Source organism: Heptranchias perlo, chromosome 2, assembly GCF_035084215.1.
Source record: "Heptranchias perlo isolate sHepPer1 chromosome 2, sHepPer1.hap1, whole genome shotgun sequence".
NCBI lineage: Eukaryota > Metazoa > Chordata > Chondrichthyes > Hexanchiformes > Hexanchidae > Heptranchias > Heptranchias perlo.
In genome coordinates this window covers 63,800,246-63,944,424 of record NC_090326.1, presented here as the reverse complement: position 1 = coordinate 63,944,424, position 144,179 = coordinate 63,800,246, and the positions used below count along the sequence as shown (strand labels likewise).

The following is a 144,179-nucleotide window of genomic DNA, read 5'->3' as shown; positions in this document are numbered from 1 at the left end:
ATCCTACTATTCCCATACTCCCCAGCGCATGGCACTGGGAATGCCATCAACAGTTTGTCTGTCTGCTGACTGTAATTAGAATCCCACCCATAAAAAGAAACAAGAACTGGGGCAACTTGAAACTCATTTCATATACTTACAAGCTGAATTTTGACACAGGTCTGGCGTTGTGAAACTTAAATAATTAAAAATTGCTCCACCTATATTTGTTGTCCAAACAGGATTGAAAAATTGTGGCCAGAGCACTGCTATCTCCTCTCTTGACTTCTTTCTACAGCCTAGGGTGCACCAGTGCCTGGTGATTTATCCTCCAAGTTCTGTTATTTTTTTTTCAGAACCAATTCCTTTTGTATAGTTATCACTAACAATTGTTCCATGTCCTCCTTTAGTACACCTACATTCTCACCTCAATCATTATTTGTAAAAACTGATATTAAATATTTTACATCTCTGCCATACCGTCATCCTCCGCAATTAGACATCCTCCTTCATCCTTGAGGAGCCCAACCCTCTATTCTTCTACTTTTTATATGCTTACATATCCCATTAATTCATTTTAGATTATCTGCCGTGCTTTTTTTATACCTTTTAACCCCTCTAATCTGCCTTTTCACGCCCAACTAGTTTCTATATTCCTTATGATTTCCTTTAGTAATGTTAGACCTCTCTCTATCCATAGAACTATTCTTTGAAGCATCCTCTTTTTGCCTAAGAATATATTTATTTTGCACAATATCCATCTCATATTTGAAGATTTTCCACTGCTGATCAATTGACGTATTTGCTAATTTTTCTACCACTCAATTTGGGCCAGATTCCTTCTTATCTTGTTGAACTGTGTCTTTTTCCAGTCCCTTCCCTTGTTCCAGAACTCACTTCAGTGTCACAAGCATGTAAACCCTTCCCTCCTGCAGTAGCTTTGCAGCCGCGTATTGACCTTCCTAATCTTCCTCTCCTAACCTACCCATCAATGGCACAGAAAGCAATCCAGAGATTTTCACCCTTGAGGTTTTGTTTTTCAATCTAGTGCCTAACTCCTTAAACTCCCTCTGTCAGATCTCAAACATACTTCTATCTACATCAATGGTCACAGACCACAGCTTTTATCTACTTTCCCTCCCTTCCAGAAGTTTTTCTACCTGTTCCGTGATGTCCTTCACCCTGGCACCAGGGAGGCAACATACCACTCATGACTGCAAAAAAAGACAGTCTATTCCCCTGACTATAAAATGTCCCATTACTACCACTTTTCTCTCATTCCCCTGGGTAGTCCCTTGCTCGACGATGTCACTGTAATGGTCAGGATTGATTTTTTTTTATATTCGTTCATGGGAAGGGGGCATTGCTGGCATTTATTGCCCATCCCTAATTGCCCTCGAGAAGATGGTGGTGAGCCGCCTTCTTGAACCGTTCCAGTGAAGGTTCTCCCAGTGCTGTTAGGTAGGGAGTGCCAAGATTTTGACCCAGCGACGATGAAGGAACAGCGATATATTTCCAAGTCAGGATGGTGCGTCACTTGGAGGGGAACGTGCAGGTGATGTTGTTCCCTGCTGCCCTTGTCCTTCTAGGTGGTAGAGGTCGTGGGTTTGGAACCGGACTCTGAGTCACTATCCACTTCATAATTAGGTCCTGAAAATGCCCTCCAACATTGACCCTGAGATTGTAGGATCAGTGCAGGTATTTAATTTGCACGGATAGGCCAGTGCATCTCCCCCCTCCCAAGAGAAGCAGAATCTACTGCTAAGAGGCATCTATTCAGCCAATCCACCCACTAAGATCATGTTCCAAAAGACGACCAGAAACAGAGTATGGATTTCACATCGTAATGTGATTCGCAACTTGCATAATGCATTACCTTGTACGTTATAGCCCGATTTTGCAAGAACAGCAAAAATTGGGGTTGAGCTAGCTCATGCTGGCAGCTGAAAGGGCTGGTCTGTCCAAATTCTGCATGGTTAATTCCGTCTTAATTTTTATAGGCATGCAGCATGGCTGGGGTGGGGGGTTAACAAGACACAAAGGTGCAAAATAAGTGAGTCAGAATCTCTTAAAGGGATGTACCTAGCTCGCCATTAAAAGGGGATGTTGAGGTGGTGGTGGAAAAGCTGAGTAATTGTTCAAAATGAGATAAAGGAGAGATGTGAGCAAAACTGCTCCTTTCATTGCTTAAGAGTTGGAAGTCCTGCTGCAGGAGGTGCAGTGAAGGAGGTATTTGGGTCTTTTTTTTTAAAAATTCGTTCATGGGATGTGGGCGTCGCTGGCAAGGCTGGCATTTATTGCCCATCCCTAATTGCCCTTGAGAAGGTGGTGGTGAGCCACCTTCTTGAACAACTGAGTGGCTTGCTAGGCCATTTCAGAGGGCGATTAAGAATCAACCACATTGCTGTAGGCCAGACCGGGTAAGGACGGCAGGTTTCCTTCCCTAAAAGGACATTAGTGAACCGGATGAGTTTTTACGACGATCCGGTAGTTTCATGGCCACCATTACTGATACTAGTTTTTTTTTTAAGACCACCCTCCAGGATCCAAGCAACAACAAAGTTGCTAACTAAGTCAATGTAAGCATGCACACACTTCACATTTGGTTGCAAAGCAGCAAGAAATTTGCTGGTAACAGGAAGAAGATGCCTACCATCCATGACACAAACTTAAGTTGGAAACTCCCACATACTGGGCGGTATCATTTAAAGCACCACATAAAACTTTTTGCACACACACTTTCATTGTTCATTGGTGACCACATCCACCTGCAAGAAAAATGTGTGCATTTTTACTACATGTGGAGGTGTCCACCAAAGAACAACAAGCCACTGCCCAGGCATCCAGCACAAGAAACTTCAGTGGTGTTTGGGAGTTTCTCAGTGGGGTTAACAGTCATGGAAAAGGATATCATTTGCAGTGAAAGTGGCCTGAGAAAAATGGTCTTTTTGAACCACATTACTGAATTCTGGGATCATAAAGGTTAAAACCAGAGCAAGAGAATAAAGATCTCATTAGTAGCTGGAGCGAAGAACATCCAGACTGCCAGGGCTATTGATAAATGGGCCATGTTGTCTGAAGAGATAAGAAATATCTGGCAGTTTACCCCATCTTTAGTTAGCATTACTGCTATTGTATTGTATTGTGATATAAGGATCATCTTTCCAAAGGCCTTCATCATCCAGTCGGGATTTGGTCATGACAGGTTCCTGATGTGCCTGTGCAGAATGAATGACATTTAAATGTGAATCATCATGACAAAATTGATCATTTGTTAATCACCTAACAAATAAGTAGAAAAGAGGGTCTTAATTTCTGTGAACAAGAGTATAAAAGGTTGTGCTTTTGCCAACCACTTAGATTTTGCTCATCGGTGGATTTACCACTGAAATTATTTTTAAATCCACCAGTATTATACCACCAACAACCCATCCAATTTTCCTCAGTGAACCTTCATTATATATTTATAGCGCCTCGCTATAGACTGTCTACCTCTGGGGAGGCAAGCAGGGGAAAATCCAATGGTTCTACAGCAGCTTAAAGGGTCAAGTAAGCCTTTTTGTGTCTGCAGCCACGTGGCTCAATGCAATGTCTGAGGCTGGTGCTTCCTCAAGGGATTGAGGCCACAATTTTAAGGACTCAGAAAAGGAGGACCCAGCTTTTAAGCTCCAAGGGAAGGAGGCCCATGAAGGGCATGACCTATGGAAGACGACGACTTTGGTAATGAGTACCACCTCCACCCCCCCTCCCCCCATTAAGGAATGCCTTCTGAAACCAGGGTTGCATCCATATAGAGTGCTTTCACTGTCTCCGCCCTCCATCAAAGACAATTGCCTTGGTACAAATCAGTCAGCCACCTCAGTACCTCCTGTCACTGTCGGAGAAGGAGGCTACGATTAAAAGGGCACACAGGAGTAGACATCAAGGGGGGCCACAGTGGCCTTAAGCAGTAGGATGGCTGTCTAATTTGATGTCAGTGAGATATTTTTACCACTAATGTAATAAGTCATAGAATCATAGAAGTTTACAACATGGAAACAGGCCCTTCGGCCCAACATGTCCATGTCGCCCAGTTTATACCACTAAGCTAGTCCCAATTGCCTGCACTTGGCCCATATCCCTCTATACCCATCTTACCCATGTAACTGTCCAAATGCTTTTTAAAAGACAAAATTGTACCCGCCTCTACTACTGCCTCTGGCAGCTCGTTCCAGACACTCACCACCCTTTTAATGAAAAAATTGCCCCTCTGGACCCTTTTGCATCTCTCCCCTATCACCTTAAATCTATGCCCCCTCGTTATAGACTCCCCTACCTTTGGAAAAAGATTTTGACTATCTACCTTATCTATGCCCCTCATTATTTTATAGACTTCTATAAGATCACCCCTAAACCTCCTACTCTCCAGGGAAAAAAGTCTCAGTCTATCCAACCTCTCCCTATAAGTCAAACCATCAAGTCCCGGTAGCATCCTAGTAAATCTTTTCTGCACTCTTTCTAGTTTAATAATATCCTTTCTATAATAGGGTGACCAGAACTGTACACAGTATTCCAAGTGTGGCCTTACTAATGTCTTGTACAACTTCAACAAGACATCCCAACTCCTGTATTCAATGTTCTGACCAATGAAACCAAGCATGCTGAATGCCTTCTTCACCACCCTATCCACCTGTGACTCCACTTTCAAGGAGCTATGAACTTGTACTCCTAGATCTCTTTGTTCTATAACTCTCCCCAACGCCCTACCATTAACGGAGTAGGTCCTGGCCCGATTCGATCTACCAAAATGCATCACCTCACATTTATCTAAATTAAACTCCATCTGCCATTCATCGGCCCACTGGCCCAATTTATCAAGATCCCGTTGCAATCCTAGATAACCTTCTTCACTGTCCACAATGCCACCAATCTTGGTGTCATCTGCAAACTTACTAACCATGCCTCCTAAATTCTCATCCAAATCATTAATATAAATAACAGCGGACCCAGTACCAATCCCTGAGGCACACCGCTGGTCACAGGCCTCAAGTTTGAAAAACAACCCTCTACAACCACCCTCTGTCTTCTGTCGTCAAGCCAATTTTGTATCCAATTGGCTACCTCACCTTGGATCCCGTGAGATTTAACCTTATGTAACAACCTACCATGTGGTACCTTGTCAAAGGCTTTGCTAAAGTCCATGTAGACCACGTCTACTGCACAGCCCTCATCTATCTTCTTGGTTACCCTTCAAAAAACTCAATCAAATTCGTGAGACATGATTTTCCTCTCACAAAACCATGCTGACTGTTCCTAATCAGTCCCTGCCTCTCCAAATGCCTGTAGATCCTGTCTCTCAGAATACCCTCTAACAACTTACCCACTACAGATGTCAGGCTCACCGGTCTGTAGTTCCCAGGCTTTTCCCTGCCGCCCTTCTTAAACAAAGGTACAACATTTGCTACCATCCAATCTTCAGGCACCTCACCTGTAGCTGTCGATGATTCAAATATCTCTGCTAGGGGACCCGCAATTTCCTCCCTAACCTCCCATAACGTCCTGGGATACATTTCATCAGGTCCCGGAGATTTATCTACCTTAATGCGCGTTAAGACTTCCAGCACCTCCCTCTCTGTAATATGTACAATCCTCAAGACATCACTATTTATTTCCCCAAGTTCCCTAACATCCATGCCTTTCTCAGCCGTAAATACCGATGCGAAATATTCATTCTGGATCGCACCCATCTCTTGTGGTTCCGCACACAGATGACCTTGTTGATCCTTAAGAGGCCCTACTCTCTCCCTAGTTACTCTTTTGCCCTTTATGTATTTGTAGAAGCTCTTTGGAGTGCAGAATGATATGGAGTAAGATGGAGGAATGCGTGTGCAAAGGAGCAGCATTACGACCTTCAAATGGGAGCTTTGGTATTTGTGCAGGAGAGCTACATGTTAGCCAGCAACTGAGTTGATTTTATTTCCAAATGGGGATTGTGATGGCAGGACTCATTTGGCAGTGGCCTCAGATCTTAATCAGCTAAATACCTCCCTTATGAGATATTCCCGCAGCTGGCTGGCAGCTGGCACAACTCAGTTATTGCTGGAAGGAGATGCAGCATTACCAAGGGGTCATGGTGAAGGAGCCCACCTGCATCTGTAGACAGGGAAGTGTAGGTACCAGCAGGCAGGGGACAGAGGCTGCCTACAATGGCTGTACAGCCTGACATCAATGAGGAGGAGCAAAGGAGATCTCACTGATTTCCCCAGCCAGGTCCACAACCTGAATTTTTAAATCCTTAGGTACTTTAAAAATACGTTATTTGAATACAAATTTTTTTAAGATGGTTAAGTAAAATTTCAAAAGCCTTAAGGAAACCTAAAAAAAACTTTACAAAAACTTAAATTTAAAATCTGCTTTAAAGCACACTAATAAAAACTAGCTTACCCAGTTCTAATCCATCCCAAGGAGGCCTTACTGCCTCCTTCCTTCAGGCAGTCTCTACCCCAAGCTGATTCAGGCTGGAAACAACAGAAAATGTAGCAATGCAGCAAACTCCACCACCTTCCATCTCTTGCGTGCGGCAGGGTGGGGATGCTGCGGCCAATGATATCTGCCCCCAACGAGACTCCAAGAAAATCCATTAGTAAGTTTGTGTGTCAGTGTACCGGTGGTGGACCTCTCAAGTCCCCGATTTCCCCCCATTGGCAGCTCCAGTTATGCCTAAAAACAGGCAGCCAAACAGGAAAATCCAGCCCTCAAAGATGGAAGTTGAAAATCAGAAGTATGTTTTGGGAATAAGCCCAAAAAGGAATGTTTGAAAAGAATTTACATGGAAGGTTAAGAAAGTTTGATTTGAGAGTCAAACATTTAAAGTACATTATATTGCTATTCATGTCTCTTGAAAACAGAGAGACAGAAATTAGCCATGGTTCATATACAACAACACATGCATGGCTGGCTATACCAGGATGAGAAGACGACAACCCAATGGGAAGGAATACACAGGAAGATAGGAATAGGGGTAGGCCATTCAGCCCCTCGAGCCTGTTCCATCAATCAGGTCACAGCATTTACTCGCCTTTGCTCCATATCCCTTAATACCCTTAGCTAACAAAAATCTATCAATCACAGTCTTCAAAATTGCAATTGATCAGGCACGTATAGCCTTTTGAAGGGAAGAGAGTGTTCCAGATTTAGAACCATTGAAAAGATACAGCACAGAAGGGGGTCATTCGGCCCATCGTGTCCGCGCCGGCTTGAAGAACATCTAGGTGCCCATTCTAATCCCACCTTCCAACACCCGGTCCGTAGCCATGCAGCTTACAGCACTTTAGGTGCAGGTCCAGGTACTTTTTAAAAAGAGTTTCCACTACCTTGTATTTATAAGAGTTTTAAAAGAGTTTCCACGACCCTGTATGAAAAAGTGCTTCCAGATTTCACTCATGAATGGTCTAGTTCAAATTTTAAGATTGTGGCCCCCTTGATCTGGATTCCCCCACCAGGGGAAATAGTTCCTCTGTATTTACCCTATCAAATCCCATTATCATTTTAAACACCTCCATTAGATCACCCTGCAACCTTCTAAACTCAAGGGAATACAAGCCAAACTTATTCAACCTGTCCTCATAATTTAACTCGTTAAGCCCTGATATCATGCTCTCCAAGGCTAATATATCCTTCCTGAGATGCAGTGCCTAAAACTAAACTGAGTACTCCAGATGGGGTCTGAGCAAGGCACTGTACAAATGAAGTATAACTTTCTCCCCTTTATATTCCAGCCCACTTGAGATAAAGGCCAACATTCCACTAACCTTTTTGATTACTTTTAGCACCTGTGCGCTAACTTTGAGTGATATGTACCTGGAGACTAACGGCGCACACCGTTAGTTAGACTAAACTTTTTCCTGTACCCTTCAGCTCGAAAAATGTTTGCGCCATAACTTGCTGGAAGTGCAAGCTGATAACGGCGTGGCAACAGGGCATCTGGGACCTTAGTGAACGGCGGGACAAACAGCGTATCTCCTTAACATATGAGATTAAAGGATTGTGAAAAAAAGAGGAACTACGGAGAAGGAAATAGGGTGAATTACAGTCAAATCAGGTACAGAAAGAGAAATAAGAGGGAAATAAAGGCTGGATCAAGAGAGAGAGGGAGGGAAAAATAAGAGACAGAAAGGAATGAGGGCAAGATTTTAACATGGTGGTGAGAAGTCAGCGGGTGGGAATAGTCGCATGAGAAACCCGGAAAAATTTTCTGCGCGTCTGCTCGAGCGATCGCAATTAAATTGAAGGCCATTCATTTTACTTCTGGGTTTCGCGTCTCCAAGCTGCGCAGCAGGCATACTGCATGCCCAAATGATGTGCTGTGAACTGGAGTATTTAATGGGCCATTTTAACCATGGATTTTGAAGAAGAAAGGAAGGAAATTGAAAAATGCAGCATCATAGGGCGAAGGCAGCACCCTGTTTTAGCGACTCCTCTGGAGTTGCTACGGACTGGTGTCAGGAGCAGGAGGGAGATACTATACCCGACTGACTGGAGGAAGCGTCCTGCTTCTGCCACCACGAAGGCGTGGCTGGAGGTGGCAGAGGAGATTCGCAGCAGGACCACAGTGGCAAGGTCATGAGTGCAATGCAGGAAGCACTTTAATGACCTAACCACATCAGGAAAGTGAATAGTTACTGATTCACCTGCACCCTATGGTGTACAATACCCTCCCTTCACTCTGTCTTGCCAAGCCTACTCCATCACATCATTTCTCACACCCACTTAAGTCTCAGCATCAACTTACCTTTACTTTCTGTGCACTTCCTCACCTCCCCAATCCTGATGCAATTTGATGAATCTGTCTGATAATCACCCTCTGATGCATCTTTCATTGGCAACCTCATCCAAAGCATTGCGTCCATCGGGTGACCATGTCACCTTCACTCACTCACACATCTGTTCTTTCTCCCCTTGTAGGAGAGAGCACAAAATGTATGTGAGGGGTAGGACCGGAGGGGGCCCACCACAAATAGTACCCCTGATAGATGCGGAGGAGACAGCGTTGGATCCTCAGCCGCACAGTTGAATGCCTGGCCGGAGATGGTGAGACTAGCAACCTGCAAACAAATGGTGATAGAACTTTAACATCCTTCACACACATCACGAATTGATGTAACCAATGATTGACCTGTTTCACACCTCAGTATGCTCATTGCAAACTATAACTTCTGCAATGATTTTTTAAATTTGCTTTATGTTCTCTTCCAGGGCCTTCACAGATTGATGAGAAGGCAATTCCTCAGAGGAGATCAATTCCTCTGAGGGTGCACTGTCACATTACATCCAACAATGCACCAGCAAAGATACTCGCACTTCGGTGAGTCCTGTTAGGCAGATGGTTGAGTTGTCACCTCTTGATTCAACACTGACAAGTGCGCATGAGCAGACACTGGTGGCAGGGGCACCCGTGGAGAGTCCGCATCGGGGGGATGCACTCGTCTCCAAGCTCTGCTCAGCTGGACCCAGATGATGAACCCCAGGGGCCATCATTGAGATTGAGAATGATAGGAGGTACAGCTCCACCTTAGCGAGGTAATGGAAAAGGTGTCACGCACACTCTCCACACTAACGGATAAGATGGAGAAGTCCAACTCCATCGCTAGTGGATTGGTGATGCAGGCAAGTGCGGGATTGTCTTCGATTGAGAGTGGCAGCCTCCATTGAGCTTCAAGCATGGCTCCCTAATGAGTCCATGCAGGCAATGACAATGGCCGTGCAGACTCTGGCTGCCAACATGTCTGCTGCCTTAAACAAGCAGACAGCAGCTTCATCAGGCTGGTGGGAATAACATTACAGTAGCCTGGGAAAGGTATGATGGCGAACGGGGACATGGAAGCGGGGACTCCACTCAAAGCGCTCTCACATCTCACCCACTGCACCCACCAAACCAGTACCTGCAATGCTGCCTCCTCTCCCGATGGCCGAGTCTTCCCTGCACAAGTGCAGGTGGAGCAGTCTTTGGTGGGGCCCTCACAGGCACCAAAACCCAGAGGTGGTAGGCCGAAAACATCTCATCAGTCAGGGCATGAATCTGAGCAACCTGCCACTACCTCTGCTGAAGCCAAAGGGGATGCACCACGTAGAAACACTAAGAAGAGGAAGGCTAAGGTTTTGTAATCACCAAGGGTACACACAAGTGTGTCTGATGGAACGTTGTGTTTTTCATTTGTATTTCTTTTTTGTTAAATGCACATTAAAGGTTATAAACCTCCACGCCCACGTCTTGCCCATTTTTGATTCCCTTTTGTGACAGCACCTTTTCATGGGCTTCATCATGAACGCTAAGACATGATGCCACCCATTGGGCACGTGTACAATAGCTGTATGCAAGGTTTAAGGACTGTTTTGTGCAGAGGGGAGGCGGGGGGGGTTGGTGGTGGTTGTTCCAGACGGTCTGAGTCTATCGTCATTTTGCAGATCTCCTTATGAGAACCTTTTGGATGTGAGTGAATCCCTGGCATCACAAGCAGCCATGTGCCCTGCTGCTCTGGTGTCGGGGTCCTCATCTTCATCCTCATCATCTTCTTGAATGTTGCCGGCAGACGAGGATGCTTCATGGACGCGTTTGAGCTCCTCCACCTGTAACCCTCTCTGCTGAGCGACGTAGTGCAGGACGTAACACACAACTATTATTCTGCACACCCTCGCTGGTGAGTACTGAAGGTCTTCCCGAGATCGATCCAGGCACCTGAAGCACATCTTCAGCATTCCTATGGCTTGTTCAATCACAGACCTGGTGGTGATGTGACTGTCATTGTACCACTGCTGTGACTCGCTGGTGGAGTTTCTCACAGGTGAGATGAGCCATGTCTGCAGGGGGTATCCCTAGTCTCCAAGAAGCCACCTCGTAAGTCTGTCTTGTGCATGGAAGAGGGCCGGGATTTTGAAATTATGTAAAATGAAGGAATCATGGCAGCTGCCAGGGAATCTGGCACATACCTGCAGAAACCCCCTCGGGTGGTTGCAAACCAGCTGCGCACTGATGGAGTGATGTCCCTTTCGGTTGATGAACAGTCCAGAGTAATCGGAAAACCTCCAGATGAGCACGTGTATGCAATCAATTGCACCCTGCACCCATGGGAAGCCAACCAGAGAGCTGAAACCCACTGCCCTCCCAGTCTGATGCCCTGGCAAACAAGCCATCCGTCAACTGTGGTTTACACTTATGTGCAGACGACAGAGATCTTGGAGATGTCACTGGTGGCGCTCTGGAAGGATCTGGAGGTGAAGAAATCAAAAGGCAGTGGTGACTTTAACTGCAACAGGCAATGCGTGGCCACCAGGCCCAGCCGGGAGCAGTTCTGCACGAAGGAGCCTGCAGACTCAAACGGAGCCTGCGTAGGCACTGCTCCTCAGAGACGTCCAGGAAGCTCAGCCTCAGCCTGTAGAACCTGCTCACGTGGGTAGTGCCTCCTGCGACCTCGAACCCTCCGTTGGTCCCCTCTCTGCTCTTCTGCAGGTCCTTGTGATGCACCTTTGTCTTGTGCACCTACAACTCCCAGAACTGCACGCTGTGCCTCCTCCTCAGATGCACTGTAGAATAAATCCATTGTGCCTCCCATCCTGATTTTGTCAGTTTGAGGGGGTCCAAATGTAGGTAAATTTATCTGAACACAAGAATTCTGAGCGTGAACAAAGAAATCTCAGTGTAAACATAAAGAACTCCCAGCCAGAGGTTGGTCTGAGAGAACGGATTGCCCTGCTGCAAAAGCTCACCTTTTATTCACGTCAATCACTGGTTTAAAAGGTCCAAAAGAGGGTGGGCTGCAACTTGCCGTTGTTTCCATGGTGTGTTTCAGAGGCCACGGGAGACGCATTCAGGGAAAGTTAAAATGGTTTGTCTGGCTCAATAAACAAATATTTAATCGCCTTAAGTGGTGCAACAGCGTTAATTGGCCCTTTAAATATCGGCCCGCCACTTGCGGGTGCGCGCGCATCCAAACCCGGAAGTGGGTGCGTTGGAGCCGGAATGAGCTCCCGCTCTAAAATATTGTTATTTTCACTGCCCACCCTTCCGCAACCCATCCGTTCTTGGGGGTTAAAATTACCCCCGAGACTCCACAGATTAAATTGTTCCCTTTCTGTTCCAGAGAGGTTGACTGGCGGTCATTAACAATTATGTCGTTAAAAGGGTACTTACATTATTAATTATCATACTTAACTTTGGCCTGATTTTAGAATGGAGGTGGGATGGCAGTGGTGGGGGGGGGGGGTGGTGGTGGCGAACGGGTTACCCACACGCCCAATAAAATATGTCCATTTCGCAAGCGATCGCAAGTGAATTGGTGCCACTTAACATGGCATCCGGGTTTGCCGTCCAAAAGCTGCACAGTGGGCGGACTGCGCACCCACATGTCAGACTGTCAACTGGAGCGGCTCTATTTAAAGGGCCATTGCTCCAAAGGCTTTTGCTGCAGGAAACCCCAAAAAACACAATGGAGCAGCAAAGGGGCAAAGCTGCACCAAGATTTAGCAATGCCTCACTGCAGCAGTTACTGGGCGGGATGAGGAGGAGGAGGGAAGTCTTTTAACCCACAGACGAGAGGCTGTGCCCTGCCTCTGCCACCAAGGCAGCCTGGCACGAGGTAGCAGAGGAGGTCATCAGCAGCAGCAACATCTCCCGCACCTGGATCCAGTGCAGGAAGCACTTCAATGACCTAACTAGGTCAGCAAAAAAAGTGAGTACACTTATTGATTCTCCTACATTCCACGTTCCACATCACCTCACCTCACCCCATCCCACCCGACTCATTCTGCATTGCCAAGATTACGCCATCACATCACATCAGCCCCACTTAAGACTCATCCACAACTTGCCTTCACTTCCTCACCTCCCCATTAGTCACCCCACCACAACCACCCACTCCAATCCTCACCCTCTGATGCATCTCTTTCATGGTCAGCCTCACCCAAAGCAATGCATTTATCAGTTTGCCACTTCATCACTCACTCACACATCTGTTCTTTGTCCCCTTCTAAGAGAAGAAAGCGCAAAATGCCCGGAAGAGGGCGAGGTCTGGAGGGGGGCCACCACAAGCAGTGGTCCTCACAGACACAGAGCAGGAGGCGCTGAAGCTGAGCCGCACCCTCGAGTGCCTGTCCATCGGGGACGCCGAGACTGGCACCCCAAAAACGTCTGGTGACACAACTTTTTCACACACAATATGAATTGGTGTTAACAATGCTTGCCATGTTCAACACCTCAGTATGCTCATCGCAACATGACACATCTGCGATGATGCTTAATACTGCCTTCTGTTCTCTTACAGGCCCTCCAACAACTGCAGTGACAGGAGAGGGCGATTCTTCAAAGGAGCTCCAGGCCTCTGAGGGCGCACCGTCACATCTTAGCGAGCCATCCACCAGTGCAGAGATCACAGCTTGGTGGGTCCTAGTAGTGAGTTAGTTGGGCTGGCACCTGGTGAGTCACTACACACAAGTGAGCACGAGCAGACAATGGTGGCAGGGGCAGCTGTAGAGAGTCCGCATCGGTGGGAGCACTCCACTCCGGGCTCTGCTCAGCTGGACGCAGATGCTGAACCCGGGTGGCCATCCTTTAAAAGGAGAATGATCGAGAGACACCAGCACATTTGCGAGATATTGGAACAGGTGCCACGCGCACTCTCCACAATAGTGCAGAGGATGGAGGAGTCCAACTCCTGCATGAGTAGAATGGTGGCACGGATACGTGAGGGAATCTGAGATAGTGTCGCACGGATGTGAGCAACTGTTTCAGATAGTGTCACAGGTAAGTGCAGGAATGTCTGCGATGGAGAGAAGGCTAGCCTCCGTTGAACTTCAAGCACGGCTCACAAATGAGTCCATTCAGGCCCTAACAACAGTCGTTCAGACTCAGGGCGAACAACATTCTGCCGCCTTAAACAGGTTGACAGACACTTTACAACTGGGCTTCCAAGGCATCATACATGTTCTCCAAACTGTTGTCCAACAAGGTGGTCGGAGTGATGTGGGCCTGGTCCAGGAGAGGGATGATGGCAAAAGGGGACGTGGAAGTGGGGACGCCACTCAAAGCGCTCCCACGACTCACCCGTTGCCCCCTTCTCAACCAGTACCCGCAATGCTGCCTCCTTTCCAGGCAGCCGAGTCTGCCCCTGCACAGGTGGAGCAGTCTTCGGAGGGGCTGTCACGAGCTCCAAAACCCAGAGGGTGAAGGCCGAAAGCATCTAAGCAGTCAGGGCATGAACATGAGCAACCTGCCACTGCCACTGCTGCAGCCACAGGGGATGCACCACGTAGAAGCAGTAGGAAGAGAAAGGCTAAGGATTTGTGAGCACGAAGGGTATGTACAAGGGTGTCTGACAGATGGTCACGTTTTTCATTTATATTTGTTTTTTGTTAAAGTCACATTAAATGTTATCATTCTCACCACTACTGCCACGTCTTGCCCATTCTTGACTGGCTTTAGTGATAGGGCCCTTTCATGAGCTTCACCATGAATGCCGACACTTGATGCCACCCATTGGGTCACTTTACAGTGGGTGTACGTGTAGTTGCAGGACTATTGTGGGCAGGGAGGGGTGGGGGGGCTGGTGTTGGCACTGCTCTTTCCAGGTGGTCTGAGGTCTGGACTCTTCACACTTTGACGTTAGGAGGACCGTTCACTTATCAGTGACTCCCTGGCCTCACAGCCAGGTGAGCCACTGCTCTGGCCATGGGTTCGTCCTCCTACTCCGCCGCTTCCTCCTCCTCAATGTGGATGGCAGATGTGGATGGGGCCTCCTCAAGCGGCACCCCTCTCCGTTGTGCCATGTTGTGCAGGACACAACACACTACTATAATTCGTCCCACTCTGTCTGGTGTGTACTGAAGCATTCCCCCAGAACGATCAAGGCACCTAAATCGCATCTTGAGCAGCCCTATAGCATGTTCAATTGTAGACCTGGTGGCGATGTGGCTGTCGCTGTATCGATGCTATTGCTCAGTGATGGGGTTCCTAAGAGGTGTCGTGAGCCACGTGTGCAGGGGGTAGCCCTTGTCCCCGAGGAGCCAGCCCTTACGGGTGTTCGTTGTGTGGAAGAGGCCTGGGATGTTGGATTCCCTCAGAATGAAGGAATCATGGCAGCTGCCAGGGTATCTGGTGCACATGTGAAGGAATCTTTTGTGGTGGTCACAAACAAGCTGACCATTGATGGAGTGATACCCCTGTCTGTTGATGAACACTCCTGGCTTGTGTGGAGGTTCTCATATTGCTATATATGGGTGCAATCGATTGCACTCAGCACCTGTGAGAAGCCAGCCACAGAGTAGAATCTCACTGCCTTCTCCGTCTGGCTGAGGTCATCCATGGGGAAGCTGACGTACTGCTTGGCTCTGTGAAACAAGCAGTCGGTGAGCTGCCTTATACACTTGCGTGCAGACGTCTGAGAGACCCGAGCGATGTCACCGTGGAATGGTCCGGAGACAAAGAAGTTGAGGGCAGTGGTGACTTTAATTGGGACAAGTACTGAGATGCCGCTCGGCCCAGCCGGGAGCAGCTTGGTATGAAGGACACTGCAGATGTCTGCAACCACCCGGCGACTCTCTGAGCCTCCTTATGCACTGCTCCTTAGAGGTCCAGGAAGCTAAGCCTCGGTCTGTAGACCCTGTGGCGAGGGTAGTGCCTCCTGCGACGTCGCTCTCTGTTGTTGCCCTCTGTGCTCTTGTGCAGGTGCCTGTGGCGCAGCACTGTGTTGTGGAGCTGCAAGTGGTAGAAGTGCACGCCGTGCCTGGTGATGTTGCTCGTCCTCGGATGTATTGCTGAATGCAGACATGGCGCCCCCCAACCCTGATGGTATCAGTTCGAGGGGGTCCGAAAAGTTGTTAGAATTCTTCTGTTCACACGAGTGGAAACTAAGAATTTTCAGTGAAAACACAAAGATCTCCCAGCCAAAAGTTTGTCTGAAAGAACAGAGCACCCTGCTGCAATAACTCACCTTTTATCCCCATCTGTCAAACATGCATCTGAATGTCCAACTGGCTGCTGGCTGAAACACGTCTCTTGTAACATGGAGTGTTTCCCACAGCATGGGAAACACGCCAAGGATGTTTGAAAATCGGACCCTTGTCTCAATGCGCACAAAGTACTTCAAGTATTTCAACTCTCTAAACAACTCTCAAGGATCATCCCGCTGGCTTTAATTGCGGGTGGGACTTCTGCATTCGTGAGGCGCACGCACACCCAGAGGCGTCAGTGGGGAAACCAGAAGTCTGCAGGTTGGAGCCAGGTTCCGAACCCACTCGGGATTGCCCCGATTTTCGGAACCCCCCTGCCCCCAACGCACCCGCTACTTCATTCTAAAATCAGGGCCTTTCTGAGGAGTGTTTAATGTGCAATTAATCTGCAAATCTAGCAAGTTCTTAAAAATAAGGGGGGGGGGCGCTAAGGGCAAGATGCCATTTGTGTGAAGCAAACAGCAGAGCTGTCTAAATCAACAAGCTAGTTCTGCACATTCGCAACTCACTGAGTATCTCTTAATGCCCTGAATTTGCTGGCCAATTGGCACAACATTAACACGCCATTATTTTCCCAGCAAGATCTGGCCCAATATTGTCAAAGCTAGTAGCTTATCAGCAGTACACTGAAATAGACTTAAAATGTGCTTGGATATACTTGTCATTCAAAGCTGTTAACCAGGCAGCTATACAAAGAATCCAATTGTAAAATAGCATTGCTGACTTTGCATTGATCATTTGAGTGTAACTTTATTTCTGTATTAAGTACAGCCCAGCTAATGCTATGTTGTTGTAATACATTTAAACTACGCTTGAGCCTGTAATGATTTAAACTTTTGTCAGATAATAAAAGCTACCAAGGACTTTGTGTACTCCTTAATGCTTAATCTTATAATTGTGTTCTCACAGCTGTGTTTATAAAGTCATAGATTTCAATGTCTGATTCCATTTTTGAAGGCTTTAAGCAAGGTTAACTCAATCACTCAATAGTAGACTCACCTTGGGAGGTGGTAGTTAATTCCGCTTGTGTAACCATTAATATATTTTGAATTGGGTAATGCAAGAGAGTTCAGAGGCAAGCCAAAATTTTAGACATCCAATAACTTTTAGATGTGTAAGTAAATTTGCAGCCAGTTCTCTGATGTGGAATTGAGGGGGGATTCTTACATGGTTTATGGATTTATCCAGCAAAATTGTTATTACATCCTGATCTCCAAAGAGTCATCACCAGTGTCTCATCTCCTTCAAATAATGACACCATCGACTGCTGAATAATATCATGATTGCTACTTGGATAATGATCATTGACATACATAATAATATTTCTCTGGTCAGATACCACCTGAACATTAACTGAGTGCATTCTTTTTGTTCATATAGAACATGGGGTTGATATGAAGAGCTCTGATCCTCATAATTGCCATCTACCATACCCTCAAGTAAACCCTGTCAACCAGTGTAAACTATGCACCTTGTCCTCCTTTGCACTGTAAATCTGATGACAGTATGCGCTTGTAAATATGATTGTCTCTTGCTTGATATATTTGCACTGCAGAACAATGGATCCGGCAGATGTCCCCCATGAAGGCTTGAAAGGATCTGTTGCATGAAAGCTTCATGCAGTGGTAACCTTCACTGTTAAGGGAATTGCCATCCATGTTCTAGATGATGTTTACAGGTCATCCTGTAGCATATGATGCAACTCTGCAATCCACTTCACAAGAAAAGCAAAGACTTGCCCCCTCTGACACGTTCAGGTACGTAAAGAGAGATTTGTAAATGCAGGTTTCAGAGTAGCAATGGGTCCAGAAAAACACCTCAGCTATCATTGCACCCAGCTTTGTTGGCTCTTTCTCACCTAAAATTTAACAGTCCAATTGAAATCCCCAAAAGGACAACCCAATCATGCAGCCATTATAATAATGGTGGTAAGTGCCCAGAAATTGCACGTAGATACTGCACAACTGTTGATACATCATTTTCTGCCAATGATAAGTAAAGTCTTCAAATGAAAATGTGGTTTCAATTACTAGTTCAAGCAGCTTAACTAGGGGTAAGTGAGGTTCTTCATCCTGTAAGTTAGTGGAAAATAATTCCAATGGCACCTTCAATTAAAAACCAGTTGCTTTATGTACCCCTCATTATACTGATATTCCAACTTCATTTATAGGAACAGGAGTAGGCCATTCAGCCCCTTGTGCCTGCTCCGCCATTTGATAAAATCATGGCTGATCTGTGATCTAACTCCATATACCTGCCTTTGGTCCATATCCCTTAATACCTTTGGTTGCCAAAAAGCTATCTGTCTCAGATTAAATTTAAGCAATTGAGCTAGTATCAATTGCCATTTGCAGAAGAGAGTTCCAAACTTCTACCACCCTTTGTGTGTAGAAATGTTTTCTAATCTCACTCCTGAAAGGTCTGGCTCTAATTTTTAGACTGTGCCCCCTACTCCTAGAATCCCCAACCAGCGGAAATAGTTTCTCTCTATCTACCCTATCTGTTCCCCTTAATATCTTATAAACTTCGATCAGATCACCCCTTAACCTTCCAAACTCCAGAGAATACAAACCCAATTTGTGTAATCTCTCCTCGTAACTTAATCCTTGAAGTCCGGGTATCATTCTAGTAAACCTACGCTGCACTCCCTCCAATGCCAATATGTCCTTCCGAAGGTGGGGTGCCCAGAACTGCTCACATTACTCCAGGTGCGGTCTAACCAGGGTTTTGTATAGCTGCAGCATAACTTCTGTCCCCTTGTACTCTAGTCCTCTAGATATAAAGGCCAGCATTCCATTAGCCTTATTGACTATTTTCTGCACCTGTTCATGACACTTCAATGATCTATGTACCTGTACCCCTAAATCCCTTTGGACATCCACTGTTTTTAACTTTTCACCATTTAGAAAGTACCCTGTTCTATCCTTTTTTTAATCAATGCAAAATCAATGACTACCTGAATCTATCCATGTTGTCAATCATCTCTGTAGGTAGACCAGGCTAACAGAATAAGAGAGAATCATATATTAATCTTGGATGCATGGTATTTGAGATTTAACATTTTGTCTATTGCAAAATATATGCACCTTTATCAAACAAATAATTTTCATTCATGCATACGAATTCAATTCATGCATACAAATTCATTGCAGGGTAAATTTGCCAATCCCAGACCTACGCTCTAAGGGAACCCAAGTCAGATTTAGGGCTGCATATATAGTGTCAATTCTCTGACCCGCTCTTCCTTCAAGTACAGCACCCCTCTGGGAGTGCAGAATCAATGAATTTACCCTTATGTGATGGTGCATATTTGTCCATATCTCTGCAGTTGACTGGCCCAGAAGCCTAGATATGGTACAAAATCTTTGCTGGATGGTTACCAGCACTTCATACCTTTAGGGAAACATATATTGTGAGGATTTGATTAGTGATGCATCTGTGACCGCCTAGGTGCAGTTGGGGTTGAATTTCTGTGGGGGTTCTCCCCATCATCCACTGTAACTTTAGCAGAAGATCCATGGAAACCCTGGAGAAATAGCATAAATGTTTACGCCATTTCTCTAGAGTTTCCACAAAGCTTCCGGTGAAGTTACAATGAACAACTGGGAGAACCCTAGTGGAAAATAATGGTGCATGCATGCATGAATTCAAAGATGCCTGTATAGTTATCCATGGTTCCAAATCAGTATGCAATTGGTGACCTAAGTCAATAAGCAAATACACGTTGTTCTGTCAATGCCAGTTGTTGCCAACAGATTCTTCCTATTCCTTTCATAGATCATGCATAACCCAATTCTATTAGAACCTCTCAATCCATTAATCTGCTGAAGAAAGGTTCTGCAGTGTTTCTCCCTGATTTCCCAAAAATCAATCATGCAAAATTGTAGAACATGGGTTTCGCAGTTCTAATGGATGCACCAGATTTCTATATGTGTCTGCATTGCTGACTTACCAACATGTTATTTCATAAAAACTTTTTCTGCAACAATACCAGTTTTCCTTTGGGTAGCCGGCCGTTCCTTCAGAAGTTAGAAGAGTTTCCTGGGAGATTGTCAATATATGCATAACCGCACCCCCCCCCCCTCCCCCAACACAAAATGTGTGAAAATCACTATCTTTTTGGTTAGATTTAAGAAACAATAGAGGTGCCATTACTGGTTGTATTCTATAGGCCACCAACTAGTGGGAAGGATATAGAGGAACAAATTTGCAGGGAAATTACAGACAAGTGCAAGATAAAGTAGTGATAATGGGGGACTTCAATTATCCTAATATAGACTGGGATAGTAATAGTGAAAAGGGCAGAGAGGGGTAAGAATTTCAGAAGTGTGTTCAGGAGAACTTCCTTGATCAGTACGTTTCTGACCCAACAAGGAAGGAGGCATTACTGGATCTGGTTCTGGGGAATGAGATGGGTCAAGTGGAGCAAGTGTCTGTAGGAGAATTTAGGGAACAGTGATCATAGTATCATAAGGTTTAGATTAACTATGGAAAAGGACAAGGAGCAATCTAGAGTAAAAACACTTAATTGGAGGAGGGCCAATTTCAGTGGGTTGAGAATAGATCTGGCTCGGATAAATCGGAATCAAAGATTGGCAGGTAAAACTGTCATCGAACAATGGACAGTCTTTAAAGTGGAGATGGTTTGGGTACATTCCCACGACGGGGAAAGGTAGGGCAACCAAAGCCAGAGATCCCCGGATGACAAAAGAGATAGAGAGTAAGATGAAGCAGAAAAAGAGGGTATCTGACAGATGTCAGGTTGATTACACAAGTGAGAACCCAGATTGAATATAGAAAGTTCAGAGGAGAAGTGAAAAATGAAATAAGAGGGGCAGAGAGAGAGTATGAGAATATACTGGCAACTAACATAAAAGGGAATCCAAAAGTCTTCTATAGGCATATAAATAGTAAACGGGTAGCAAGAGGAGGGGTGGGGCTAATTAGGGACCAAAAAGGAGACCTACGCATGGAGGCAGAGGGCATGGCCGAGGTACTAAATGAGCACTTTGCATGTCTTTACCAAGGAAGAAAATGCTGCCAAAGTCACAGTAAAAGGAGGTAGTTGAGATATTGGATGGGCTAAAAGTTGATAAAGAGATGACACGAGAAAGGTTGGCTGTATTTAAAGTAGATAAGTCACTAGGTCCGGATGGGATGCATCCTAGGTTGCTGACGGAAGTAAGGGTGGAAATTGCGGAGGTACTGGCCATAATCATCCAAACATCCTTAGATACGGGTTGGGGGGTGGTGGTGCCAGAGGACTGGAGAATTGCAAATGTTACATCTTTGTTCAAGAAAAGGGTGTAAGGATAAACCCAGCAACCAGAGGCAGTCAGTTTAACCTCGGTGGTGGGGAACCTTTTAGAAACGATAATCCGGGACAAAGTTAACATCACTTGGACAAGTGTGGATTAATTAAGGAAAGCCAGCATGGATTTGTTGAAGGCAAATCGTGTTTAACTAACTTGATTGTTACTTCATGAAAAAACAGAGGGTTGATCAGGGCAATGTGGTTTATGTGGTGTATATGGACTTCCAAAAGGCATTTGATAAAGTGCCACATAATAGGCTTGTCAGCAAAGTTGAAGCCCATGGAATAAAAGTGGCAGTGGCAGCATGGAAACAAAATTTGCTAAGAGACAGGAAACAGAGAGTAGTGGTGAAGGGTTGTTTTTCAGACTGGAGGAAGGTATACAGTGGTGTTCCCCAGGTGTCAGTATTAGGACCACTGCTTTTCTTGATATATATTAATGACTTGGACTTGGGTGTACAGGGCACAATTTCAAAATCTGCAGATGAAACAAAACTTGGAAGTGTAGTGAACAACGAGGAGGATAGTGATAGACTTCGCGAGGACATAGGCTGGTGGAATGGGCAGACACATAGCAGATGAAATTTAACGTAGAAAAGTGTGAAGTGATATATTTTGGCAGGAAGAACAAGGAGAGGCAATATAAACAAAAGGGTACAATTCTAAAGGGATTGTAGGAACCAAGAGACCTGGGGGTATATGTGCACAGGTTGTTGAAGGTGGCAGGACAGGTTGAGAAAGTGGTTAAAAAAGCATGTATGATCCTGGGCTTTATAAATAGAGGCACAGAGTACAAAAGCAAGGAGGCTATGATGAACCTTTATAAAACACTGGAGAATTGTGTCCAATTCTGGGCACTGCACTTTAGGAAGGATGTGAAGGCCTTAGAGAGGGTGCAGAAAAGATTTACTAGAATGGTTCCAGAGATGAGGGACTTCAGTTACGTGGATAGACTGGAGAAGCTGGGGTTGTTCTCTTTAGAGCAGAGAAGATTGAGGGGAGATTTGATAGAGGTGTACAAAATCATGAGGGGTCTAGACAGAGTAGATGGAGAGAAACTCTTCCCATTGGTGGAAGAGTCGAGAACCAGAGGACACAGGTTTAAGGTGATTGGCAAAAGAACCAAAGGCGACATGGAGAAAAACTTTTTTACGCAGCGAGTGGTTATGATCTGGAATGCACTGTCTGAAAGGGTGGTGGAGGCAGATTCAATCATGGCTTTCAAAAGGGAATTGGATAAATACTTGAAGGGAAGAAATTTGCAGGGCTACAGAGAAAGGGTGGGGGTGTGGGACTAACTGGATTGCTCTTGGAGAATTGACATGGGCTTGACTGGCCGAATGGCCTCCTTCTGTGCTGTAACCACTCCATGATTTTATGTTCTAGTATGCCAGTTTCACCTTATGTTCTGTATTATTTATCTTTGGCCAGCTGCCTCCTTTTGTATGACATTTCCAGAGTCCCAGCAGCTCATAAACTGTCACAGCAGTCAATAATTTCTATCTGCTTCTCGGCTGCATGACCCTTGTTGTATTTTCAGTCAGCTGCTGTTTATGTCTATCTCAATACCTTTAGAAGCAAGTGCTAAAGAGGGCGACCTTGGTCTCCCAGAAGCCATTCTTTCAGTTTCCTTTCAAGTAAAAGTGGTACAGAGGATTGCCTTAAAATGAAGGGGTCATGACTGCTGCCTGGGAAGCAGGCATTCATTTATAAAATCAATTTTTCATGGTCACTAATCAGCCCTACTTGGATGATGCTCTTGTGGCTCAGGAAGACCATAGCATTGTTTGCAGGTGCCTGTATTTTGGGGAATCCTGTGATACAAAAATGAATCATTCTGCTGCCAGTTGCCTGTGAAAACCGTGAAATTGCTTTCTCTGGTCACAGTCTCCCTGGTGAAACACAACCTGAAAAAGCAATTTCACTTAAATATTCTCAGGTAGGTGTGCCTGGGTCTGAACACACAATTGCATGGGTAAGCACAGCCCCTTCTTTAGTGTAAATGAACCTACCTCACACCTTTCTTTCATCCTCTGCTTACTCCTCCAAATAACAAAAGAAATTGGAATGTTCATTTCCAGAACTTTAATTGAACAGAAACCATGGGCTTCATTTTAGCACCTGCAATCGGGTGCGTTCCCGGCGGGGGGCTCCGAAAATCAGGGAATCCCGGAGCGGGTCCGGAGCCCGGCTCCAACCCGCCCACTTCCGGGTTCCCCACAGACGCGCCGGCGTGCGCGCGCTGCCCCCGCAGGTGGGAATCCTGCAGGCAATTAAAGCCAGCGGGATGCCACTTGACAATATTTATCTAGGTATTTCAGGTCATTAACAGACCTGATTAAGGGATTATGTGAGGAGGGGTGGGATTTTACAAACAACTGGGACTGTTTCCCATACTGGGGGAAACACTCCCAGTTGAAATGGATGGGTTGCAGCTGTCAGCCTGTGGCAGCTGCAAAGGTCCATTTGACAGGTGGGGGGGGGGGAAAAGAGACCCTCACTCATTGCAGGAGGCCACTCTGTCACTTGGGACAAAGTTTGGCCTCCACCACCCTCCTCCTGACAAGAAAATTCACCAACTTGCACACTTACCTCGGGGTCCAGAGACATGTACCTACCTTGCGGACCCCCTCAGATGTGCATCTTCCAGATGGGGGCCGCCATAGCTGCAGTCATGGACTCCTCGGAGGGCGAACAGCATCACCAGCCACGCCGTCCACCTCCGACACGTGGCGCTCCACAACAGAGTGCTGTGACACATCCACCTGCACAGCAGGAGGGAGGGCAACCGCAGAGAGAGATGCGTCGCAGAGGGCACTACCCTCGCCACAGGGTCCACAGACTGAGGCTCAGCTTCCTGGACCTCTCTGAGCAGCAGTGCACACGGAGGCTCACAGTCACTCGACATGTAATCGTGGACATCTGCAGCCTCCTTCATGCCGAGCTGCTCCCGGTTGGCCCGAGCACCATCTTCTTACCTGTCGCTGTCAAAGTCACCACTGCCCGCAACAACTTCTCCTCCGCATCCTTCCAGGGTGCCACCGAGGACATCGCCGACATCTGCACAAAAGAGCCCTGCAAATACACCTACACCACTCTGCAGTGACACAATGGGTGTCATCAATTGTGGGTCTTCATTGTGATCCTCAGGAAAGGGCATTATTGCACAAACCAGACAAGATTCGCAAAGACGTGGCAGTAGTGGTGCCAATATAATATGTAATGTCAGTTGGTCAGAAATTCAATATAAGTAAAGACCATGACAAACCCTCAAACACCCTTATGCATCCCCTTCATGCTCAAGACACGTTTGCCTTACGCTGCCTACTGCACATAGGTGATGCATGCCCTGTGGCTGCAGCACAGGTAGTGGCAGGTTGAGTGAGGCTGACTGTGAAAGAGATGCACGAGAGGGTGAGTATAAGATAGAGCCATGAGATTGTATGAGGATTGGGTTGAGTGGTAGTGGCGGGATGAGTACTGGCGAGGTGAGTAAGTGCAGGTAAGATGAGGATGAGCTTTGATTGGGTATGAGGAGTGACGTGATAGAGTAGTGTTGGCAGTGCAGAAGGAGATGTGGGGTGGGGGCGGTGATGTGGCAGATGGAGTGTAGGGGAAAGACTACGTGTACTCACTTTGGCTGACCTACTTAGGTCATTGGAGCGCCTCCTGCACTGTATGCAGATCGGAGATATGTTGGTGGTGCAGGTGACCTCCTCTACCACCTCGAGCCAGGCCTTCTTGGTGGCAGAGGCAGGCCGCTTCCTCCCGCCCGCCGGGGGGGGAAGATCTCTGTCCTCCCCCTCCTCCTCACCCCATCTAATGATACCTGGAGTGAGGCATCATTAAACTGGGAGCAGCCTTCCCCCTGGGCTGCTCCATGCTGTAATTTTTCCTATTTGTTGCAGCATCTGTCAGTGGAGGACTGCCCCTTTAAATAGAGCTCCTCCAGCTGACAGACCTTACTCCTCATGCGCAGTCCGCCCGCCGCGCAGATCAGCAGTGGGGAACCCGGAAGACCAGGTAAGTGGATCCAATTAGGCTGCGATCGTGTGGGAGGCAGACTGATTTCGCCCAATAGCCCCCCCACTGCGAACCCGCAGCCCTGGTAACATCGAGCCTCATGAAAGAGAAAGCCAAAAAAAACAAACTGAAAAATTTAGCTCTCGCAGACCCAATGAAGTCCACTTTCATACGTTAGAATTCAAATAACAGATGTTTCCCTTTTAAATGTTGGCTTATTAGCCTAGAATATACTTACCCCTGTTTTATACAGGAAAAATGAGCATATAGCTCAAGAAAACTGGGAAATTGTGCATGCACACTTAGGAATGCAATTTTAATTAATATAAAAATTAAGCTCTCATCCATTCCAATCCAGCACCAGCAGCAATAGCAATTGAAAAACATACCCTTCTGTCCATTATACGTTCAAACACATTTAACCATTACTTGCTGAACCAGGAATAATGGAGCCCATACTAGGCGATGGGAAATTTGACTTGTCCATTGTTACTCAACTTTGATTCATCAAGTCATGTGTTGTCAGTGACCATTTAAGCCAAATTCTTGAGCCATCTATCTTCATTGCAATTGGTTGTACCCTGTTATGCTACTTAACATACAGGAAAAAAAAAGTTGGTCAAGGATGGATTTCAGTGCAAGACTGAATCAAAATGACAGAGACTTGGGGTCATGATGAGTTGCTAGAACTTCTGTGGGTAAAGTCCGCATTGCAGCATCACTAAAGTACACAAGAATTTATGGACGATCAGGAGAATCGGTATGAAAAGATTGGAGGGGAGGGGGGTTAGTAATGGAATGAGCTATGTAACAGATCACAAAAGGCCTAAGTCACAGGTATTTTCAAATGTTAAAAAACTGCACTAAGAGTGCCATGGTTACACAGCACACTTGAATTCCAAAAAGCTGCACTGCAGGTTTGCACCTCCCACCCCATTGCTCACAAGTTCCTGATTTCACCATGCAACACTAATGTGCTAAGCAGAAGGCAGACCTTTTCCCATAGGGATGGAAAAGAAAAAACCTCCAAGAAATTAAAGACACATTCCAGACACTAAGAGCGTGAGTAGGTAAGTGGAATGTGAGGCATAAAAAACTCGCAAAGTGGAGCAGACTCCACCCACTAGGAGACTGGTGGAAGAAAAAAGTAGGTTGGCACCAAGGGTACAGGCAGCTCCGCCAGCACAGTGTTCCGACAGAGGAGTTTGTGGGGGGGGGTGGTCTCCAACCCTAGCACCAACCTACTTGTCTCACCCATCCCTGGAAATGCCAGTACACCCATGCTACATTGCCAGCACCTACTGCCAGAGAGAAAATGGGAGATATAGTTAAGGTCTGAAGTTGCTAAAGTCAATATTAATGTCAGAGGGTTGCAGAAATATGAGGCGTTGTTCCTCGAACTTGCATTGAGCTTCACTGGAACAGTGTAAAGGCCAAAGACAGAGAGATCAGAGTGGGATTAGGGTGGAGGATTGAAATACCAAGTGACAGAGAGTTCGGGGGTCGCACTTGCAGACAGAACGGAGGTGTTCAGTAAAGATGATCACTTAATCTGCGTTTGATCTCCCCAATGTAGAAGGGATCACAACGTGAGCAGTGAATACAGTATACTAGATTGGATGAGGTACATGTAAATTGTTGTCTTACCCAGAAGACAGACAGCAATTTACATGTACTTCCTCCAACTTAGTATTCTATACTCCATACTCTTAATAATCTGGCTTAAAGAAAGTTTAATACTTTCTTGTTGCTGATTAAAGAATTCTGTCATGAAAATAAAATTTTGTATTGCTATTTGTATATATTGTAAAATTCTGTTGCAACCGGAAATAAAACAGATTCTGTCCTTTGCTTCATTTTGAGATGGCTGACAGGCTGGGGAACAAGGCGGCTTTCTTGGATCTTGGATTTAATATTAGATTTGTTTGGTTTGAAATGCTAATGGCGGTAGCTGGGCAACCACCATGTGTCAACATGATCTGATGTCGCTTTTTACAGCAGACAGATATATATTTTTTTAACTACTGCAAGTGATATCTTCATACTTCAACATATTCATTGCATTTAAAAAAGGATCTCATCAGGTTTGCATTACTGTACGGTGTACAAAGCACTGTGTTGATTTTGGACAGTATCATTAAGATTTGTGCAATAGTCCACTTCAAAGAAAGGGGAACTTAAAACTGTGGAAGGATGCCTACAGATCCTCAATTCTTTTTGAATTTTGGAAAGTCAGTGTTAAAGGATCTTTGTAACATAAGCTGGCATTAAATATACCAAAATATTGCAATAGGTGTATTGATTGGACTGTGTACTTTAAACCTTTTAAAGGACTGTGCATCAAGTTATATTGGAGAGGATAATTTAACATCTTATGATCTCAATAAAAATACATTTACCATTGATCAGTGCACGTATGTGTGTATATCTTACCTGTTTCTTCTGCTAAACTATGTTGCTTAATGCACATATAAAAATCAATTATTTTTTGCCTATTTAACTCTGGTGCTGTGTTTGATATTTTCACCATTCAAGAGATTGGGTACTTTTGTAGGTTCAGTGTATAGCTCACACCATACTTGGGTTAATTGTTAAACCCAGATTCCATTAAACTTTGAATGAAAAATGGTACTTAAGAGCACCAACACCTACACAGAAGATTTCAACACCCAAAACTGTCAGCAGTGTCTCTGTATACTGAGATGCAAAACTGTGAATTATCTGGCCACAATATTGGATACCGCCAAAAAAAATCCACAGACAATTTGATCAAGAATTGCTGCACTTCATAAAAGTTGCTCATCTTGTGATTTCAAAAATAGAGGGGGGAGCGGGGAATAGTAAATGGAATTATTCACGAAGCATGAAAAATAAGGGGCTTTCATCTTGAATAAGGTATCTGAATTGATTGAGGTGTCTGTGGGAAATCTAATGCTTTTTCCACTAGGAATGGTTGAGGAAAATACCATTGCATAGTTCAAGGGAAAATTGGATTGTATCTTCCTTTGCTTCAATTACGTATCCAATTTTCCCTTAAAATATGCAGTGCTATTTTCCACATCCATCCCTAGTGGCAAACATTCCATACTCCAGCAACCCTCTGCATGAAGAGGTTTGTCATAACCTCTTTTCTCTCTCTGACTATTTTAAATTGATGACTCCTGGTCACTGACTCCCTAACCAGAGAGAATAGTGTTTCCCAATTCACACTTTAAAATCCTTCATAATCTTAAAAACCTTAATTAAATTTTCTCTTAGTCTTCTCTGCTCCAGTGGAAATAGTCTCAATATTCACATCTCTCCTCATAACTAAAGTTTCCCATTCCTGTCATTAACCCAGGGAATCTACACTGTACGCTCTATAACATGGTGCCCAAAACTGTACACACAGTATTCAATATGGTAGGGAAAGTAACTAGCTGTCCACCTTCCTCACAGCCACTATGCACCCATCCTATTAGACAAGCATGGAAATACTCAAATAATGTAAGATGGACTACACCATCACCCTTCCTCAGATGTACAGCAGTGATTTGTTGCTTCACTTCTATGGAAGAATGAATGAAGAGTACAATGTTCTTCTGAATGACATAAAATGAACAAATTTTCCGTATTGCCTAGAAAGGAATAAGTGGAGAATGAATGGTGATACCCATCACTCATCTTTAAGAAAAAAGCTTTTGGATGAAAAACTAAATTTTAAAATATTTTAAAAGGCCAAGGGGTTTTTGAGCAGGCTCAGTTTGCAGGACAGCCTGCTCCAAAATCTGACTACACAGTCACCCTACTGACCAGTCAAGTCCATACTACACTATCAGTTCATAAAAGTGCCAGCATAAACATATGCCATTTCAAGTTTTACATAAATTTTTTTCAAAGTTCTGCAAACTGTGATTCAGTGTTGAAAATCTCAATTCAAATCCAACAGTGCATAAATACCACTGAAATCACTTGTCAATTTTAGTGCTCACAGTGCTCCCATTAAAGTGGGACCACACAAAAAAGTAATTGTGTTGACAAACAAGTGACACAATGAAATTTACACATGACCATCCCCTCCAGAATGATAGTTATTAACATGGAATACCATATAATCTGGTAATCAGTTTACTCATAAAAACTGAACATCCAGAAACTACAATACTCCTTTTATCTTACAAGGAAATTTATATAGCTGTGTTAGAGATTTTTTTTAATTACTCCACACACCACACACAGAGGACAAAGGGGGAAATGCTTAAAATTGCACTCACAGATGAGATACTTTGAGAAAGTATGTATGCTGTGCTGTGATATTTTGACTATGTGACACGCACACATACATTTATCCATAAATATGCTGAAGCAAATTACGACCATTTAACTTTTCCAATAAGCAATATCGTATACACTACTTCGATGTGCACAGAATAGATATTTCCTAACTAGTTCAAAGTATCAAAATGAAAAAACAATCCACAATCTGTTAAATTAGGCTACGGTGGACTGATATGTTAAATAATTATCTACTATCATTCTCTATAATCCATAAACCCACTGCTTTGTTGCGACCAGAGAAATTATACTGTACAAGTACTAAGATCGGGAAGTCAGTAAGTGGTCCTTTGACTAACTTCTGGGTGATAAATCCCATGGGACTCAGTACCATTTCATTCCCGTGTAATGGTGTACGCGCGCGGCACACTAACCCGATCTGAATGATATGCTGCAAAATGCCAGCAGTCACGTTTGCTTTGTGAAGTAGACAAAGCTCTTTTCGCATGAAGATTTAGTTGTTAATCCGGTCTTTAGTTTCGAATCTATATTCGCCGTTTTATCGATCAACTCATAATGTGCAATGCGTTGTTCTCGCAGGGTTAAACCAGAGATTTTGTCCTCACAATAGCCATTCACATTATAAAGTCGCTTCCAAATTAAGATTTCCTCCCGATACAGACTCTATAATGTGCAAAAATTATTCCGCTATCAGCTTTATCCATCGTTTACTTAGTTTGGAGATAAAGTGCTTACACAGAATTGATTCAGACCGACAATGAGTCCCCCTTACCTTTTCCATTTGAGGGTTTCCAAGATTTAACTTGCCTGAACTGACTTAAATGCATCTAAAATTCAGTCATTTCGTTATATTTTTTTAAATCAGAGTTCGGGACATCGTAGAATGACGATCCTCCGCACATGTCCTGAATTTTGAAACTGCCAATCACCCACAAACTACTGAGAACCCAATGCCATTCAGCACTCCAGACAGCGATCAGCCTGTGGGATCAGCGCATGAATTATTCACCATTAACCTGCAGGCTCAAGAAGCAAAGCTGCCCAGATCAGCACCGAAACCAGCTAGGAGCCACTTTCCTCATTCCTCACTGTACCGCGAATGAACGTTGCACGAAACGTAGACTCTTCCTATCATGAATAAGTCTAACCTCACATACTTTTTTTTTTACATTCGGTTATGGTAATTTGCTTTAAGTTGTCGGTCAACTATGTGACAGATGAACAAATGTTGCTATTTCACACAGTGTAACCCGCTCCTCTGTAACTAAGGGTCATCTTGGAATGGGCAAGAGTGAAAACATTTTATTTTAATTAATTTTAACTTCCCACAAACACGCCACTGGTGCAGTTTGCAGTAAATATTTCTCCTCGTGCATGGTGCTGCCTGCCTTTCGGAAAGCATTACATTTTACTTACGGATCTTCAAACCGAGTTAGTTATCTCCTCGACTGTGTTTGAGTTTTCTTCGCCATGCAATTGCGCTGTTGCCCGGTGGAGGAAGGAAACCTTTCTGCTGGAACAAGCCTGATTCATTCTCCTTTGTCGTCTCTAACCACGTTGCACAGAGCGCTTTGCATTAAGGACTGGAAACCCCTCGGCCGCCGATGGAAGTGCTCTTCATCTGGCAAGAATTTCTGCCACGGTGAAATCTGCAGTTTACAGCACAGTCTTAACTTATTTTAACAGCGACGTGTCCCAAACACAACGGACCTTTGCTCCCGGGTAACCAGACCGCGCCCCCACCCAACCCCAACCCCAACTGAGCCCCTCCACAATAAAACAAAACCCAAAACTTGGACAGGACAGGTGGACGTTTTCAGTCAGACCTGAGGAGGACCGGTTATTTGCTCCATGAGTTTTATTTTAGCATGAGATATTAGGCAGCCAAGCGTCTTAAACTGGTTGGTTGAAGAGGTAATGGAGCTTCTCCGCCGGCATGAGGCTAAAAAGAGCGGGAGCGGGAGGGAGGAGGCGGCGCAGCTGATCCTTAATTAAATGGGTCGATCAGGTGTTGGGAATGGGTCTGTCAATAGGGTAATAAGTGGACGAAAAAGGGGTGGGGGGGAAATCGGGTTAGGTTAGGTTATTTCATCCGTGTCAATGAGTAATTCAGACAATTCTTAATCTCTTACCAAATCACTGAATAAATTTTCCGACGCCACTCGGAGTCCATTTTGTTGACTCTTCATTTTTCTTTGCAAGATCAAGTGTCAGGAGCTTTGCGGCTGACAGCTTGAATAAACAATCACTCGTAGCATTAATTGCTCAGTTCTGTTTGCTGCTGATAAATTGCACCTTGTCTATTGAAATACAATTGTGTTAGGCAAACGACACAGTTGGTTTCAGTTACTTGATGTTCAAATGCAGCTAAGCCTTGGTACCTATCCTAAAAATCCAAAGAAAACAGATACAAGTTTCACGGAAAAGTGTTTCACAAGACATTTTCTTCTGTTTACAAATATACTACACGATTATACAACTCACATTGAAACAACACATTGCTTGAACTCACTGTTGCAATGAGGGTTCTTCTGACTCCCCAAACAATAAAAGATGGTGTATGCCTTCCCACATACACAATGAACAAAATTGTATACTGCTTTATTTAGTTGGCCCAACATACATCATTACTCTTACATAATACATTCTGGTAGTGAAAAAGGATCTGTCTCCACATCATTGAGTTTCCAAAAGATTTTGTGTTCACTGTGCGAGTGCAAGTGCCACAATCCAGTTTGCTACTTGAATTGTATATAGACTCCTGCCTGAGCCAGGCCTAACAAAAACTCAGTTAAGGTGGCAGCAGGCGAAAATGGAGCGGCAAGTTTTGAGAGGCAATTTTAACTGCATGGCAGGGGGGAATGGGTTAAAATCACCCACAGGCCTGAACATAAACTGGTGCTGATGATATGAAGCAGCTTGTAGGGAAGTCACTATGCAAGTCATAACCACTCAGACTGATGGTGGGTCCCAAAACATGGCATGCAAATAGAAAATAAGGAAAAGCATAGGACCTTTTTGATTAGTGTAATCTCACTAATACTCAGAAAATAAATTCTAATATATTGGACTCAAATAGACATGCCTTGCGTAGGATTACGGATATTATAATTCTGTGTGGGAGGATAAAAATTACATTGCAGGAAAAATGAGTGAAAATTGTGATCCTCTTTTGCAGTACACTCTTGAACAGAATCTAATACAAGAACATTTTCATGTGACACCAAGAAATAAGCTCACTAGTTCAAATTAAGTTAGTTCAACTAATAGGACTGTAGCAATAGATATTTTTAAATCATGTTCAAACAGCAAACTTAAATGCAGAAGGGACCACTACTAGAAGAGTAGGTGTCATTATCAGTTCACTATGCACATTGTGATATTACTGGTCAAGTTGAAATACACAAATATTTAATAGGATTCACTGAAGTGTTGGACACCATAGGTCAGTCTGGCAGAAATGTTTTCAGTGTATAACAGCAAGGAGTGTAGAAAAATGACTGCATGTAAGGATAACACTGCATGGGCAGGACCTCAGCACCACAATGCCTATAGAAACGGCTATAACTACAGATGCTGCACATCTCGATGGCAGATTATCTGGATATTGTTGTTATCCTGACATTGGAAGTAAAGCTGCATTCAGGTATTGCAACCATGCTTTTATCAGTCTTTACTACAGTCCAAGCCAGTATTGCAACTTCAGAGGAGGGTGGTGGGGGAAGAAGCAACCTGGTGGCTGGTATGTGCACAACTTCAAATTGTTAGTTGCAAACATATGCCTATGAAGAAAATGCTTCAGAACATTTTAGCTAACAAAAACTTAAGCTTATTTAAAGATTAGCAGAACTCACATGGTATGGCAGAGGTTAGATTGCTGCAAACTGGGAGGGGTGAATATCTCCCATAAATATTCGTAAGAGATGTCCCTAGAGACAGTGAAGTATTTTGGATTGGTTCCTGTAAGATAGATAAATAAATAATAATTTCCTTCCTCACTAAAGATAAATAACTAAATGTGTTCTCGCATATCACACTTGCGTAAATAAATCTCTGCATGTAACAAAGGGCAGCAAATCTTTGTCTGTGTCATAAAAGATCATACCTAAAACAGACAGAAATATATAAAATTTAAGAATTTGAATCTTTCTTCCTTTACCAAATATCATTGCATAAATCAACATTTAATTTCAGGACTTTTAATCAGAACCTCCCTCTAACCTTGAAATGGTACAATTCTTCCAGAACTTGCTACTGTTTTATATAAATCATTGCTGGTTCTTTAGAGTTTGGAGATAACAAATAAAATAAATTGCAGTGTATAAGCATTTAGAATACATCCCAAAATACAGGTTAAGACCAACTTCTAGTCGTTTATGCTCGAATCCTTTCCCACTCACTGATTTTCTCCTCAGCTGTATGTATGTTTGATCTCTAGAAAAGAGAAAGGTGACCTGACAGAGGTCTTTAAGATGATGAAAGGGTTTGATAGGGTAGATGTAGAGAAAATATTTCCACTTGTGGGGGAGTCCAAAACTAGAGATCATCATTATAAGATAGTCACCAATAAATCCAATAGGGAATTCAAGAGAAACTTCTTTACTCAGAATGGTAAGGATGTGGAAAGCGCTACCACTAGAAGTAGTTGAGGCAAATAACATAGATGAATGTAAGGGGAAGCTAGATAAGCACACGAAGGAGAAAGGAATAGAAGGGTATCCTGATAAGGTTAGCTGAAGGAGGCTCGTGTGGAGCATAAACGCCTGCATAGACCAGTTGGGCCAAATGGCCTGTTTCTGTGCTGTAGACTCAATGTAGCTGCAAATGATACAATTATTGAAAAAATTGTTCTTTTTTTAAAAAAACTGCCCAATAGGAAACAGGCAATTCAAATCCAGTCTTATTGACCGTAGTGTCAATGTAACCAGGGCTGTATGCAGCATATTTAGAATTGTAACAGTTCTTCCAACAGCTGACTCCTCTCCCCCACCTGCCAACTGTCCAGCAGCATGCTTTCCCAGAAAATTAGAATTTTTAGATTAAAAATGGTGCATTCTAGTTCATAAGAACATAAGAAATAGGAGCACGAGTAGACCATATGGCCTCTGCTCCACCATTCAATAAGATCATGGCTGATCACCTACATCAACTCCACTTTCCTGTCCTATCCCCATATCATTTTAAACACTTTCAGATTTTACAATAGATTTTTAATCTAAAAAAAATGAAAAATAAAGTGACATTTGGGTTTCTAACAGATCAACCCCAAAAGTGACCTCACAAGTCAGTCTCCCTCTCTCCAAGTTTAAGGTAATGCTCTTCTCCCCTTCCAAACACCCCTTATGTAAACTGCTTCTCTTCTTCTCCACAGTTCAACCTGGCAGTGTTCTTGCACCCCCTCTTCATCCTGCACTCTTCTTCTTCTTCTTCTTCCTCCAAGGTCAGTTAATGTCTACACTCTCTTTCCTTTCTCCTTGGTTAATGCTTGTACTCTCCTTTCTCCACCACCCCCCCCCCCCCCACCCTCACCCTGAGATAATGCTGGCCTTCTCCTCCCTCTAAAGTACTGTTCACAAAGTATTTCCCCTAGCGTCCTCCCCACAACCGCTCCCACCTAAAAGTGCTGTTCCAGGTTTTGCCCTTCTCCTTCCTCCCTGTTATAAGTGCATCTCCCAGCTTCACCCCTCTCCCAAAAGTGCTGCACTCTGATTAGGGTAGAGGTGAGATGCTGGGAACAGCTTTTATGGGAGAAGCAATGTGCAGCCATTCATTGAAGTATTTAAGATCTTCAAGGAAATAGATAATATTGAACATCATTCTGAGATCCAGTTTAACACAAGCTCTAGGACAAGGGGTCATGGATTTAAATTTACAGGGCAAAAAGGTAAATATATAGCTAAGATATAATTTCACATTGAGCATGTCAAACTTGTGGAAAGCCTACCCAGTGAATTCAGACGATGCTACAAACTTTCCGAGGGCAATGCATAGATTTTTGATAGGCAGCGCTATTGAAAGACATCAGAAGTAAAGTAAGGTAAAAAGTTTTGCTGATCGATCATGCTTGATTTGTTTTCATGTCTCACTTTCCTTGTGTTTGATTCATAGATTACTTACCTCTTCACTTGATTTATTTGCAATTAATGGGTTCAAAATTTGAACTCACACGTAAATTTGTATGATGCCCAAGGTTTAATATATAAACGTGCGTGACATGCAAGAGATATAAATACTTCTGAACAATTAAAGATGCAAACTTGAACCTTCACTGTGAGAAATCCAAATTAGAAAGATCACATGAAGGCAGTCTCACAATTGCTACTATCAACTAGCAAATAGACCAGTGATTACATCCAGGTGTAAAAGACTTAGGATATTGATCATATGTCTAATATAAGCCTGGAAGGTTTATGCCAGGATATTGAGCAAGACTGCCCTGTAACATTTCTAGTGGCAATAGAAAACTGCCTTAAAATTTAGCGTTAGTTGCCAGAAACTGGGTTGGCAATCTCCAATGTGAGGTTACATATCAATAAAAGTAATGAAGCTGCTGCTGTAAATAAGACTGATGACATTGGATTTTGATGTGCATAGAAATAAAATACACTATTTTGACTAGGATGGTGATTCGTGGGTTGGGCTAAGCTAATCCTGGGAGGACGATGCTCAAGTCTTCCCCTTCCCCTTTACAGGGAGGACACCACTAACTCTGGGGTCAGCCTGTCTGTTCAGAGATCTGAAAACAAAAATCAACATAAAATAATTACAATGCAAAATCCAATTTAATGAAGCTAACTGATACAGTGTGGCACCCATCAGTAATAAGTAGTTTCTAGCAAACTGGTGCACATGTGTTTGTATTCCAGGCTCAAGAAATCATGTCAAAGCAGTTCCAGAAACCATGCACCCTGGGCTAGTGAACAGCTGATTGTCAAACCCAGGAGCAGACCCACCAGTAGGTTCTCCAATGTGCTTCCCTTGTGAAAACCAACAGCGTGGATGAGAACTGTAGTCAGAATTTGAGAAGCAGCTCCCTCAAATACAGACTGGAAATATACATGAAAAACTGAAACTTTTCGAGCAAATTGGGCATGCAATGAGAACACTGATAAATGGTGCAAGTTTTCATCAGATGCAACGGCACCATGCAATGCTCCCTATCCTAGGTCACCTGTGATGCCAGGAAGAATACCTGAATGCATGCCTACTGGGGATCATCACCCTGATAAGATGCTCAAGCCTCCCACCAGGGGGTATATCTCAGTGAAAGACAAAAGTAAGAGAATGGATTGTGTACAACAGTAGTAAATACAGGAAATCCTTCCATGCAGAGTGGAAGGTAATGGAGGGTATTTCCTACAATTTTCACAAAAGCCTGATGGGCATTTAAACCTCTCCCTCTGCAGCATTTACTAGCAAGTACATCTACTTAATTTTTCAGGTCACTTTGAATATTAACATTCTTTCTTGTACTCATTGCCCCGCCACATAAAACTTAGCATCACCAGCAAATTTTATACCTGCATTCTCCAATTTTCTTTTATTCGTTCATGGGATGTGGGCGTCACTGGCGAGGCCAGCATTTATTGCCCATCCCTAATTGCCCTTGAGAAGGTGGTGGTGAGCCACCTTCTTGAACCGCTACAGTCCGTGTGGTGAAGGTTCTCCCACAGTGCTGTTAGGAAGGGAGTTCCAGGATTTTGACCCAGCAACGATGAAGGAACGGCTATATATTTCCAAGTCGAGATGGCGTGTGACTTGGAGGGGAACATGCAGGTAGTGTTGTTCCCATGTGCTTGCTGCCCTTGTCCTTCTAGGTGGTAGAGGTCGTGGGTTTCGGAGGTGCTGTCGAAGAAGCCTTGGTGAGTTGCTGCAGTGCATCCTGTGGATGGTACACACTGCAGCCACAGTGCGCAGGTGGTAAAGAGAATGAATGTTTAGGGTGGTGGATGGGGTGCCAATCAAGCGGGATGCTTTGTCCTGGATGGTGTCGAGCTTCTTGAGTGTTGTTGGAGCTGCACTCATCCAAGCAAGTGGAGAGTATTCCATCACACTCCTGACTTGTGCCTTGTAGATGGTGGAAAGGCTTTGGGGAGTCAGGAGGTGAGTCACTCACTGCAGAATACTCAGCCTCTGACCTGCTCTTGTAGCCACAGTATTTATATGGCTGGTCCAGTTAAGTTTCTGGTCAATGGTGACCCCCAGGCTGTTGATGGTGGGGGATTCGGCGATGGTAATGCCATTGAATGTCAGGAGGATGTGGTTAGACTCTCTCTTGTTGGAGATGGTCATTGCCTGGCACTTGTCTGGCAAATAGTTAATGTCCTTTCTTGCAATACCTGCTTTTGCTAACCATCTTTTTTTCCTGCCAACTGATCACTCAAGTTCACCAATCAATCGTAAAATATTATTGTTGAATCAGTAAACCATACATGTTTCTACAATTCAGGCAATATTTCAGTGTTAAATTTTCAACACAAATGTCTGAAATACTAATCATGCTCCTATATTTCTATGCGCATGTTTTGGAAGTTGAATTGAATATCTCCATGGTTTTTGGAACATTGGTCCTTTCAGTGCTGCGGTGTACCAGATCACATTATTGCAGTAGAAAATGAAAGCTCTGGGAAAATAATTTTCCTAATGTGACCAGCTTAAACATATTGGGCTGCATTTTGCTGTGAAAATAATGGTGAGGCTAACAGCACTCACTGTTATTTATGTGCAAATCAAATAGGAACTTCCAGCAACCACACATGCGCAGTTAAAAGCAGAAATCAGGAAGTTGCTGCCCGAGGTACCCTGCTCCTCCAAAAGCTGTGCAAAAATGGCATCTCGCTGGCTGGCTCACCATTTAAATGAATTGAAAGCGTGAAATTCCTGCACTGACATCATAGATACAGATTAAACTCACCAGAAAAAGTTAGGGCTTGTCCATCCCAGTGTAAGCTCCCATTTAACTGTGTAGTAACTCTAAATCACTGCCAAACCACCTCTCTGGCACTGAAAATTAATTTTTGACAAGTGTGGAATCTCATTCCTTCAGTTTTTAATTATTGTTAGGCATTTTTAAAAAGGTAACATTTTTTTCTTACTTTATCTTTGTCTCTGTCTCTTAACCCAATAAGTCCTTCTCTCTCAATTTTGCTAACTGTACCTGATTTGACATTGAATTCACTATTCTAACTTACACTTCCTGGTTCTGTTTCTGTGCTGCTTATTAACAATTCTTCAATCTGATTGGTTAAGGAGATACACAGTTGCTTGCCCTGTTCTCACAGGTCCCAGATGCCCTATAGAGGGCACCAGGCTGAATGGATCTCTAATTTACAGTAACTTGCCGTGCAAAAGCTCATAGAAAGTCTATGGGGAAGTGTAAGTCCAAGGAACAGCTGATGCCGTTCATTCGCTGTTCACAGCAAAATCCACCTCATGAATGGGTATGAACCTTAATTTTACAAAACTCTCACTATTCTCACTGTTAACATATTAAATTAATATACTACTCAATACTAAATCAAATTACTATATTTCAGACCGTACCATATCCATAGAAAACATTTCAAGTGGAAGTGTGACATTAGTCATATTAACCTTAAAATGCAGCTTAAAAACTTAACTTTTAACTTGTACTTGATGTACCATTTCTCTGAAACTCATCCATGTGTGTGATGTATTGTGTCTGCCATCAATGCCAGTTTATAGATTAATTTATATACACAAATGGACAGTGCCATTATAGAAGAGGAGTAAATCACATCTTTGACACATAATGCAAGAACAAAAGATCATTAGAAAGATGTACAATTGTCAGATAATCAGAAGACTTCACTACCAATTATGTTTTCATTAATAAACACATTCATTTTTGAATATGTCCAAATAAATCCTACTGTTCTAAAAAAAGGATACAATTGTTCTCTTCAACGTAAAGTGCATGGATGAGATTGGTTGGCGATGCAAAGATTGATTGCATCTCCAAATCAGTGTCCATTGCTTGGCATGTTTACATACTGGCTGAACTCATTCATTTCAGGTTATGTCTGCCTGAGTAATACTCTAAATAATTCTTTCAGTAAGAAATAGAGATGCTCTGCAGCATTTAATTTCCTTTCTAGGCAATTTTAAAATTAGTTCCAATCCACATATTTTACACAATACGTATTGTAAAGATCCTCAGATTAAATTTTTGGCCGGTCGACTTGCAATTTTGGGTAACTGTCTTTGTTAACCAAAACAATAATAAAATCTTATGTTTTTGTGTTGATATAATCAGTGTAATGAACTTAAATATAGGACTCAGTTTCATAATCATCCATGCGTGTTAGGATTTCTCTCATCTCATATATAGTAACTACGTGTAAACACTGGCAATTGGCACTAAATTACACACATTAAAGTTATTTTAAGCAAGTTTTGGGCAGAGTATTGATGCTGATGTTAACTATAAATAAATACAGTAATGTTTTCCCAAAATATTTAAGGTCTTTTTAATTTTCTGTTTACAATCACAGTCCAAACACAAAGTGGTATTATCTTGGGACGGGATAGTGATGTGTGTGAAGCAGTATTCATTTCCGTGGAGGTTACTTTGATGAGATAACGTCAATTCACAATAATTACTGGTCCTGACACTACACAATTACTGTGTGGGAGGAAGCCACTATAAGCTGGCATTTTCTGCAATAGCCTACATACATTTTGATAATATACTTACTACATTGGAAATAGAGATGGATTTGAAATAGGTCCGATTATGACAAAACAAATGGGAAACAAGTAACAGTAGCAATTGTTGCAGAATTGTATTTTTAAAAAAATCTTGCTTAATTTGTATTATTCATTATCAGGTTCTGCAAGTCACTGTTCTACTGCTGCCTGCCTATGATTCCTGCACTAAATAAAGCATACAATAGCGGTCTTTTATTCCTTATTGGTTCAATGAGGAGTTAGAAGAGCATGCTAGGAGCAACACCAGGTGTACCTAAAAATGAGGTGTTAACCTGGTGAAGCAACAACACAGGACTACATGCATGCTAAACAGAGGAAGTAACATGCTATAGACAGAGCTAAGCGATTCCACAACCAACAGATCAGATCAAAGCTCTGCAGTCCTGCCACATCCAGTTGTGAATGGTGGTGGGCAATTAAACAACTAACGGGAAAAGGAGGTTTTGTGAACATCCCCGTCCTCAATGATGGCAGAGTCCAGCACGTGAATGCAAAAGACATGCCTGAATCATTTGCAACTATCTTCTGTCATAAGTGCCGAGTAGATGATCCATCTCTGCCTCCTCCCGATATCCCCAGCCAGTCTTCAGACAATTCGATTCACTCCACGTGATAAGTGCACTGGAAACAGCAAAGGCTATGGGCCCTGACAACATCCCAGCTATAGCGCTGAAGACTTGTGCTCCAGAACTAGCTGCGCCTCTAGCCAAGCTGTTCCAGTACAGCTACAAAATTGGTATCTACCCAACAATGTGGAAAATTGTCCAGGTATGTCCTGTTCACAAAAAGCAGGACAAATCCAATCTGGCCAATTACCGCCCCATCAGTCTACTTTCAATCATCAGCAAACTGATGGAAGGTGTCGTCGACTGTGCTATCAAGTGGCACTTACTCACCAATAACCTGCTCACTAATGCTCAGTTTGGGTTCCGCCAGGACCACTTGGCTTCAGACCCCATTACAGCCTTGGTCCAAACATGGACAAAAGAGCTGAATTCCAGAAGTGAGGTGAGAGTGACTGCCCTTGACATCAAGGCAGCATTTGACCAAGTGTGGCATCAAGGAGCCCTAGTGAAATAGAAATCAATGGGAATCAGGGGGAAAACTCTCCAGTGACTGGAATCATACCTAGCACAATGGAGGGTGGTAGTGGTTGTTGGAGGCCAATCATCTCAGCCCCAGAACATTGCTGAAGGAGTTCCTCAGGGCAGTGTCCTAGGCCCAACCATCTTCAGCTGCTTCATCAATGACCTTCCCTCCAACACAAGGTCAGAAATGGGGATGTTCGCTGATGATTGCAGTGTTCAGTTCCATTCGCAACCCCTTAGATAATGAAGCAGTCCATGCCTGCATGCAGCAAGACCTGGACAACATCTAGGCTTGTACTGATAAGTGGCAAGTAACATTTGCGCCACACAAGTGGCAGGCAATGACCAGCTCCAACAAGAGTGAGTCTAACCACCTCCCCTTGACATTCAACAGCATTACCATCACCAAATCCCCCACCATCAACATCCTGGGGGTCACCATTGACCAGAAACTTAACTGGACCAGTCACATAAATACTGTGGCTACAAGAGCAGGTCAGAGGCTGGGTATTCTGTGGCAAGTGACTCATCTCCTGACTCCCCAAAGCCTTTCCACCATCTACAAGGCACAAGTCAGGAGTGTGATGGAATACTCTCCACTTGCCTGGATGAGTACAGCTCCAACAACACTCAAGAAGCTTGACACCATCCAGGACAAAGCATCCCGCTTGATTGGTACCCCATCCACCACCCGAAACATTGACTCCCTTCACACCGTGGCTACAGTGTGTACCATCTACAGAATGCACTGCAGCAACTCGCCAAGGCTTCTTCAACAGCACCTCCCAAACCCACGACCTCTTACCACCTAGAAGGACAAGGGCAGCAGGCACATGGGAATACTACCTGCACATTCCCCTCTAAGTCACACACCATCCCGACTTGGAAATATATCGCCATTCCTTCATCGTCGCTGGGTCAAAATCTTGGAACTCTCTACTTAACAGCACTGTGGGAGAACCTTCACCACATGGACTGCAGCGGTTCAAGAAGGTAGCTCATCACCACTTTCTCAAGGGCAATTAATGTTGGCCTTGCCAGCGATGCTCACATCCCATGAATGAATAAATAAAGAAAACAGCTTCCAATTCAAGGCAACTTGAACGATCAAAAAAATCCCACTCACCCACATCAATGATACATTAAGCAAAAATAAGCAAGTGTTTGTATGCAAAGTATCGTGATGTTCTACAGAGCGCAGCCTGCAAGACTAACAAAGTACACTAATTAATGTCTACTTCCAGATTTTGCTCACTCGTACCTGTTCATTTGACCTGCAGAGGTTTCTGGCTTTGCTTTGTCCTCAGTGGTGCCACATCGCCAGCAACAGCAGAGTGGTTATATGGTAAAACCCATAGTGCGAGTGCTGATATCATTGGATTTGTAATAGTAATGGTTCTGGCACTAGAGGTTGTAACAGTGTTCGTAGTGCTATTTATTGATCAGTTCATATGGTGTACTGCCGCTGCTGTGGAAGTTGGCTTTCCAAATGTAGATCACCCTAGATTATCTCTAGAAGCTGTAAAGTCTTTTAATAGGATAATAAATTATTGCATGGCTTTAAAACAATGATACATGACTATATATAAAGCATTTGCATTGAACATTTAATTGGATGTATCATGTGATAAAAAGTTATAATATAACTCAGAAGAAATAGTTCAAATATATTTGGATAAATTTACAGAATATGTGGCTGTGGCACCATGATAACCTCAATACACATAATCTAGGCTGACATTTCAGTGCAGTACTGAGTATGCTTCATTGTTGAAGGTGCTCTCTTTTGGATGTGACATTAAGCCAAGGCTTTGTCTGCCTGCTCAGATGGACATAAAAGATCCTATCACGTTATTCTAAGAGGCACTTTTCTTGGCTAACAGTCCTCCTTCAATCAAAGCAGATTAACTGGTCATTCATCTCATTTTCTGTTCATGAGATCTTGCTGTGTGCAAATTAGCTGCACTGTTTGCTTATATTTCAAAAATAATTCATTTTATATATGAAACACACATTGCCCTGAATTTGTTGCAACAGTGATATTAGCGATGAAGGTCATAAGTTAGACCATTGTGTTCCCTGATCTTCCAGTGGCGAATTTACGCCAAAATTTGTGGGAGAACTGCTTAGAATACACCACACCGAGCAAAGGCGAGTAAATGCAAGTTCTTTCTTTCAAGGTCAAGACAACATTAAACATCAAGTTTATTCCAAAATGAAGCCCTTCCTCAGTGTGCAATGATAGAGCTGGTGTGCGTCTAAGCCTGTTTAAGATTATGATCAAGATGTTATGTTACAATAGTTATGTTCGACATAGGCAGCTTGCTGAGTGATTGAATACTAATTCTGTGTCCTCCAGCGTCATTTTGTAACCCACCAGCACCATTCTGTAACAGTCGAAGTGCCAGCGGCGATCAAAGTAGCGTTAATTCAGCAAATTTGCGATCGCCATCTATTTTGATGAGGCGACAGAGCTATCTTAACTATTTTGGTAGAGCAGCACAAAAGTCCCAGGAAATTATAGCGTGGCGTTAGTAATGGCATAAGTCACTCACTCCACAATTTCCTGGAATTTCTGCACTATAATAATGCCAACATAGATGCACCATTACTATGGTGTAAATTTTCAGAAAATTCCAGCCCAATATTTTATAAATGCAAATTCTGTCTTTCTACTTATGAATAGTACAAGCAGGAGACCCAAAACAGAACCTTGCAGAACTCCACAGCAAAGCAGCACTTTTTACATTTCTCACCACTTTATATTATTAAACCAGTTTTCAATCCAATTTGCTGTTAATCCCATTACCTTTATCCTTCTGTTTCAACCGTTCAATTTTTTTTTGAAAATCCAAGTGAATTTTATTTGAGGACAAAAGCAGTCCAGTCCATGTGAGGCATGACTTTTACCTTCTAAATCTATTCTGGAAACTTATTTGAACATTGATGGCATCCTATGAAAACGGTCTCAAGCATTTCCGAACTGCCAACGATAGGCTAGCCAGCCTATAATTCCTCCATGCATCTCTTTGTCTTGGATATCAGGATTATATTCACTATCCTTCAATACAGGATATTGATGTACAATGTGTGTTTTTGATAAACCTATTGAGGTCCAGCAACTCTTATGCTGCTTCAATCATAATCAATGCCATTACGTTGTAGTTATCACATAAAAATGGATGAAATCACAAAATGCAATCCTCAAAACATTGATAATTCCAAGAAACCCTATAATCCCATGTAACAGATTTTGGCATCAAGCAGTGGTGCTAATTACAAACAGAGGGACTTGCAGAATAAAATTTCTAAAACACTGGTAAAAGAACCTGCAATGAAAAGGCAATTTGACTTAATCACTGCAAAACAGTTGCCCTGGTCATAATTCTGGCAGCATGGCCACATCTTTTCAATGCTGGAAAAGATGAATTCTGACATGTATTCCATCAACAAAACCATGGGCTTATTTGATTATACCAAGTCCAGGAACAAGAAACAAGTTTTCTATGAATCCTGTTAAACAGGTCTACAATATATTATTTCGTGTGGATATATACTTTGCAGAATACTGAAGTTGTAAACGTTGGCAAGGAAGGAGATTTCTCTCTCTGTTCAGTTTTTCCCACTTAGCTTTCCCACTACGTGGAACAGATCTCTAAACAGCTAAATGTGTGTAACTGAAGAGTTTACAACCTTTATAGTGAAAATTAGAATTTATCCAATCTATTTTCTTTAATGGGATTTTGTGAAACAAATGAAAAGGATGGTTAGTTGTCGCATTTTTCTATTTCCAAATGTTGCCATATTGTATCCTGTGACTGGGAGTTGAGAATATGCATCATTTGAGCTGTAGAATTTGTAAGTATGTTAATTGGTTTACATGTGCAGTTTGTAGCTTCAGTTTTGCCACAAATTTGATAAACCATTATTGACATTAGGTATTTTGTCTGGATTTATTCATTATATCTTGTAGACATATACTCCTCATATAGTATGTTTTAATATTGCATGGTCCCATGATGCAAGTATATGGTTCACTGATTGTAGCAACAGTCTTTGTCCCATGTTTCTACAATCTTTTTTGACAATTCCAACTTCTAGCATTAGGTGCACAATACATTTGTTAAAGTACAAGGTCAAATATACAAATTTGATTTTTTTTAAAAAAAGCAGTTCACCTCAATTAAATTGGACCAGAAAAGCTGCACATGATTTGTACTAAAGTCCTTTTCAAAAGATTTCACTTTGGGATTGTCACATTTATAACTGAGCTTATGTTTTTCTGTGGTTTGTCTCAATGGATTTGCTCAACTACATTACACAATACTACAGCTCCCTCTACTGGTGCTTATGTTGAACAGCTAACTAAGAAACCAACATTCAGTCGTAAATGTATTGTCTCATAAGCATGTAAAAGGATATATATGACACCATGTATACAAAATAATATCACTGACAAAACGTGTTAGTGATCTCCTGTGTGGAACAATCTTGCCACACATCAATCTACAGTAATGTCCTTTAAGCAAGAATATTTCTGAAAAGCATTTACAGTAAATAAGTTGGATGCTCTGCCTCTGCATGTAACCATGTGCTAGCTGATTAATTTACGTACAATTATTTTTGATGTAGGGAAGCACTACAGTTTATTCTTTTTTATAAGGAAAAAAATGAATAAAGTGTATAGAATAGTCTCTAGTTAGATAACATTTTAATCCCACTGAAATGTATTTTTTTGTACAAAGATTAACAGCCTTGTAGGGTCATCATCATTTTTCTATGTGATTCAGGAATTGTTCCCTTAGATTGGAAAATTGCCAATGTCACTCCATTATTTAAGGGTAGGAGAGATAAACTGGGAAATTAAAAGCCTATTAGTCTAATGTCAGTTGTGGGAAAGTTACAAGAATCTGTTATTAGGGAGAGAGTGACTGAGCATTTGGACAAATATGAACTGATCATAGAGAGCCAGCATGGACTTGTAAAGGGTAAGTCATGTCTACCGAACCGAGTTGAATTTTTTGAGGTGGTAACAAATGTGGTAGATATGGATGTTATTTATATGGACTTCCAGAAGGCATTCGATAAGGTTCCACATAAGAGACTGTTACCAAAAATGAGAGCGCACGGAATTGGAGGCAACCTATTGGCTTGGATAGGAAATTGGTTAGGAGGTAGGAAACAGAGATGGGTTAAGAACATAAGAAATAGGAGGAGCAGAAAGAGAGCATACGGCCCCATAAGCCTGCTCCGCCATTTAATAAGATCATGGCTAATCTTCGACCTCAACTCTACTTTCCCATCTGATCCCCATATCCCTCGGTTCCCTTAGCGTCCAAAAATCTATTGATCGCAACCTTGACTTAACTCAATGACTCAGCATCCACAGCCGTTTGGGGTGGAGAATTCCAAAGATTCATCACCCTCTGAGTGAAGAAATTATTCCTCATCTCAGTCCTAAATTACCAATCCCTTATCCTGAGATCATGCCCTCTAGTTCTAAACTCTCCAGCCAGGAGAAACAGCCTCTCAGCAGCTACCCTATCATGCCCTCCAAGAATTTTATACGTTTCAATGAGATCACCTCTCATTCCTCTAAATTCCAGAGAGTATAGGCCCATTCTACTCAATCTTTCCTCATAGGACAACCCTCATGCCAGGAATCAATCTGGTGAACTGTTGCTGCACCCCCCCTAAGGCAAGTATATCCTTCCTTAGGTAAGGAGACCAAAACTGTACACAGTACTCCTGGTGTGGTCTCACCAAATCCCTGTACAATTGTAGCAAGACTTCCTTACTCTTGTACTCCAATCACCTTGCCATAAAGGCCAACATACCATTTGCCTTCCTAATTGCTTGCTGTACCTGCATGTTAACTTTGTGATTCATGTACAAGGACACCCAAATTCCTCTGAACACCAACATTTAATAGAATTTTTTTTAAATGATTAGAAACTGTTTTTCTATTCTTTCTACCAAAATGAATAACCTCACATTTTCCCACATTACACTCCATCTGCCACCTTCTTGCCCACTTGCTTAACCTGTCTATATCCCTTTGCAGCCTCTGTGTCCTCCTCACAGCTTACTTTCCCATGTATCTTTGTGCTGTCAGCAAACCTGGACACATTACACTCGGTCCCTTTATCTAAGTAATTAATGTAGATTGTAAATAGCTGAGGCCCAAGCACCGATCCTTGCTGCACCCCCACTAGTTACAGCCTGCCAACATGAAAGTGATCCTTTTATTCCTACTCTGTTTTCTGTCATCATTAACCAATCCTCTATCCATGCTAATATATTACCCCCAACCCCATGAGCCCTTACCTTGTGTAACAACCTTTTATGTGGCACCTTATTGAATGCCTTTTTGGAAATCCAAATATACTACATCCACTGGTACCCCTTTATCTACCCTGCTAGTTACATCCTCAAAAAACTAATAAACTTGTCAAACACAATTTCCCTTTCGTAAAACCATTCTGACTCTGCCTGATCATATTATGATCTTCTAAGTGCCTGTTACCACTTCCTTAATAATGGATTCCAGCATTTTCCCGACGACTGATGTCAGGCTAACTGGTCTGTACTTCCCTGTTTTCTCTCTCCCTCCTTTCTTGAATAGCTGTGTTACATTTGCTGCCTTCCAATCCACTGGGACCATTCTAGAATCTAGGGAATTTTGGAAGATCACAACCGATGCATCCACTATCTCTGCAGCCACCTCTTTTAGAACCCTAGGAATTAGCCCATCAAGTCCAGGGGATTTGTCAGCTTTTAGTCCCTTTAATTTCTCCAGTACTTTTTCTTTAATATTACTTTAAGTTCCTCACTCTCATTGGGGCCTTGGTTCCCCACTATTTCTGATATGCTTTTTGTGTCTTCTACTGTGAAGACAGATACAATATACTTGTTTAACATCTCTACCATTTCCTTCTTCCCCATTGTAATTTCTCCTGTCTCAGCTTCTAAGGGACCCACGTTTACTTTTGCCACACTCTTCCTTTTTACATACTTATAAAAACAAATTGTAAGAGCTTCTACATTTCTTGCTAGTTTACGCTCATATTCTATTTTCTCTCGCTATCAATTTTTTGGTCATCCTTTGCTGTTTTCTAAAACTCTCCCAATCCTTAGGCTTACTACTCTTTTTGGCAACATTATAAGCCACTTCCTTTAATCTAATACTATCCTTAACTTCTTTAGTTAGCCACGGATGGATCACTTTTCCCCTGAAGTTTTTATTTCTCAATGGAATGTATGTTCAATGAGAATTATGAAATATTTCTTTAAATGTTTGCCATTACTTATATACTGTCATACCTTTTAATCCAATTTCCCAATCTACCTTAGCCAACTCGCACCCGATACCTAAGTAACTGGCTTTAAGTTTAAGACTCTAGTTTCTGACTTAAGTATGTCACTCTCTAACTCAGTAAAATTCTATCATATTATGATCACTCTTCCCCAGAGGATCCCTTACTATGAGATTACTAATTAACCCTGTCTCATTACATAACACAAGATCTAAAATTGCCTGTTCCCTGGTTGGTTCCACGACGTATTGTTCCAGGAAACTGTCTCGATGCATTCCATGAACTCGTCCTCCAAACTACCTTTGCCAATTTGATTTGTCCAGTCTATATGAAGATTAAAGTCCCCCACGATTATTGCATTACCTTTGTTACAAGCTCCTATTATTTCTTGATTAATACTCTACAGTATAGCTACTGCTAGGGGGCCTATAGACCACTCCCAAGAGTGTTTTCTGCCCCATGTTATTTCATACCTCCAATACTGATTCTTCTACTTGATCTTCTGAGCCAAGATCCTTCCTCATTACTGTCCTTAGGTCATCCTTTATTATCAAGGCTACACCCCCTCTTTTCCATTCGGTGTGTCTTTTCAAAACGTCAAGTACCCTGGAAACATTTAGCTCCCAACCTTGCAACCACGTTTTTGTGATGGCTATTAGATCAAACCTATTTATCTCTATTTGTGCCATTAATTCATCTATTGTTACGAATGCTTTGTGCATTCTAATAAATCACCATTAATTTTACCTTTTTACCATTTTTCCCTGAATTGACCTTATTCCCTGATGCATTATTGTTAAACTCTCTGTCCCTTCCTGTCACACTCTACTTATCTTTACCCAAATCGCTACACTGCTCTATTGTCTTGACTTTTCTCTTTAGATTTCTAAATTTCCCCTCACCTGAACCCTCCCCCCACCCCCCCCACCTTTTTTTAAGTTTAAAGGTTCTGTACTCCAATTGGTAGGATGTAACTAGTGGTGCCCTCCAGTGATCTATACTGGGGACTCAGATTTTCACTATATTTATAAATGACTTGGATGAAGGAATAAAGTGCTGTATATCTAAGTTTGCTGATGACACTACATTAGGTGATACAGTAAATAGTGTAGATGGGAGCAGAAAGTTGCAAAGGGACATTGATAGATTAGGTGAATGGACAAAGCTGTGGCAGATGGAGTTTAATGTGGGAAAGTGTGTGGTCATTCACTTTGGATTTAACATAGATCAGAGTATTTTCTAAATGGCGAGAAGCTAAGAACTGTGGATCAGCAGAAAGATTTAGGTGTCCAAGTACAGAAATCACTAAAAGCTAGTGGACACGTACAAAAAATTTAAAAGGCTAATGGAATGTTGGCCTTGTTCATATTTCTCATGAAGTCTAAGGGGACAGCCGAATGTGAGCTCAAAGTTTGGAGGGCATTTACAAGAATAAAGACTCTACAGAGTGGGTCAACTTTTTTTTTTCCTACACATTGCATCTTCCACATATCACTGGACTGTGACCAAGTAGTTTCTCAGGACTAGGAAAAGTGTCATCAACTGTTAAGTCTTAACAGTAATATTTAATGAAGATAAGTGCAAAAATCCACATTGCTTTCTTACATTGTCAGCACTTCACAAAAGAACAATCTAAATTTTTACTAAATTTTACAGCAGTACTTGATTGGAAGTAAGCTAATATAGTCAAGTAAAGGGATTGTTTTCTCATTGCCTAACCAGAGCAGCTACTGACCAATTACACCAATATCTGGTACTAAAATCGATAATAGAATCGATCAGGAGCAAACCTGAGGACTGTGTGTACAAGGATAAACTGGTAAAAAAGCTTTAGAAGGGGAAGATCCTGCCAGTCAACCCCCTCAACATTTTTGAGGCTGTAACACTCCAAGTGGATAGTGGAAAATAGTATCACATTTGGTTTCTAAAAGGGCACTGATAAATTTCCTCATAAAAGATAAACTACTGAAACTAAAAGCAGTGGAAATTCAAGGTAAAACCTGGTGTGAATAAGGAATTGGTTGAAGGAAAAAAGTAGCAGGTACTTGTTAGGGGACTGATGTCAAGGAATGGAGTGCAGCAGAGATTGATGCAGAGACCTCTGTTTTTTGTAAACTGTTAATATTCAAAATTCAAAGCAATTATTCAAATGTGTAGATGATATTAAACTGATGGTGACAAGCAGAAGCAATTGAATTGGAGGAAGCAGCTATGAACTTACAAAAAAAGTTAGGTAAAATGTGCAAATGGACACGAAGGCTGATGAAATAATATGGAAAAGTGCAAGCCATTACACACAAGAGTGTGTCATAATTATACAATGAACGTTGCAGACTGGCGAAAGGTTAAAAGGAAAGGGATCAAGGCATGGATTTCACACTTATTCTCAAATCACTGTGGAGCAGTAAGAAACAGAATAAAGACTCTACAAATTCTTCAAAACGTATTTCTTCAAAGTACAATAATCAGCAAGACTTATGGATAAACCAGACTTCTATACCCTTCCCAACCTGATGTATGTACATGGGTGAGGTTATATTCCTACTCATCCCATGACATTTAGATTTAATCAAAACTGAACTCAAGATTACAGGAAAAAAACCCAGAGCTTTCGTAGAACACCCTGGGTCTCCAATAATAGATTCCATCACCCATACAGAGGACTTCACATTAATAAGCAAGTTGATGTACATTGCCTGTGGCTCACACCTACCAAGGCCTAAACAATGCACCTTTGAAATACTAGTGGAAAACACTGTTTATTTGCTTAATTACCAGATTAAGTTGGCCATTTGCCATATAGAAAAAAAAACTCCAGCCTCCATTTCAAAGTTTAGTCAGAAAGTTCAGCTTATTTTAATTCTAGTTATTTCTAAAACAAGTTTACCACGAATACCCTTTAGAGAAAGAACTTGGATTTTTATAGTGCCTTTCACGACCTTAGGCCGCAAAGCCCTTCAAAGTCAATGAACTACTTTTGAAGTGTAGTCACTGTTGTAACATAGGGAAACATGGCAGCCAATTTGCACACAGCAAAGTCCCACAAATAGCACTGAGATGAGCGATCAGATAATCTGTTTTAGTGACATTGGCCGAGAGACTGATGAAAGACAACATCTCCGACAACACAGCATTTCCTCAGCGCTGCTCTGAAGTGTCAATCTAGATTATGTGCTCAAGTCACTGGAGTGGGGCTTGAACCCATATGCATGAAGCCACCCCTTTGACCATGCCATCTCACGTGGCCTCTCTACTCCCATGGCGTTATCATAGACAAGGTCATTTCCGACCACATCCCCCTACCCATTTCAACCCACTGCCTTGTCCGTACACCAGTGGAAAAAACATTCCCTCACCACCTTCAATGCCCTTGTCCTTTACCTTTATTCTCTCCCTACCTGGTTGTTCCCACTAGTCTGGCCCCCATTACTCAAATCTAAGGGGCATAGATATATGACATACAACGGATATAGCCATCTATCATCAGATCTGGCTGGACCACATCATGCAGTATCGGGCCTCGTTCTCCTCTGCCAAAACCATCCACTACTCCAGAATCATCCTGGAGAACAACTATCAGCTTTTTTTCCACCACCAATAATCTCTCTAAACCGCTCTCACATCCAATAAATGCAAGCAGCTCATGGACTTCATCACCAAGATTATCATCCATTCAACTGCCTCTGCTGCATCCCCGCTTTCCCAACAAGCCAAATCTCCCTCAAGGCTCAGTCGTGTCCTAGTCCCGCATTTTCCCTAGTTTTTCTCCCATCTGTCCTCGTGCCCTCTCCGAATCATCTTGTCCATGAAACTGAATTCCTGTTCCCTTGGCCCTATTTCCACTAAACTGCTGACCACCCAACTTCCCTTCCTGGCCAGTATGCTAGCTGACATTTTAAATGGTTCCCCCATCTAACACTATACCTCTCCCTTTCAAATCTGCTGTCATCACCCTCTTCCTCAAACAGCCCAACCTCGACTTCTATGCTCTTGCAAACTACTGCTCCATCTCCAACCTCCCTTTCCTCCAGTCCTTGAAAATGTTGTCACCTCCCACCCAAATCCATGCCTATCTTTACTACAACTCCATGTTTGAATCTGTCCAATCAGGTTTCCACCCCTGCCACAGAACTAAACCAGCTCTAATAAGTCATAAATGACATCCTCCGTGACTGTGGCACACTATCCCACCTTGATCTTCTCAACCGCTCTGCAGCCTTTGACATGGTTGATCACAGCATCCTCCAACGCCTCTCCTCGATTGTGCAGCTAAGTTGGACTGCCTGCCCTTGATTCTATTACCTGATAGAAACCAGAGCATCTCCAGCAATGGTTCCTCTCTCCTCTTTGCCCACCCCCCCCTGCTTCAGACTACATCTTTGATTATGCTCAGTGACTAAGTACTGCACCACATTCTGTGAAATCAGAACCATCACACCATTTCCAGCAATTTTATGTTTCATATCAGCATTCAATCTCTCCTTTAATATTAGCAATTACTTGCTTTGTGGCCTGTATTATTCTACAACACCTAATTTCCCTTGAATTGTCAGAGATCTGCTGGGTTGCATCCAGTCAGCTAGTTCAGTGAATTGCCCCAAGAGTCAGTCCCCCTCTATATTTGTGCCACATACTTATTGACTCACTCAGGATGTTTGACTCAGGCTCCAAATCCTTCAATCAAAAAACTATATCCTTAAATCATCTGGAACCATTGCCTAGTATCAGGTTGGGCCAGTAGTTCTGATGAAAGCTGCCATTTTTGCCTACATAAAAGTCACTACACTTCAAAGTAATCCATGATATGCAAAGCATCATGACAAGGTGCTATGTGTATCTTTCTTTGAAAGTTTAGGAGGTGGTCTGTGGCAGTTTCTACATTTAGAAATGGCAAAGCAAATTAGGTAGGAGGCTCCGGGGGGACAGGTCCAGTGGTGACAAATTTAGCAATAACTTCACTCAGAGTATCTCTTGCCATCGAGAGGGAGGGATAACTCTACCTACATCTTCCCTGGGGTGCAAATTACCCAAGTCAGAAGTTGCAAGAAGTACACCAAGGGAAGTCACAGAGGAGTCCATATCAATTAGTAAACTGAAATTTCTTTGGAGTTTGAGGGACTCAATCTAGTTTAGCGGTTACTACACTCCTATTCTTGGTAAGCTTCAAAGATGATGAAAACCTGGAAACATATGACAGCACACTAAATCCACAATAACTTTACAAAATCTAGGCTGCAATCTTTGTAGTTATGATGCTATAAACCTTCATGCACATTAACTTGGAAGAGGTTCACCTTTTTTTCTCCCGAGAAGTCATACATCCAGAAAGACATCCAAAGAACACTGCTTCCTTCAGGCGAGTTGCTGAGCAAGAACAATCCACACTGTGTGCCAGTGTAAATAGGAAGCTAGATATCTATTAGTATCAGAATCTGTGTAGGTGCCAAAACATGCGCATATTGGGCACTCGTATAAACCCTGCTATGGCCTAGAGGGAAGGCTAAGAATAGGGAATCAGCCACCATTTATATAGTGGACTGAATATTATAAACAATGCAAGGCACTTAAAGGAGGAAAACAGGTGCCAAGTATTTGAACTTTAAGGGACGTGATCAAAAGCATAGCCCAATAGATAGGCTTTTTAAAGTATGGAGGGAAGCTGCAAGGTGCAAGGGTTTTAGAGACAATGAATAAGATGGCCGATGGTGGAGGGGAGGGCAGATACACAGCAAGAGGCTAGAAACGGTTACAAAAGGTAGGATGGGGAGAGATCGCTGATGAATTTGTAAGTGAAGAAAAGGAATCTGAATTTAACATGTTGGCGACTGAGTGTGAGTGGAGATTAGGGGAAATAAGTGACTGGTACGTCGTGTGGGAAGGGATGTGGCCAGTAAAGAATTGGGCATTATAGAGCTCAGTAAGGTGGCGGTGATAATGATGAAGGTATGTCAAAAATTAAGCATTATTTTGTCTGTTTTCAGCTTAGTATCAGTTCCTAGTAAGAACTAATTAGGGATACTTCTAAAATCTAGGAATTCAAATCAGTTCAAGAAACTGTAAAAATCAAAATACAAACTTGTGGCTCAGCTCAGACCTGTTGTACAAAACACATTTATATATAAACAAATCAAATACAATTGTTTCAGTAAGTTTATTAAAAATAATCAAAGAATAGAAAACTATACATAAAAAATATGTTGAATTTTTACTTGCCGTAACAAGTTGCCCCAGTAGAGTCCTAAACACGATTCTTTTTGTACGTATGAACGTACAACCCCACAGTGGTAGTCAGGCCAATTCATTGTTCACCATGACAGAACTTGAACATGATACAGATGGTTATCCAGCACCACAAAATACACAGCACTTTCAGATATTAATTGCATAAACCAAATCTCTACAAAGTAATGTGTTTCTGCCATTGCTGAAACTTATATAGCTAGATGTTATGCATCAATAGAAAACCATTTCAGCACAAATTGACCTTTATCATTCAAGCTTTGGTTTGAGCTGTAGTGTTTGCTGGGTTTTCCAGTATGACTTAACTGTTACCTTGTACAGTAATTTCATAAAAATAATTCTTCCCCACCTCATTTGTAATTAGTAGATTTTAATTATTACAGAAGCATACTTCCGACATAAACGTAGCCTTCAGAGTTTAGGTCACCAAACTGAACTACACAATCAATATAGAAAAAAACCTTAGATTTTGTGATAATGATAAACCATTAGTAAAGCTTTTTAAAATAAGCAACAAAAAAGTTATCCAAAATTAAACTAGTAACTTGCAATTTAGTGTGGAAAAATGGTTCTTTGAAATGGTATCAGAAGATGCTGTGAACTCAGCAAAAGTAGCATCATTGCCAAAGAGGAACACACATTCAGCAATACTAGAGCTTCTTTAACATAAAATGATTGCAATTGGTCAGTTTTTTATGGATTTTTAAAAAAAATGTCACCAATCACTATAGCTGTAGCTTAGTGAATGTACTCTCAGTGGATGAAAGCTGTAAAAACAAAGACTGCATAACACACTTCCATGGATTATGCAATGCAAATGCAAGGGGATATCAGCACTCTAATTGTAGCATCAAGATTTGTGTGGGCACTTTGTGGAAAAGCAGTGCCCAATATAGTCCGATTATATGTTATAACAACGCACTGTTATGTTTTTGTGCAAGGTGCAGCACCCTGATTGCATGGCTACTTTTACTTCAGAGTACAAATTTTTGTCCAAAATAAGTCACATTTACATTGATAACTGGTATGTGTGGGGAGTAGGGACAGGAATCCACTTAATTCTGAAGGTAAATAGGAGAACCCAAGCTGCTCCAATTACACTGCAAAGATGGGTCAGCCAAGCTACACACAGCTACAGTGAAGCCCAAATGCTGAGATCTGAGTGACCTGCTTCAATGAAACACATGGTTTCAAAGCAGCAGCAGGGCTAAAGGGGATACAAGTTGTAGATGCGATCCTTGGGGAAGCTTCTTTGTCAATGTGTGGAATGATATGCTTTATCTAAAGTAGAGGATATTATATCCAAAATATTGCCCCAAAATTCCTGTTTTAGGTCTGGAATGTTAAGCCATGCAACTTCTGCTGTAACTTTACATTACAACAATCATTCTACAGAGTTAGAGAGTGAACAGAAATGATTCATTCACAGCATTTGATGATTAAACAAAAAAATAAACAAGATATTCTCTGGCGTTGTAAGAGGTTTATAATGCCACCACATAGGTATAAGTATTGAATTCATAACTCCTTGGGTTCATTATTGTGCTAGTTCCACTGGAGACTTGAAAATCTATATTAGAACGTTATGAAGTTTCTACTATATATCATCCTTTTTTAGGGGGGCAATTTGGCTAATTTAAATGTTACATCTACAAAGTCCCTACAAATTTGACCCTCATGTGAAATACATTTTACAGGTCCCCATTATTTTCATGAAATCACAGTATGTACGAAGACAAAGTGTGGACTTTACTGAAATGTTCTAGCATATAAAGCACACTAGCTAAACAAGTCAATAGCAGGCAACAGAAAATCATGGCAGTGAGCTCTCAATATTACATGTTGATATAGAAGTAACATTTTAGAGATGAAATATCCTTGTATTCTGTTGCTGAAAAAAGTCTAAACAACTTGAAAATTTTCCAAGTTTTCCTACAAATTCCCGAATGTCATGGCAACCTTATCTCAAAGCAAAACCACCTCCACAAGTGGACTTCATCCACCTATTAGTGTTTAGTTGGGTCAATAACCCTTCATGAGACATTGTCACGTTTAAATTTCAACCTAATTCAGGCAATACAGAAGGCATGACAAATCCCCTAGGACAACTGTGGTACATTCTTTAAAACATAGGGCTAGGCAGGCTGTAATTTTTCTCTCTTCCAAAAAGGTAACAAAACAGTGGTTGCCATGAAAAAATCTTGCATAGTCTAACTGTATGCATCAGTAATTTCCATTAAGTGCCAGCAACATAGATGAATTAAAATATTTGCTGTCCATTGCAATACTGCATCAAAACACTTCCTACAAATGCATACAGCAGATGAAGTACTTTTTCTTTTTTGCTCCTAATAGAACATATGCATACTGGTATACAGATTCCTTAATAGAATCAACATAATTCCTTCCACCACATTCTGTTAGCTGGGAACATCATTCATAAATGCCATTTGGACCCCAACATTAACAGGTTACATTTTTATGACTAGCGTGAACTTAAACACCGAACAAAGTTCTCCTAGTTCACACAAAATTTGTTTTGTTTGAGTATGCCTCTTCAGTGTTGCAAGGTTTCTGGCTCTTATTCAAATCAGAAGTTACAGATTCAAGGTGACTATAAACAGACCCTGAGAAAACGCAGCCAAAACACAAATAATGACCAAAGCAGAAGAAAAGATGGGTCCAGTTGCGCTAAATTCCTGTAAAACTTCTGGTTAGTACTGAGCATTATACAGTGAATCAAGGAGCCAGAACTACTCAACAAAATCCCTTACGGTGTTAGCACACTCAGCTTAAATATCAAACCTGCCAAACTAAGAATCCTCTATAAACTTAGATAATGCAACCTGGGAAAGGATTTGTAAACTTCAAAAGGTTTCCCTCCTCCACTTAAATATAACTTAAACATGAGATAATAACATCATATGAAAATTAAATAAAAACTTCTGAAAACAGTTATTGCACGAATGATACAATTTGTTCAATATGTACAGAGTAAAAAGTTCTGATATATGTATGAAACGATGACTAAGAAGCGGCAAAAATAATTGCCATGAAAATGTCCATCTAGATCAGCCACTAGAATGACCCTTGGATTAAAGTATTCCTAAGTTTGCCTCTGCTTGTGAAGAATTGCAGAAAGTGCCTATCATCTGCAGAGTGTTGTGGTGAAAGCTTCAAGCTCTTGCAGGTCTATCACCAGAGCCGTTCCAGCAGTGACTTGAGAACTATGGGAAGCAAAACCTCCACATCCAATAAGGCTTCACAAATACTTAGCACAAGATGATATGTTCTGTAGGATGGAGTCCAACCATCATATCGGACACATGCAAACAGCCAGTTGCAGATATTAACCAATACCCACTAACTGCAGTTAAATGCTGGTCTTTATTTCCAGTCTGATATCAAGATCATTCCGTTTTAATGTGAAGATTGGGGATGATTTCCAATGGTTTTGCACCCCCTATCGACTTAAACTAACAGTTATGGTGTCCCGTGTCTGTTTTCTCCTTTTTGAGTTGTTGCGATTATATTGGTTATGCCCTCTGTGAATGACTGGCTGCTTCATGCTGCCCACTGAATTGTGACTGGAGCCTTGGTTATGGAGTCCCTTCACAGAATATTTTGGGCCACTGTGCTGCTGTTAAGACAGTTGCAAAAGACAAAAAAAAGCATTCAGGAAACAAGAAACATTTGCTCAAGAGACCATTTAAAATCTCAAGAAAACAAAACACATTCAAATTAAATATTGCACTCATACTTAATCAGAAATTACATTGCAAGCATGTTGATACAGATCAAGTCCAGGTTTGATGGCTTGTCTGTACTGAGGCAAGGCAGCATTGGCCTTAGCAATCAAAAGCTTTTGCATCGGGGAAAACAGAAATCAATCATGGTTCTCATTCATTGCCATTTTGTGACTCCTGCTGGAAAATGAGGGTGGGTATTCATGAAGCACAGGATCTCTCAGCTGTGATGTTGCAAGTGTCAAATAACCAGCTAACATTCCATCTAGGCTGATGAACGAAGCATTGCCAGAAGCCTGTGGTACTGGACAATTGCTGGCACTTGTGTACCCCAGAAATGAGCTGCATTAGAAGGACTGAGTATCAAATGAGGTTGTATTGTGGCTGTACAAGGCATTGGTCAGATCCCATCTGTGCTGCTCCGATCAGCTAATCAAAGAAATATTAGTACCCTTGAGAGGGTCAGTGAAACACAACCTCAATGACTTTGGATATCAAGAATCTAGTATAGATGCTGATCTACGGAGGCCAAAACTACAACAAACCCGAGTAATAATTTAAAAAATTAGATCAAACATCCCCTCTACATGCCCCAGAGCAAGACAACTTAATATTACTAGCCAGCAAATGGAAACCAATATAATGTAACTGAATTTCTCTCAATATGGATAAAAAACGTAATGGCTGCCTCAGGATGTGGCTGTTATATACCAAAGTTGGAAGGGGAAAAATAATGATCATCCTTACTAAAGGTTTGAAGTATTTATTTAAAAAGGGAAAGCATTCCAGATAATAGTTAAAAGTGTTACTAATAATGTTTCTACCATTCCAGTGAGTTAAAATGGGATATTGCCCAGGTAGATTAGAATCAATAATTGGTTGGCAAAATAGTAATTGAACAATGGGAGGCCTTCAATGAGGAGTTGGTTCGGGTACAGAATAGATACATCTCTACGAGGGTGAAAGGAAGGGCATCCAAAGCTCGAGCTCTCTGGATGACTAAAGATATAGAGATTAAAATGAAACAGAAAAAGGAGGCTTCTGACGAATGTAAGGTTCACAATACAGTAGAGAACCAGACTGAATACAGAAAGTACAGAGAATATCTAAAAAAGGGAAGAGGGGCAAAGAGAGAGTATGAGAATAGAATAGCAGCTAACATAAAAGGGAACCCAATAGACTTTTATAAACAAATAGTAAAAGGGTGGTCAAAAGGAAGTGTGGGACCAATTAGGGACAAAAGTATAGTCATAGTATTATAAGGTTTAGATTAGCTATGGAAAAGGACAAGGAGCAATCTAGAGTAAAAATACTTAATTGAAGGAGGGCCAATTTCAGTGGGTTGAGAACAGATCTGGCCCGGTAAATTGGAACCAAAGATTGGAAGGCAAAACTGTAATTGAATAATGGGTGGCCTTTAAAGAGATGGTTCGGGTACAGTCCAGGTACATTCCCACAAGGGGAAAAAGTAGGGCAACCAAAGCCAAAGCACCCCGGATGACGAAAGAGATAGAGAGTAAAATGAAGCAGAAAAAGGGGGCATCTGACAGATGTCAGGTTGATAATACAAGTGAGAACCAGGCAAAATATAGAAAGTTCAGAGGGGAAGTGAAAAAGAAAATAAGAGGGGCAAAGGGAGAGTATGAGAATAGACTGGCAACTAACATAAAAGGGAATCCAAAAGTCTTCTATAGGCATATAAAATAGTAAATAGGTAGTAAGAGGAGGGATGAGGTCGATTAGGGACCAAAAAGGAGACCTACACATGGAAGCAGGGGGCATGGCTGAGGTACTAAATGAGTACTTTGCATCTGTCTTTACCAAGATGCTGCAAAAGTCGCAGTAAAGGGGTAGTTGAGATACTGGATGGGCTAAAAATTGATAGAGGTACTAGAAAGGCTGGCTGTACTTAAAGTAGATAAGTCACCAAGTCCAGATGGGATGCATCCTAGGTTGCTGAGGGAAGTAAGGGTGGAAATTGCGGAGGTACTGGCCATAATCTTCCAATCCCCCTTAGATATGGGGGTGGTGCCAGAGGACTGGAGAATTGCAAATGTTACACCCTTGTTCAAAAAAGGGTGCAAGGATAAACCCAGCAACTACAGGCTAGTCAGTTTAACCTTGGTGGTGGGGAAACTTTTAGAAACAATAATCTGGGACAAAATTGTCATTGACAAATGTGGATTAATTAAGCAAAGCTAGCACGGATTTATTAAAGGCAAATCGTGTTTAACTAACTTGATTGAATTTTTTGGCGAAGTAACAGAGGGGGTCGATGAGGGCAATGCGGTTGATATGGTGTATATGGACTTCCAAAAAGCATTTGATAAAGTGCCACATAATAGGCTTGTCAGCAAAGTTGAAGCCCATGGAATAAAAGGGGCAGTAGCAGCATGGATACAAAATTGGCTAAGTAACAGAGAGTAGTGAGCAGTTGTTTTTCAGACTGGAGGAAGGCATACGGTGGTGTTCCCCAGGGTCGGTACTAGGACCACTGCTTTTCTTGATATATAGTAATGACGTGGACTTGGGTGCACAGGGCACAATTTCAAAATTTGCAGATGACACAAAACTTGAAAGTGTAGTGAAAAGTGAGGATAGTGATAGACTTCAAGAGGACATAGACAGGCCGGTGGAATGGGCGGACAACGTGGCAGATGAAATTTAACGCAGAGAAGTGCAAAGTGATACATTTTAGTAGGAAGAATGAAGAGAGGCAATATAAACTAAATGGTACAATTTTGAAGGGGATACAGGAACACAGACACCTGGGGGGTGCACCTACACAAATCTTTGAAGTGGCAGGGCAAGCTGAGAAGGCTGTTAAAAAAGCAAATGAGATCCTGGGCTTTATTAATAGAGGCATAGAGTACAAAAGCAAGGAATTATGCTAAACGTTTATAAAACATTAGTTAGGCCGCAGCTGGAGTATTGTGTTCAATTCTGACCACCACACTTTAGGAAGGATGTCAAGGCCTTCGAGAGGGTAAAGAAGAGATTTACTGGAATGGTACCAGGGATGAGGGACTTCATATATGTGGAGAGATTAGAGAAGCTGGGGTTGATCTCCTTAGAGCAGAGAAGGTTACGGGGAGATTTGATAGAGGTGCTCAAAATCATGAACAGTTTTGACAGAGTAAACAAGGAGACACTGTTTTCAATGGCAGATAGGTCGGTAACCAGAGGACACAAATTTACAGTGATCGGCAAAAGAGCCAGAGGCGATATGAGGGAAGACCTTTTTTAAAAAACGCCGTGAGTTGTAATGATGTGGAATGCACTGCCTGAAAGGGTGGTGGAAGCAGATTCAATAGTAACTTTCAAAAGGGAATTGAATAAATATTTGAAGGGAAAAAATTTGCAGGGCTATGGGGAAAGAGCAAGGGACTGGGACTAATTAGATAGCGCTGTCAAAGAGCCAGCACAGGCATGATGGGCCGAATGGCTTTCTTTGAATTGAATATCGTAACTCATTTCACAGAAACAAATTTTAATCACAAAAACGAACTGCTGTATTTAACAAACTTGCTGTGGTACATTTCTATGAACTTTGATCATCCTTCATTACCTCACCAAAGTGGCTATTCTTCTTGTGAATTTATACAGTGACCATGACACACTATTTAACCCCAGGAAATAACTGAGCCAGATTCTATCCTCACTTGATGTCTATGTACATGCATACACTTTCTAGCAGGAGTCACTGGAGAGTAATCAGGAACAGGAACCTTGGAAGTTATTTTTCTCTCCTTTGCACAAGGGCAGTGAACCCAATTGCAATGATCCACTGCCACCCCATCTGAGATTGCAAATAATGCAAAGACTAGGAATCAAACCTGAGACTTTGTGATATCAATGGTTTGGTCACATTGGTGTCAAAATTACACAGTGGGATGGTAGTGCACAAATATTTGACATTCATCAGAAATTCCTCTTTGCTATTTTATAAAAGACATTAACCCCAAAGAGGAGAATTTCAGACAAATGCATTAAGAATTTGTACGCTAATATCCAACTGCTTAATTTTAAGGCAATGGTGTTTTTAACCAATTGAGCAGTCAGTGCAGCTCTTGTAAGTCAGCTTTAATTTTTTTCAAAGTATTCTGAAAGAAAATGGCAATTCCACCAAAATAGTTCCACAGCATTTTAATACTTTCAGGCCAGGGGCATCCAAATTGTAGCATGTGTGGAATCCCACTCCTGGCACTCCACCCCATGAAGTCCAGATGGCTCATTCCTATTCCTTACTTGCTGGTTCATCCTGTTTGAATTTTGTAGGCCTGAGGTTTAGAAAGTTTTTATAACTGCTGCCTCATTTGTGGATAAATCCTATATCTAAACACCAAAGCATCATTTGAGGCACATGGAAATTAATGGACAAATGGACTTAAATTTTATGGGGCCCAGAGGCTCCATGATGTACACATATGCAGCCCATATGTGACAATAAACTTGGACACCCCGTTTCAGGCAAAATAAAATGTTTTTCTTCTTTTTAGGTTTCCCTGCATAAGATACCATTCTTCAGCTGTAACGGAAAGGAGGTCTGATCTTGAGCTTGTGCTAGATGTACGATAACCTCCAGGATTTTTTGTATGGCGAGATGGAGTTAAGAAACTCTAAATTTACTCTCTATGGAGCAAACACCTGACCTTCATTCAGTGTTTCTCTGATAAATCAGCAGACTGGAAACCTATTTTGTAGGAAATGCAGGTACAGGCCATTGCCAAATGTTTTATGACTCAGCGCATTGTTTGCCCTACAAGCCACCCTTTTTAAACTAGAAACAAAAGTATTCCATAATTATGCTGCAAAAGATGAATAGTGACCCCCCCCGTTGAAATAATTCTACAAGTGTCACGATTTAGCTTTATTTAGAGTATTTGCGAATCATGCATTAAGCTCAGTTCAGTACTAGTACTCGAATTTTATTTTTGACTTCACTGGTTCCTACCTTGTGATGTATATATAGACTTGGCAGGTTAGGGGATGCAGTAGGGGGAATAGGGTATACAGCAGTGACAGGATTCAGTGGCGCTCCTTCAATACAAACCTGCCTGGAAGGAAGTGCAGGGTGTGTGGAAACACCAATACTGGCTGGTGAGACACCAATCCTAGCCTGTATTGGAAGGTAGCAAAATAGACAAAATTAACTCTTAATAATAACCTTTTTAAAGAATAATTTTATACAAGATAAAACTACAGAGAAGCTTTAATTCTTCTCACCTATATATTAGCATTAGTCATTCTACTTCACTGTCCTACATGTTTCAAAATCTTAATTTTTAAGTGAAATGACATAAAAATTAAATACTAAAATGACATCCTAAAAATTAATAGCTCTTGAACAGCATCACAGGTCATGGTATAGAAAAACACTTCAATTCACCAAGCACTCAATCATACATGGGAACACAGACTAGGTTACACTACTCTCCTTAAGTTAAACACATGCATCATTACATGCAAGTAGCTGTATACAAGTAGGCAAAGTCAACAGCAGAAAAGTACAGATCAGAAGCTACTATTCAAGTAAACACTCTGATCAATGACAGTAGAAGAATGTCTCAAAAATTTCACTGACAGGTTGGAGGGGGAGCTGGCAAGCTAATTCTGGAAGGCCATTGCAGTTCTATGTTCAAAATAAAACTTGCTTTTAAAAGTACATTTTAAAGTATGGAATTACACAATTAATAAACACACACTTTCAACTACATTTTTCTACAACTTATTGGAACGAGGTCTTGATGACTAAATGATTATGACTGCTCAAAGAAAATTACACGATTGTGAAAGGAGTGGGCTTTATGGGTCAAATGGTCTGTTCCATCCCATGCTTTAGATATTTAATATAGCTCCACTTAGCTCCAAATAGGTCAGTTGAATAAAATGCCTTATCTGGTGTGGTACAGAGCCACATAAACCAGGAAAGTCGGTTTCAATTGCTATTCTGTGCTGAATTAACTGTTCTCAGGCAGAACCATGATGAAAGCATTATAATTGGCCTCAGCATCCTTGAGCTTTGGGAGGGAAACAACTACTTGCATTTATATAGCACCTTTAACATAGTAAAATGCTCCAAACACTCCTGCTTCACAGGAGTCATTATCAAACAAAATTTGACATCAAGCCCCAGGGATATTAGAATAGGTGACCAAAAGCTTGGTCAAACAGGTAGGTTTTAAGGAGTGCCTTAAAGGACGAGAGAGAGGTAGAGAGGTTTCGGGAGGGAATTCCAGAGCTTAGGGCCTAGGCAGCTGAAGGCACGGCCACCAATGATTGAGCAAAGAAAATCAGGGAAGCGCAAGAGGCCAGAATCGGAGAAGCACAAAAATTTTGGTGGAATGTAGAGCTAGAGAAGGTTACAGAGATAGGGAGGGACAAGGCCATGGAGGGATTTGAAAACAAGGATGAGAATTTTAAAATTAATGCGTTGCCGGACCGGGAGCTAATGCAGATCAATGACCACAGGGGTGATGGGCGAACGGAACTTGGTTCTAGATAGGATACAGGCAGTAAAGTTTTGGATGAGCTCAAGTTTACGGAGGGTGCAAGGTGGGAAGCTGGCCAGGAAAGCATTGAAATAATCGAGTCTAGAGGTAACAAAGGCATGGATGAAGGTTTCAGCAGATGAGCTGAGGCAGGGGTGGAGATGGGCGATGTTACGGAGTTGGAAGCTCAGCTCAGGGTAAAATGGGATGTCAAGGTTGCGAACAGTCTGGTTCAGCCTCACGGTAGTCAGGGAGAGGGATGGAGTTGGTGGCTAGGGAACGGAGTTTGTGGCGGGTCCAAAGACAATGGTTTCAAATCTTCCCGATATTTAAATGGGAGGAAATGTCCGACATCCAGTACTGGATGAGCAGAAAAGTAGCATGACAAATCAGAGGCAGTGGAGGGGTCAGGAGAGGTGGTGGTGGTGGTGACGTGTTTTTGGATGATGTCGCCAAGGGGCAGCATGCGGATGAGAAATTGGAGGGGGCCAAGGATATTCCTTGTGGGACTCCAAAAGGTATCTGTGTGGGAGTAGGAAGAGAATTCATTGAGGGTTCCTGTTTCAGATTGTGATCCAATGTTCATTTAAGTCCTTTAGGGAAGGGAAGATGTCACCCCTATCCAGTCTGACCTGCATGATGTAGCATAATTGGTTCGGTCATCAGATGTTGAAACTTAGTTGGATGTAAGGTTTTACAAGTTGGAATAAAATTTATCCGCAATCCCCAGCTAAGACATAGTATGAATGCAAACTGGGTAGCTGCCACCTTATGAAGTTTGTTCTAAAAGTTTTAAATTGCATGAAGATATCTTACAAATTTTAACCTTAGACCAAATATTTCTTAGCTTATTTTTATTTTTTGAGATTAAAATTCCTTACATCAATACTTTGATAGACACAAAATGTCTAAAATTAAAACAAATTCCACCAGATGAGTCTCTGGATTACCAAGAATTCTGTAAATTAGGAATGCCGTGTGCTTCTACACATTGCCGCTTTATAACACCCAGCATTTCAAAGTTTAGACAGGGGTGGCCAACGAGCGAATAGTGAACAGTATGAAGCTTCTGTTAAAGTAGTACTGTTTTTTTTTCCCTCCTTTCAATTTTGCTGTGATGCAGTTCTAGTCTCTCCCTTATAATTGGCTGTAGTGCAACTATTTTAGCCCCTCCGCTGTTGGGTGAACCAGTTCTGTCATAACCCACTGCTTGCGACTGCCATGCTCAATGCACTGAGCGTTGTTGAACAAGGAGTGAGGAATGTGACTGATCGGGCACCAGACAGAGGAGCCTGGAGCATTGTCGAGCGGTGAATAAAGTGGAGAGTCATAGATTCATAGAATGGGCCAGATGGCCTCCTTCTGTGCCGTAACCATCAAGCCTGCAGAGAGCCAGCGCAAGAGCAATCCAGCTAGTCCCACTCCCTCGCTCTTTCCCTGCAAATTTTTCTCCTTAGGTACCTATCTAATTTCTTTCTAAAAGCCACAATTGACCCTGCTTCCACCCCCTTTCAGGCAGTGCATTCCAGATCCTAACCACTCGCTGCATAAAAAAGCTTTTTCTCATGTCGCCTTTGGCTCTTTTGCCAATCACCTTAAATCTGTGTCCTCTGGTTCGTGACCCTTCCGCCAATGTCAACAGTTTTTCTTCATTTACTTTGTCTAGACCCTTCATGATTTTGAACACCTCTATCAAATCTCCTCTCAACCTTCTCTGCTCTAAGGAGAACAATCCGAGCTTTTCCACTCTATGTAACTGAGGTCCCTCATCGCTGGAACCATTATAGTAAATCTTTTTTGCACCCTCTAAGGCCTTCACATCCTTCCTAAAGTGCGGTGCCCAGAATTGGACAATACTACAGTTGCGGCCGATCCAGTGTTTTATAAAGGTTCAACATAACATCCTCGCTTTTGTACTCTATGCCTCTATTTATAAAGCCCAGGATCCCGAATGCTTTTTTAACCACTTTCTCAACCTGCCCTGCCACCTTCAACAATTTGCGCACATATACCCCCAGGCCTCTCTGTTCCTGAACCCTTTTTAGAATTCTACCATTTAGTTTATATTGCCTCTCCTCATTCTTTTCCTGCCAAACTATATCACCTCGCACTTCTCTGCGTTAAATTTCATCTGCCACGTGTCCGCCCATTCCACCAGCCTATCTATGTTCTCTTGAAGGCTATCACTATCTACTCACTGCTCATTACACTTCCATCTGCAAATTTTGAAATTGTGCCCTTACACCCAAGTCCAAGTCATTCATATATATGTCAAGAAAGTCAAACATGGTCACTTTATTGCTAGGATGTGAAGAGGTCAAGATGATTTTAGGCTTCGAAAATATCTGAGAAAAAGAATGGTGTTTCCTTACAGAACTGCTCATGTTATTTAAGTTGTTTTAAGTGTTGATAATGGATGTTGGGGGGTTTCAACCTCATAACACATTAATCTACTGACTTAGTCATTCAAAATCAGGGACACTCGACAATATACAGTTCTGAATCTTTGAGATGTTAATTGTTCTGCTTTATTGAATTTCTGTTGAGAAATAAAATGAGACTGGCTGTAGAATAAATATTTAGCAAAATTCACAGAATAGTCCTCCTTGGAATAGAGGAGAGAAATGGCAACAGGAAACGGAGTGAAGTTGCACAGGACGTGGCACACGACTGCTTTAAATGTTGGAGTCTCCAGAGCTGACGGCAGCGGATGCTCACTTTTAAGCATCGCTCTTCCAGAGCCCAAACTGTAATGTACAAGGGCCTGAAAATTAGTGTTTTATTTTACTAGCTCATGCTCTGAATGATTGGCCACCCCTGGTTTAGATGTTTGCAAATGTGACAGCAAGACCTGCTTATTTTGAAAGCTGAAAAGGGAGATTCAAGTACTCAAAGGACAACAGCTTTCTCACCTGAGTATTTGAAGCCACTATCAATGCACTGGTTATGTTTGGCTGTGGTTTCCCACTTGGGATGGGCAGTGTAGGTGCTAAAGTTGCCATCAAAGGAGCTAATGCTGGAATGCCAAAGTGGTGAAGGTTTGGAGTTGTGCATGGTGTAGAATCAGAATCCTGTCAAAAGCACCATTAAAAATACTTTCACAGTGCTATTGTAACCAATTATTTCAATATATTAGTATTTTAATACAAATTTGTTCCAACAAGATCAGATTTAAATCACGAATCAATAGATGTGCAATTAATGACCCATTATTCTAAACAATTCATACGTTGTGAATACTAAACTGTATTTTAGCAGCAATTTTGAATACAATATTCAGCACAAGCCCCATTATTAACAAATATAGTTTAGTTGGAAGACTGTACTTACTATATCACTTCCAGACAGTGATGAAGCTGATGAAGAGGAGGCAGAGGAAAGCTGCTGTGGGCTGGACAGAGACATAGGCGATGCTTGGCTGTAGGGAGATTCAGAATCTCTGCTTTGTTGCTGTTCTCTGGTAACGTTACCAGTCTTATCCACTGGTTCAATCATAACACCATTATCTGATTAGAAGGAAAAAAAAGATGACCATATAGAAATATGTTAGACCAGCAGTAGCTTAGAAAATGCTCCAAGTAGATGTTTGTATTTGAATCAAGTTTTCCTTCACACAAAGGTGGGCAATCATCCCACACCAGTAAGTCAGAAAGGGAGTGATGCCCCAATACCAACTTGACTTGACTATGTATATAGGCATTACAGTGCCTTGCAATAATGATTTTACACCAGAAGACAAAGTTGGCAGCAAAGCGCAGTACCTCAAAATGATAGAATATAGCTTTAATCCTATTACTGTGCAAGATTAAACCTCAGTTAAGCATCTGTGAGGAAGAAGGAGAAAACACAAAGCTCTGAAGTTGCATTTCTTTGTTAATCTAGCTCAACTGTGAATAGGAAGTTTCTGGCAGAATGTTAAAAAATGAAGCCCTTGGAAAATTCTCCCCTTTTCCACCTACTATGCTTTTATTATTTTGGTGACTTTTTTTAATGCACATCAAGGCAAGGCAAGGAGTATTTATCCACTTTAGGCACCCAGTGCTAATATGTAGCATAGCCAGTTGCAGAATAGAGATCCCTCTGTCATGAAGTGGATGCTCTAGAAAGACTTAAGTTTACCAGGGATATGGGTCAGACAATTTTGTTGGCTTCCTCCAAAGGAAGCCCTCACTAACTGACTATCTAACGGGCATATGGTACATGAACTAACCCAAAAAATAGTATCAGTATTAGATTCTTACTATCAGATGAATTTCTTGCATCTGATTAGAAAGAAATTGCTGCCCATCTGTGAAGCACATCCCTCTTTCAGACATACTATGTGTATCATGGAAGATGGTAATTTTTGACATATTACTTGACAATGTGGGCACACAGCCTTGCTTTCCTACTCTCAGTCCAAATCATAATCCTCTACAGATCAAGTCGATGGACCACCTCTCCCAGGCCACTGTCAATTCTGCTGTAAGACAGTGACCTGGTAATCACTTTGCTATTCTTCCTTCCTCCCTCGTGTAAAAATGCACAGCAATATTCTGCACACTACAGCTGTAGTTGGAAACTCAAAGAATGGGAGTTGAAACTTGCATCCAACCATTCAGTGGTGCAGCATCATTGCCACCCAGAGTCATATCAAAACGTGCAAACACTGTTTTACAATTTTTTAGGTCCCTGATTGAGACAGCCATAAAAATAATCCCCTTTTCTCACGGGGCTATTTTCCATTGAGTGGGAAAGCAATGGGCAGTCAAATCAAAAAAAAGTTAAAAGTCCCACTGGACTGGACATAATCTTTTGAAGTGGACAGAATATACTTAAATGTCATTCATCCAAGCATCTGATGGGAATTTTCACATTGAAATCGTTAAAAGGATTATTCTACTGATCTTACTAGTGGTGCAAGAATGGCCAAGCCAGTCTTCAGAGGAATGATAGGGAGGACTTGCCTCAAAAATTAAAATGTATCAGGATGATTATGTACATTTTATTATAACCAATGCAATACATTTAACTACAACTAGAGGTCTCTTATCCCCCTTTTAACTGACATGTCTGCCTGGTTACAGGGAGTATATAGTCCCAGGTATTTTCAGTCCTCCTGTAATAGGAACTATTGAAGACCTAGAAGAAACTATTTACTGGCAACGACTTCTACTGCTGGTTTTGACCAAAACAGTTAATTTAATCTGGTGTTACAACTCCCCTAGGAAGGAAAACAGCGTCACCTGGTCACCAGCCATTAAAATCAACTTCCTCTGTACACTTTAGCGTCACTGGACTTTTATCCAAGCCTACAAAACCCCACCTTCCACTAACTTCTAACCAAATCTAAGCATCTACTCTCTTTGCCTCTGCTGAGTGAAAAGAGGTGAGAGAAAGAGAAGTCGGAGTGAGCATGCAGAGACAGCAAATGCAACAATTGTATGGCAAGAGCACAACAGCAAGACATCGAGCTCAAAAGAGTGACAAGAGAGCGCGAGCATGTGAGATACAGAAGCACAAGAGTGAGCATGAGAGCGTGCACAGCACAAAAAAGTGTGAAAGAGCGAGAAAGCAAGCAAGCGAAACCAGCATGAGAGCCAAAGAGGAAAGACAGAATCACTCAAGCGTGATCTTGACCACATCAAACATCCACTTTTTAGCAGGGTTACTAGATGGCAAGTTCAAAGAAGAACCAATTTGATTTCCCCAATCCCCATCTCTTGCCCAGAGACACCGAGGCCAATGGAAGGCCGAATTTACTGAGGGTGGAGGATGAGACCCCGGCCACAAGAACATTGGAATTGTCGAGGCTGGAGGTGACAAAGGCATGGATAGGAGTTTTGGCAGAAGGTAAGCAGAGACAGGAGTAGAGACAGATGAAGTTAACGAGGTGGAAGTAGACAGTCTGTATGGTTGAAAGCTCAATCGGGGCCAAACAGAATGCTGAGTCTTGTAGAACCATAGAGTGGCTAGAGAGGGGATGGAAATGGTGGCGAGGGGATGGAAATGGTGGCACGGGTATGGAGTTTGTGGCAGTGGCTGAAGACGATGGTTTTTGGTCTTCCCAGTGTTTAACTGGAAGAAATTATGGTTCATCCAGGTATGCGTGTTAGTCAAGTAGTCTGACAACACAGAGGCAGTGGAAGGGTCAAAAGAGGTAGTGGAGAGGTAGAGCTGGGTGTCAAGGTACATTTGGAAGCTGACCCCATGACTTTGGATGATGTTGCCAAGGGGCAGCACGGATGAGGAACAGAAGGTGGCCAAGAGAGATCCTTTGTGGACTCGGAAGGTAATGGGAGGAAGAAATGAAGCCATTTCTGGACATGCTCTGGGTACGATTGGATAGGCAAGAGTGAAACCAAATGAGAGAAGTCTCACTGAGCTGGACAACAGAGGAAAGTCATTGAGAAGGATGGTGGAGTCGACCATGTCAAAGACTGAAGTGTGCTCTAGAAAGACAAGGATGTATCAATCATAGAAAATGTAATTTGTACTTCAATTAGGGCCGTTTCAGTGCTGCAGCGGGGGAGGATGGGGTGGAGAAATCTGATTGGAGAGATCCAAACTTGGTGTTGGAAAGACTAGAACTGATTTGGGAGGCAACACATTCAAGAACTTTGGAAAGGAAATGGAAGTTGGCGATGGGGCAATAGTTTGCAAGGAAAGAGGGGTCAAGGGTGTGTGTTTTTGAAGTGGGGGGTGATGATGGCAGTTTTGTATGGTGGGGAACAGTATCCGACGAAAGGAACCATTTGCAATGTCAGCAAACAATGTTGGCCAAGAAGGAAAGTCAGATGGTCAGTAGTTTAGTGGAATAGGGTCAGGAGAGCAAGAAGTGGGTCTCATGGACAAGATGAATTTGGAAAGGGCACAAAGGGAGATAGGAACAAATTCGAAGCAAGATGTGGGTTCAGGGCTAGGGTTGAAGGGAGCCTTGGGAGAGATTTGGTTTGGTGAGCAAGGTGAAAGGGGGGATGCCACAGAACAGATGGTTTCAAACTTAGTGACAAAGTCGTCCATGAGCTCCTTGATCTTGGTGGTGAGGATAGAGGCGATAGGGGTTTAATTAAATGGTTGGTAGTTGAAGAAAAGTTTACGGGTAATCAAATTAAAAATTCTTTATCAAGATTATAGCACCACCAAAGGTTCAATTGGATCAGAGTAATGAGCTGTAGCACAAGATGCAAGAACTCCAGCTGGTGGGACAGCCCTCTTCCTGCTCCATTACCTCTGGAGCCCACAAGGATCAATCCTTGGCCCCTCCTATTTTTCATCAACATGTTGCCCCTTGGCAACATCATCCGAAAACATAATACCAAGTTCCACATGTACGCTGATGACATCCAGCTCTACCTCACCATCATCTTTCCTTGATCCCGCCACTGCCTGATTTGTTACGCTGCTTGTCCGACATCCAGTACTGGATGAGCGGAAATTTCCTCTAATTAAACGTTGTGAAGACAGAAACCATTGTTTTCGATCCCCGTCACAAACTCTGTTCCCTAGCCACTGATTCCATCCCTCTCCCTGGCCATTGTTTTGAGGCTGAACCAGACTGTTCGGAGCCATAGCGTCGTATTTGATGCTGAGCTGAGCTTCCAATCCCAAGGCACCTTCTTCCACCTGCATAACATCGCCTACCTCAGCTCATCTGCTGCCGAGACCTTCATCCATGCCTTTGTTATCTCTAGACTCGACTATACGCATGCTCTCCTGGTTGGTCTCCCACCTGGCACCCTTCATAAACTTGAACTTATCCAAAACTCTGCTGCCCATATCACAACTTGCACTAAGTCCTGTTCATCTATCACCCGTGCTTGCTGATCTACATTGGCTCCCGTGCTGGTCTCGATTTTAAAATTCTCATCCTTATTTTCAAAGCCCTAAAACCTCAGATCTCTGCGCTACACCAATTCTGACCTCTTGCATATCCTCAATTTTCTTCGCTCCACCACTGGCGGCCGTGCCTTCAGCTACCTCGGCCGTACGCTGTGGTATTCCCTCCCTAAACCTCTCCACCGCGCTCTCCTCCTTTAAAGTGCTCCTACCTCTTTGTCCAAGCTTTTGGACACCTGTACTAAAATCTTCTTATGCGGCTCGGTGTCAAATTTTGTTTGATAACGCTCCGGTGAAGTACATTGGGACGTTTTACTACCTTAAAAGGGCTATATAAATGCAAGTCATTGGGCCATGTATTTGGGAGAGTATGTGTGGGGAGGGGCAAAGAATTTGGAACACTATTATTTAGGATGGGAGGTTGGGGGGCAGGGAAGGGAAAATATACCATGAACTAGGTGAACTTAAGCTCCATGCATCTGTACTTTTGGGCAACCAGACCTAACACTTATAAGTGATGGATGCATAAAGTCCAAAGTAGCACTGGGAAAACTAAACTGGATTTGCCACTATTACTATAAACTAAAAGGTAGAGAGTGGTGGTGGGAGGTTTGAGCAATTCCAATATAAAAGGGAGGGAGACACATTGGTTTCCCTTTCAGACCAAGTATTAGAGCCATTGAGAAAAAGCCAAATATTCTCTACACTAACAACAATCCCATATCAAAGGAACTAAAATCAAGTGAATAAGGAAAGCAGATTATTGAATAACCCCCTCAGATACGTAAAACTTAAAACTTCTGTGCATCTTGAAATTGAATAATAAATGCTCTTTATATGTTTAAAGCAGCCTGGTGAATTGGAGGAGAGCAGCAGAGATTCAAGAAGTTAGAATCAGGTTTTTGAATTTTTAAAAAAATTTGTTCATGGGATGTGGACGTCACTGTCAAGGTCAGCATTTATTGCCCATCCCTAAATGCCCTTGAGAAGGTGATGGTAAGCCGCCTTCTTGAACCACTGCTGTCCGTGTGGTGAACGTTCTCCCACAGTGCTGTTAGGTAGGGAGTTCCAGGATTTTGACCCAGCGATGATGAAGGAACGGCGATATATTTCCAAGTCGGGATGGTGTGTGGCTTGGAGGGGATCCATCCTGTGGATAGTACACACTGCAGCCACTGTGCGCTGGTGGTGAAGGGAGTGAATGTTTAGGGTGGTGGATGGGGTGCCAATCAAGCAGGCTGCTTTGTCCTGGACGGTGTCGAGCTTCGAGTGTTGTTGGAGCTGCACTCATTCAGGCAAGTGGAGAGTATTCCATCACACTCCTGACTTGTGCCTTGGAGATGGTGGAAAGGCTTTGGGGAATCAGGAGGTGAGTCACTTGCTGCAGAATACCTAGCCTCTGACCTGCTCTTGTAGCCACACTATTTATGTGGCTGGTCCAGTTAAGTTTCTGGTCAATGGTGACCCCCAGGATGTTGATGGTGGGGGATTCGGCGATGGTAATGTCGTTGAACGTCAAGGGGAACTGGTTAGATTTTCTCTTGTTGGAGATGGTCATTGCCTGGCGCGAATGTTACTCACCACTTATCAGCCCAAGCCTGGATGTTGTCCAGGCCTTTCCTGCATGCGGGCATGGACTGCTTCATTATCTGAGGGGTTGCGAATGGAACTGAACACTGTGCAATCATCAGCGAACATCCCCATTTCTGACCTTATGATGGAGGGAAGGTCATTGATGAAGCAGCTGAAGATGGTTGGGCCTGGGGCACTGCCCTGAGGAACTCCTGCAGCAATGTCCTGGGGCTGAATAATTGGCCTCCAACAACCACTACCTTCTTCCAGCCACTGGAGAGTTTACCCCGATTCCCACTGACTTCAATTTTACTAGGGCTCCTTGGAGCTACACTTGGTCAAATGCTGCCTTGATGTCAAGGGCAGTCACTCTCACCTCACTTCTGGAATTCAGCTCTTTTGTCCATGTTTGGACCAAGGCTGTAATGAGGTCTGGCGCCGAGTGGTCCTGGGGGAACCCAAACTGAGGATCGGTGAGCTAGTTTAATGTCTAGTTTACTGGTTCCACATTACCTCTGCAGAGTAGAAAATTAAGTATTACAAAGTAATTTTTTCCTGTAATATTTTACAGCATTGTGCATATTTGTTTCCTAAATCACACACAAGTCACTTCCACAAGATTCTATGGAAAAAGTTCAGGACTATAGCTTGCTGTGGATTACATTTCAGCATGTTAATCTCAATGCGCTAGCTTTCAGTTCCCAAAATAGCAGAAATTAAAAGCCAGCCGCCAAAAGCAAAAGGTGGAAGTGCTTATAGAAAACACTAGGTTAAGTGGATGAGGCTGTAGGTATTTAAAATAAAAAATGATTTACATCACTATTAAATGCAGTAATAAAAGCAAAACTAATTGCAGCAAGGCAGACTGACAGCCCAGTGTAGCCAAAGTTCGTGCAGGGAGAGGAGAAAGAAGTACTTTGTCAGTTATCCGGTCAGAAAAGCAAAAGGCTCAGTAGTAGGTTTACCTGATCATGAGGTTGCAAAAGATTGCGATTTATACTTTGGTCGATTTAGCTTCAGCACATGAAAGCATTACTAACCAGAATCAGGTAATCCAAGGATCTTCCCCGCACCCCATTTCTTCCTGATCCACTCCCTGTAATCTATTACCTCTTGCGTCACTTTGATTATTCGTCCAAGAGTGCTGAAACAAAATAAATTATATTTAAATTACAGACAATGGAAATCCTTCATTATTAAACCGAGTGTTGCAATATCCTACCTCTCAGAATCTCTGTTTGGATAAGATCTTGCCAGCGGTGACACAGCATGGCTAAGGACAATGTATGCATAATCGAAGACCTGTTTGACTTGCATGGCTCCATATGAACTCCTCCCCACATCATTTCCTATTAGGAGACAATACAATTCAACACTCTTTGCTAAGCCAATCTTCAGTTCTTAACACTAAACAAAACTTTTGATCACAAAACTTTTGACAGCACCAATGAGTTTAAACCAATCTTTATAATTGTGGATAACGTTGATAGTTTCAGGGTCAATTAGACATTCTTAAATTCTGCAAATACTGGCATTTGAACAACAATCTTCCCAATTCCAAAATTTATTTCACAACCTCCATTCTAATTGTGAATGGGTTCATCAAATCACAGTTGCATGTTCCCCAACGATATAACAGTCACAAGACAGGATAGGTTTACAAATGACCTCACAGGGTGAAGAAAGGAGGAAGCATACTGTTACTAAATAATTTGAGTGTATCATCAGGAGGATTGAGCGATACTTGAGCATGGAAAAATCTCCCATCAGTACTTCTGAAAACAGCAACTTAGTTATCTTTACCAACGAGCATGGCCTTCCTTGTACTTTGAAAGGTCATTTCCCACATACAAGATATAACTATCATCCCACGGGGGAAAAAAATAATCAAAGGAAACTCGCCCTTTAAAGAAATTTGCACCCCGCAGGCAGATAATCGTTCCTCAATTTGGTGTATAGAAATGCCTCGTTCTGAACCATTCCCTTTTTTGAATGGGCAAGGCAGTGTCAAGATCAATAAAATGCAATGGGGAGAAATTGGTATGGGTTACACCCAAGTTATTCAAAAAAAAATTGCATTTATATCGTGCCTTTAACATCCCAAGGTGCTTCACAACAGTGATCAAACAAAATTTAACACCGAGCAACATGAGATATTAGGACAGGTGACCAAAAGCTTGGTCAAAGATGTAGGTTTTAAGGAGCAACTTAAAAGGAGGAGGTAGAAAGGCAGAGGGGTTTCGGGAAGAAATTCTAGAGCTCAGGGCCTAGGCAGCTTAAGGCACGGCTGCCAATGGTGGAGCGATTAAAATTGGGGATGCGCAAGAGGCTGGAATTGGTAGGTTGTAGGGCTGGAGAAGGTTAGAGAGCGAGAAAGAGAGACACACACACACACACACACACACACACACACACGGGAGGGGCAAGGCCATGGAGGGGTTTGAAAACAAGGATGAGAATTTTAAAATCAAAGCATTCCCGGACCGGAAGCCAATGTAAGTCAGCAAACACAGGGGTGATGGGAGGACAGGACTTGGTGCGAATTAGGATACAGGCAGCAGAGTTTTGGATGAGCTCAAGTTTATGGATGGTGGAAGATGGGAGGCCAGCCAGGAGAGCATTGGAACAGTCAAGTTTAGAGGTAACAAAAGGCATAGATAAGGGTTTCAGCAGATGAGCTGCGGCAGGGGCGGAGACGGGCGTTGTTACGGAGGTTGAAATAGGCAATCTTGGCGATGTAGTGGATATGTGGTTGGAAGCTCATCTCCGGGTCAAATAGGATGCCAGGGTTGCATAAAACCTACCAATTTCAGGGCGCTGTTCCCTATTCATTTCTGAAGTGGGCCGAACGCGAAATTGTGCATCAGGCGGTAGGTACTTAGACGTCTGTCTGAAACAGACATATGCTAATCAGGGGCCTACGCCTGTTTTAGCACCTCTGTCTGAAATTGGTCAAAACCTTGGTGCAGTGTTCGACTAGTTCTTCCGGTCTACAGCAGCTAATTAGCGCGCCTTAAAAGGGAACACTGGAGGCTGCCGAAGAAAAGGCATGTAAAAACTTTGCTTCTCCCCCCCCACCCCCAAACTTACCTTAACGCGGTCCCAGGAGATAAAGTGTTCCTCCTGGCTCCACAACGATACTGTGGATCGCTGCCGTTCCATACTTGCCCCCACCCCTCGCCTCCCCATCAGGACCTACCTGTTGGACGATTTTGCACTCAACTCATCTAGCAAGCTGCATTGGCATGCCAAAATGGCACCTGCAGCTTGCTGGTTTCATAGTAATGAGGCCAGAGGACCAATTTTAGACAATCCTCGGGCCGACTTTCAGGTGTACATTGTAGTCACATCGCCTATTTTCCGGCTACAGTCGTGTGCTAACCAATTTCGCCCCCATTATAGAAAACTGGAGTGCAGTTCCATGCCACAACAGGTCAGAAAGAGAACCAATCAGCAGGCTAAAAGGGAGCTTGCACTTAGAGGCAAAATTTGTTCCAAAGAGTAAGATTAAACCCAAGTTAAGTAATGGCGGCTTACCTACCATAGGCAGTCATCTTATTTCTTTTAGAAAAAGTTCATTCTCCAGAAAAATAATAATTGCTGTTTGACAAAAAATGCTGGGGGGGGGGGCGCGAAAGAAAAAGAGAAATCATGTGACTGTTATTTTAAGAAAATTTGCACAGCACAGGTAATCAACCCTCACATAAAAGATCCCATGGCATTATTCAAAGGGCGGATGAGTTCCCCTGGTGTCCTGGCCAATATTCATCCCTCAACCGCCAAAAAACAATTAACTGATCATTTATCTCTTGGCTGTTTATGGGACCTTGTTCTGTGAAAATTGGCTAGCATGTTGACCTCCAAAATGACAGCGACCACACTTCAAAAATGATTTACTGGTTGAGTGTTGCTTTGGGACATCCCGAGGATGTGAAAGACGCTTTATAAATATGATTTCTCTCTTTCCCAGGCCAAAATAAGGTTATTGAAATAATTGATCATGACAGGAGAAAAAGATTACAGAAACCACTTCTCCATACCTTCCCCCCTCCCCCCAGAAAGCATTGCCCTGTAGCTGTCTCTTGTTCTTGAATGTAGTCATGTGGTTCATTCATTGATAGCACCATTTCCTGACCATCTTTATTTTAAACATGGTTAAAAAGTATATCAAGCAGTATAATAGTGCAGCCAACTAGCACTGTTCTACGGCATACTTATAGATTGGGGAATGCAGCAGGGAGGGGAAGAACAAATTGACTCAGTATTGCAAGGCATACAAACAAAAATGCATTTTTAAATCAATTTGAAAAATTACCTGGAACCAGAGGATCTTCAATACATAACATAGATGGTCTATACCCATTGGTCATGTTCTTCATGATTTCATCTTTGGCAACGTAAGCACCTCCACTTCTTATCCTAATACCAGTTTTCATGTAATTAAAATGTCTCCCATAAAGTTCAAAGAATTCTACCAGAAGAACTCCAAGATTTACACTAGGTCTTCTGGCATCAATCCTCGGATGCAACTGCAATATTCAAGAGATTCAGGGTTTAGTTTGAAGACATTAATCTTTTACAAAAAAGTAAATTCACCAGTTTTCATACGTTGCGTATTGTAGACACAAGAAAAGACAGCTTTAACTCACAACCTTATTTTGAAGTATAGTTAATGAGCTTTTACCTGTAGGAAACTAATAGCCATCAAAATGAGGCTGTAAGAACTAATTCCTCCAGTAAAGACTTCATTCAAATCCCTCTGAAGAAGAAATTGTTTTAAGACCAGTATTAAGTAAGGCAACACTGGGTAACCCTGTGAAGAAAAACAAACACATTAACTCTCAATTTCAGACAAAAATTGCTGGAGAATAAAAATGAAACATTAAAAGCAACCTGGATCAGAATATAAAATTGATTTATAGTGCCATGAAATCCTCCTCAGATTACTGACATTTGACTTGTGGAGAGTAAAACTTGAGAAAGAACAGTGTGAACTCTCAGTAACAAAATGTTTGTTACCTTTGATGGTAGAGCCCTACAATAGATGGTGTCCACAAAGTAGCTCGGAAAGCATTCGAAAGAAGGTTGAAGGGAATGGACTTGGGTCAATAAAACAGTGGAGTAATTGCATCAACAATGGCTTAACGGTCAACAAAGGCACTGAAAAGAACAAAAACTGGGCCACACAAAGTACTTTTGCAAAATGCACACATCACCATCACAGCAGATGAAGTTTTGGAAACAGGGCTGCACTGAGGAACAGGAGTAGGCCATTCAGCCCCTTGCGCCTGTTCTGCCATTTGATAAGATCATGGCTGATCTGTGATCTAACTCCAGAGACCTGCCTTTGGCCCATATCCCTTAATGGAAAATCCGCATCGGAGCAATGGGAGTCTTTCAGAAGGGAGATTGAGACCACACAATGGCAACATGTTCCCGTAAAGGTCAAGGGTGGTTCCAAGAACTCCAGGGAACCTTGGATGTCAGGGGATATACGAGAATGGATTAGGAAAAAAAGGAGGGCTTTTGGCAGATACAAAAGGCTAAAGACGGAGGAAGCCCTAGAGGAGTACAAAAAGTGCAGGGGGATACTTAAAAAAGAAATTAGGAGATCAAGGAGGGGCCATGAAATAACACTGGCGAGCAAAATAAAGGAAAATCCTAAGATGTTTTATAAGTATATTAAGGGTAAGAGGATGACTAGGGAGAAAATAGGGCCCATTAGGGACAAAAATGGCAATCTGTGTGTGGAGCCGGCAGATGTAGGAGGGGTTCTAAATGAATTTTTTGCATCTGTTTTCACTATGGAGAAGGACGATGTAGAAATAGAAATATGGCAGGGGGACTGTGATATACTCGAACATATTAACATCGAGCGGGAGGAGGTATTGGCGGTTTTAGCAGGCCTAAAAATGGATAAATCCCCAGGCCCGGACGAAATGTATCCCAGGCTACTGTGTGAGGCAAAGGAGGAGATTGCGGGGGCTTTGACACATATATTCAGAACCTCTCTGGCCACAGGGGATGTGCCAGAGGACTGGAGAACCGCTAATGTAATACCATTATTCAAGAAGGGGAGTAGGGAAAAACCGGGGAACTACAGACCAGTGAGCCTAACATCAGTGGTAGGAAAATTATTGGAAAAAATTCTGAAGGACAAAATTAGTCTCCACTTGGAGAAGCAAGGATTAATCAGGGATAGTCAACATGGCTTTGTCAAGGGAAGATCATGTCTGACTAATTTGATTGAATTTTTTGAGGGGGTGACTAGGCGTGTGGATGAGGGTAACGCAGTGGATGTCGTATACATGGATTTCAGTAAGGCCTTCGATAAAGTCCCCCACAGGAGACTGGTCAAGAAGGTACGAGCCCATGGAATCCAGGGTGCCTTGGCACTTTGGATACAAAACTGGCTTAGTGGCAGAAGGCAGAGGGTGATGGTCGAAGGTTGTTTTTGTGACTGGAAGCCTGTGGCCAGTGGGGTACCACAGGGATCGGTGCTGGGTCCCTTGCTGTTTGTGGTCTACATTAATGACTTGGATATGAATGTAAAAGGTATGATCAGTAAGTTCGCTGATGATACAAAGATTGGTAGGGTGGTAAATAGCGAGGAGGATAGCCTCAGTCTGCAGGACGATATAGATGGGTTGGTCAGATGGGCGGAACAGTGGCAAATGGAATTTAACCCGGAAAAGTGCGAGGTGATGCACTTTGGAGGGACTAACAAGGCAAGGGAATACACAATGAATGGGAGGACCCTAGGCAAGACAAAGGGTCAGAGGGATCTTGGTGTGCAAGTTCACAGATCCCTGAAGGCGGCGGAACAGGTAGATAAGGTGGTAAAGAAGGCATATGGGATACTTGCCTTTATTAGCCGAGGCATAGAATATAAGAGCAAGGAGGTTATGATGGAGCTGTATAAAACACTGGTTAGGCCACAGCTGGAGTACTGTGTGCAGTTCTGGTCGCCACACTACAGGAAGGATGTGATCGCTTTGGAGAGGGTGCAGAGGAGATTCACCAGGATGTTACCAGGGCTGGAGCGCTTCAGCTATGAAGAGAGACTGGGAAGATTGGGTTTGTTTTCCTTGGAGCAGAGGAGGCTGAGGGGGGACATGATTGAGGTGTACAAAATTATGAGGGGCACAGATAGGATGGATACTCAGGAGCTTTTTCCCTTCGTTGAGGGTTCTATAACAAGGGGACATAGATTAAAGGTAAAAGGCATATGGAGAAGCAAGGATTAATCAGGGATAGTCAACATGGCTTTGTCAAGGGAAGATCATGTCTGACTAATTTGATTGAATTAGAGGGGATTTGAGAAAGAACTTTTTCACCCAGAGGGTGGTTGGAGTCTGGAACTCACTGCCTGAAAGGGTTGTGGAGGCAGGAACCCTCACAACATTCAAGAAGCATTTGGATGAGCACTTGAAATGCCATAGCATACAAGGCTACGGACCAAATGCTGGAATATGGGATTAGAATAGACAGGGCTGATGGCCGGCGTGGACACGATGGGCCGAAGGGCCTCTATCCGTGCTGTATGACTCTATGACTCTATGACCTTTGGTTGCCAAAAAGCCATCTATCTTAGATTTAAATTTAGCAATTGAGCTAGTATCAATTGCCGTTTGCGGAGGAGAGTTCCAAACTTCTACCACCCTTTGTGTGTAGAAATGTTTTCTAATCTCACTCCTGAAAGGTCTGGCTCTAATTTTTAGACTGTGCCCCCTACTCCTAGAATCCCCAAACAGCAGAAATAGTTTCTATCTACCTTATCTGTTCCCCTTAATATCTTATAAACTTCGATCAGATCACCCCTTAACCTTCAAAACTCTAGAGGATACAACCCCAATTTGTGTAATCTCTCCTCATAACTTAACCCTTGAAGTCCAGGTATCATTGTAGTAAACCTACGCTGCACTCCCTCCAAGGCCAATACGTCCTTCCGAAGGTGCGGTGCCCAGAACTGCTCACAGTACTCCAGGCGCGGTCTAACCAGGGTTTTGTATAGCTGCAGCATAACTTCTGCCCCCTTGTACTCTAGTCCTCTAGATATAAAGGCCAGCATTCCATTAGCCTTATTGATTATTTTCTGCACCTGTTCAAGGCACTTCAATGATCTATGTACCTGAACCCCGAAGTCCCTTTGGACATCCACTGTTTTTAACTTTTTACCATTTAGAAAGTACCCTGTTCTATCCTTTTTTGATCCGAAGTGGATGACCTCACATTTGTCTACATTAAATTCCATTTGCCAGTTTTGCCCATTCACCTAATCTATCAATATCCCTTTGTAATTTTATGTTTTCATCTACACTGCTTACAATGTCACCAATCTTTGTGTCATCGACAAACTAAGATACGAGACTTTCTATGCCTTCATCTAAGTCGTTAATAAATATTGTGAATAATTGAGGCCCCAAGACACATCCCTGCGGGACTCCACGAGTCACACCCTGCCAATGGCAGTGTCCTAGGCCCAACCATCTTCAGCTGCTTCATCAATGACCTTCCCTCCATCATAAGGTCAGAAATGGGGATGTTCGCTGATGATTGCACCGTGTTCAGTTCCATTCGCAGATAATGAAGCAGTCCGAGCCCGCATGCAGCAAGACCTGGACAACATCCAGGCTTGGGCTCATAAGTGGCAAGTAACATTCGCGCCAGATAAGTGCCTGGCAATGACCATCTCCAACAAGAGAGCATCGAACCACCTCCCCTTGACATTCAACGGCATTACCATCGCCGAATCCCCCACCATCAACATCCTGGGGGTCACCATTGACCAGAAACTGAACTGAACCAGCCATAGGTTCAGGTGAGTATTTCTACTTTTATACAGCAACTAAAATAAAAAGAAAGGTAAGGTCTGCAGGTCCGATAGCAAGTAGCGTTTTTTTTTTAGTGAATCAAGGTCCCTAGTGGAGTTAACATTCTCTAAATTAAGAACAATTTAAAGGAGTAAACTCCTTAAAGGGAGTGGTAAGTAGTTTTTCTTTCCTTTTTTATTCTCTTGACATTGTAGTTGTTGTTAAGCTAACTTAAGGGTTAAGTCATGGCAGGAGATCCCAGGGCCGTGTCATGTTCCTCTTGTGGGATGTGGGAATTCAGGGATCCTTCCTGTGTCCCTGATTCCTTCACCTGTGGGAAGTGTGTCCAGCTGCAGCTACTGTTTGACCACTTGACGGCTCTGGAGCTGCGGATGGACTCACTTTGGAGCATCTGCGATGCTGAGAAAGTCGTGGATAGCACGTTCAGTGAGTTGGTCACACCACAGATAAAAATTACTGAGGGAGATAGTGAATGGGTGACCAACAGACAGAGGAAGAGTAGGAAGGCAGTGCAGGGGTCCCCTGCGGTCATCTCCCTCCAAAACAGGTATACCGTTTTGGATATTGTTGGGGGAGATGGCTCACCAGGGGAAGGTGGCAGTGGCCATGTTCATGGCACCGTGGCTGGCTCTGCTGCACAGGAGGGCAGGAAAAAGAGTGGCAGAGCTATAGTGATAGGGGACTCGATTGTAAGGGGAATAGACAGGCGTTTCTGCAGACGCAACCGAGACTCCAGGATGGTATGTTGCCTCCCTGGTGCAAGGGTCAGGGATGTCTCGGAGCGGCTGCAGGACATTCTGGAGGGGGAGGGTGAACAGCCAGTTGTCGTGGTGCATACAGGCACCAACGATATAGGTAAAAAACAGGATGAGGTCCTACAAGCTGAATTTAGGGAGTTAGGAGTTAAATTAAAGAGTAGGACCTCAAAGGTAGTAATCTCAGGATTGGTAACAGTGCCACGGGCTAGTCAGAGTAGGAATGACAGGATAGCTAGGATGAATACGTGACTTGAGAGATGGTGCAAGAGGGAGGGATTCAAATTCCTGGGCCATTGGAACCGGTTCTGGGCGAGGTGGGACCAGTACAAATTGGACGGTCTGCATCTGGGCAGGACTGGAACCAATGTCCTAGGGGGAGTGTTTGCTAATGCTGTTGGGGAGGGTTTAAACTAATGTGGCAGGGGGATGGGAACCGATGCAGGAAGTCAGTGGGAAGTAAAGTGGTGACAGAAACAAAAGGCAGTAAGGGAGAGTGTACAGAACATGAACGGACAGATGGTCTGAGAAAGCAGGGCAAAGACCAAGGGAAGTCTAGATTAAACTGCATTTATTTCAATGCAAGAAGTCTGATGGGCAAGGCAGATGAACTCAGGGCATGGATGGGTACATGGGACTGGGATGTTATAGCTATTACTGAAACATGGCTCAGGGAGGGGCAGGACTGGCAGCTCAATGTTCCAGGGTACAGATGCTATAGGAAAAATAGAGCAGGAGGTAAGAGAGGAGGAGTTGCGTTCTTGATTAGGGAGAACATCACGGCAGTAGTGAGAGGGGATATATCCGAGGGTTCGCCCACTGAGTCTATATGGGTAGAACTGAAAAATATGAAGGGAGAGATCACTTTGATAGGATTGTACTACAGACCCCCAAATAGTCAACGGGAAATTGAGGAGCAAATATGTAAGGAGATTACAGACAGCTGCAAGAAAAATAGGGTGGTAATAGTAGGGGACTTTAACTTTCCCAACATTGACTGGGATAGCCATAGCATTAGGGGCTTGGATGGAGAGAAATTTGTTGAGTGTATTCAGGAAGAATTTCTCATTCAGTATGTGGATGGCCCGACTAGAGAGGGGGCAAAACTTGACCTCCTCTTGGGAAATAAGGGCGGGCAGGTGACAGACGTGTTAGTGAGGGATCACTTTGGGACCAGTGATCATAATTCCATTAGTTTTAAGATAGCTATGGAGAATGATAGGTCTGGCCCAAAAGTTAAAATTCTAAATTGGGGAAAGGCCAATTTTGATGGTATTAGACAGGAACTTTCAGAAGTTGATTGGGAGAGTCTGTTGGCAGGCAAAGGGACGTCTGGTAAGTGGGAGGCTTTCAAAAGTGTGTTAACCAGGGTTCAGGGTAAGCACATTCCTTATAAAGTGAAGGGCAAGGCTGGTAGAAGTAGGGAACCTTGGATGACTCGGGAGATTGAGGCACTAGTCAAAAAGAAGAAGGAGGCATATGACATGCATAGGCAGCTGGGATCAAGTGGATCCCTTGAAGAGTATAGAGATTGCCGGAGTAGAGTTAAGAGAGAAATCAGGAGGGCAAAAAGGGGACATGAGATTGCTTTGGCAGATAAGGCAAAGGAGAATCCAAAGAGCTTCTACAAGTACATAAAGGGCAAAAGAGTAACTAGGGAGAGAGTAGGGCCTCTTAAGGATCAGCAAGGTCATCTATGTGCTGAACCACAAGAGATGGGCGAGATCCTGAATGAATATTTCACATCGGTATTTACGGTTGAGAAAGCCATGGATGTTAGGGAACTTGGGGAAATAAATAGTGATGTCTTGAGGAGTATACATATTACAGAGAGGGAGGTGCTGGAAGTTTTAACGCGCATCAAGGTAGATAAATCTCCGGGACCTGATGAAATGTATCCCAGGACGTTATGGGAGGTTAGGGAGGAAATTGCGGGTCCCCTAGCAGAGATATTTGAATCATCGACAGCTACAGGTGAGGTGCCTGAAGATTGGAGGGTAGCAAATGTTGTGCCTTTGTTTAAGAAGGGCGGCAGGGAAAAGCCTGGGAACTACAGACTGGTGAGCCTGACATCTGTAGTGGGTAAGTTGTTAGAGGGTATTCTGAGGGACAGGATCTACAGGCATTTGGAGAGGCAGGGACTGATTAGGAACAGTCAGCATGGTTTTGTGAGAGGAAAATCATGTCTCACGAATTTGATTGAGTTTTTTGAAGGGGTAACCAAGAAGATAGATGAGGGCTGTGCAGTTGACGTGGTCTACATGGACTTCAGCAAAGCCTTTGAAAAGGTACCGCATGGTAGGTTGTTACATAAGGTTAAATCTCATGGGATTCAAGGTGAGGTAGCCAATTGGATACAAAATTGGCTTGACGAAAGAAGACAGAGGGTGGTTGTAGAGGGTTGTTTTTCAAACTGGAGGCCTGTGTCCAGCGGTGTGCCTCAGGGATCGGTGCTGGGTCCGCTGTTATTTGTTATTTATATTAATGATTTGGATGAGAATTTAGGAGGCATGGTTAGTAAGTTTGCAGATGACACCAAGATTGGTGGCATTGTGGACAGTGAAGAAGGTTATCTCGGATTGCAGCGGGACCTTGATAAATTGGGCCAGTGGGCCGATGAATGGCAGATGGAGTTTAATTTAGATAAATGTGAGGTGATGCATTTTGGTAGATCAAATCGGGCCAGGACCTACTCCGTTAATGGTAGGGCGTTGGGGAGAGTTATAGAACAAAGAGATCTAGGAGTACAGGTTCATAGCTCCTTGAAAGTGGAGTCACAGGTGGATAGAGTGGTGAAGAAGGCATACGGCATGCTTGGTTTCATTGGTCAGAACATTGAATACAGGAGTTGGGATGTCTTGTTGAAGTTGTACAGGACATTAATAAGGCCACACTTGGAGTACTGTGTACAGTTCTGGTCACCCTATTATAGAAAGGATATTATTAAACTAGAAAGAGTGCAGAAAAGATTTACTCGGATGCCACCGGGACTTGATGGTTTGACTAACAGGGAGAGGTTCGATAGACTGGGACTTTTTTCCCTGGAGAGTAGGAGGTTAAGGGGTGATCTTATAGAAGTCTATAAAATAATGAGGGGCATAGATAAGGTAGATAGTCAAAATCTTTTCCCAAAGGTAGGGGAGTCTATAACGAGGGGACATAGATTTAAGGTGAGAGGGGAGAGATACAAAAGGGTCCAGAGGGGCAATTTTTTCACTCAAAGGGTGGTGAGTGTCTGGAACGAGCTGCCAGAGGCAGTAGTAGAGGCGGGTACAATTTTGTCTTTTAAAAAGCATTTGGACAGTTACATGGGTAAGATGGGTATAGAGGGATATGGGCCAAGTGCAGGCAATTGGGACTAGCTTAGTGGTATAAACTGGGCGACATGGACATGTTGGGCCGAAGGGCCTGTTTCCATGTTGTAACTTCTATGATTCTATATAAATACTGTGGCTACAAGAGCAGGTCAGAGGCTGGGTATTCTGCAGCGAGTGACTCACCTCCTGACTCCCCAAAGCCTTTCCACCATCAACAAGGCACAAGTCAGGAGTGTGATGGAATACTCTCCACTTGCCTGGATGAGTGCAGCTCCAACAACACTCAAGAAGCTCGACACCATCCAAGATAAAGCAGCCCGCTTGATTGGCACCCCATCCACCACCCTAAACATTCACTCCCTTCACCACCGGCGCACTGTGGCTGCAGTGTGCACCATCCACAGGATGCACTTCAGCAACTCGCCAAGGCTTCTTCGACAGCACCTCCCAAACCCGCGACCTCTACCACCTAGAAGGACAAGAGCAGCAGGCACATGGGAACAACACCACCTGCACGTTCCCCTCCAAGTGACACCATCCCGACTTGGAAATATATCGCCGTTCCTTCATTGTCGCTGGGTCAAAATCCTGGAACTCCCTTTCTAACAGCACTGTGGGAGAACCGTCACCACACGGACTGCAGCGGTTCAAGAAGGCGGCTCACCACCACCTTCTCGAGGGCAATTGGGGATGGGCAATAAATGCTGGCCTCGCCAGCGACGCCCACATCCCGTGAACGAATAAAAAAAAATGTGAGTACCTACCCATTATCCCTACTCTGTCGCCTTTCACTCAGCCAACTTCCTAACTAAGGAACTTGATGGAAATGTTTGCATATTGTGAATACCCTCCATTTTCATCATTTCAAAAAAACTTTTGCAAACTCTTCCAAAATTACTTTCTAATATTTGAAAATTTTTTTGTTTTTCGGTGTTGAAGTAGTTATTACCTCAGGATGAGATTATTCGTTGTTTGCTGCAGACCACAATGCTTAAAACAGGCAAAATATTGACATAGCATTTCAGTCCAAGGATATAATAGAAAAATTGACACACATACCATAAAGACTCCTAAGAAAATGTACGGGACCCAGCCAAAATCTGTTATAACCAAAGTCCTTTGTATGCCCACTAATATAGAAACCTGCTTCATTGTGCTCAATACAGCCACTGGTATGAAAACTGTTTGGTGATTTCGAAATCAAATGTTTGAATCTCTCCAAATCAGATTTCCACCCTGCCACAGGACTGGAACAGCCCTATCAGAGTCACAAATGACATCCTCTGTGACCGTGGTGCACTATCCCTCCTCGTCCTTCGTGACCTCTTCGCTATCTTTGACAGTCGACCACATATACACTTACAACATCCAGCTCTACTTCTCCAACACCATTCTCGACCCCTTCACTGCCTCTGTGCGGTCAAACTCCTTGTCCAACATGACACGAGGAAGTTAAGACCCATCCAACAAGTTAAACATTGGGAAGACCAAAGCCATCATCTTTGGACCCCGCCACAAATTCCGTACCCTCACCACCGATTCCATCCTCCTCCCAAACCAATGTCTCAGGTTGAATCAGACGGTTTGCAACTTTAGCTTCCTATTTGACTTCCGACCATATAGTCTCTCCATCACGAAGGCCGCCTTCTTTCATCTCCATCGCCCGGCTCAGTCCATCTGCCACCGAAAGCTCCATCCCTGCCTTCATCGCTTCAAGCTCCAACTATTGCAATGATCTCCTGTCCGAACTCCCATCCTCCACTCTTCATAAACTCGCTGACCTACATTGGCTCCTGTTCGCCCAATACCTCAAATTTAAAACCCTACATGACCTCTACTCTCCCTATCTCTGTACCTCCCCAACTTCAGGCGTACAACCCTACAAGAACTCTGCATTCCTCCAACTCTAGCCTCGTGCATCCTCCACTTCCTTTACCACACCACTGGGTCCGTGCCTTCAGCCACCTAGACCCTATGCTCCAAAATTTCCTCCCCAAACCTCTCTGACTCTATCTTTCAGTCCCTGCCACAAACTCCATTCCCTAGCTGCTGACTCCATCCCTCTAACTGGCCACTGTCTTAGGCGGAACTATGCAGTTTGCAACCTTGGCACCTATTTGACCCTGAGATGACCTACCGACCACAAATCCACTCCATCACCAAGACTGTCTACTTGCACCTCCATAACAATCGCCCTTCTCTGCCCCTGCTTCAGCTCATCTGCTGCTGAAACCCTCATCCATGCCTTTGTTACCTCTAGACTTGACTATTCCAATGCTTTCCTGGCTAGCCTCTCATCTTCCACCCTCCATAAACTTGAGCTCACCCAAAGCTCTGCAGCCCGTATCCTAATTTGCACCAAGTCCTGTTCACCAATCACCCACTTGCTCGCTGACCTACGTTGACTCCCTACCCGGGAACACCTCAATTTTAAATTCTTATCCTTGTTTTTAAATTCCTCCATGGCCTCACCCCTCCCTATCTTTGTGACCTCCTCCAGCCCTACAACCCTCCGAGATCTCTGCGCTCCTCCAATTCTTACCTCTTGTGCATCCCCGATTTTAATCACTCCACCATTAGTGGCCGTACCTTCAGCTGCCTAGGCCCTAAGCTCTGGAATTCGCTTCCTAAACCTCTCCGCCTCTCTCTCCTCCTTTAAGACGTTCCTTAAAACCTACCTCTTCAACCAAGCTTTTGGTCACCTGTCCTAACAGCTCACGTGGTTCGGTGTCAAATTTTGTTTGATTAACACTCCTGTGAAGCACCTTGGAATGTTTTACTACGTTAAAGGCACTATATAAATGCAAGTTGTTGTTTCCTCCTTTAAGAGCATTCTTAAAACCCACCTCTTTGACCAAGTTGTTGTTGTTAGATAAAAAGCAAAATTTTAGTTAAGTCAGTTTGGCTAGACCAGGGCCCAACGGGATACTTCCTAGGATCCTGAGGTAGATCTGGGAGGAAATTGCCGTTAACCTAGAAATTATATTTCAGGGCTCTGGAGTATGAATGTATGTCAGAGGGCTGGATAGTAGTCAATGTAGTACTCATTTTAAAAAGGGAGACCGAACTAATTCAAGTAATTACAGGCCAACTAGCTTAACATCTGTGGTCAGGAAAATTTGAGCATCTTTATACTAATAATAAAAATAGCATGTATCTAGAGAAGAAGAAAAATAGAAGTAGCCAATGTGGAATTCAAATTGGACAAATCATACCTGACAAACTTCATAGAATTTTGTTACACTTAACTTTAGGCAAGCCATTGACAAGGTAGTACAAAAAAAGATTAAGGGGTACAGAATTAAGGGGGGGGATAGCAAACTGAATTAAAATTTGGTTACAAAATGAGGAAACAGTTAGTTAAGATAAGCTTTTCAATGTAGTTGGAAGAGGGTGGTCATGTCCCACAGGATTTAGTTCTGCAGTCACTTCTGTTCACAGTGCACATCAAATGATTTAGATATAGGTCTTGGGGGAGTGGTGTGGAAATTTGAAAATTATACCAAAAGAGGACATAGTTAACTCGTAAGACCAAAGAAAGCTGCAAAGCGATATTGATAAAATGGGGGAAATGGGCTAAAAATTGGCAGATGGAATTCAATGTCAGTAAGCGTGAGGCAATACATTTTGATCAAAAAAATAGCAATTATTATATTCTGAATAGAAACTCAGTGCTGTGGAACAACAAAGGGATTTGGGGGTACAGGTTCACAGGATATAAAAGGCAGCAACTCAGGTTGAAGACACTGCTTTAAAAAAAACTAATGCAATTCTAGGTATTTTAACAAGATGTATACAATGTAAAAGCCAAGTAATGATGAGCCTATATAAACTTTAATAAAGAGGCAAGAGAGCAGGACCCGAGAAAGAACTTTGCATTTTATCGTTCGCTAAACAGTTAAATAGCCTTCAAGCTTAAAAAAACAATTTTATGTAACTGTTAGCTAACATGGCAGGACAGCTGGGACCCGTCACATGCACATCCTGTGCCAAGTGGGAACTCCAGATCACTGTGTGTCCTGGAAAACCACATGTGCAGGAAGTGCCGCCAACTGCTCAAGCTCAGTTTCTGAGCTTGAGGGGCAGGTGGTGTCACTACAGTGCCTATGGAAAGCTGAGAGTTTCATGGATAGCACATTTCAGGAGGTGGTCATTCCGCAGCTACAGAGTTTAGGAGGAGAGGGTGTGGATGACCACCAGGCAGACGTGGAGGAATAGGCAGGTAGTGCAGGAATCCCCTGGGAATGTCTCATTCACAAACCGGTATTCAGTGTTGAATACCAATGAGGGGGGAGTGCAGTCAGAAGCAAATCCACAGCACCATGGGACACTCGACTACACAAGAGGGCATAAGAAACTAACAATACAGCTGTTTAGGGGATTCAATTGTCAAAGGGGCAGACCGGCATTTTTGCAGCCGCCGCGTGAGTCCTGCATGGTGTGTTGCCTCCCTGGAGCCAGGGTAAAGGATATCATTGAAAGGGCGCAGATCATTTTGACGTGGGGTAGGGGGAAGGGAGAGAGAAGAGGAGGGAACAGCCAGAAGTCATGGTCCATGTGGGAACCAATAATGTAGGAAAAGGATTGAGGTCCTGTCGTCTGGGTTTCAGGAGCTACGAGGAAATTAAAAAGCAGGACCTCAAAAAGGTAGTAATCTCTGGATTACTCCAATTGCCACATGCTAATGAGTATAAGAATTGTAGGATAAGGCAGCTGAATGCATGGCTGGAGAAGTGGCGCAGGGCATTGAGACCAGTTCTGGAGCAGGGTGAACCTGTACAAGCTGGATGGGTTGCACCTCAACAGGGCTGTGACCAATGTCCTTATAGGAAGGTTAACAGTGCTTTGGGGGGAGGGTTTAAACTAATTTGTCAGGGGGATGGGCACCAGAATCAAACATTAAAAAGGAGAAATAAGGTGCACAGAGGACTGGGAGAGACAAACAACACAAGAGTAAGGAATAGTTCAGAAATAGGAGGGGGGCAAATGCGAGGCAGCCGAAAATGAGCTTGGAGTGCACGTGCGTCAATGCACGTAGCGTAGTAAAATAAGTTTGGTGAGCTGCAGGCACAAAAGTTGCCACATTAGACTATGATATAGTCGCAATATGTGGAAGGGCAAACAAGGTAAGGAAGTAAACAATAAATGGGAGGATACTGAGAAGTGTAGAGGATCAAAAGGGACCTTGGAGTGCATGTCCACAGAAACCTGAAGGTAGCAGGACAGGTAGATAAAGTGGTTAAAAAGGCATATGGGATACTTTCTTTTATTGGCCGAGGCACAGAATATTAGAGCATGGAGATTATAAATGCATAAAACGTTGGTTAGGCCACAGTTACCACATTACAGGAAAGATGTGATTGCACAAGAGAGGGTACAGAGGAAATTTACGAAGGTGTAGCCTGGGCTGAGAATTTTAGCCATGAGAAAAGATTGGATAGGCTGGGGTTGTTTTCTTTGGAACAAAGGAGGCTGAGGGGAGATTTAATTGAGGTGTATAAAATTATGGCGGGACTAGATAAGTGGATAGGGAGGATCTATTTCCCTTAGCAGAGGGGTCAGTGACCAGGGGGTATAGATTTAAAGTAATTGGTAGAAGGAATAGAGGGGAACTGAGGAAAATTTTTCCCCCCCAGAGGGTGGTGAGGGTCTGGAACTCAGTGCCTGAAAGGGTGGTAGAGGCAAAACCCTCAACTCATTTAAAAAGTACTCGGATGAGCACTTGAAGTGCGGTAACCTACAGGGCTACAGACCAAGTGCTGGAAAGTGGGATTAAGCTGAATAGCTCTTTTTCGGCTGGCACAGAAACGATGGGCCAAATGGCCTCCTTCTGTGCCGTAACTTTCTACGATTTTATGAATAACAGAGACCTGGTTCAAAGAAGGAGGATTAGACACTAAATATTCCTGGCCACAAGGTATTCAGGAAAGAAAGGGAAGGAAAGAAAGGAGGTGGGTGGCAGTATTGATCAAAGAAACTATTGTAGCACTGGAAAGGGATGCTGTAGTTACAATTAAGGAATAGAGGCACTATTACGCTACTGGGTGTATACTATAGGCCAAATAGTGGGAAGGGGGTAGAGGAGAAAATTTGCAGGCAAATTACAGAAAGATACAAAAACTGTAGAGCAGCGATAATGGGGGACTTCAATTATCCCAATATAGACTGGGATAATAACAGTGTAAAAGACAAAGCGGGGGGAAGAATTCCTGAAATGTATACAAGAGAACTTTCATGATCAGTGTGTTTCCAGCCCAACAAGGAAGGAAGCAATGCTGGATCTAGTTCTGGGGAATGACAAATGGAGCATGTTTCATGGGAGAGCATTTGAGGAACAGTGTTCATAATATTAGGTTTAGAAAGTTATGGAAAAGGACAAGGAACAATTAAGCATAAAAAGGAGGGCTAATTTCAGTGAGTTAAAAAGGGATCATGCCCTCGTGGATTGGAATCAATAACTGGTAGGCAAAACAGTAATTGAACAATGAGAGGCCTTCAAGGAGGAGATGGTTCAGGTACAGAGTGGACACATTCCCATGAAGGGAAAAGGAAAGACGTCTGAAGCTAGAGCTCCCTGGATGACTAAAGATAGAGATTAAAATGAAACAGAAAAAGGAGGCTTATGACTTACACAAATCTTTGAAGGTGGCAGGACAAGTTGAGAAGGCTATTAAAAAAGCATATGGGATCCTGGGCTTTATTAATAGAGGCGTAGAATACGAAAGCAAGGAAGTTATGCTAAACCTTTAAAAAAAACACTGGTTAGGCCTCAGCTGGAGCAGTGTGTTCAATTCTGACCACCACAGTTTAGGAAGGATGTCAAGGCCTTAAGAGAAGGTGCAGAAGAGATTTACCAGAATGGTACCAGGGATGAGGGACTTCAGTTATGTGGAGAGACTGGAGAAGCTGGGGTTGTTCTCCTTAGGGAGGTGAAAGTTAAGAGGTGTTCAAAATCACAAACAGTTTAGATACAGTAAATAAAGGGAAACTGTTTCCAAACTTATGATATACTTTTTTTTGACCAATGTACAATTTCACTTGCCAGTTCTCTGCCCAAATTCATAAAAGACCTTAATTCATCTGCAACGTCAAATTGTACTTTTCTCTTTTGTCAAAAAATCTCAAGTTTGCATTGGTTTTGATATTTGTATCATTGACATAAATTAGAAACAATAGGGGTCCAAGCAGGCCATTGTAGGTCTCCAATCAACAGCTTAAGTCTGACATGACAACGCTGACAGGTACTATTTCCTTGCTTTCAAACCACATGCTTTATCCTGGATTCCTGTGGCTTTTAGTTTAAATATCAGTCTTTGGTATCAAACATGAAAATCTTTCTGAAAGGCGAAATAAATTATATCATAGGGAGCTCTCTAATCCACAATATCCTCAAAGTCAATGATATTTAGGATGTTTACCTAGGAACATAGAAATTGCTAGATAAATATAGACCTACATCTAGTTCTCTTTCTACCTTACTGGTTATCGCATGAAACAATAATAGTTGTTGATTAATAATAGTAATCAATTTCTATCAATTAGCCTACAACAGACCCATACATGAAGCGAGGAAAACTCGCAGTGGTAGAAAGCTTTGGGAACTATAGATCCAAAGTCACCTTTGTCCCAAGCATGCTACACTTACCATATGCCATGTTTCAAATCACTCATATAATGTATCCCAATCCATATAATCTAATTTACATTTGAATGAATCAACACTGCCAGCTTCCACTGTCTCCCCAGGGAGCATGTCCAGGTTTGATAGCATAGTGGTTATGTTACTGGACGAGTAATCCAGATGACTGGACTAATAATCCGGAGTCATGAGTTCAAATCCCACCACGGCAGCCGGGGAATTTAAATTCAATTAAATAAAATCTGGAATTAAAAAACTAGTATCAGTAATGGTGGCCATGAAACTACCGGATTGTCGTAAAAACCCATCTGGTTCACAAATGCACTTTAGGAAAGGAAACCTGCAGTCTTTACCCAGACTGGCCTATATGTGACTCCAGACCCACACCAATGCGGTTGATTCTTAATTGCCCTCTGAAATGGCTTGCCAGCCACTCAGTTGTACAATCTCGCTAAAAAGTCATAAGAATAAAACCGGACGGACCACCTGGCATCGGACCACGAGGCACCGGACACGACAAAGGTAAACCGAGCCCAGTCGACTCTGCAAAGTCCTCCTCACTAACATCTGGGGACTTGTGCCAAAATTGGGAGAGCTGTCCCACAGACTAGTCAAGCAACAGCCTGACATAGCCATACTCTCAGAATCATACCTTTCAGCCAATGTCCCAGGCTCTTCCATCACCATCCCTGGGTATATCCTGTCCCACCGGCAGGACAGACCCACCAGAGGTGGCGGTACAGTGATATACAGTCAGGAGGGAGTGGCCCTGGGAGTCCTCAACATTGACTCTGGACCCCATGAAATCTCATGGCATCAGGTCAAACATGGGCAAGGAAATCTCCTGCTGATTACCACCTATCACCCTCCCTCAGCTGATGAATCAGTCCTCCTCCATGTTGAGCACCACTTGGAGGAAGCACTGAGGGTAGCAAGGGCACAGAATGTACTCTGGGTGGGGGACTTCAATGTCCATCACCAAGAGTGGCTCGGTAGCACCACCACTGACAGAGCTGGCCGAGTCCTGAAGGACATAGCTACCAGACTGGGCCTGCAGCAGGTGGTAAGCGTACTAACACGAGGGAAAACCGAATTGACCTCGTCCTCACCAATCTACCTGTCGCAAATGCATCTGTCCATGACAGTATTGGTAGGAGTGACCACTGCACAAGTCCTTGTGGAGACGAAGTCCCGTCTTCGCACTGAGGACACCATCCAACATGTTGTGTGGCACTGCCATCGTGCTAAATGGGATAGATTCAGAACAGATCTAGCAGCTCAAAACTGGGCGTACCTAAAAATGAGGTGCCAACTTGGTAAAGCTACAACTCAGGACTACATGCATGCTAAAGCAACATGCTGTAGACAGAGCTAAGCGATTCCACAACCAACGGATTAGATCCAAGCTCTGCAGTCCTGCCACATCCAGTCGTGAATGGTGGTGGACAATTAAACAACTAACGGGAGGAGGAGGCTCTGCAAACATCCCCATCCTCAATGATGGCAGAGTCCAGCACGTGAGTGCAAAGGACAAGGCTGAAGCGTTTGCAACCATCTTCAGCCAGAAGTGCCGAGTGGATGATCCATCTCGGCCTCCTCCCGATATCCCCACCATCACAGAAGCCAGTCTTCAGCCAATTCGATTCACTCCACGTGATTTCAAGAAACGGCCGAGTGCACTGGATACAGCAAAGGCTATGGGCCCAAACAACATCCTGGCTGTAGTGCAGAAGATTTGTGCTCCAGAACTAGCCATGCCTCTAGCCAAACTGTTCCAGTACAGCTACAACACTGTCATTTACCTGACAATGTGGAAAATTGCCCAGGTATGTCCTGTCCACAAAAAGCAGGACAAATCCAATCCGGCCAATTACCGCCCCAGCAGTCTACTTTCAACAGTGCTATCAAGCGGCACTTACTCACCAATAACCGGCTGACCGATGCTCAGTTTGGGTTCCGCCAGGACCACTTGGCTCCAGACCTCATTACAGCCTTGGTCCAAACATGGACAAAAGAGCTGAGTTCCAGAGTGAGGTGAGAGTGACTGCCCTTGACATCAAGGCAGCATATGACCGAGTGTGGCACCATGGAACCCTAGTAAAATTGAAGTCAATGGGTATCAGGGGGAAAACTCCAGTGGCTGGAGTCATAACTAGTACAAAGCAAGAGGGTAGTGGTTATTGGAGGCCAATTATTTCAGCCCTAGGACATCGCTGCAGGAGTTCCTCAGGGCAGTGGAGGCCCAACCATCTTCAGCTGCTTCATCAATAACCTTCCCTCCATCATAAGGTCAGAAATGGGGATGTTCGCTGATAATTGCACAGCATTCAGTTCCATTCGCAACACCTCAGATAATGAAGCAGTCCGTGCCCGCATGCAGCAAGACCTGGACAACATCCAGGCTTGGGCTGATAAGTGGCAAGTAACATTCGCGCCACACAAGTGCCAGGCAATGATCCTCTCCAACAAGAGAGAGTCTACCCATCTCCCCTTGACATTCAACGGCATTACCATTGTCTAATCCCCCACCATCAACATCCTGGGGGTCACCATTGACCAGAAACTTAACTGGACCAGTCACATAAATACTGTGGCTACAAGAGCAGGTCAGAGGCTGGGTATTCTGTGGCAAGTGACTCACCTCCTGACTCCCCAAAGCCTTACCACCATCGACAAGACACAAGTCAGGAGTGTGATGGAATACTCTCCACTTGCCTGGATGAGTGCAGCTCCAACAACACTCAAGAAGCTTGACACCATCCAGGACAAAGCATCCTGCTTGATTGGCACCCCATCCACCATGCTAAACACTCACTCCCTTCATCACCGGCACACCGTGGCTGCAGTGTGTACCATCCACAGGATGCACTGCAGCAACTCACCAAGGCTTCTTCGACAGCACCTCCCAAACCCATGACCTCTACCACCTAGAAAGACAAGGGCAGCAGGCACATGGGAACAACACCACCTGCACGTTCCTCAAGTCACACACCATCCCGGCTTGGAAATATATCGCCGTTCCTTCATTGTCGCTGGGTCAAAATCCTGGAACTCCCTACCTAACAGCACTGTGGGAGAACCTTCACCACACAGACTGCAGCGGTTCAAGAAGGCAGCACACCACCACCTTCTCAAGGGCAATTAGGGATGGGCAATAAATGCTGGCCTCGCCAGTGATGTCCACATCCCACGAACGAATAAAAAAAAATGTTCCATAGATTTACTACTCACTCATTGAAATAAAGTTTCTGCAGATTACTTTTGAATTTATCCAACTTCCAAGCTTTATCCCACTTTTGGTTCTACTGTTCTGGACTAGGCGAAACAGCTGATTATGGCTTACATGATCGAGTTCCATAAGAATGTTTTCACTGTACACCTGAAGATTTGCTCCAATAGTATAGGTGCTTTCTTACATCGACTCCCGCATCCAGTTTAAACAATTCCCCACCATTCTATCTACCTATTCTGATTCCTTCATAACAATAGCCAGTGTCCCACAAAACTTCTTCAGAATACGGAGATATAAGGCATTGACACATGGGATTCATTAGCCTTTTTTCCTTCAACTTACCAACTATCTGGCCACACTTGTTTCAAAATCCTCTGGCTATTGTTATGAAGGAATCAGAATAGGTAGGCAGGGAAGACTCAAGAACACCTGGAACATTTGAACAGTTTTATCCTGTTCAATGAATACTTTGAGTAAATATTTGTTTACTTCAATGGAAAGGAAAATTTTGTCAAGGTGTGTAACGAGCGGCTGATCCGATGCCACCAATTTTCCGTCCGTAGCAAAGTTGAAAGTTAACCCCTTATTTCTTAAATATGTCAACAGGGTAGCCTAAAGAGGTCAGCTAAGACAATGGCTGAATCTGTAAAAGCCATCCAGTTCCAACTTAGCAAACTTAACATTTCTTCCATCGGATGAGGGAGGCTAGGATATAATCACCTACCTCAGTCTCTAACTCCAACTTTGCCAGTATACTAGACAGAGTTTCAGACCAATGACAAGAACCATCTGGCATATGTAGCAGACTCACCTATAATGATCAGATAACAAAGCACTGACAGATACCAAGGACGTTTACGATTGTAATGATTAGGGAGTTAAACCAGACTGCAATATGCTTGGTCTTAGTTTCACATGTAAGCTCTCAAGGTATTGTAAACAATGATTGTAATGTATTCAAATTAACAGCATACATGTTTTATGGTCACTTACTTAGTAAAGAGACTAATTCACACATCTACAGAGGACAAAAATGTGTATGCAGATGCTACTTCTAAGGGACTCTACAATGGGCAGCATGTTGAACAAGGGAAATGGTTCGTGCACGTGGAAGAGTTAAATACCAGTTACATGAAAGCAAGACATGGAAGACTCACAAGAACACCTGGAACATTGTGAACAGAACAACTCTGCTTTTGATGATTGAGCTACCAGCTGGTAATCCTTAGTCTTTCACTGAAGTCTGTGCAAAAAACAGCCAAACTGCAGCTTGCCAGTAAAAATAGAGGCACAAATCAAGGCCTTCCGGAAACTTAATACTAAGATCTGGCAGAGCCAAGTGGAGAAAAGGAATGATGAAAAGGTTTCTCGATCAAAAACCTGGAACACGAGTTTCTTTACATAAAGAATTATTACGGACAAAAGTCAAGTCAGATGTGCATCTGACCTGGATGGGTTAATATATGTGGGAAGGGAAAAATCATTACAATAGAATGATGCAGAGGTTCCTTGAAAGGGCAATGCCCCAAATAAAATTTATTGGCTTAAGAGAATACTTATGCTATGTGGAGAATAATGAAAGCTTTATGCTCCATAACAAATGACTGCATATCCATTTCATTCACATTGCCAGATAAATCTATTTTTATAAGATCTTTTTAGAACTATCCAAATCTATTAAATTTTATAATTGTAGTTTGCTGTACTACCTCTATATAAAATCCAAATAATGAATATTTGTATGTACAATAAACTGAGGTAAAAAAACACAAATCACATGATAAATCATGTAATTCCTATTGCCTAGTTTCATATTTAAAGGATATTTTATATTTTGGTTACTGAAATTATTTCAATTTGAAAATTTCAAAGCATAAACATTCCAAACCTGTGCCACCATGGACTAGCACTTATATCATCACCAACTGCACTGGAACTAAAACCACAGAAAACCATTAAACCCTCTTTATTCAATTAACTGCCTAATTCCTTATCAAGTGCAAATGAATCTGATAAGAACCACTCACTCACCATTCTTCATTATGTGTTTATATAGTATATGTAAAATATAATTGTCATATTTACCTTAATAAAGTCTTTGATAAATTGAGCTGCCTTCACACCAGTTTCTACATTGAAACTGATATCTACTTTGACTTCTGTCTCCTGGTCAGTCAGTTTTATAATTGGTACCTATAAAGTTGAGAAATTTTTGAATCAAGTATCACATTGAAGTAAATAGTTCTAAAATGATCAGACATTCTCCTGAGTAACCTACTGTAGCTTTGTCAAGTACTTTAATAGAATATGGTTCAGCAATATTCCTTCTTCGTAGTGCTTGCTCTAACAGCTGTAGAGGTGGGTTCTTCCATTTCCCAAAAACTACCAGGTCTATGTCACTGTAAAGCAGAAGACAATAGGAAAAAATTACCACTATGCTCATAACTTGCAGGTCAAAAGAGTTAACATTCTAAACTTGCATGAATGATTGGTATTGCTATTTACATAATAGTGGTACACAAAGCAAGCCAGCACAGTTTAGTATTTTTTGTGAAGACCAGCCAGCTGGAAACCATAGGCTCAAAAGTGGATACAGTTCTTTTCTTGTGAATACTCAATACTGGTTAAAAGAAAACTGGTTATATATGCCTTCCTAAATTTATTATCCATTTTTGTTAAAACCATTGAACTTCAAACTGATCTCGGCTAGCTATAAGAGAATTGAGAACAAATTGGTTCTTGCCTTCTGCCTGGCTACCCCCTCCCAAGGTCAAATGGGCCTTTTGCAACCATTAGATCAAATAGAAAACCAGAAAGTGGCAGTTTTAAATGATAGCAATTTGAAGTCTTAAGAACTCATGGGTTCAGCATAGGATACTTTATTTAGATCTGGATTCTGAACGGGATCTTGATAAATTGGGCCAGTGGGCCGATGAATGGCAGATGGAGTTTAATTTAGATAAATGTGAGGTGATGCATTTTGGTAGATCGAATCGGGCCAGGACCTACTCCATTAATGGTAGGGCGTTGGGGAGAGTTATAGAACAAAGAGATCTAGGAGTACAGGTTCATAGCCCCTTGAAAGTGGAGTCACAGGTGGATAGGGTGGTGAAGAAGGCATTCAGCATGCTTGGTTTCATTGGTGCATGCTTGGTTTCATTGGTCAGAACATTGAATACAGGAGTTGGGATGTCTTGTTGAAATTATACAAGACATTAGTAAGGCCACACTTGGAATACTGTGTACAGTTCTGGTCACGCTATTATAGAAAGGATATTATTAAACTAGAAAGAGTGCAGAAAAGATTTACTAGGATGCTACCGGGACTTGATGGTTTGATTTATAGGGAGAGGTTAGATAGACTGGGACTTTTTACCCTGGAGAGTAGGAGGTTTAGGGGTGATCTTATAGAAGTCTATAAAATAATGAGGGGCATAGATAAGGTCGATAGTCAAAATCTTTTTCCAAAGGTAGGGGAGTCTATAACGAGGGGGCATAGATTTAAGGTGAGGGGAGAGATACAAAAGGGTCCAGAGGGGCAATTTTTTCACTCAAAGGGTGGTGAGTGTCTGGAACGAGCTGCCAGAGGCAGTAGTAGAGGCAGGTACAATTTTGTCTTTTAAAAAGCATTTGGACAGTTACATGGGTAAGATGGGTATAGAGGGATATGGGCCAAGTGCAGGCAATTGGGACTTGCTTAGTGGTATAAACTGGGCGACATGGACATGTTGGGCCGAAGGGCCTGTTTCCATATTGTAAACTTCTATGATTCTATAAGTTCCATGTTGGAACAACCTGAAGAACAAAAGGGTGCATCTTCCAGACACCCCTTATGAAGAACAATATGGGGTGCTCCACGGCCTTGCATATCACAGGGTGATGAGCAGAAATCGCAGCAATGAGAACTCTCAGGAATACTTGACTTTGCATTCAACTTGCAGCACCTGAACTACAAGAGAAGGGCTAATAGATCATGCAGCAAGAGATTAGAATGGTGGCCCCAACCCTAGAGAATCAAATGTTTCCATTTGGCATTACACATTTTCAACGTAGATGCTATCCTAGAATCCAGCTTGCTAGTTACTACTGACTGCTGGAACCTTCCAGCCTGGCACACTCAAAAACCATGCCATCAAGCAGAAGTGCTGCAATCTGTCATGTCTGATTTGTCCATTCAGCTCAGTCAGTAATTTTCCACTATACAGGATCCATTAACGCTCATCAGTACTCAGAGCAAGCACAGAATGATGAAAATCCTCCTCCGGAATTTGACAACTGATTTGTGAAAGGAGAAATTGAAAGAAGGCATACACGATTCTCCCTTACTAAGAATTAAATAGCCCGTTCAGGACTCTGCTCTAGACAAAATGAAACTTGTTCTGGAAAATACCCTTGAAGTCTACCTTTGGGAGATATCCTAGGAAAGTTCCTGGAGGAATATCTACTGCAGCCACATTATGGCATCCATCAACCCATTTGGCACTCTCACTATGTACTGTGCTGAGGGGTCCAGACCCTTCTGCCTAAATCAGTGCCAGATGTGCACACGTGTCCATGAAAGATCAGGGATCAAACTTCTTTTTTCTTCTCCCCTCCAGTTTATGTAGACCACTGTTAGTCCATACTAGAGAACAATGTCCGGCATCTAGTTCTCAAAGTAGTTGAGAACCAAAACACTGACTGCAATGATTTGCAGAGATATTCCTGTGGGGATGTAAGCTAGGAGATGGAAGTTAAGAGCATAACATGCACAATTCCCCCACCTCTCCAAGTAAACGTATAACCTGCATCCACTTCTTGGGCAGGCACTATTAATCTTACCTTTGATGGCTACTCAGGATAATAAAAAAAGTTTCACTGACCGCTGCAAGGAGGTTCAACTGCAGGAATTGCATAAGTCACCATGCATGGAGCACAACGTAGATAGCTGCCATCAATAACTCCAATACAGGTATGTACTGCTGTGCTTGGAACTCACATTCAGAATCAAACACTATGCCTGGATGACCTTGCAGTTTGCTAGTAATCCATCATGCTTGTGTCTGTCTGGAAGTGGCTATTATGACAAACATCTTTTGAGGGTTGCAGCTAAGATTTCTCCCCACTGATGATCAAACCCAGGCACTGCACCATTGGTTTGAACCCACTTCCTTACAGATGTTTTGCACCCCAATTCAAACCTTGTGAGGATAAGAGGATCTCTGTCTTTGGATGAACATGGACATTGCAGAGCCTTGATGGTTACACCAAGTATGACGTAAATATTCTGCAATGCTTTTCACAGCTTTACAGACTCCCAAGTACAGTCTTGCCAGAGAACATGATTGCAATCGTCCTCCATTACAGCTCATGGGGCAACCCAAAATCCTAGGCCAGTAAATCAGCAGACTACCATCCCATTTACTTGGCTGACTGGCCAAGGCAATCGCTATTGGCCTGGGTGCATGTACTGAATCCAAGTTACATAGATGCAGATTAAAGCTTTAGGCATTTAGTAAAGATGACAGTCAGTAGAGCAGCTTATACTAGGTACTTGCAAAGTCACTGCAGCAGGGAAATCCTGATGTCGACATCAGCCCCCAAAACACACTTTAGTTGTGGATCAGGTAACCATCTTCAATGTTTCTTAAAATTTGAATATGTTCATAATGCATCCGGTTATTGAAGGGCATGAAGCAGGGCAAGACTAAACAGTCTTATTGACAGTCATTACTGAAGACCTCTTCTCATCTAAAGGAAAGCCCACTCAGCCTTACCAGCCTAGGACGTGCAAAAAGCTTAAAACCACAATGTTGTTAACGATCACAACTTTACGGCATTGAAGGAAAAAACCTAAAATTAAAAATCATGTCTGCTTGCACCAAATTAACAATGGTCGAGATTACAGCCAACAAGTGGAAAGCAACTAAAGGATGCAGTCCCAGAAGAGGCCTTGTATAAGGGAATGAAAGGGGAAGTCTGACTTAAATGGCTACATTGTATGATTAACTTTTGGCATTGCCACTGCAATCAAACTCTTATTCCCACCCTAAATGATACTATCTTTGTGATCCATCTTGCAACACTATTGTAACAAAGGGGGCAGGTGCATGACCTATTGCCAGGCCACTACCAATGCCCTTTGTAAGCAGCCAGACTGCCTAGGCATAACGACTCATTCTGTAAAGCTCAGATTGGAAACTGAGTAGAGCTGAAATCAGAACTGTGTACGCTCCCCTCAGTTCCATCATGCTGCCCAGGGGACCTAAACTTATTGAACAGAAGTTTTTTTTTTTTAGGTAATTTCTTTCTATCTTATCTTCCTCCCTAAAAAGAGATTGCAAATCCTAATCAAAAATGGTGGTGTCGAACAAATTAGTAAAATACGCACTCCACTACAGCCTTTCAACTCTTTACCAAGAATATTTGAACAGCCTGAACTTTCCTTCGTACTTGACATGAAAATTATTTGATCAGACTGATGGAATTCCTTCACCTTGCATGAATACAGAAATGTCCCTCATTAAAGGATTTATTTTAATTAAAAAGTACATTAAGGCAAAGAGTGAAAATGGTATCAGAAGCTAAAGTATGTCAAGTCATAAAGTGTGTTTCCATGATTGCTTACAAGTGACCCACACCCTATAAACAGGCTTATACAACTGCTTTATTTATTGTCAGCTGTGGCTCAGTGGTAGCACTCTCACCTGAGTCAGAAGGTTGTTAGTTCAAGTCCCACTCCAGAGACTTGAGCACATAATTTAGGCTAACACTTCAGGGCTGTACTGAGGGAGTGCTACACTATTGGAGGTGCCATCTTTCAAATGAAACATTACACCAAGGCCCCGTCTACCCTCTCAAGTGGATGTAAAAAAATCCCATGGCATTATTCAAAGAAGACCTGGCCAATATTTATCCCTCAACCAACATCACTAAAACACAGATTGCCTGGTCATTATATCATTGCTGTTTGTGTGGCCTTACTGTGCATAAATTGGCTGCCACGTTTCCTATATTACAAAAGTGACTACACTTCAAGAGCGAAAGTACTTCATCAGCTGTAAAGCGCTTTGGGATGTCTGGAGGTTGTGAAAGCCGCTATACAAATGCAAGTTCGTTCGTTCTTCTTTCCTGGGTGTTAGTATTAAATTTACTACATTGAAACACTTCCAGAAAAGATACTCCAAAACAAATTCTTTAATGAGTACAATTAACTTACTGGCATTTGTTTGAGATTACGAGCATGCTAATACTGATAATGTTCACCTACCTAGTTGGAAGATACAGTCCTGTACTGAAACTCCCAAAAATCTGAACCTGTAGACAAAACATACATGTATCATTCAGTACAAAAGATCACATTTAATTATTTAGGCTACACAACTACAAATTTCAGTTTGTCATTTTGCTATACGTCATTTATTGAATGTGCAATACCTTATCAATTTGAATTCATGGATCATAGGAGAGGTTTACTCTGTTGGGAAAAACTAAGATATTTTGCATCCGTTTTCACTGTATAGGACACAAATAACATGCCAGAAATAATTGTGAATCAAGAGGTGAAAGGGAGGGAGGAACTCAAACATTTACACAATCACCAGGAGAAAGGGTTTTGAAAAAATTATTAGAACTAAAAGCTGACAAGTTCCCAGATCCCGATGGACTTCATCCTAGGGTCTTAAAAGAAGTGGCTGCAGAGATAGTAGATGCATTGGTATTAATTTTCCAAAATTCCCTAGATTCTGGAAGGGTCCCATCAGATTGGAAAATAGTTAATGTAACTCCTCTATTCAAGAAAGGAGGGAAAACAGAAATCAGGAAGCTACAGGCCAGTTAGCTTAACATCTGTCATAGGGAAAATGCTAGAATCTATTATTAAGGAGGTTATAGCAGGGCACTTAGAAAATCTCAATGCAATCAGGCATCGTCAACACGGCTTTGTGAAAGGGAAATCATGTTTGACTAATTTATTACAGTTCTTTGAGGAAGTAACAAGCAACATGGATAAAGGGAATCCTGTGGATGTGATGTACTTGGATTTCCAGAAGGCTTTTGACAAGGTGCCACATCAAAGATTACTACACAAAATAAGAGCTCATGGTGTAGGGGATAACATATTAGTATGGATAAAGGATTGGTTAGCTAACAGGAAACAGAGAATAAATGGGTAATTTTCAGGTTGGCAAGATGTCACGAGTGGATTGCCACAGGGATCAGTGCTTGGGCCTCAACTATTTACAATCTATATCAATGACTCGGATGAAGGGACCGAATGTATGGTTGCTAAATTTGCTGATGACACAAAGGTAGGTAGGAAAGTAAGTTGTGAAGAGGACATAAGGAGTCTGCAAAGGGCTATAGATAGGTTAAGTGAGTGGGCAAAAATTTGGCAGATGGAGTATAATGTGGGAAAATGTGAAATGTGGGAAATTGTCCACTTTGGCAGGAGGAATGGAAAAGCAGTACATTATTTAAATGGAGAGAGATTGCAGAACTCAGGTACAGAGGGATCTGGGTGTCCTAGTACATAAATCACAAAACATTAGTATGCAGGTACAGCAAGTGATTAGGAAGGCAAATGGAATGCTGTCATTTATTGCAAAGGGAATGGAATATAAAAGTAGAGATGTTTTGCTACAGTTGTACAGGGCATTGGTGAGACCACATCTAGAATACTGTGTGCAATTTTGGTCTCCTTATTTATGAAAGGACATAACTGCTTTGGAGGTAGATCAGAGAAGGTTCACTCGACTGATTCCTGGGATGAGGGGGTTATCTTATGAGGAAAGGTTGACAAGTTGGGCCTGTATACACCGGAGTTTAGAAGAATGAGAGGTGATCTTATTGGAACATAAGATCCTGAGGGGACCAGAAGGGCTAGATGCTGTGAGGATGTTTCCCCATGTGTGAGACTAGAACTAGGGGCCACAGTTTAAAAATAAGGCGTCTCCCACTTAAGACGGAGATGAGGAGAATTTTTTCCTCTGAGGGTTGATAGTCTGTGGAACTCCCTTCCCCAGAAAACGGTGGAGGCAGGGTCATTGAATATTTTTAAGGCTGAGTCAGATCCCTGATTAACAAGGGAGTCAGAGGTTATAGTAGGTAGACTGGAAAGTAGGGTTGAGGTCACAATCAGATCAGCCATGATCTTATCAAATGGCAGAGCAGGTTCGAGAGGCCGAACGGCCTACCCCTGCTCTCGATTTGTGTGTTCGTACGTATGTTCAAAACTGTTTTTCAAATACAAAGGGAATGTTATAGCTACCAAAAATACAAATGGATTAAAATTTCACAAAGTTGGAACACAGAATATTGCATTGATTAGAAACACATGCATTTGGCTTTTAATTTACTTTCTTGCAGCATTATAGCTCAGTGAATAAATGCATCTTGCAGTGTGGCACTAAGTTCTGATCAGTGCTACAATTAGCCAATTTCAATCTAGGTGAAGGCACCATAATTGACTTTAGTACACCTGGTCAAGGGAGGGGTAAATTTGTGTGAATACACACAGCAGTAATGAATTTCTATTCTCCTGACATGTTCATTTCAGGTGAAGGAAAGTTTGGGTCTGCTAACACTGTCCAGAAAGAACAGCCATGTTAGTAAGCTACAAAAGAGCTGCTAGCACCTTTGGAACCACAATATATCACGAGTATCTACCTTCAGGAAAGGAACAACAAATTGCTTGGTTTACCTGCACTAGAGAAAGAGTTGGCGATGGAGGAATATGAAAATGCAGAAAATTGTAAATCTTGACTTGAATGTCAACTTTGCTTTTCACATTTTGACATCCCTCATTTCTTTTAAAAAGGAAAATATCTGGAATTTGATCTGGTTACCTTATAAAACGCAGTACTGGTAGATTCTGTTTTGAAATTCAGCATTCTTATTAGGAAACTTTTCTACCAATGATCACAGAATGACATCTCAGCAGAGTCTCACCACTTTGTCGTAAGGGTAATTTGCTCTAGTCACATTCATTGGTTATAGAATCGTAGAAAGGTTACAGCACGGAAGGAGCCCATTGGTTACAAATCAAAAGAAAAACAATGCAAAATATTTTGTATTGATTTTACATGACTCCAGCCAAATGTTTTCAGAATATTTTATTTCCGGAATCTGGAATAGAGTTCAGCTATTCAAATAGATGACCTAACTTACACTTAAATTGGTCTCTATGAATATTCATATACATGCATATGTAGGAATCCACACAAAAACACAGAAAATGCTTTGTAGATGAGGGTACAGAACTAGACGATAAATTGCTAGCATTAAAATTCAGGTTTCTATTTGGCAATTAAAATGTTAGTTTAAAAAAATTAAATTTGGTTTGCAAATTTAGGATCTCTCCTGTCTGTGCAAGTAAGAGTTAAAGAACAAGTAAATTCAGTAGAAAATCAATACTTAAGAGTTTCATGTTGTAATACTCACATCAGCTGCTGGCCAAAGCTCCTTGATAACAGATTCTATTCGTTTCACTACTTCTTTACGCATGGTTTCCTCTTCAGGGCGCGGTGACATGAAATTGTAAAATTCCGTGATTTCTTCATGGAGACTAATAAAATGAAACAAGAAATTAATTAGAGGTCGGCAACAAAATTTCATTCTCAAGGTGTATATTTTCATGAGCCTTTCCTTACATCACATACCATTAGCACGATGGTTCCAACAATTCGCTCTATACATTTAATTTTTTTTTTAAGTAATACTTCAGTTTGATCACCTACGGCAGATTTCAAAATGTATTCCTTGCAGATTGAATCATACTTTATATTAGCCAGAACCACATGTTCCAGCAGTTTACAAACCATGCTGGAAGAAAACCATTTTGTATAATATTTAAAATTATACATCTGCACACATTCCCCATCTGTACCTCGATTTCGATGTAATGTTTTGTCAAACTTTTCCTTATTATAATTTTCCAATTCCACTGTTATCAGTTTTGCCTATGTTAACTTGCCACATTGACCTCCCACCAATAGTAATGCTGCAGCACTTAGTTTAGCGTTCCTCGCTCCTTAGAATCTCGCCAACTGCAACCAAGTCCTCTGCTTGCCAAACTAATGGGTTTGACTAACTTCAAATATAGAAGTATTATTTTACTCTACTTTCTTTTTCATATTTGAACAGCCTCGATAATTCTCACCATTTTACCCGCCCAACTGTGGCGATCCCATCCCAACTCAGTATTTTATTTATTAAGCTGTCTCAGTCCTAGCCCCATGCTTTATTATCTGCCTGTGGATTGTTCTTTTATTTCTTGCTCTGGTTGCCGGAAGCTCCCTTCTCTGGGCCGCTGACTTGCGTCAACATTTCCGGGCCTCCCTTTTCCGAGCCGTCACCTTTCCCATGGCATGAAGGAGCACAATGCAAGTCTAGTCCCTGCAGCTGCTGTACAGTCTGCCACTTAATCTATTTAAGGCTTTATACCTCTTCTCTTCCCACTCAATTCTCTCACTCAAGGCCTGCCCATTCATCCAGTTGCTGGACCCCTTGTCACCCTACCAATGGGCTTCTGGTCAGTCTATCCATCATTCATATTTGCCTATTAGGCCTGCTCCCTATGCTCCATCTTTGCCATGCACCCATTAGCCAATCTGCTTCACTTGGGCCACCCCAACAGCTGTCCTGCACTTTTGCCAGATTCCTAATCCAAAGCTGGAAAACTAGCAATGCATCTTTGAAGTTTTCACAGCACTATAAGCTCTTTAAAATAACAAACTGCCAGTATCCCAGCTAATTGGGTAAAGGGAATGCAAAGGAGAAGGAGAAGGGCTAGTGGGAAGGGGAATGAGCTGAGGAGGCAAATCAGTTGAGGGAGCTATGGAGAAAAAGACACACACACGAAACTGGTTTCCCAGTCGCCCTTACGTTTTTGACATAAGTTCATCTTTTTTTTAAAAGCGGTTTGCTGTTCGACAGGCCGGCCTGATTGACAAGCTGGTCTCAGTCGGACGGGAGCAGACCAAGGAAGAGGACGTGAAAAGGTAAGTCTTCAGATAAGTCTCGGATTGCATGGATCGGGGGCAGAGGAATAATTGTAGTTCCGGGGGTGGGGGGGGGGGGGTGACGGCAGAGGAGAATAATCGGAGATCGGGGGGTGGGGGGCGGTCGCTGCAGGTAGGCTTCCTGATCCTCTGTGCCCACAAGCTATGCTGTAAAAGGCATTTACCTGCAGTTTTGGGCCTCCTCACCTCTTCTCACGTAGTGTGAAGGAGAAGGCCTTTTGTCAAAGAATACACTGTTCCAGGAATCCTGCATCCATATGTTGTACTCCACTTAAATTACAGAGCATTTGGAATTAGGACATGTGTGTGTGAGAGAGATAGTCAGACACTTCCCAGTCCTGGAACACATCTCAAAACGTACTACTTGATGTGTATGTGGAGATCAAGTGAATAAGGAAAATGCTTGTTGGATTGCTCAATGTATGTTTTTCTTGAAAGACAGCAATATCTACCTGTACGGGCAAGATTAAACTTTTCAAAAAATCTCTATCAACAATAAGTAAATCGAACAACCATCCAGGCCCAGAGAAAAACAAATGTATTATTTTTGCTTAGCAGGTACCTCACCAGCAAGTCCTCGGCCTCAGAAAATTTTGAACTTCAAAGAGGATCTCTCAAAGTAGAAAGCATTCCCCCTCCTATAATCTCTACCATCCACACTCCAATTTAGATCTCATTGCTATTCTGTGTGTTGGGGTGTGGGGGGTAAGAAGAGAAATCACATATACCACCCACTAGAACTTCTTCCTGTTGCATGGTACAGTAGCAGGGAGTCATGGTATGGCTGAGAAAGACAGGCCAACAGGGCTCTTTCTGGGTTTTTGTTGACCCTGGCAGAGAAGTATCATCTCTGGTCCAAAAGGATACTGCACTGCTGTCTCTGTTTTAACTGGCCCATTTTAAACATGGTTGAAACCACACTCAGGCTTAGTTAGTATTTCTTAAAACATTCCAAGGTTGCATCTGTCTGATCCGCAAAGGCTTGCTTGAGAAGAGGAGTTCAATCAACCAGTTTTGCAGATCAGATGAAAAACGTGAAATTTCCTAACCACGTAGAGATGTATAACATTGCTAGCACCTGTGCCTCGGGCATCCACTGTAAACTGCTGCAAGAATTTTGCCACTAAGCCAACAATGTCTGCAAGAACCTGCGCATGGTTCCAAGCTACAGCTAGAACTTCTGGGTAGACTTAGCCATATAATTTTGATAAGTAACTACTTCTGCTAAGTGCATTAGATAAAGATCATGCAGCCAGAGTGTTCCCTGCAAGTTTTTCTTAAACCAAATGTGTCTGACTGTTTTAACTCCTTCTCAAGAGGAGCAGAATTTTACATATGGAAAAGCCATATCATGATAGAAGGCAATGAGAACAGGCCTCGTGAATGAACACTGCTGGGAAGAACATGTGATGCGAAGCAAACGCCTCGCAGTGGAACTAACTGGCAGCCATAGGAGGTCAAATCAATACATACTGCTCGAGCTTGCATATGAGCACAATCAGGCAGGTGAGGTACCAAAGGGTAGCTACCGGCAGGATCATACCCCACAATGGTTTCTTACCTTCAGGAGAGACAGGGCATGGTATGCAGAAAAGATGTGGCAATATAGAACAAGAATTCAGGTGAATAAAATGTTGAAAATTCTCAACTGAAACTAAAGATCCACAAATAGACAAACAAAGAACGGCTGAAGAATGGATCAATATTGTGAAAGCAGTATCGTTGAGCTGCAGACTATGGGTGAAACAAGTCCAAGATGAGATCTTTGGGCATTACACAAAGGAAGGGGAAAGGTCGTGATGTAACGGGGCATCACAATGCTCAAGGGTAGACGCAGCTTTTTGAGATAAAATGTGTTGGCTATGGGACTGCTCCAATGCTTCCATAGTTACGTCTTTCATGGAAAGGTATACTGCGCACTGAGAATTAAAGAAAAGGGTCAATACTGCCGTCTAAATAAAAAAAATACAAGCAATAGTTTTCCAACGTGCATTGGCTGCCACTAAACAAAACACTTCCAAAAAGTGCAAGGAAGGTGAAAAAAAAAATTGAGTTTGTACACCAAATGGAAGCAAAGATTAAGTGCATCACATCAATGAGTTTCTCCCAATATTCTCTACAATTAAAATTTTGCCAATTCACGTATGTTCCTGATTCTAAGTTACAAAAAAGTTAATTTTCCTAGCATCTGTATACAACAGTTCTATTGACAAAATTAAGCTATTATCTTGTGTAACTACAGACAGATGATGCCATATACAGTACAGTAGACCCTCATCAATTGGCTATCCTCCAAACACACTGTAATGAGGGTCCCATTGATTTGTTGAGCACGCTATGTAGAATATGCTTGCAGGAGAATAAATGGGACAGTGTACTGCACAACTGAATTTTCCTCTCAAGGTATGAATACATATTCCTACACACTTCAGCCTCCGTATGATCAGGTAAAAAAGCATTTTTCATGTTGGCAAGATAATAAAACTGTACAAAATATACTGGTATTTGGGAGAGGGGGAAAGAAAGGAAAGGGAGAAACCTTCAGGTAAAAAAAATGTGGCAGACCATAAAGGAAGTAGGTTAGGATCCTGCAAGTCCAGAGGACAAAATTTCCAGGTCAAGAATCTGAATCATGGCCTCCAACAAAGAGTTGGTATGTACAATTGGATCTTGCTTAGATACTGAGCCCAGGTAGGGTTGAGAAGCAACTGTAATGCGACATCTCCCTGATTTAAACGATTCAAAGTACTTAACTGAACTACAGAATATCAACACAAGGGTGTCCATTCTCAAGATCTATCTAGTACTATGTCCAAAACCTGGATTAATTATGATCAACAGTTAGAAGAAACCAACCCTTGCACTGCTATCAAAGCATAGCCTTCTGTAATAAAGGGACTTCACAGGGTAGGGGAGTGCGGAATAAGAATTCTTGTTTGAACATTCACACTCTTACGGATATGGCTTGAAGTAAGACAATACAATAGTTGTCAGGGAATATGCGACAATATATGCCGAATTTGGGAATGGATAGAAGCTTTGATTTTAACAAAACATGTCAAGACAAGGCAAGAAAAACCAAAAGACACATTCATAGCTTCGAACAGCCTGAAATGAAGACTGTAAACAGTTATAACAGAGAAAATACAACAGCTATTCTACTAAGAGAGCAACAGTGAGATAGACAGTTGCAATGCAAGAGAAAAAGAACTGAGTAACAGTCCAGCAATGAGGCTCTTTTTAATAGCACAGGAGCATGTGTGTATCTTTTACAAGGCTACAGTGGGGAAGGCACCTCATTTCTCTCTCCTTTCTCCCTGCCCTCCCATCAGACTTCTCGATCTACAAATAAGGAACATTCAACCTGTGAAGTATAAAATCTGATGTTCTTTTAAGAAAGATTTCCCACAGAGAAGGAATGGGAGAAACACAAATAGATGTGAAAGAAAAATGGTGGCTACCTGGAGATGCTCTTGCAAACAAATAGGCACATGCTGTCAGCTGATCGCAAAAAGGCTTGGAATCCCAATAATGGATTTGTGTAATTTTCCCATGGTACGTGGAACATAAATGAAGATGGGTGACCATTTCATCTTTAAAGTAGTACTTTTTAGTAATGAAAATTCTGAAACATGTTAATTCTAGAACTCTTTGTAGGGCTTTCAAATCATATAGGAACAGGGACATCAAATGGGGCACTGCCATCTAACATTCTGGAGCACAAAGTCACTCTTCTTGTTTCTCCAGAGCTTTGCAAGGATCTGGCTCAGTTCCAAAACGAAGAAATAATTTCTCAGTGATACATGTGCTTTACAGCCATTATGTACTTCACGTAAGATCTTCACCATTTGTTAAAACCTCTGGAATTACAGATCAGTTATAATGATCCTCAAAGGCATGCACTTGATCATAATGTGTCCATGAGGACCGTGAATTTCAACTCAAGCTTCTACTGCATTAGTATTCTAGTACTCGTATTTTGGCATTTTTGATCGTTGTTTCCATAGAAAGGATTTGGAAAAAAATACCTTCTACGGTTACATTTTTAAAAGCAGTGTATTCACAAAATGTTTTTTTAAAATAACAAAAGCACCTGGACAAAAGATGATTAATATGCTAATACAAGTTGCATTCCCCAAAGACTGGAAACAAGGAGAAATTAGTTATTTTCTCTCAGTAATCTGAAAACACCTCCCATCCATTGTGTTGGAAGGTATTTCATAGTATATGATACAGCACAGAAGGAGGCCATTCAACCCATCATGCCCGTGCCAGCTCTTTGGTAGAGCTATCCAAGTAGTCCCATTCCCCTGCTCTTTCCCCATACCCCTGTAAATGTTTTCCCCTTCAAGTATTTATCCAATCCCCTTTTGAAAGTTACTATTGAATCTGCTTCCACCACCCTTTCAGGCAGTGCATTCTAGATCATCGTAAAAAATGCTTCCTCATGTCGCCTCTGGTTCTTTTGCCAATCACCTGAAATTTATGTCCTCCGGTAACTGAACTTTCTGCCGCTGGAAACAGTTTCTCCTTATTTACTCGATCAAAACAGTTTATGATTTTGAACACCTATCAAATCTCCCCTTAACCTTCTCTGTTCCAAAGGAGAACAACCCCAGCTTCTCCAGTCTCTCCACATAACTAAAGTCCCTCAGCCCTGGTACCATTCTAGTAAATAAATCTCATCTGCACCCTCTCTAAGGCCTTGATATCCTTCCTAAAGTGTGGTGCCCAGAATTGAATACAATACGCCAACTGCGGCCTAACCAATGTTTTATAAAGGTTTAGCATAACTTCCCTGCTTTTGTACCCTATGCCTCTTAATAAGCCCAGGATGACAGTCTTCTTTTAAAAAAAAACAGCTTTCTCAACTTGTCCTGCCACTTCAAAGATTTGTGTACATACACCCCCAGGTTTCTGTTCCTGCACTCCCTTTAAAATTGTACCATTTAACTTATATTGCCTCTCTTCATTCTTCCTACCAAAATGTATCACTTCACACTTCGCTGCATTAAATTTCATCTGCCTTGTGTCTGCCCATATCAGTCTATGTCCTCCTGAAGTCTATTACTGTCCTCTACATTGTTTATTACATTCCCGAGTTTCATGCCATTTGCAAACTTTTGAAATTATACCCTCTATTCCCAAGTCCAGGTCATTAATATATATTAAAAAGAGCAATGATCTGAATACTGACTCCTGGGGAACACTACTGTATACTTCCGTCCAGTCTGAAAAACACTGCTTTCTGTCCCTTAGAAAATTTTGTATCCATGCTACCACTGCCCCTTCAATCCCTTGGGCTTCAATTTTGCTAACAAGTCTATTAAGTGGTACTTTATCAAATGCCTTTTGAAAGTTCATATACACATCAACCACACTACCGTCATCTACCCTCTCCGTTACTTCAAAGAACTCAATCAAGTTAGTCAAACACGATTTTTTTGAACAGGAGATATAAAGTACAGAGGCAAGTCAGGCTTTTTTTAAAAAAGCTACAAGGCCGTTGGCCAGTACTAAGAGGTTAAAAATGCTGAGGACAGTTAGAAGTCATCTTGTTTAAGTGAATGTGTTCTTGATTTTATATTGTGTAGATAACTTGTACTGAATGAAGTGTGTTTGTTCAATTGTAATTTTTGCCCTGTACATTCACATTGCTGTGAAATAAAGCGATAGGTGCAGTCTTACCCTGCCTTTGGACAGATTGAAGTAGTGAACGTGCGAAAGACACAAATATCCAAGAGAATGCTATTGTTACAACCCTGGTTACACTATTGTACAAGTGTATATAGGGCAATGCAAGTCAATTACCATAAAAATATACTCAGACCACTTATGAGAGCATCGGATACCAGTGAACTCAATCAGGTATCTACAGCAGACCCAAATTAGTAATAGCCTGCATGTGTACCTTTTTGAAATGCTTACTGTATCTTCATAATGTAGGAAGTGACGCATCACGTAGAAGCATTTGATCGCACATCCATTTACAGAACAGCTACTTTATAGGTATCACAGCAGCAAGTGGATTGAGGTGGTCATTTGACCTTTGGGCCTGCCCTGCCACTTAACCATGGACGCTCTCCTGAATCCCAATTTCCTGCCCCCTCGCCATATCACTCAATACCCTTATTCCCAAGTAAGTATAGAATCACAGAAAATTTACAGCACAGGAGGCGGCCATTCGGCCCATCGTGTTCACGTTGGCTGAGAAATGAGCCACCCTGAAGTAATTTTTGAACAGTTAAATGTTGACTTGGTCTTTGTTTCAATCACTAACTCCAGGAGTACATTTTTACAGCCTCACAATTCTTAAAAAAAAAGTTACTCTTGCTCTGTCCTAAATCTCTTGCATTTAAGAACATAAGAAATAGGAGCAGTAGGAGGCCATCTGGCCCCTCGAGCCCGCTTCGCCATTCAACAAGATCATGGCTGATCTTCTACCTCAACGCCATTTTCTGCACTATTCCCATATCCCTTGATGCCTTTAATATCTAGAAATCTATCAATCTATGTTTTGAATGAATTCAATGACTGAGCCGCCACAGCTCTCTGGGGTAGAGAATTCCAATGATTCACCACCCACTGAGTGAAGAAATTTCTCCTCATCTCAGTCCTAAATGGCCTACCCCTTAATGAGAATGTAACCCCTGGTTCTAGATTCCACAGTCAGGGGAAACATCCTCCCTGCATCTACCCTGTCAAGCCCTGTAAGAATTTTATATGTTTCAATGAGATCACCTCTCATTCTTCTAAACTCTAGAGAATACAGGCCCAGTCTACTCAATCTCTCCTTATACAGGTACGGTAGCATAGCGGTTATGTTACTGGTCTGGTAATCCAGAAACCTGGACTAATAATTCAGAGTTAGGAGTTCAAATCCTGCCACGGCAGCTGGGGAATTTAAATTCAATTAATTAAATAAAATCTGGAATTAAAAAAAACTTGTCTCAGTAACGGTACCCATGCAACTACTGGACTGTCGCAAAAACCCATCTGGTTCACTAATGTCCTTTAGGGAAAGAAACCTGCCGTCCTTACCCTGTCTGGCCTAAATGTGACTCCAGACCCACAGCAATGTGGTTGATTCTTAATTGCCCTCTGAAATGGTCTAGCAAGCCATTCAGTTATACAATCTCACCACAAAAAAAAAATCATAAAAATAAAACCAGATGGACCACCCGACATTGGACCACTAGTCACCGGACACGACAAAGGCAAACCAAGCCCAGTCGACCCTGCAAAGTCCTCCTCAACTTGTGCCAAAATTGGGAGAGCTGTCCCACAGGCTAATCAAGCAACAGTCTGACATAGCCGCACTCACAGAATCATACCTTTCAGCCAACGTCCCAGACTCTTCCATCACCATCCCTGGGTATGTCCTGTCCCACCGGCAGGACAGACCCACCAGAGGTGGCATATACAGTCAGGAGGGAGTGGCCCTGGGAGTCCTCAATATTGACTCTGGACCCCATGAAATCTCATGGCATCAGGCCATGGGCAAGGAAACCTCCTGCTGATTACCACCTACTGTCCTCCCTCAGCTGATGGATCAGTCCTCCTCCATGTTGAGAAGCACTGAGGGTAGCAAGGCACAGAATGTACTCTAGGTGGGGGACTTCAACGTCCATCACCAAGAGTAGCTCGGTAGCACCACTACTGGCTGAGCTGCCAGAGTAGGCCTGCGGCAGGTGATGAATGAACCAACACGAGGGAAAAACCTACTTGGCCTTGTCCTCACCAATCTACTTGTTGCAGATGCATCTGTCCATGACAATATTGGTAGGAGTGACCACCGCACAGTCCTTGTGGAGACAAAGGCCCGTCTTCACACTGAGGACACCATCCAACGTGTTGCGTGGCACTACGACCGTGCTAAATGGGATAGATTGAGAACAGAACTAGCAGGTCAAAACTGGGCATCCATGAAGCGATGTGGGCCATCAGCAGCAGCAGCAGAATTGTATTCCAGCACAATCTGTAACCTCATGGCCCGGTATATTCCTCACTCCACCATTACCGACAAGCCAGGAGATCAACCCTGGTTCAAAGAGGAGAGTAAAAGAGCATTCCAGGAGCAGCACCCAGGCGTACCTAAAAATGAGGTGCCAACCTGGTGAAGCTACAACACAGGACTACATGCATGCTAAACAGCAGAAGCAACATGCTGTAGACAGAACTAAATGTTTCCACAACCAACGGATCAGATCAAAGCTCTGCAGTCCTGCCACATCCAGTCATGAATAGTGGTGGACAATTAAACAACCAACGGGGGGAGGGGGAGGCTCCTTAAACTTCCCCATCCTCAATGATGGCGGAGTCCAGCACGTGAATGCAAAAGACAAGGTGTCAGCCAGAAGTGCCGAGTGGATGATCCATTTCGGCCTCCTCCCGATATCCATCACAGAAGCCGGTCTTCAGTTAATTCGATTCATTCCACGTGATTTCAAGAAACGGCTGAGTGCACTGGAGACAGCAAAGGCTATGGGCCCCGACAACATCCCGGCAGTAGTGCTGAAGGCTTGTGCTCCAGAACTAGCCGCGCCTCTAGCCAAACTGTTCCAGTATAGCTACAACATTGGCATCTACCTGGCAATGTGGAAAATTGCCCAGATATATCCTGTCCACAAAAAGCAGGACAAATCCAATCCGGCCAATTACCGCCCCAGTAGTCTACTCTCAATCATCAAAGTAATGGAAGGTGTCGGCGACAGTGCTATCAAGTGGCACTTAATCGCCAATAACCTGCTCACCAATGATCAGTTTGGGGGTTCCGCCAGGACCACTCGGCTCCAGACCTCATTACAGCCTTGGTCCAAACATGGACAAAAGAGCTGAATTCCAGAGGTGAGGGGAGAGTGACTGCCCTTGACATCAAGGCAGCATTTGACCGAGTGTGGCACCAAGGAGCCCTAGTGAAATTGAAGTCATTGGGAATCAGGGGGAAAACTCTCCAGTGGCTGGAGTCATACCTAGCACAAAGGAAGATGGTAGTGGTTGTTGGAGGCCAATCATCTCAGTCCCAGGACATTGCTGCAGGAATTCCTCAGGGTAGTGTCCCAGGCCCAATTATCTTCAGCTGCTTCATCAATGACCTTCCCTTCCACATGAGGTCAGAAATGGGGATGTTCGCTGATGATTGCACAATGTTCGCAACACCTCAGATAACGAAGCAGTCCGAGCCCACATGCAGCAAGACCTGGACAACATCCAGGCTTGGGCTCATAAGTGGCAAGTAATATTCGCACCAGACAAGTGTCAGGCAATGACCATCTCCAACAAGAGAGAGTCTAACCACCTCCCCTTGACATTCAACGGCATTACCATTGCCGAATATCCCACCATCAATATCCTGGGGGTCACCATTGACCAGAAACTTAACTGGATCAGCCACATAAATACTGTGGCTACTAGAGCAGGTCAGAGGCTGAGTATTCTACAGCGAGTGACTCACCTCCTGACTCCCCAAAGCCTTTCCACCATCAACAAGGCACAAGTCAGGAGTGTGATGGAGTACTCTCCACTTGCCTGGATGAGTGCAGCTCCAACAACACTCTCAAGAAGCTCGACACCATCCAGGACAAAGCAGCCCGCTTGATTGGCACCCCATCCACCACCCGAAACATTCACTCCCTTCACCACCGGCGCACTATGGCTGCAGTGTGTACCATCCACAGGATGCACTGCAGCAACTCACCAAGGCTTCTTCGACAGCACCTCCCAAACACGCAACCTCTACCACCTAGAAGGACAAGGGCAGCAAGCACATGGGAACAACACCACCTGCACATTCTCCACGTCACACACCATCCCAACTTGGAAATATATCACCGTTCCTTCATTGTCGCTGGGTCAACATCCTGGAACTCCCTACCTAACAGCACTGTGGGAGAACCTTCACCACACAGACTGCAGCGGTTCAAGGCAGCGGCTCACCACCACCTTCGAGGGCAATTAGGGATGGGCAATAACTGCTGGCCTTGCCAGCGACGCCCACATCCCATGAACGAATAAAAAAATACAACATTCCCGCCATCCCAGGAATCAGTCTGGTGAACCTTCAATCCTTATATTCTGTACTTCCTGCCTTAAAATCCAATATTCCATTAGCTTTTTTAATGGCCGTATCCACTTGAGGTGCTGCTTTCAATATCTTTTGAACATGGACCCTCAAATCCCTCTGCTCTATCATACCACCTTCCCCAATTCAAAGTATTGGGGATTATTACTTTTATTTTTTTTAAACCACAAAAGGTACCAACTCAAACTTACTGACTTTGAATTCCATCTGCCACTTTTTTGACTATTACACCATCTTATCAATATCCCCGCGGAGATTCCTTTGGTCCTCAGAATTATTTATTTAATATGCGTCCTATTTTAGTATCTGCATTTGCAAATTTGGACACCACGCCCTCTAAGCTCTACATCCAAATCATTGAAGTACATCGTGTACAGAAGTGGTCCCAGAATAGAACCCCGTGGGACACCTCTCTGAAAAATTCAATTCTACCATTTCCTCCCTTCTAACCAATTTATAAATCTAATTTTCTACATTCCCCCCTAATTCAATACCCCTTAATCTTCACCATTAGACTTGTGTGGTACCTTGGCAAAGGCTATCTGTAACTCCATGTACAGAATGCCCACTGCAATTCCCCCATCCACTAGATCGGTCACCTCAAATAATACTCCTCAGGTTTGTGAAGCACAATCTTCCTTTCTGAAATGTGTGTTGACTACATCTAATTGTTTTCTTTTTTTCCCGTTTAGTAATTTCATCTTTATAGGTTCCAAAATTTCACCTACCACAGATATTAAACCATCTGGCCCGTGATTATCCGGGTTAGCTCTATCCCTTTTTGAAAATGGATATTACATTGGCTACTCTCCAATACTCCAGCACAGATCTACTCTCTTTTGAACACCTAAATCTAATTTCTAGGGTGTCTGCTCTTTCTTCCATGGATTCCTTCAGGATCCATGGATGTATCCAGTCAAGTCCCAGCGCACACTCTTTTAGCTTAACATCTCTCTAGAACTTATGTAGGATTACATAGAACGTAGAGCACAGAAACAGGCCATTTGGCCTAACAGGTCCATGCCAGTGTTTATGCTCCACACGAGCCTCCTCCCTCCCTGCTTCATCTAACCCCATCAGCATATCCTTCGATTCCTTTCTCCCTCATGTGTTTATCTAACCGTCACCTCAACCACTCCTTGTGGTAGCGAATTCCACATTCTAACCACTCTCTAGGTAAAGATGTTTCTCCTGAATTCCCTATTGGATTCATTAGTGACTATCTTATATTTATGGCCCCTAGTTCTGGGATCCCCTGCAAGTGGAAACATCTTCTCTACGTCTACCCTATCAAACCCTTTCATAATCTTAAAGGCCTCGATCAGGTCACCCCTCAGTCTTCTCTTGTCTAGAGAATAGAGTCCCAGCCTGCTCAATCTTTCCCGATGGATGATACCAGTAGTGAGAGGTTACACCGTAGTAAATTTTTTTTGCACTTCCAGTGCCTCTATGTTCTTTTTATAAATGGAGACCAGATCTGCGCACAGTACACCAAGTGCGGTCTAACCAAGGTTCGATACAAGTTTAACATAACTTCTCTGCTTTTCAATTCTATCCCTCTAGAAATGAACCAGAGTGCTTGATCTGCTTTTTTAAAAAAAATGGCCTGATCAACCTGTGTCGCTACTTTTAGTGATTTGTGAATCTGTACCCCCAGATCCCTCTGCTCCTCTACCCCATTTAGACTATCATCCAAGCAATATGTGGCCCCCTTAATCTGCCTATCAAAATGTAATACTTCACACTTATCTTATAATGAAATTCATTTGCCAATTACACACCCATTCTGCAAGTTTATTAATGTCTTCATGTATTTTATCTCAGTCCTCTTCGGTATTACCTATACCCCCGCCCCCAGTTTGGTGTCGTCCGCAAATTTTGAAATTGTACTTCCAATTCCAGAGTCCAAACTGTTTTCGTAAATGGTGAACAGTGGCCCCAGCATCTATCCTGGTGGAACACCACTTCCCATCTTTAACCCCTACTCTCTGTTTTCTGTTTTGTAGCCAGCTTGCTATCCATTCTGCTACTTGTCCCCTGGCTCCACATGCGCTTAGTCATGAGTCTACTATGCTGTACTTTGTCGAAGGCCTTTTGACAATCCAAATATATTACATCTACTACATTATCCTTGTCTACCCTTTCTGATACTTCTTCAAAGAATTCAATAAGGTTGGTCAAGCATGACCTTCCCTTTTGAAATCTGTGCTGACTATTCTTCATTATATTTTCGGTTTCTCGATGTTTTTCTATTACATCTTTGATTATGGATTCTATTACCTTTCCTACCACTGATGTTAAGCTAATTGGTCTATAGTTCCCCGGACTGGTTCTACCTCCCTTTTTAAATATAGGACTAACATTGTCCGCCTATTCTGGCGCTATTCCCTTTTCTAATGAATTTTTATATATTTGGAACAGTGCCTCTGCTATCTCTTCCCTTTAATACACCTGGACACAATCCATCCGGACTAGCGGTTTTATCCTCTCTATGTTTGATTAGTTTATTATCCCCCCCCCTTTTTATCTTAAATGTCTTTATATCTTTTTTGATCTCTTCTTCTAATGTCATACCAACCACGTTAGTCTCCCTAGTAAATCCTGAGGCAAAGTAATTATGTAATACTTCTGTCATTTCACTGTCATTACCTGTGATTTTATCATGTGTATCCCTTAGTGGCCCTATCCCTACCTGATTTTTCTTTTGTTATTTATATATCTGTAGAATATTTTACTATTTCTTTTTATATTCCTTGATAAATTTAATTCCGTAGTTTCTCTTTGCCTTCCTAATTCTTTTATTTTTAAAAAAACATCTTCCCTGACCTTGTCGTATTCCTTGTCATCCTCTCCTTTGTTGTCTATTTACCTGAGGAAGGAGGAAGCCTCCGAAAGCTTGTAGATTTCAAATAAAAATCGTTGGACTATAACTTGGTGTTGTAAAATTGTTTACAATTGTTGTCTAAGTGTATGCCTTTTTCTTTAGTTTCATTTTGCTCTTATTTCTTTGGTTCTATGATGTATCATTATTGGCTAGTTTGTTCTAGCTTCCTAGTGGGATATGTTTCTCCTGGACGCTATTGGATCAGTTTTAAATGTTTCCCACTGATGTTCTATTTCTTGGTTTATCAATAAATTTTTCCAGTTTATCTTCCCTTGTTCCATTCTCATCCCTTGAAAATCAGCTTTTTTCCAATTTATTACTTTGGTCTTTGTCTTACTTATGTCCTTCTCAATCTTTATCTTAAACCTTATTATATTGTCGCTATTGCCTAGATATTCTCCTACACTTAATTCTCTTATCCGTTTTGGTTCATTTTCCATTACTAGATCCAGCTGTGCTTCCTCTCTTGTTGGGCTTTTTAGATACTAAGTAAGAAAGAAGTCCAGCAAACATTATAAAAACTCCATTCCCTGTACCCATTTACCTACCTCTTCTTGCATTGATAGAGTGCCTTTCATGTCCTCAGAACATTGCAAAACACTGCACAGCGAATGAAGTACTTCTGAAGTGTACCCAATGTTGTAGGCAAACGCAGCAGCCAATGTGTGTATAGCAAAGTCCTACAAATAGTAATTAAATAAATGGCCAGATAACCTGTTTTGGTGGTGTTGTTTGAGAGATTAATTATGGCAAGGACACCAGAAGAATTCCCCTGCTCTTTTAAGCAGTGCTGTAAGATCTTTTACATCCACCAGAGGACACACAGGACCTCAGTTTAACATCTCATCCAAAGGACAACATCTCCAACAGTGCAGCATTGCCTCAGTACTGCACTGAAGTGTCTGACTAACTTGATTGAATTTTTTGAGGCAGTAACAAGGAGGGTTGATGAAGGTAGCACGTTTCATCTAGTCTACATGGATTTTAGCAAGGCTTTCAACAAGGTCCCACATGGCAGACTGGTCAGAAAAGTAAAAGCCCATGGGATACAAGGGAAAGTGGCAAGTTGGATCCAAAACTGGCTCAGTGGCAGGAAGCAAAGGGTAATGGTCGATGGGTTTTTTTGTGACTGTAAGGCTGTTTCCAGGGGGATTCCGCAGGGTTCAGTACTAAGTCCCTTGCTTTTTGTAGTTTATATTAATGATTTAGACTCAAATGTAGGGGGCATGATTAATAGGTTTGCAGATGATACAAAAATTGGCTGTGAGGAAGAAAGCTGTAGACTGCAGGAAGGTATCAATGGACTGGTCAGGTGGGCAGAAACGTGGCAAATGGCATTCAATCCAGAGATGTGAGAGGTAATGCATTTGGGGAGGGCAAACAAGGCAAGGGAATACACAATAAATGGAAGGATACTGAGAAGTGTAGAGGAACAGAGGGACCTTGGAGGAGTGTATGTCCACAAATCCCTGAAGGTAGCAGGACAGGTAGATAAGGAGGTATATGGGATACTTTCCTTTATTAGTCAAGGCATAGAATATAAGAGCAGGGAGGTTATGCTAGAACTATATAAAACACTAGTTCGGCCACAGCTAGAGTACTGCATACAGTTCTGGTCACCACATTACAGGAAGGATGTGATTGCACTAGAGAGGGTACAGAGGAGATTTACGAGGATGTTGCCAGGAATGGAGAATTTTAGCTATGAGGAAAGATTGGATAGGCTAGGGTTGTTTTCTTTGGAACAGAGGAGGCTGAGAGGAGATTTAATTGAGGTGTGTAGAATTATGAGGGGCCTAGATAGAATGGACAGGAAGGACCTATTTATCTTAGCAGAGAAGTCAATAACTAGTGGTCATAGATTTAAATTACTTGGTAGAAGGATTAGAGGGGAGTTGAGGAGAATTTTTTTCACCCAGAGGGCAGTGGGGGTCTGTAACTCATTGCCTGAAAGGGTGGTAGAAGCAGAAACCCTCATTGCATTTAAAAAGTACTTGAATAAGCACTCGAATTGCCATAACCTACAAGGCTACAGACGAAGAGCTGGAAAGTGGGATTAGGCTGGATTGCTCTTTTTTCAGCCAGCATAGACATGATGGGTCGAATGGCCTAGATTACATGAATGGGGCTTGAACCCACAACCTTCTAACTCAGAGGCAAGAGTGCGATTACTGAGCCAAGACTGACTTTTATAATACGTCTCATCTTGCTTTTAACCAATTTAGGATTTAACCCCTCTCCAATATCTTTCTCTTTTGTAAACACTGATGCAAAATACTTGTTAAGTATCCTACCAATTTCCATTTATCCTACATTGACTCACCATCCTCTCCTCGCAGGAGTGCCACCTCACATTTAACAATTGCTTTTAAAAAAAGTGAAATTTGTAGAATCACTTAACTGTTCTTTCTAATTTTTGTTTGCGATTCGCTCCTCACTCTCTCCTTGCTTTCCTGTTGCTCTCTCAATTTTCTTGTATTCTCTCTCATTTTCAATCATACCTGCAGGCGCCGTATGCCCTATTCTTTGATTTCAGTGTGTAAAAGGTGGTGGGATATTGGGCGATGTGTCTCACTATCACTGAACTCCTGGAACTCGTTTTCATTGTTTGCCTTTGAGGGTCAGAGGAGAATTTTCCAGATTTTTATCCCACTGAAAAGGCCTAGATTTTTTTCCTTTTTTTGTTGACTCTCCCAGGAGATTGTGACTGCTGGTGGATGGGAGACATTTTTTTATTCGTTCATGGGATGTGGGCGTCGCTGGCAAGGCCAGCATTTATTGCCCCATCCCTAATTGCCCTTGAAAAGGTGGTGGTGAGCCGCCTTCTTGAATCGCTGCAGTCCGTGTGGTGAAGGTTCTCCCACAGTGCTCTATTGCATCATGACAGCATAGGACCAGCTCAATGGACCGGTTCATCTCTTCCAGTCCATTTTTGTATGCTTCTATGTTTTAAACTCTTTATCCAAGGCATCCTGAAACATGTCTTTTTTAAAAATGGTACATTATTATTCTGTAACTTTGAGATCTAGTTTTTAGAAATATCCCAATATCTATCTACAGCCCTGTGTGCCAATTTCTCTTTCCAGCCCACCTCAGCTAGCCCACTCACCTTTTGGAATTTGTCATATTCCAATCTGGTGCCTTTATTCATGTAAAAACTTTTTTCCTTTTCCGCACCTCTGGCTTAATTCCACCCACTCCTTTAATTTATGTTCTTTTGAAAAATGTTTATTTTTCATAACTCACTATACCTCCTACATTACTATCATCTGTAAACCCATTCCAAAATTCGGTTTTGCTTCTCCCATCTCCTCGGCTTCAACTGCAGAGAAATTTCTATACTCTGATCAATTCTTTTTCTGCTTCCCAAATTGATGCACATTCTGCTATTTAACTATAAATACCATAAAATTGAAGTATTAGAATGTGAATTTATTATAGTGAAGTATATATTGAAATATAAAAATAAGGACAGAATATGTGACTCCAAAATGGCGCCTGAATAACATCTGTGTCCCCTGGTCAATTATCTCCAGCTATCTAATCCTTCTTCAAATGAAGGCCACACTTGGTCTTGATTCGCCATGTGCAGCACCATGGGAGAGTGACTGATTTCTTATTAAAAACTAGGACCTGTTAAAATACAAAAAAAATTGCTACAGATCAACCAAGGTCACATGGTATTGCTGTCAAACCTTAGGAATATTTGGATAACTCACACAGAAGGAAGGGAGGGAAAAATTTTCAGGGCAATGTAGCTACATTTTGCACTAAGACCCATATATGGGATCATCTACACCAGAAGTAACACCACTATAACCAAGATATATAGTGCATATTGCATGAAAGTACCAGAAATATACAATCTCCACAATATAAAAATGTGGTCACCTAACTTAAAATTAAAGATTCAAATTAGATATGCCATGTGTAAGGAGAAAATCCAAACATTTTTCTACACTGTAGCCAGTTACATTTATTCAATAAAAATTAAATTGCCCATTTGTTTAAAAGCCAGCTACAGAATATCTCCCAACCTTTTTTTTTGGTTTATCTAAACCATATCTATTAGGCATTCAAATATATTCTTAAACATCTTATTCCTCAGATTAACTCCCCCCCCCCACCCTAAAAAAAATTAAAATAGTTACAGATTTAGCCACTTAAGGAAACCATTTAGTTCTGTATGAACATTCTTAACTGGAGAAGTGAGTCTCTTCAAATGTAATTTCCTTAAAAAAATCATGGAAGCCAAATTGAACATAGAAAGATCTCTGAAACAGCTAGTTATTCTATTTTGGTGGTGATGGGTGAGGGATAAAGGATGGCATAGGACACTGGGAAAAGTTCCTGCTCTTCTTCGAATTGTACAATGGGATCATTTATGTCCACCAATCCCTACAAAGTGCAATAAAAAAAATCAAATGGACCTATCGACAACTAACTAGGCACCATACCAGAACACTAAGCTAATCTTAGCCCAGTTGACCTTGTAAAGTCCTCATTAACATGTAGGGATTGGTGCCATGGTTGGGCAAGCTGTCACATAGACTACTCAACAATCTAACATGGTCATACACTCAAACATATCTTTTATTCGTTCATGGGACGTGGACATTGCTGGCAAGGCCAGCATTTATTGCCCATCCCTAATTGCCCTCGAGAAGGTGGTGGTGAGCCACCTTCTTGAACTGCTGCAGTCCGTGTGGTGAACGTTCTCCCACATCTCTCAACCAACATCCAAGATGCCTCCCTCACCACCCCGCAGTTGACAAGTCAGTACTCTTCCATGTTGATTGCCACTTGGAGGAAGCACAAAACAAAAGGCACAGAACATACTCTAAGTGGGGGACTACAATGTCCACCACCAAAAGTAGCTTGGTAGTGCCGCCACTGACCAAGCCCTTAAGGACATGGTTGCCTGATTGGCGAGAAAACTAACATAAGGAAGTAACTGACTTGACCTCGTTCTAACCAGGTTACTTTTCACAGACACATTTATCCATGATAGCACTGGTAGGAGTGATCACAGCATAGTCCTTGGGAAAACAAACAGTCTCATCTCCACAGTGAGCACACCAACCATCATGGTATGGAACTACCACCATGCTAAGTGGACCAAACCAAGGACAGATCTAACAGCTCCAAAATAGAGAATTGTGAGGTGCTGCAGGCCATCAGAAGGTTATACCACCACACAATGTATTTTTGTAGACTGACACATCCCTCATTCCTCCATTACCATCAAGCTGGGAGACAAACCCTGGTTCAATGGGGAGTGTAAAAGGGCCTGCCAGAAACATCACCAGGCATACCTCAAAATGAGTTACCAACCTTGAGAAGCTACAACGCAGGGCTATCTGCACGCTATATACCAAAATTAATGTGCTATTTGTGGACCTAGGTAGTGTTACAACCAACAGATCAGGCAAAGCTCCATGCCTCAATCACATTCAGTGAATAACGATGGTAGACAATCAAGCAACTAATGAGGTGGCAGCTTCACGGACAACCCCCATCTACAACCAAAGGTGCAGCCTAGCATGCGAGTGTAAAAGACACGGCTGAATTGTTTGCCAGTGTCTTCAACCAAAGTGCCAAGTGAATAATCCTACTCTGCCTCCTCCTGAGGTCCATCATTGTAGAAGGCAGTGTCCAGCCAATTTGATTCACTTGTGACATTAAGAATCAGAGAACACTGTACATAACAGAGACTATGGGCCCCAACAACATCCAGCTGTGCTGTTGAGAACCCACGCACCAGAACTAGCTGCTGCTCCTAGCCAAGTTGCTCCAGTGCAGCTGTGGCAATGGTATTTACCAGGCACAAAAAGCAGGACAAATCTAACCTAGGCAATTACAAACCTATTAGTAAAGCAATTAGGAAGGAGTCATCGATAGTGCCATCAAGCAGTATCTACTCGCTAATATCCTGCTTACCGACACTCAGTTCAAATTCTGCCAGAACCACTTGGCTTCAAATCTCATCTCAGCCTTGGGCGTATGACCTGAATGCCAGAGGAGAGGCAACAGTAAATTTCCTAAGCATCATAGCTGCATTCAACTGAGCACGGTACCAAGAGGTCTAGGTCACTAGGGATTAAGGGCGAAGCTCTCCAATGGTCGGACTCGTACCTAACACGAAGAAAAACGGTGTGCTTGCCGTAGGTCAATCATCGCAGCAGGAGTGCCTCAAGGCAGCACCCTCAGCGCAATCGTATCCAACTGCTTCAATGACCAGGAGTTGGGCTGTTTATTGAAGATCCAGAGTTCATCTCCATGCACAACTCCCAAGGTGGCCTATAGCAGGACTTGGACTGTGAAATGGAAGGTAACATCCGTACCAATTAAACGCTAGGCAATGACAATCTCCAACAAAAGAAAGCACAATCACTTTCCTCTGGCCTTCAATGAAACTGTTATTTCAGAGGTCCCCACGATCAACAGCTTAACCTGACCAGCCATATCAATACCATAGCAGAGGCTGGGTATTCTGCATCAAGTGTCTCATCTTCTGACCGCTCAAAGCCTCGCCACCATTTGCAAGACTTAAGTCAGGAGTATGATGGAATATTCACTCACCTGAATGAAGCAATATAAATTATACAGAACAGCATGCTGCTTAAAAAAAAATCATAATTGAAATCAACTACTCTTAACTCAACCAATTAGAGGTGAATCTGAGATTGTAGAAAAATGAGGTTTGCATACCACTCTAATGTGTTTTACTGGAAAGACTGAAGCATTTATTTCTACCAAAACAACTATCTGGGGTATAACGGCGCTCTCAATAGCTCGCTATCTATGTGACTGACACTTTGCCCACCCACGTCCATTGGAAGTGCAAGTCACAAGACTTTGTTATATAGATCAATAGATAAGATTCGTAAGTAAACAGAAATCCTCACAAAGCAAGCTTCTAGAATACTTAAAAATTGATTTTACAAATTCCAGCTAGCTTTATTAGGAAAATGCTCCATTTGTTGGCGTCATTCAAATAAGCATTAACCCAGAGTGAAAATGGACAATTGAACCTGCCTCCAAGTTTCTGATCCACTTGGAAAGGTGGTTATCCTCAGGCCACTTTCAATTGCCTTACAGCCAGTTTAGAGCACAATTAAGACTTCAGAGCAAATCATTAAAAATCATGTAATTCAACAAATCTCAACTTATGAATTAAAACCTGTACTAAACTATATTCTTATATGTGCTGCATTATAAGTAACTGAACTCCCTAGTAACTCATTGGATTAAATTTAATGAATAGCTAAACTATACAAACTAAATAGATTAAATCCCTGGTCTGTGCCAATTTAGCAGATTGCAGCCAGAGCAGCGGGAGGGGCACTAAAATTGCCTCAGCACTTTTGGGTTAGGGAGCTGTTCCTGGTCATTATAAAAAGAAAATAGACTTGCATTTATATAGCACCTTTCACGACCTCAGGATGTCCCAAAGCACTTTACAACCAATGAAGTATTTTTTGAAGTGTAGTCACTGTAGTAATGTAGGAAACACGGCAGTCAATTTGTGCATAACAATGTCCCACAAACAGCAATGAGGTAATGACCAGATTTTTTTTTTAAATGCGGGTTGAGGGATAAATATTAGCCAGGACACTGGGGAGAACTCCCTGCTCTTTTTCAAAATAGTGCCATGGGATCTTTTACATCCAGCTGAGGGGACCAAAATTTAACTTCTCATCCGAAAGACAGCACCTCCGACAGAGCAGCACTCCCTCAGTACTGCACTGGAGTGTCAGTCTAGATTTTTGTGCTAAAGTCTCTAGAGCTGGACTTGAACCCTAAAACTTCTGACTCAGAGGCGAGAATGCTACCCACTGAGCCACAGCTGAGTAAAATTTCAGAAAACACGGCAGGACCTGTATACTGAAGAACAGGTACCCAAGCAAGGAGTCATATTTTCGAGACCGGGGCTAGGGAAGGGGGGGGGGGGGGAGGAAAAGAAGAGAGAAGAGAGGAGAAGTGAAAGTATTAAAAAGTAGCTGTGAATATTAATCTAAAATTTCAGATTTAGTTATAAACCCTCCATTTGTAGTAGTATTCCAAGTAAATTACTCCGACCTTAGATGTACGATACAGTGCATTTCCGGGGGAAATAGATTACTAATTTAACACGGTGGTAAGCCAACACCTAATCGAATGGAGAGTCACAAGGGAAACTGTAGGCCTGTACTGCCTGCAATATCAAATTGGATTTGAGACAGTGCATATACACGAGTAACACATTCATTCATAGATATGCAAGTACCAAACCAACAAGGGTCTGAATACATATATTGATTCACCCAAGACAAATGATTTTTTTATACAAGTTTTTTCAATCATGAAAAATGGCCAGGATCACAACACCTCATGATAATTTAAAATGCTTAGTAAGGAACCCGCATACATTAACAAAGCGTGCATACAAACTACGTGAAGATAATCTGCTGGTTCTGACAGGAGCGCAGTTAAGATTTTTCAATACGACACAAATATTAGCTAACTTTCAAATTAAAAAGCAAATTAAGTGGTAGTCAGTAAATTATTGTTGAACTGCATTTTACAAGGATGCCACTGGTCATGATTTTAAAAAATAGCAGCTTCACACATTTTTGTCACAATTGAATTTACGATGACCCAATATCAAACGAGGCACGGCACTGAAATGCATCAGTGCTGGAGTCGTGGAGCACCAGTTGTTATATCACTGGTCTTCGATGCCAGTGCTGATTTGAAATTCATGACTGAGGTTGATAAATCACAACTCTGTTGCTATTTTCAAACATATTTGACCATATTATGCCACCGTAACCAAGTTAAGCATTTTAAGGCACACTTCAAGTACCTGCCTTTGAATGCCACCTCCCCCATCCCAATACATTAAGTTGCACAATTTGGTAGTCATGATGTGGAGATGCCGGTGATGGACTGGGGTTGACAATTGTAAACAATTTTACAACACCAAGTTATAGTCCAGCAATTTTATTTTAAATTCACAAGCTTTCGGAGGCTTCCTCCTTAGTCAGGTAAATGTTTACCTGACGAAGGAGGAAGCCTCCGAAAGCTTGTGAATTTAAAATAAAATTGCTGGACTATAACTTGGTGTTGTAAAATTGTTTACAATTGCACAATTTGGCTGAGCACACTGGCTCTTAATCCTGAAACAAACCAGCATGGTCATTTATGAAAGGCATTCCATCTCAGTAAGTTACAAGTCTGAATACTTGTAGAATCTAAATACTTAAAAGGTAATTTCATTTCTACCACAGTGGGTTGACTGAAGACTATAGTGCAAGCTACACTTTTACACAACATGGGCAAATAGCACGTGTCTGGTATCGGGGCGGGGCGGGGGGAGAAAGCAATCTGGGTGCCTTTCTAAACTGGTCAATAAATTTATCTTAATACTACTATTCACATTAAAAAATATCACTCAGGCATAAATACAAACAGGCAGTTAAAAAGAGGTTTCATTGTCAGCAGCAGCCAAAGTGCAGTGAGTAGGAGTAAATATGGCTCCAATGTGTGATATCAATGTGATCTGAACATTTGAACTGTACTCAATTCAGTTGAGGACCACATCATTAAAACTACTGACCTGAAAAATACAACCAATAAATTCGAACATTTGAATGAATGCCAAATGGCAAAGATGTTATTACATACCTCAAAGTCACTTTAGTGACCATAGAGATGAGAGATCCCTCCCAGCCAGAAAACACAGTTAACATCTTTTATTGTAGCCCCAGATTGAACACAAAAAAAGGAAGCACAGAACATGGACTGATGCAAAGAATAATATGTTCCAACTTCTCCACAACAATCAATTGCGACAACATTCCAAGTGAGGTGCAGTAATTTTCACACTTGAGCAGCTTATGCTCAACACCATGAAGTATTTTCACCAGTTTTGCTTAAGCTGCAACCTATGCTTTGCAAAATCAGTCTGTTGTACTGGTGAAGTCAGCCACCTTCAATTGGTCATAAAAATCACTTCACAGATCACTTCTCAAACTAATCATGTTTAGCATTACAGTGGTAATGTATCCTACCAGAATTAATACATAGATCATTAATCTAGACAAAGCTTAAAGCTTCTATCCAAAAGTATAAATTTCTGCACAGCACTCCTGAAATCAATTCTCCACCACTTGTAAAATGTCCCAAGTTCTACAAAGAAAACACTTCAAGGACCAAAAGGTAGGCATGCACTGTCACAATTCCCACTAGCTTCTTTGAGAGGAGAAAAAAAACAGCTTTCCTTGCTTGAATGACAGCAAAGTTCAAATAACAGTTTTTTAAAAATATATAGCAAGTGACTAAGTGAACGAATCAACTGGGTGGTGATGTATCAAGCTACAACGATCCAACAAGATCCCAAGTTCAATTAAAGCAACTTTTACTGGGTGGTAGGGGAGGCGAGAGCCAACCACCCAGCATTTCTTCCTTCCTTGCTTGCTTACTTACTTAAATAAGATCCAATGTCCAAAATCTCAGACAGCTACCAACACATTTAGAGAGCTGAGTGTTCCATTTTAGACCCTACATTACATTCAAATCCAATCTGCATCATGTACGAGCAATCTCACCAAATTAATCAGAAGTTATATTTTTCGTATATTTTAATTAAAATTTTAAAGAGTTCAAACCCAATGAATTAGGACATCAGATGAAATTATCTGAACCCCAGGACTAGATAGTAGCCTAGGAGCACCCAATGAACGAAGACATTATATATTGCTCATGGCTAAGACTATGACTTAAAACAGCATCACATCCAAATTGTACAATCAATCTGAATGATAGCAGCATTATGAAAAAAGTGGATCAAGGATAAATTCAACGTACATCAAGGAGGACTTCTTTTAGGGTCAGTATTAAAATAGCACCATCTAGAGCGAGAAGATTTCAGAAGTGAATGAAGTAAGTGAACAATGGGTATGCAAGGTGAGAGATTTATAATAACTTGTCTTTTAAAAAGCATTTGGACAGTTACATGGGTAAGATGGGTATAGAGGGATATGGGCCAAGTGCAGGCAATTGGGACTAGCTTAGTGGTATAAACTGGTCGACATGGACATGATGGGCCGAAGGGCCTGTTTCCATGTTGTAAACTTCTATGATTCTATGATTCTAACTCACAAAAGTACAAGATCACATGAATAAGCATATTTGTGTGTTCAGGCAAGGGATATATTCACGCCAGACAAGTGCCAGGCAATGGCCATCTCCAACAAAAGTGTGTCTAACCACCTCCCGTTGACATTCAATGGCAATACCATCGCCGAATCCCCGACCATCAACATGCTGGGGTCACCACTGACCAGAAACTTAACTGGAGCAGCAATATAAATACTGTGGCTACGAGAGCAGGTCAGAGGCTGGGTATTCTGTGGCAAGTGACTCACCTCCTGACTCCCCAAAGCCTTTCCACCATCTACAAGGCATAAGTCAGGAGTGTGATGGAATACTCTCCACTTGCCTGGATGAGTGCAGCTCCAACAACACTCAAGAAGCTTGACACCATCCAGGACAAGGCATCCCGCTTGATTGGCACCCCATCCTCCACCCTAAACATTCATTCCCTTCACCACCGGCGCACTGTGTGCCATCCACAGGATGCACTGCAGCAACTCGCCAAGGCTTCTTCGACAGCACCTCCCAAACCCGCGACCTCTACCACCTAGAAGGACAAGAGCAGCAGGCACATGGGAACAACACCACCTGCATGTTACCCTCCAAGTCACACACCATCCCGACTTGGAAATATATCGCCGTTCCTTCATCGTCGCTGGGTCAAAATCCTGGAACTCCCTTCCTAACAGCACTGTGGGAGAACCTTCACCACGCGGACTGCAGCGGTTCAAGGAGGCGGCTCACCACCACCTTCTCAAGAGCAATTAGGGATGGGCAATAAATGCCGGCCTCGCCAGCGATGCCCACATCCCATGAACTAATATCAAAAAAAATTCAGAATGAAGTACCTTGTCATTTGTATTATGTCAAATATCTATGTGTGTACTATGGTGAAAGATTTTCCCTGTGTACTGCATGTTATGAAATTGCAAGCTAATTTACAAAATAACAACTTGCATTTATATAGTGCCTTTAACATAGTAGAATGTCCCAAGTGACTTCACAGCAGCATTATCAAACAAAATTTGACATTGAGTCATGTAAGGAGGTATTAGGACAGTCAAAGAGGTAGGTTTTACGGAACGTCTTAAAGGAGGAGAGCGAGATAGAGGGGTTTAGGAAGGGAATTCCAGAGCTTAGGGCCAAGGCACCTGAAGGCACAGCCACCAATGGTGGAGCGATTAAAATTGGGGATGTGCAAGAGGAGTGCAGAAATCTCAGGGTTGTAGGACTGGAGGAGGTTACAGAGATAGGGAGGGACGAGGCCACGGAGGGATTTGAAAACAAGGATGAGAATTTTAAAATCGACGCGCTCCCGGACCGGGAGGCAATGTAGGTCAGCGAGTACTGGGGTGATGGGAGAATGGGACTTGGTGAGAGTTAGTATACGGGCAGCAGAATTTTGGATGAGCTCAAGTTTATGGAGGGTGGAAGATGGGAGGCCAGCCAGGAGAGCACTGGAATAGTCAAGTCTAGAGGTAACAAAGATATGGATAAGGGTTTCAGCAGCAGATGAGGAGGCGGCCGATGTTACGGAGGTGGAAGTAGGCGGTCTTGGTGATGGAGCGGATATGGAGTTGGAAGCTCACCTCAGGGTCAAATAGGATGCCAAGGTTGCGTACGGTCTGGTTCAGCCTCAGATAGTGGCCAGGGAGAGGGATGGAGATGGTGGCTAGGGAACGGAGTTTGAGGCGGGAACCAAAGACAATTGTATAATGTTATGTATTGCATACACAGAAAAAGTCTTCCACAATGGTGGTGTATATTCATGTCAAACCACATGCCCACTATTCTTGCTTACTGGCAACTTCTCGTCTAGTGTACTCCACTTACCGAAAAGCACTCAGCAATTTTTCAACAAGAAAAAAAATGGCTGTATATACTCACATTATACAACATGCACACGCATTTGACTGAGGTTTCTTAACTCTACATTTATAGTGCAGTTGCTAGATTCTTGTGTAGAAGACAAGGTTGAAAGACACGATTACAGCTAAGGCCTCAAAGGGCACACAAGTTTTTCTTTAAAAAAAAAATCTGTGCTGATAATGTGCCACTCATTCAGCTATACTTATACGTCCCTCCCCACTCCTACTTATATTTAAAAATCTGACAGCAACTTGCTACAAACAGAAACAGACAATTCAACTACACATTTTTGTGTAATGATGTATACCATGTCCAGATTTTCTCCCCTCATATCACCCCATTTATCCAGGTCTCCATGCCACACACCAACGGCAGCCAATAGGACAGCTGACCTGCTCCCAGGTTTCCCTTGATACTGCACTGACCCAGCAATAGGAGGTGCTCAACATGAATAGTGACAACTCACCACCTGATTTTTCTTCCACCTGTGAGGAAGCAGCTGGTCATACGAACATACGAAAAAGATAGACAGAAAAACATCCAGCTGACCAACTGAGTCTGGCCCGTTGGGTCAGGTCATGTTGCAATTAACTGACATGAACCTGAATGCTCCCTACTCACCATCAGCCACGTAATAAGCTAAGTTGCAAAAATACATAAAAACCAGGTCATCAGGGAAAATGAATTCTGGGAGATTGCTCTCCAGCCTCCAAAAGTGATCAAAACAAGTTCCTGAAAATAACAGTAATCACGAGGTGCATCACCCAATATCCCACGTACCTTTTGTAAGCAGCGCCATCAGCCTCCTCCAGGAACTCATCCAGCTCCCTTTTGAATGTTTACAGCAAATCTGCATCCACTGTGAGCCAGCAATATATTCCAAAAAGTTTACAGCTCGCTGCAAAAAGAAAAAGCTCCTGACATCTAACTAGTTCTATGCTTACAAAGCCTACGCGCACAACCTCTCATTCTCCCCAACTTATAAGAACATAAGAACATAAGAAATTGGAGCAGGAGTAGGCCAATCGGCCCCTCGAGCCTGCTCCGCCATTCAATAAGATCATGGCTGATCTGATCCCAACCACAAATCTAAAGAACACAAGAAGTCGGAGCAGGACCCGGCCACATAGCCCCTGGGCCCTCTCCGCCACCCACAGGGCATTGACCGATCCGAACTCAGCTTCATGTCCAATTTCCTGCCCGCTCCCCATAACCCCTAATTCCCTTTACTTCTAGGAAACTGTCTATTTCTGTTTTACATTTATCTAATGATGTAGCTTCCACAGCTTCCTGGGGCAGCAAATTCCACAGACCTACCACCCTCTGAGTGAAGAAGTTTCTCCTCATCTCAGTTTTGAAAGAGCAGCCCCTTATTCTAAGATTATGCCCCCTAGTTCTAGTTTCACCCATCTTTGGGAACATCCTTACTGCATCCACCCGATCAAGACCCTTCACAATCTTATATGTTTCAATAAGATCGCCTCTCATTCTTCTGAACTCCAATGAGTAGAGTCCCAATCTACTCAACCTCTCCTCATATGTCCGCCCCCTCATCCCCGGGATTAACCGAGTGAACCTTCTTTGTACTGCCTCGAGAGCAAGTATGTCTTTTCTTAAGTATGGAGACCAAAAATTCAAATAATCTGTCCACATGGACAGTCTAGTCTCCATCATTTTAAATACTTCAATTAAATCTCCCTGAAATCTATACTTCAGTATGGATAAAAAGTGAGTATGAGTAAAAAGATCCAGCTCCCAGCCTATCACAATAACTAAAGGTTTTTAAACTAGGTATTACTCTAATCATAGAAAGGTTACAGCACAGAAGGCGGCTTTTTGGCCCATCGAGTCCGTGCCAGCTCTACGCAAAAGCAATCCAGCTAGTCCCACTCCCCCGCCCTATCCCCGTAGCCCTGCAAATTTTTTCCCTTCGAGTACTTATCCAGTTCCCTTTTGAAGGCCATGATTGAATCTGCCTTCACCACCCCCTCAGGCAGTGTATTCCAGATCATAACCACTCGCAGCATAAAAAAGTTTTTCCCTCATATCACCTTTGGTTCTATTGCCAATCACCTTAAATCTATGTCCTCTGGTTCTTGACCCTTCTACCAATGGGAACAGTTTCTCTCTATCTACTCTGTCTAGACCCTTCATGATTTTAAATACAGGAGTGGTCCTCCTGCACCTTTTTCAAGGCCTCCTTAGCCCCCATGCAAAAGGACCAGAAATGGTATTTTAGATTGGAGACTAACCAATGTCTTGTACAAGGACACTATGGTGCTTTTTTAAAAAATATATTGGACCACCCTAATACTCTCTCTACTTGCTTTCGCTATAGCCTCTCGGCTTTAGAGCCTCACGCACTGTAACACTTTCCCACTCAACAGTCCTTAATTCAGAGTCCAGCACGATATACACATGCTTGGCATTAGCCTGACCCACATGTATAACACTACATTTATCTACAATGAATTCCATATGCCAGACACAGGCCCATTCCCCCACCTTGTCTCGAATCAATTGTAACTTTTCTTCTCTCCCTCCCCACCTCAGGGGTTTTGACACTGGCACAAATCTTTGTCATTCACAAACTTGCCCGTAAAGTACCCATAATGCCTTCATCCAGATCACTGATATAGATTGTGAATAGTAACACCAATCCTCCACTAGTAACCGGTCTCTCACAAAGCCTTTGTCTATGAAAATGCAACCAATTCCCTATCCAACCTAGGATCCACCCTCCAATTTCACAGGACTATCTTATATAGTAATCATGTCACCTTGTTAAAAGCTTTTTAAAAATCCAAATATACAACATCTACAGGGCTACCTTCATCTATTAACCTAGTAACTTCCACAAAGAATTCAACCAGGTTGGTAAGACATGATCGTTTCCAGAAGCCAGGTTGTGTCCACAACTTGGGCATTGATTGATAGCTCAGGGCTTATTCATTCTCATCTTAGAATTCTTTAGTGCCCCAAAAATAAATTAGAATTTCGCCTTTTAAAAAGTTTTCAATCTTTATAAAATGCAGTTTCCAGACATGGAATTGCTAAAAAATTGGTGGTCCAAGTATTACTCCCAATTAGTCAAGGATGCTGTAATGAATTATTATAGCACTAAACAGAAATCAGTAAGTATAAGGTTCGAGGCTCATACACCAAGTCCTAAAGATTTGGAGAACTGCAGACAGTAATTTGATTACTGGGTTGTGTAGGAGAACCAAACTTGTACTATACTGAGGAATGCAATACTGCGTAAACATTAAGATTTATCGGAACAGTAAGACCAAAGTTTTCTTATTCTGTACATAATGCTCCAATAGGCTGAAACTGAAAAATGTAGAACCATCCACGTCAGATTATACTTTCATTTATTTCCAAGCAGTCAACTTCACATTATCACCTTTAACAATTCCACTGTGTGGGTAGCATGACAGAACACCCTAGCTACCTGTCTGTGCCCATACTGCCAAGGTTGAAGAAGAAACAAATAGTGGATCAGATTTTATTTTAAAACTGATACATGAGAAAAATGCCATGCCTAAAATCTAATTTTGGGGTTCAAGTTACTTTTCTTAACTGAGAAATCTAGGTGAAATACCAAGAATCATATTTCAGGATATTAACGAGGTTGAAGTTTTAAAAAAAATATTCATGGGATGTGGGCGTCGCTGGAAAGACCAGCATTTATTGCCCACCCCTAATTGAACTTGAGAAGGTGGTGGTGACAACTGAGTGACTTGCTAGGCCATTGCAGAGGGCGATTAAGAATCAACCACATTGCTGTGGGTCTGGAGTCACATTTAGGCCGGACCGGGTAATGACGGCAGGTTTCCTTCCCTAAAGGGCATTAATGAACCAGATGGGTTTTTACAACAATCTGGTAGTTTCATGGCCACCATTACTGATACTAGTTTTTTTTATTCCAATTTTGTTTAATTAATTGAATTTAAATACCCCAGCTACCATGATGGGATTTGAACTCATGACTCCGGATTATTAGTCTCGGCTTCTGGATTATTAGTCCAGTAACATAACCACTGTGCTACCGTACCCTCCTAAAGTTACACCAGGCTTCAATTTTTAAGAAATTGTAGACTCCTGAAAATCAAATGGGGGGGGGGGGGTGGGGGGGATTTTAAACATTTTTTTTTAAAAAAGCAGCCTTCTAGCAACCAGATTGCTCTTCTGGCAAAAGGGAACCCAGCAACCTCGGGCAGCGTTGCAGAGGTCCTCAATCGGAGGGCATCTCAGATCAGCTGCCAAATTACTTAAAGCCTGCTCACGTAGGCCCCACTCCGAATCCCATGAACCTTTGTGGGGTCAGCAGCAGGCAGAATCCCAGCATGTTGCAGGATCGCACCCCTGTAGATTTTTTTTAAGCCAAAATGCTGGATTTCCTATAGCCGTCCCCTTTAACATGTGCAACAGTGTCAAACGTTTTTTGCCAATATGGAATCTGCCGCTGATCTAAAAACTAAAGCCCCTGCATAAAAGTAGAAAGAAGGTGGGTTAACAGGGCTTGCTTGAATGTCTATTGTGGGGGGGTGGGGGGGTGGTGAGGAATGAAATTTCCAGTGTTTTTTTTTCGCAAAATAGCTAGACTTTTTACACCTCTCCCAGCAGATTGTGTGCCGAGGGGGGTGGAGGGACTGGGATTGATGGTTGCACCTAGTCAGGATGGAACTAGTTTTATGGACCAGCTAGTCCTTTTCTGTTCTTTTTCATACATTCATACAGATTTTTCAGAGAATGATTACCAAGACAGTAATATAATCTTGGGGTTTAGACTGTGAAACCTAAACCCTTGCAGAGTAAAGCCATGTGAATACAGCCATAAGTTTCTATGCCAATGTATTCATTATTCTGCAGTGTAAACTGTTAATTCTACTTAAATACATAAACTTGATTTTAAAGAATGCAATGCTAGGAGCTTCATTTGCCTTTAAAAAGATGTTTAAGAAAATTATAATCATTGCAGATAAGTTTTGACAACAGAAACATGCCTCACCACTTTTAATTTGAGCATTAGCCAGTGCAGAGCAACTGCATTTAAAAAAATGGTAAAAGGAAGCTTATTAACCATTGGATTTAACTTTTCATTTCAACTTCAAGTACATTATGTTGCGATGTGCCAAAACCAGAGAATGTGTCTGATTTTAGACCCACAGAAGAGTTTTCAAAATAGTTTTAAATTACTCCAATTAATTAAAACGCTTCTGTAAAAAGAAGTTTTCAAAAATTACAGAAATCATTGGAGACTGTTTAATTGAGGCCTGAAATTTTTTTGAACGGCCCTGTAATATTTCTCTGTTGCTCTGGTCTCGCCGTATTTCACTTTATCTTGCTTCAGCAGTTTGCTTCTGATCGCAGCCAGACACTGAAGGAATAGTAATCTCCACTCTTGAAGCATCCTTTTAAAAAAGGTTACACATTAAAAGTATTGTATAACCAACGCCCTCGTGTCTCTTTGAAACTATGTGTAACACTTTCGTTTCTGAAATATGACAAAAGCATGTAAGCAGCTATGAACCACGCCCGCAAAAGAAAACTGTCTCTTCAATCTCAGACACCGATTTAGGACATGATTAAAATAAATTCTCATCACCTCCCAACCCGATTTTTCAGCACATAAATGATTTTAAAAACGATTTTCAGCGAACTCCAGCATGGCAAGCGAAATAAGTCATGTCATTTTTTAAAAAATGTTTAACCTCTATTGTAAAATTAAACGCCGTTTTTTGTAAAAAAAAAACGCATTAATATACATTTTTATTTGGCAACGCGAAACATAAATATGAATTCTGTATGCCCTCAATGGGCTTGAACAAATTCCAGACTACGTTTATCACAAGGTTATCTAAATGTACGCACACCGACAACTCTAGAAAATACTACTGCATTTACTGGCCATGCTTCATCCACACGGCTTCATCATGAACCTTGCTCTCCAGCCACATTAAACGCCATTTTTTGGTTTAAACACCCAACTCGGGGGCTTCCTCCCCTCCCCCACGATGGGCGTGGAGGTGGAAACATTTACTAAAGTGATAGCTCGACCACCTCAAAGATTTAGACACTAAGGTTATCAGACTGGCTAATTTTATATATTTTTTAAAAACTAATTTATGCGAGAAAATGAATAAATTACGTTTAAAACTGAAAAATTGCTCGACTTATTAAAACGCTCCTTCTCCGAGGACATCATGTTACACAAAAGGGCTAAATTCATTTTTTTTTAAATCCTTTATACAAGTGTGAATGCATTTAGTGATTTATATACAGTATCTCCTCTCCGGTCTTACCCATGTGCTCCTACATTGTAGGCATTGCCTTATTTATTTTACACCTTTCGTCGCTTTTTCCCTAATCCTTGCTTTCTTAAACGATTTTTAAAGGTTTGTAAAGTAATCACCCCACAGAAATGCAGACATATACGACATGCAGTACATTTAAAACGACTTTATACACATCATGCACCCCTCCCCCTGCTCGTTACTCAGTATGCATGTGAATAACTGCTGTTCAGAGAGAAGCCTGGGATTTGCACACAAGACAAGACACACCAGTATTATCCCCACACCGCGTCTCTTACCCAGTCACCCCCACGTTGTATTTCATGGTTTTCCAGGGGGTCCCACTGTAGGAATTCCCGTTGCTGGAGCTCAGCATGTAATTTATGCCGTAGGTGCTCGCCTTGTTCTCCCTCTTCCTCCTCCCTCCTACCACCAGGCTCTTCAAACTGTTATTGTGGTAGTTGTTATTCTTCACGAAGTTGCTCCCATTCCCACCACCACCGTTCATCTCCACGAAATTATGATTGAAGTATGAGCCGGTGCCGGCTTTAGTCCTTCCCGAAGAGGAGAAAGAAGAGGAAGAACAGCACGAAGACGATGAACAGCTGCCAGTGCCGGATTCGGGTGAAGGGGACGAGGATGAAGATGAGGAGGCTGAAGATGATTTCTGCAGTCCTCTACGGACATCCCCGTTCCCTGACACCGACCCCGACCCCATCCCCATCTCGGGGCCGGCGGTCGGGGGGCCCGTCCTGTGTCCGACTCCGGGCACCGAGCCCGGGCTGTTACTGGAGGCGGTGGCGGCGGTGGTGGGGCCGGAGTTGCTGGTGAGGTTGAGGTTGCTGCTGCTGCTGGTGGTCGGTTTCGTGTCCAGTGCTGGCGAGTTCAGGTACAGCAGATGGTGGTGACTTGAATTGCTTCGGACTCGTTGAGACGTTTCCCAGATCTGCATCCACAAGGCATTGGCAGGTCCCTTCTGTTCAGGCTGAATCCAAGCCACCCTCGGATCCATTAAATGGTGATCGCTCGCCCTCTCTCTCTACACTCACACAAACGTCGGAAACCTCTCTTTTAAAAAAAACACTAATTCCACTTACAATTGACCGGACCCGGGCTGTGATAGATAAACGAGATTATATATATATTTTTGTTTTTTTTTACTTGCCTTGTTTTTTTTCTTTAAACTACTTTTTTTTGGGTAAATATTAGATAAACTAAAAGCCAAGACCGGTTCCTCTTACAAAAAAATAAACTACCGCTACACTTTGACAATATGGCGTCCTCCCCCTGAACCCCGGCCCCCCCACTGCGCATGCGCGCGGATTTTTAAACTCCTCTCCCATCGCCAACTGTCAGCGGCGCGCATGCGTGCTCCTCCCCCCGGTGCTACCGGCTTCTTCATGCGCTGAACCACGATCGTCGCCTCGCTTTGCGCTTGCGCGATTCCTCAAAGGGGGCGGGGCGGGGAGAGAGGGGGGGGAAACGAAGCCAGGCCAGCGGCGAAGTTCTGCGCAGGCGTGGATTTCTTTGCGTCCACTCCTCCTCTATCGCCGCGCGCGG

At 42.6% G+C, this 144,179-nt stretch overlaps 1 protein-coding gene across 5 annotated transcripts; it reads right to left on the bottom strand.

Moving 5' to 3' along the window:
• Positions 1–54,836: 54,836 nt before the first annotated feature.
• On the bottom strand, positions 54,837–143,910 carry tent4a (terminal nucleotidyltransferase 4A). 5 transcript variants are annotated; one of them, XM_068001914.1, is made up of 13 exons: positions 142,919–143,910; positions 108,768–108,891; positions 105,598–105,644; positions 100,627–100,747; positions 100,434–100,541; positions 79,256–79,384; positions 78,887–79,100; positions 75,794–75,920; positions 75,612–75,715; positions 68,512–68,687; positions 68,094–68,252; positions 63,645–63,809; positions 54,837–58,584 (listed from the first exon to the last, which is right to left on the bottom strand). In XM_068001914.1, exons 1-13 carry the CDS (start codon positions 143,629–143,631, stop codon positions 58,408–58,410), a joined length of 2,364 nt encoding a protein of 787 aa, XP_067858015.1. In that variant the 5' UTR covers positions 143,632–143,910; the 3' UTR covers positions 54,837–58,407. The 5 variants fall into 5 exon arrangements, with proteins under 5 accessions (XP_067858015.1, XP_067858016.1, XP_067858017.1 ...); XM_068001915.1 differs by having other exon boundaries at positions 54,837–58,581; XM_068001916.1 differs by having other exon boundaries at positions 63,744–63,809.
• Positions 143,911–144,179: the final 269 nt, after the last annotated feature.

Coding starts and splice junctions, on each gene's coding strand:
- tent4a (XM_068001914.1), bottom strand. CDS start 143,631: ATGGATCCGAGGGTGGCTTGGATTCAGCCTGAACAGAAGGGACCTGCC. Junction 79,385..100,433: donor TTATCAAAGACTTTATTAAG/GTAAATATGACA, acceptor TTTTCTTCACAG/GGTTACCCAGTGTTGCCTTA. Junction 63,810..68,093: donor TAGTGGCTTCAAATACTCAG/GTGAGAAAGCTG, acceptor CTTCCAATACAG/GCTAGGATTGGTGTCTCACC.